The 138,245-nt window shown below is 38.4% G+C and overlaps 5 protein-coding genes across 5 annotated transcripts; 4 read left to right on the top strand and 1 right to left on the bottom strand.

Annotated features, from left to right (window-relative positions):
• Positions 1-15,287: 15,287 nt before the first annotated feature.
• Positions 15,288-26,554, top strand: LOC310649167 (vomeronasal type-2 receptor 26-like; the record flags this gene model as incomplete). Its single annotated transcript, XM_083377475.1, has 5 exons — positions 15,288-15,566; positions 16,068-16,622; positions 18,066-18,293; positions 24,950-25,076; positions 25,653-26,554. 5 exons carry the CDS (start codon positions 15,288-15,290, stop codon positions 26,552-26,554), a joined length of 2,091 nt encoding a protein of 696 aa, XP_083233601.1.
• Positions 26,555-36,477: 9,923 nt separating this feature from the next.
• On the top strand, positions 36,478-44,101 carry LOC310649166 (vomeronasal type-2 receptor 26-like; the record flags this gene model as incomplete). Its single annotated transcript, XM_083377474.1, has 5 exons — positions 36,478-36,756; positions 37,303-37,620; positions 39,568-39,795; positions 41,035-41,161; positions 43,200-44,101. The coding sequence occupies 5 exons, from the start codon at positions 36,478-36,480 to the stop codon at positions 44,099-44,101; spliced, it is 1,854 nt and encodes a 617-aa protein (XP_083233600.1).
• An 11,830-nt stretch (positions 44,102-55,931) lies between these two features.
• LOC310649165 (vomeronasal type-2 receptor 26-like) lies at positions 55,932-69,340 on the top strand (the record flags this gene model as incomplete). The annotated part of the gene is made up of 6 exons (XM_083377473.1): positions 55,932-56,227; positions 62,043-62,334; positions 63,798-64,655; positions 65,756-65,983; positions 67,266-67,392; positions 68,439-69,340. The coding sequence occupies 6 exons, from the start codon at positions 55,932-55,934 to the stop codon at positions 69,338-69,340; spliced, it is 2,703 nt and encodes a 900-aa protein (XP_083233599.1).
• Positions 69,341-77,938: 8,598 nt separating this feature from the next.
• Positions 77,939-125,997, bottom strand: LOC310649163 (vomeronasal type-2 receptor 26-like; the record flags this gene model as incomplete). The annotated part of the gene is made up of 6 exons (XM_083377471.1): positions 77,939-78,367; positions 119,580-120,052; positions 122,451-122,577; positions 123,355-123,573; positions 124,221-125,051; positions 125,740-125,997. The coding sequence occupies 6 exons, from the start codon at positions 125,995-125,997 to the stop codon at positions 77,939-77,941; spliced, it is 2,337 nt and encodes a 778-aa protein (XP_083233597.1).
• LOC310649164 (vomeronasal type-2 receptor 26-like) lies at positions 99,642-112,130 on the top strand (the record flags this gene model as incomplete). The annotated part of the gene is made up of 6 exons (XM_083377472.1): positions 99,642-99,682; positions 103,448-103,739; positions 104,295-105,152; positions 105,847-106,074; positions 106,959-107,085; positions 111,229-112,130. The coding sequence occupies 6 exons, from the start codon at positions 99,642-99,644 to the stop codon at positions 112,128-112,130; spliced, it is 2,448 nt and encodes an 815-aa protein (XP_083233598.1).
• Positions 125,998-138,245: the final 12,248 nt, after the last annotated feature.

Raw genomic sequence — 138,245 nt, 5'->3', positions numbered from 1 at the left:
CACAAGCAAGCAAAGTCCCATTCACAGGTTGCAGGCAGCACATAAAATCATGCCCACTAAAAATCTCTCTCCACATAACATAATGGGTCCCTGGTGCCAAAAATTGGTTGGATGATTTGGGAGGGGGTTCACCAACTATTGTTCCCCTGTCATGGTCTGACCATCATCTCCTGCGGCTGGTCTTCCGTTATGCAACCCCCCGCCACTGGGCTGCGGAACCGACCAGATGGTTCTGCCCCAGGCGCCTAATGGACCCAGAACGGTTCCAGATGGCGCTTGGGTCTATACCCATCACCCTCACTCACAGCCCAGTTGATGCCTTGGTGGATGCCTGGGAAAGGGCGGCCACTGAGGCACTCAACTGTGTTGCACCCTTGCGACCCCTGACCCGGCGCAGATCCCATTGGGCTCCATGGTTTTCTGCGGAGCTTCGGGAGATGAAGCATCGGAGACGGGGTCTAGAGAGTGGTTGGAGGTCCAGCCGTTCTGAATATGACCGATTGCAGTTAAGAACCTTCATAAGGTCTTATCTTGTGGGGATGAGGACGGCGAGGGCTAATTACTTCGCTGCCCTCATCGCGTCCGCAGATAATCGCCTGGCCACCTTGTTTAGGGTGACTCGCTCCCTCCTTAATCAGGAGGTGAGGAAGGAGCCCTTGCAGGGCCAGGCCGAAGAGTTTAGTCATCATCTGACAGACAAAATCGCTCAGATCTGGGCCGGTTTGGACTCTAACTGGGCAGAGTCTGATGTGGAAAAATCGGACGGTCTTGAGCATGTTATCTGGACTGAGTTCGATCCTGTTTCCCCTGAGGATGTGGACAGGATTATGGGAGGCTGAGTTCCACCACCTGTTTATTGGACCCGTGTCCCTCTTGGCTGATTTATGCGGCTCGGGAGGAGACACAAAGCTGGTTCCAAGCATTAATATCTGCCTCTTTGAGTGAGGGTGTCTTCCCGGTTTGATCGCCTTGCAGCCCAAGGGACTCACAGGAGTCTTCTCCAGCACCAGAGTTCAAAGGCCTCAATTCTTTGGTGCTCAGCCTTTTTTATGGTCCAACTTTCACTGCCATGCATTGCAAGTGGGAAGACCATAGCCTTGACTATATGCACTTTTGACAGGGTGACGTCTCTGCTTTTTAGTGTGCTGTCTAGATTTGCTCCTCCCCAGGAGCAAGGATCTTTTAATTTCTTGGCTACAGTCCCCATCTGCAGTGATCTTGGAGCTGAAAGCCATAATCATCACAATTATGACAAATCATGGCTTGAACTATCTTGAACTATCTTGCTTTGCATGTAATGAGTCTACCTCATATATTAGTTTCCCCTTTTAAGTTGCATTACTGAAATAAATGAATTTTTGCACGATATTCTAATTTTCTGAGTTTCACCTGTATTATTGTTGTTGTTGCTATTGTTGTTGTTATTTTTATTATTAAATTATTATTTGCTTCAAAGTGGTCACAACTACTTTTGCATATTGTAAATGCTGTGTTATATGCTTCCTACTGGAAAAGATGTTTGATGCCTACGTGGGAAAAATGAATAACCAAGTTATGGGATTAGGCTTTGAGGTTTAAAATTTCTATCTGCTAAAAATCTACTTAAAATCAAAATATGCTTTGTTGTTCAAAATAGGCATGTATTAAAAATGTATTTCAAATATATTTAAATTGGCATTAAACTAAAGAAAAAAGACAGACTTTCATTGGAATGTGCTTTGTTTACTTTCAAACAGTACAATATATAATAACAAAGTTCAATTTTTAATCTCTTTGAGATCAAAACTAAAAGGAAAACTTCTGTTTTCAGTTTTATATTTATTTTAAAATTCTTCTTTATTGGGATCCATCTGATCACAATATTTCTTTGCTTTGTCATACCTATTCTGTATTTATGGATTTGATTTCTCTTGACTAAGTGTATAAACTTAGGTTTGTTACTATAGAGTTGTATTCAGTGTTCATCTGTGTCATTGTCTTTTTGAATCTTGAATCTATCAACTATTATCTATTCCACCATCTAGGTGTTTTCTGCAGATTTGATGAGTTTCCCTTTTATCCCCTCATCTAGATCATTTATGAGGATGTTGAAGTGTACTGGGCCTGAGACAGAACTTGAGGTATCTATGCTATGACTTTATGACAAATATGAATTGCATGTTATTTCAAAATAACAATATTAAAACATGAAATGAAATTACAGATATGTTAAGATGGAAGAAACTGCAAGTGGTATTGTTGGAAAGAATTGCTACAATAAAGATGAATGTTTTGCCAAGAGCTTCTGGTTCCTGTTTTCCAGTGAGCAGTCTGAAGATTCAGAATGCCTAAACTTTCAGCTGAAATTTCTTTTTGTTGGGGACCCTAAGGGGCCAGAACCCACCCTGAAGGGGTGGAATGAATGAAGGAAATCCCAGAGACTTAGGAGAGATGGCAGTCTCCCCAAATGGTCCAGGAGAAGGCTCCCAGAAACCAACAGAAGAAAAGGCTGGTTAACTTCATGTTCAGCTATAGCTGGTGACAACGGAAGCCATTAAGCTTTTAAACTAAGCGGATTTAAAACAGCATGCTTGAATCTGTGTAAGAATATTGATTTTCTCTATCCTACCTATTTTCCTGAAGAAGAAAGTCCCAAAAATAAGAGATCTCTGGAATGTCTTCGCTGTTACCCGTTCCATGGCCGTTTGAGTGTGATTTCGTCGAGGACGGGCTTGACATGGAAAAAAAGGAAGGGGATTTTACTCCCTCCTTTTGGTTACCAGAAGTGGTGAAACTTACCCTGTAGAGAGAGAAAAAAGACTAGAAAGACCTGAAAAATGAGCAAACGCTGACACCTAATGGTGGGTGAGGATATTTTTCTCTGACCCTCAAAGTTCTTAGAAAATGCAGCTGTGTAAACAAAGTGAGAGTAACAAATCTGAAGCAATGAATACTTTACAAAAGGAAAAATATGATAAGCGTCAACAATTTCAAAGGACAATGATTTTAAACTACAAAGAAATACAGAACAACCTTGAGAGTGTGAATCAACTTATCTCAAACTTAATTTCACTCCAAGAAATTTCCCAGGAAAATACAGTAGAGATGACTGAAAATAATTCTGAGGACAGAGACTTAAAGATGGAACCGTATAAATAAAAAATCATGATTTAATTCAAATGGGAAATATTTCAACACATCCAAGCAACTTTGAAGATAAGGAAAAGAATGAGAAAAAATACTTTACAGGGAAACGAATGATGCAGCAAAACATACTTAAGAAAGGCAATGGCCAGAAAAAAAAAGATTAAAATGGAAATCAAGAAAATAGATGATGGGACCTATCAGAGAGAATACTTTAAAAAGAAACATTTGTTTGAATATGGCTAAAAATGGAAAAACTTTGGAATATATTACTCTTAGAGAGATGATTTTTTTTCTTGTTAACAAATACAATAAGAAACATTTGTTTGAATATGGCTAAAGAAATGGAAAAACTTTGAAATATATTACTCTTAGAGGGATGAATTTTTAAAAATTAATGCAATATGTTTTTTTCTTTTTCCTTTCTGTAAAAAAAAGTTGAAATGATTTAAACAAAGCAAACGTTTTAGTTATTTAAATGTGACGATAAGAAAAGCATAAAAATGTGTTTTGAATGAGAGTTAAAGGATTAGATGATTAGATCTACTGAATGGAATGCTTAAAGTTTAAATAGATTAAATACATTCTCAGCTATGGTCAAAAAGAATAAGAAATTGAGGGAATAAATATATTTTAAATTAGGAGGGATACATATTTAAAGTTGTATGTTATTTTTTGTATCTCAGTGCTTTAGTCCTTTTTTCTTTTTTCTTTCTTCTTTTTCTTCTTCTTTTGTCTATCTCCTCCTTTCTTTTCTCTTTCTACCCTTTTACTTATTGAAATATAAAAGAAATATAAATAAATATAAAAGTATCAGAGGGCTTATATGGAAAAAATAGAATTAAATCCACTAATGTAAATGTAGTTAATTGTTGAAAAAGTTGTCACTAGTAAGAATATTTAGAATTTGGGGGGAGAAATAAGTTGAAATGAGCATGGTAACAGGATTTACAATAAGGCAACTAAAATGACAAATAGGATTATTGGAAAAACTATATACTTAATTGTTGTTAATTAAAATAATGAGAATTGTCTTAATCTAATGTCTTGCAATAGAAAGATACTTTGGGGAAAGGGAAAATCAAATGAAATTAACATGTGGAATATAGATTATAAAACTCAATTGTTAAAGATTGTCTTATAAATGTTACCCAGACAACATACTGTTTACAAATTACTGAATGATTTATGTTATGTTAGAAAATACCAATAAAATATATACAAAAAATGAATGTTTTGACTAGTATAATGTTCATTTTTATCATTACTACCTATTTATTGTTGCCTGAAGTGCAACTTTTATATTTCTCAGGAAATTTGATGAAAAACTTGGTCATGGCACTTTCATGGCATCAAAAAGCAAAGCACGTAACCTTCTCTGAGACATGAAAAGGAGACTTCATAACAAGGCCACATATTACGTAAAATAATAACCTTTGGAAATAGATGGAAAGTAACCTTTCTGTCAATGAGTCATAACTGTTTTTGTCCCATGCTTGTCATGGCAGGAATAAGTGTTTCTTTCTTTCAGTCCCTTCAAACAGTCATCTGAACTGTCATTGAGCTCTCTCTTTGTAATTAGCAATGGGGCAAGACTTAGCAACACTGTGACCATCATAAATATAAATCAGTTGCCAAGCATCTGAATGTAAATCACAAGACCCTGGAGATGCTGCAACATTCCAGCTGATCTGCGCTTCTTCAGGGCTCAGCAGAAGCGCCAGGATCAGCCCCAATCTCCAACTGGAGCCTGGTGCTGACCCTGGGGCTTCCACTGAGCCCTGACAGCCCCAAAGAGATGCCAATCAGCTGGAAAGTGGCACTGATCCTGGCACTTCTGCTGAGTCCTAATAGCCCTGCAACTCCAGCCATCTCTCATTCAGGCTTGTGCAGTGCTGCCACCAGTTCAGCTCATTCCCCTCCCCCACTACCACTTTTCTAGGATGGCCACGTACCACCTGCCAGGTGCCAATGTACCACAGGTGGTACCCGTACCACTGGTTGAAAAGTGCTGTACTAAGACACCTACATCTCTCCTACAGTTGCTGCTATTGAGCCAGCTACTATCTATTCTGTATTTGTATGTCTGATTTCTCTTGCCTAAGTGTATGACCTTACTTTAGTCACCAGTGAACTGCATTTTCTTAGATAGGGCCCTGTGTTCAATTCTGTCAATGTCTTTCTGTATCTTGAGTCTATCATATAAAATATTAGTGATTTCTCCCCATCTTGGTGTCTCTGCAGATTGTATAATTTTCCCTTCTATCCCCTCATCTAGATCTATTATGAAGATCTTGAAATGTACTGGGCCTAAGACAGAACCTTGAGTATCTATGCTATGATGTTATGAGAAATATGAATCGTATGTTATTTCAAAATAACAATATTAAAACACGGAATAAAATTACAGATAGCTTAAGATGTAAAGCTATAAGTATTACTGCTGGGAAGAATTGCTGTACTAAAAATAAATCTTTGGTTAGTACAATGTTCACTTTTTTATTATTACTACCTATTTATTGTACCTGAAGCCCAAAATTTCTGAAGAAGTTTAATGAAAAAAATGGGTCATGGCACTTTCAAAAGTGAAAGCTCTTAACATTCTCTGAGCCAGGGAAAGGAGGTTTGATAATAAAGCCACATATTACATAAAAGAGTAACTTTTGGAAGTTTTCAAAGCGCCCTCTCTGAGTCATAACCTGTTTCTTTCCAACACCTGTCAATCGAGGAACAAGTGTTGCTTTCTCCCAGTCTCTTCAAATAGTCATCTGAATTATCATTGAGCTTTTTCTTTGTAATTAGCAATGAGACAACACTTAGCAGCCCTTTTGAAGAAGTTAAGCCAATTAAGTGTGAAAGACGTTTTAGTGTTTTCTCCACCTCTTCCTGCTGCCCTTGATCATCTGCAGCCTGAGGTGTCTGCCTCTTAGTGAACTGTAGAGCTAGTTCTATGGACTTCTTTGAATTTCGTGGTGTTCTGCTTTATAGGTTTGAGTACACAAGAACTGAAGAAAGCTGGTGGATACTGTTACGTTATTTATTTAAACTGATAATTGCTGGGTTTTTTTTTGCAGTTCTGTGCCTAAGTCCTATCAAGACATCCTTGCTTTGGCCCTCTGTTTTTTCTGTTTGAAATCAGGGCACATGCTGGAGAACTCTTATTTAAAAGCACCAGGAGAGGAGAAAAATCCCCAAGCCACAGTTCTGAACAGAGCTTCCCTGAATGCAAACTCCAAAACCAGGGAAATGACAACAGCCCCTCTCACAAGATGTTGGTCCATTGATGATGAGCTTCATAGGTTGGCTGGAATGGAAATTATTTTATATGGAACTAATACTTTGATACTTGAAAATTATGCCCCAACTGAGGATAAAGTAGTGTTTTTTTAAACCATCTATAAAAATTGACAGATTTTCTTATGAAAGTTGGTGTTTGATGTGGGATTGAAATGCAGTGATCACCCACAATTGGGCAGAACTTCTCAGATAAATATTAAAATCACTCAAAGCAAATTACCAAAGATTTCTTTGATTCGATTGGCAATTTAGGATTGGTTGTTGTATTTATGAAAATTAATCTTTTACATAGTATACTTTACAGTTTTAATCACTGCTATCAATTTATTGTATATGAAGTTGGATTTGGATATCTGTCAGGAAATTTGATTTTAAAAAGGCTTATGGCATTTTCATGGTGTAAAAAAAAATCAAAGCAAATTACTGAGTAGGGGGCTGGACTAGAAGACCTCCAATGTCCCTTCCAGCTGTATTGTATTCTAATTCTAAATGCACATTTCGAGCCCTTTTCTCAGGAGAGATGTGCAAAATATTGAGAATTGGAGAGGACTTGATTATTTCCCCAGTGGTCCAAATTATAGGTTCCTTATTGAACTCACTTTTCAGAAAGTCAGCCTACTGCATGTGCTTTTACCTATGTTCAAAATATAATTTGTTGAACAGGGTATAGAGAGCTATCATTTGAAGCATTTCTATTCTAATCCTCATTGCATATTCTAAGCTGTTTTATCTCTCTTTCATTCTTAATAGTTTCTGTAATTTTTTCTCTTTTTTCCCTGCCCCTTCTTCCTATTTCTTCTTCTAATGTTCATAAATGGGAGGATGTACTTTGTAAGACATGCACTGAGAATTTTTGTCCCTGTGCATTGATTGCTCAGATCGCTTTTAGATAAAGGAGTTTATGTTTACTATGTTGAGACATCATGGAAGAAACCTGAATAAATGGAAGCTTTATTGACTTTAAGACCTGGTTGTCCATGAAGAACTATATCATGAGAAAATTGTCTCACTTTTAGCTTTCAAAGAAAGATCTGAAGATCTGAAGGTAGCTTCTCAATTATAATTTTATTTTTATTAAGTGGCATTAATTCATAGCGCATTAAAAAAGCTGAAAGCAGCATAGACAATCCCAAACTGAAAACTGTTTGTAGAAAATATTGTAGTACTGTAGTACTTTAGACACTATATACACTATATAAGGATAATGAAAAAGTGCAGTTTAGTTTAATGGTGTCATGATAGGATATTTTTCTGCATAGGGACATCTATTTTTCTCTGGATGGAAATTGTCAACAATTGGATGGGGTTTATAGCAACGACACTTCTTGTGTTCCTGTTCTGTATTACATGCAAAACATATGCTAACAATTGTAGCATACCTGATGACCCACTTCCTATACCCCATCACTTTGCTCAGCCAGGAAATGTTATCTTTGCGGCAATTGTCTCTCAAGCCTTCTTCTTTCACAACAGCCCTTCCTTCAGAGAAGATCCTGCTCAGACATTGATCAATGAAGTGATGTAAGGAATTCTATTTTTTTTCCACACTAGTAAGTGCAAAATAATTGAGGGGGAAAAAGTTAAGCAGCAGGATTATAATAAGTCTTTGAAAATTTTCATAACCCATAATGTTATTAGGGATTTGCTGTTAATTAGTTTTCTCTCTTTTTGAAGTGTAAGAACATGGCTACTAATTGAAAACTCCATGTGCACTACACCAAATCTATATACAATTCTTCTGATGTTCACTTCATGATTCAAAACCATAGTAATTTGTCAGAAGGTCAGGCTAATAATAGCAGTGCTTCTATGTATTTTCAAAGTATCATTTCTTGAATAGTGTATAGAGAAATGTCATTTGAAACCTTTTTATTCTAATCCTCATATAATATTCTGGTATTACCATTGATAGGAGTAAAACACAAACAGTTATGCTCTTTATCATTTGGAGAGCATGAAGGGAAAGTAAATACATGGAAACCTTATTAACTCTAAGATATGGTAACCCATGCAAAACCTTATTTAGTTTAAAGTCAATGAGGAAAAGCATCTCACTTTTCTCTTCCAAAAAAGAAATGAAGATCGCAATGCAGCTTCTGAAATATAAACCCCTTCCCCACCCCCAATGGTATTAGTTCAAAGGGCATTAAAGAATTGAAAGAAGGTGGAATTATAAACAAACACACAGACTGAAATTTCACATTGAAAAAAAAGGAATCTGTTTGAGAAAACATTCCAATACTGTGGTAACCGTCTTAAAGGCCATAGGAAAATTTTATCCATAGGAAACTCTATGTTTCCTTGGATGGGAATTTTCAACACTGATGATGGTGATAACAGAATAAGAGAATGGAAAGGGACCTTCAAGTTCTACTCCTGTACAATTTCAGACAAATAGTTTATTTATTTATTTATTTATTAGTTTTTATAAACCGCCCTTCTCCCGAGGGACTCGGGGCGGTGTACAGAGGAAGGGAAGGTATACAGACCGAACAATAAAATAATAAGAAACACTAATGCACACAAACTGGGACCCCAATTAACGCTATCATGCCAGGCCAGCCTGCTGGAACAAAAAAGTTTTTAAGTCGCGACGGAAGGTACGGAGGTCAGGGGCCATCCGGATTTCGGTAGGTAAGGTGTTCCAGAGGGCTGGCGCACCCACTGAGAATGCCCTCCCCCTGGGGGCCACCAGCCGACATTCCTTGAGCGGTGGCACCCTGAGGAGGCCCTCTCTGTGGGAGCGCACAGGACGGTGGGGTGCTGACATCGGCAGAAGGTGCTCCCGTAGGTAGTCCGGACCCATGCCATGTAGGGCTTTGAATGTCATTGTTAGCACCTTGAACTTCACACGGAAGGCAACCGGAAGCCAGTGCAGCGCACGGAGGAGAGGTGTGATATGGGAGTATCGGGAGGCTCCCAAGAGTGTCCGTGCCGCCGCACTTTGCACCAGTTGAAGCTTCCGAGTGGATCTCAAGGGCAGCCCCATGTAGAGAGCGTTACAATAGTCTAGGCGAGATGTCACAAGGGCATGGGTGACTGTACGTAAGGAATCCAGGTCTAGATAAGGCCGTAGTTGGCGAACTAGTCGAACCCGGGAGAAGGCCCCCTTGGTCACAGCTCCAATGTGGTCTTCCAGGGAGAGCTGCGAGTCTAGGAGGACACCCAGGTTGCGGGCCCTATCAGCCGGGGGAAGTAACTTGTCCCCAATGTTAAGCAGTGGGACGTTCTGACTCTCCTGGCTTGCCGGTACGTACAGCCATTCAGTCTTGTCCGGGTTCAGTTGAAGCCTGTTTCTCCCCATCCATTCCCGGACCGCTTTCAGGCAGCGGGACATCACGTCTAGGGCATCACTGATATTGTTAGGAGTTGAGATAAAAAGCTGGGTGTCATCAGCATACTGATGGTACCCTACTCCAAAACTGCGAATGATCTCACCCAGCGGTTTCATGTAGATGTTGAACAGGAGAGGCGAGAGGACCGACCCCTGAGGGACTCCGCAAGCGAGAGGCCTCGGGGTCGACCTCTGTCCCCCTGTCAGCACCGACTGCGAGCGACCCTGGAGAAAGGAGGAGAACCAACGTAGAACCGTGCCTCCCACTCCCAGTCCCCTGAGGCGTCGCAGCAAGATACCATGGTCGATGGTATCGAAAGCCGCCGAGAGGTCTAATAAGACTAGGACAGAGGAATGGCCCCTGTCCCGGGCTCTCCAGAGATCATTCATCAGAGCGACCAATGCCGTCTCCGTGCTGTAGCCCGGCCTGAAACCCGATTGGTACGGGTCTAGATAAACCGCTTCATCCAGGATCTGAGGAAGTTGGTGCGCCACCACGCTCTCAACAACCTTCGCAAGGAAGCGAAGATTGGAGACTGGACGAAAGTTATTCAAAGAGGATGGGTCCAAGGTGGGCTTCTTGAGGAGAGGTCTCACCACCGCCTCCTTCAAGGCGGTGGGGAAGTGACCCTCACTCAGAGAAGCAGAGATGACCGCTAGGAACCAGCCTCGTGTCGCCTCTCGAGCTGTATAGGCCAGCCAGGAAGGGCACGGGTCCAGTAAGCATGTGGAGGAGCTCAACCTTCTCATAATCCTGTCCACTTCCTTAGGAGTTACAGGATCAAATTCTTCCCAGATGACGTCGACAAGACTGTCCATGTCTTGTTCTTCCATCTCAGCCCAGTTGGAGTCCAGACCAGTTCGAATCCGAGCGATCTTATCCAGCAGATATTGACCAAATTCCTCGGCTCGACCCTGCAAGGGTTCCTCCCTCACCTCTTGGTTTAATAGGGAGCGAGTCACCCTGAACAAGGCAGCCGGGCGATTATCTGCGGACGCGATGAGGGTGGAAAAGTAGTTGGATTTTGCCACCCTTATCGCAGCGAGATAAGACCTGGTGAGGATTCTTAGTCGCAATCGGTCGGATTCGGATCGACTGGACCTCCAACGGCTCTCTAGGCCCCGTCTCCGACGCTTCATCTCCCGGAGCTCCTCGGTGAACCATGGGGCTCGCTGGGATCTGCGCCGGGTCAGAGGCCGCAAGGGTACAACTCGGTCCAGAGCCTCCGTGGCTGCCTTTTCCCAGGCATCCACTAAGGCTTCTGCCGAGCTGTGAGCAGGGGGTGCATGCGAGTCCCTAAGCGCTGCCTGGAACTTATCAGGGTCCATTAGGCGCCTAGGGCGGTACCATCTGACTGGCACCGTGCACCCACGGTGGGGGGTGGCAAGGGGGAAGTCTAGCCGCAGGAGGTGGTGATCGGTCCATGACAGGGGCGTAATAGTTGTGGCACCCCCACCGACATCATCACGCCACCGTCCAGACAAGAACACCAAGTCTGGGTTGTGGCCTCTCTCATGAGTCGGCCCAGAAATTATTTGCAGCAGGTCCATGGCCGTCATGGAAGCCATGAACTCCCGAGCCAGTTCGGACGATCCTCCCAGGGACGGTAGATTAAAGTCGCCCAAGACCATGAGTCTTGGGAATTCAACCACCAACCCTGAGAGGACATCGAGTAGCTCGGGTAGGGCCGCCGCTGCACGATTAGGTGGTAGGTACGCCAGCAGCAGACCCAACTGCGCCCCTGGGCCGAATCTCAGTAGGAGAGACTCACACCCGACCATCTGAGGGACGGTGGTCTCTCGCGGGCTAAGGGATTCCCTGATGATAACTGCCACTCCCCCGCCCCTCCCATGAGCCCGGGGCTGGTGCAGTACCTGGAAACCTGGCGGGCAGAGGTCTACCAGAGGAACACCCCCCTCTGGGCCCAGCCAGGTTTCCGTGATGCAGGCCAGGTCCGCATGCTCACTCTCCACTAGGTCACGAATGAGGTGAGCTTTGTTAGCTGCGGACCTTGCATTCAGGTAGACCAGCCTTAGCATGGGAGGGTGCGCACCTTTGCTCCCGGGTCCTCCGGGGGAGAACAGAGGGTCGGAGCGTCTCACCGCCTGTACAGAGCGGGGATGACACTCCCGGTGACGATACGGCCCTCTGTCTGTGCACCTTCTGCCATTCCCCACCATCCTAGGGATGGGACGTTTGTCAGTACGCCACTGGGTGTTATCGGCGACTGGTCCTCGTTGTACGCCGTCGCGAACGGCCGTGGGCCTGGCATGCGTTATGGTGGCTGGAAGGCGTGCCTTTCCCGCACAACCATAGTCTCCTCCCTCCCCCCTCCCTAACCCCACAAAAAACTTAACTAAGAACTTAATCAGGGGCCTCTTGTTGGGCTTATGCTGGAGGCCCCTGACCCTGCCTGGCCATCTCTCAGAGGCCCAGTGGTTGGGTCCGTCATCAAGATTGGATGTGATGCAGGCGGGTCGCACCCAGGAGAGTGGGGAACCCCTGAGGGCGTGCAGTGCTATGCTAGAGTATTGAACGAGCATAGTCACAGGTGGATCCGGGAAGGCTGTCCCCCGGATGGTGAATTTGCAGGAGGGTCGAGTCGGGTAGGTGCGTATCTGGATCGTCGCCCTGCCACTGCCACTTGGCCGGGCGAACCCCCAGAAGCAGGCCACTCCTCATCCTCTCACGATGGGTTGTGACTCTGCTTCCGGAGGTGGTCCAGAACGTACTCTGGGTGAGGCATACCCCATAGAGCTCTCACCTCTATGGGGTAGCAGGTGTAAGGCCCAGCCACTCTGCCACTGTGGCTAGCACCCAGGCCCGTTATGTCCTGTGGGGGAGAGAATGGGCAAAGATGGGTGAGAGTGGGCAGAAGGCAGGATGGAGGGATCCATTAATTGGCGTCAGCTCCGGTGGTTCAGCCGCCCCAAACAGTTCTCTCCCTGATCCTCTGGGCGTTGCTCCCGGCCTATTGATTGAGGACCGTCCAGAGCGTGGTCTCCCAGAGGTACGGGAGTCCCTGGTGTCATGCCCCTGGTGTTGCTGTCTCCGATCAAGGTGTCTCGAGGAGGTGGCTCGGGCCGTCGCCTCCATTGTCCAGCGTCTCCTTTGGTGTGAATCTTTCGGAGGCAGCGCCGTCCAGGGGCAGCCCACGGTGGTCGAGACGCCGCACCGCTGTTACTAGCGTCTCTGTCAGGGCCTCTGTCAAGGCCCCTCGGAGGACGGTCGACCAGGGCCCAGAGTAGCTGCCTCACCGCCCATGTCTTCGTTGCTGCCGCTACCGTTGTAAAGCTGGTCTGCGGCGTCTCCTTGAGGATTGTTGCAACGGCCGTAGCGGTACAGGGGGCGGGTCGAAGATGCCGCGCCGTCAGTGCTACCGCCGCTGTCAAGGCCCATGGGTGGCGAACGACTAGGCCTGGAGAAGCAGTCCCGGCCGCGGTCGTCCTCGCTGCCGCCTCTTCCACCGCCCAGCTGATCCGTGGCGCCTCCTCTGATCCTCGGAGACGCCGCCGCTGCCCGTTGCTGCTGCTGTTGGTTTCGTTGCCGGCGCCTCCGCCGCACAGCTGATCTGCGGAGACGCCACCCTTGCCCGGTGATCGGCATCGGAGGAGACCGCAGACCAGGGCTCGCTGGGCTCTCACCGCCGAAGATGCCGCTGCCACCCGGGAGCCGGCCAGGGGCAGAGCAGAGCCTTCGGCCCCTCCTGTATGGCTGCGAGGGCTGCCGTGGTCCAGGGCTGTCGTGGTCCAGGGGCGGGCCTCTCGACGCCGATGCCGTCGCCTCCGCCACCCAGCTGGTCCAGTTGGTCCGCGGCGTCTCCGTCGATAGTCCGGAGACGGCGCCGTCCCCGGGAGCCGGTCAGGGGGCCGGGGCAGAGCAGAGCCTCCGGCCCCTCCTGGATGGCTGCGACGGCTGTCGTGGTCCAGGGGCGGGTCTCTCACCTCCAGCTCCGCCGATGCCTCCGCCTCTGCCACCCAGCTGGTCCAGCTGGTCCGCGGCGTCTCCGCTGATAACCTGGAGACGCCGCCGTCACCCGGGAGCCGGTCAGGGGGCCGGGGCAGAGCAGAGCCTCCGGCCCCTCCTGGATGGCTGCGACGGCTGTCATGGTCCAGGTCCAGGGGCGGGTCTCTCACCTCCGGCGCCGCCGATGCCTCCGCCTCCGTCACCCAGCTGGTCCAGCTGGTCCGCGGCGTCTCCGCTGATAACCTGGAGACGCCGCCGTCACCCGGGAGCCGGTGGGGGGGCCGGGGCAGAGCAGAGCCTCCGGCCCCTCCTGGATGGCCAGGGGGGGCCTGGAGACGCCCCGCCGCCACCGCCATCGCCGTTGCCAGGCTCCCTGGATCAGCGACCAGCCTGGGGGCTTGAAAATCGCCGCCGCAGCCGCTGCCGTCCTTTCCGCCGGGGCCTCCGCCGCACAGCTGATCGGCGGAGGCGCAGCCCTTGCTCGGCAGTTGACAAGCGGCAGAGGCAGGGCGGAGGGTGCTGGCTCCGTTTATAACGGTCGCCAGCGACCCAGGCGGCGGGGCAGGGATGTCCTGGCACCCCTGCAGTTGTTTCGGGAGGCAGCGGGCGGCATAGTTACCCAGCTCATTTGCCCGAAATTCTTGCCCCACCCCAGGGGTCCATCGACGTCCCTGGGGGGCTCCTGGGGGGACGCCTTGATGTTGGGGGCTACGGAGCTCTCCCCAGCGCGTCCGCCATCTTCGGAGCCGGCAAAAAAAAAAAATGTCCAATCTCTTCTTAAAAATCTCCAGTGTTGAAGCACTATAACTTCTGGAGTAAGTTGTTGTGGAGCATCCATTGATTAATTGTTGCTACTATCAAGAAATTTCTCCTTAGTTCTAGTTTGGTTCTCTCCTTGATTAGGTTCCATGCATTGGTTCTTGTCCTGTTTTCAGGTGCTTTGGAGAATAGCTTGATTGCCCCTTCTATGTGGCAGCCCCTTGAATGGATAATATGATATTTGAGTGTTCACTCTTGGTGATTCTATGGGCCAAGTCTCTCCACAATGTCAGGTCTTGCATTATTTGAGTTTTTCTATGCTCTGGCTGGTGTTGTCAACAATAGAATGAAGGTGCTAGCAATGTTGCTCCTTGTGTTCCTGTTCTTTATTATTTGCAAAATACTTGCCATTGATTGTACCATACTTGACGGGAAAGGAAATTCATTAATAAGGCTGCATATTAGATAGGAAGGGTAGCCTTTAGAAATAGATTCCAAGCACATTTCCTGCATATGAGCTATATAATGTTTCTTTCCCAAGATAAGTTATGGCAGTAGATAACATGTTTTTCATTAGGACTGTGGTTATGTAAGGGTTTCAGAGCCTCTTGCAACTATTGCAGCTGACTTTCAGCACATGTAGCTTGAAGTGGTTGCCTCTCAGTTAATTGTAGGTCTGGTTCAATGGATGACTTTGAACTTCATGATATTCAGTTTCATAGCTTTGAGCACACAAGTACTGTAAAAGAGAAGGATAGGAGACACTTCAGTTAAAATGATAGTTTTTATTGCAGTTCTCTGCCAAAGATGTATCAGCACATCCTTGCTTTGGTGTTTACTGTCAAGGAGATCAATAGGAACCCCGAACTCCTACCGAACATCACACTGGGTTTCCACATTGTGAACAACTACTTCCCTGCGAGGATAACTTATAAGGCAATGCTGAGCTTACTTTCCACACAGCAGAAGTTTGTTCCCAACTTTACCTGTGATTTAAAGAAAACATTTATTGCTGCCATTGGAGGACGTATGACAGAGACCTCATTCATCATGGCCACAGTTCTTGCCAACTACAAGATTCCACAGGTAGACACTTTAGATGGCTCCCTAGAAAACCCAATTTCTTTAATTCCTTCCAATGTCAAAACACCTTTAGGCGACTTTCCAGAGTTGAATTAAATATTTAGAAACTAAGGAGTCTTTGTAATTGTGCCCAAACATTGAAGATTACCAAACTCATGTTGGCATTGAGTTTCAAAGAGGTTGGGCCACTACAAAAATTACTCTTTCTTTCCTACATGCTACTTGACTCTTTTCAGGTAGTCAAACTAAAATACTTTTGTAGATCATAAATGCCTTGCTTTCAATCTTGTCCTTGTGTTTAAATGTTTTCACACTCAATTAAAATGGGCTCAGAAACAGATGGACAACCCTTTTAACTAATATAATACTCTATGTATATAAACTGACTGCATAATTTCCACCAACACTTCAGATCTGACTTTCTGACTTACCTATGATGAATATGAAACCCATTTCATATTCTTATATAATTGTTCTAATTATTTGGTATATATTGCCTTTCAGCTTGCCTATGGAGAATTTTCTCTAATACATGGAGAGAAAAACATATTTCCATCTTTGTACCAGATGGTTCCGAATGAAATGCATCAATACACTGGAATTATTCGATTACTTCAGCATTTTGGATGGAATTGGATTGGGCTCTTGGCTATGGATGATGATTATGGGGATATGTTTTTGCAGAAAATTGAACCGTTGCTTTCACAAAACAACATTTGTTATGCTTACATACTTCGAACACCCAGGAAGGCATTTCTGGAAGAGTATATACAGTTGATTACAATGGAGTTAAGTGATAATAAACTCTATATGGAGGATAAAGTCAAAGTGTGTTTAATCTATGCCCTAACTCCAGCCATGGAAAATCTGAGAACGATCATCTTTGTAGCTTCTTTTTTTTCAGGGACTCCTTTGGGTAAAGTGTGGATTGTTACATCCCATTGGAATTTTGAATCACTGTCAATTCAGAGACTTTGGGATATACAGAGTTTCCATGGTGCCCTTTCGTTCACAGTTCGCTCAAAAGATCCACCTGGATTCCAAGAATTTCTTCAAACTGTAAGGCCATCTTGGGCAAAAGAAGACAATTTCATTCAGAATTTTTGGGAGCAGGCATTTGATTGCTCATTACACATTTCCAGGATATATAAAAATAGCAACTTATTATGCACTGGGAATGAGAAGTTAGAGAGTCTGCCAACTATATTATTTGAAATGAGCATGAGCGGTCATAGTTACAACATTTACAATGCCGTCTATGTTATGGTGCACTCTTTGCATGCCTTACTCAAGTCCAGATTCAGATGTAGAAATGTAATAGGAACAGAACAAGTAATATTTCAGAATTTAAAACCATGGCAGGTATTTTATTTATTTCTAATATACAAACATTGTTTATTCAATTGGGCCATCATGTTTCCCTAATCTCAGTGATGCTACTGGGAATGATTATTATATATCATTATTATTATACCAATGAATTCTGTTGAATAAAAACACTTGCTCTTGGAAAAAAAGCTTTTACATTAGTAGTTGTATTGGAGGGATATTTCTTTCCTATTTGTGAAACAATATAACTACTAATTTTTTAAAAAAATCTTTTAAATTCTATTCTACAGAATTTACTGGGTCCACAGCCTTTATCCAGAAATAGCCATTGTTATTTTTCCTATTTTACATGTTTTACATGTTAATTTGTTTTGGATTCTAAGAGCCATCGAGAACATGGCATACTTGGAAGTGATTTAGTAGAGTTGGAAAAGTAATATATTAAGATTTATTTGTTTGTTATTCTGGATGTTAAGAAATATAGAAAAGGTAAAACCTTGTCTTCTAAGTTTGGGGGCTGGTTACCAATTGTAGATGACCTGTGTCAATGAGTATTGACCACTTGTTTGTGGAATTTGAGAAACACCATTTGAGTCTCCATTCTGGAGTGCATTCAGATTCTATGCAGCTAAAAACCTGAGGTTTTCTTATCATATCTTTGTGAATTAATTTCCCTCATGTTCTTGAATGTTCTTGCAGTCAGATATTTGTCATAATTTGTGTAACATACTCAAAAGCATTCTGCCTTAAAGATAACAACTATATTCAGTATTTTGAAAAAAAGGGCTGACATGTTAATGAACTGAAAGAGAGACACTGTGATTATAAAATATGAAATATATATGATTACAAACAGTTTGATGTGGTGGTTAAGGCACTGTGCTGCAAATAGGGATAGGTTCCTTCTACTCCTTATTAGGCACAAATCCAACTGGTCACCTTAGGCTATCATTCTCTCTCAGTCCTAGAAAGAATGTAATGGCAAGCCAATTCTGGACATCTTGCCAAAGGAATTACTGAATCTTGTTCAGACAGCAGTCAACATTGAATTAAAGATACCCTCAATCTTCCCTTGCATTTTTCAAAGCAGGAGAGTTCAGCTTCAAATAATTTTATGGAGTTGTTATCATTTCAAACTCTTGTGTTAATTTGTTTATTTTTTTTAAAATACAGTTTCATTCTTTCTTGCAAAGTATTGTATTCAACAACAGTATGGGAGACTCTATTACATTTGATGAAAACAGAGAATTGATTACAGGTTTTGATGTTGCAAACTGGATTACTTTCCCCAATAATTCCTTTTCTCGAGTCAAAGTTGGAACATTGGAACCTCGGGCTCCATCAGGCAGAGAATTAACTCTTAATGACAATCAAATTGTATGGCACAGAAGTTTTAACCAGGTGAGAAGAAGCTACAGATTCTCAACTAATAATAAAAGTAAAACATTCTTTGGAGCAATTGTCAAATAAATGGCAGTAATTGAAGAAAATCATGTTTTGGTCTTTTGGAAGCTTTCGAGATGATGACATATAACGTATTCTGCATATGCATTTGAGCATTAATATGTCCACAGGAAACTTAAGGCAAATGCTTCCAATTGTGCTTGGGGTACAAAAATTGCCAATGTAAATACAGATAGCCTTAGGCATACAACTGGTGCTGGTTCTTACCTATAAAGCCCTACATGGCTTAGGCCCGGGATATTTGCAGGACCATCTGCTGCCAGGAACGTTTTCCCATCACCCTGTGCGCAATAGGCCGAACTGGACTGATGATAATGGGTTTTTTAATTATGATTTTAAATGTTTTTATTGGTTTTAGTGGGACTTTGATACAATTTAATTCTTTTTTAATATTTGTATTCATTTGTATTTTATTGTTGTTAGCCGCCCTGAGTCCTTCGGGAGATAGGGCGGCATACAAGTCTCATTATAAACAACCTTTCAAATTTACAAGGGACTGAAAAAAAAAGCTATTTGTGACCTGTTCTCAAAGGAGAGCCTGCCGCTTCCTTTGTTGTTACATGTTCACATTTCGGGCATATGACAATTGACTCAGATTAATGAACAGTTGCAGGTGTCCCATGGTCACATAACCATGATTTGCAGAGTTTCTAGTTAGTTTTCAACAAAAAAGGCCGATTTATCAGAATTGACTTTCTTAAAAAACATGCAATTGACTTAACAATCATGCACCGCATTGTGGTTGTAAGTTGGGGACTTCCTGTAGTGCCACATTCTGTTTGGACTAATCCAAACATGTGCCAGATCCTATGAATACATAACTTTCTGCCATTCCAGGTCTTCTGCTAAAACATCCAAAGAAGTCAATGCCAATTCTGGACTTCTGGTTTGCTACCATGGCTGCTGCAGACATTTAGAAGGCAAGCTCTGTCTTTCACATCCAATTTCATATTACTGGAGAACCCTGGAAAGGGTTGAAAGTCCCTGTAGGGGAGACCAGCAAGGAGGGATCCCCGCTTGATCACAGGGGGTGGGGGTGGTAACCCTTCCACCTGATCCAGCACAGGCCTCCAAACCAGTGGATGAAAGACTGGCCATAGAAATATGGCTTGTCACCAGGTTGAGATCTGAACCCCTCCTCAATCCTAACTATTTTTCCACCTGTATAAGCTGCCTAAAATATTTTCCACCTTGTGGAAAGAGGGAAGAGAAATCCTATCTCACCCTCTAATAACAGTGGCAACTCATTATCCAGGGGAGTTCAAAATGTTGAAACAATAACCTGATTTTAACTGGATTTCTAACTTTCCAAAACTTGAGGACTAAAAGATTTACTATTTTTATTGAAGATTTGGGTTTTTACTTGCAAAAAAGAAGTAAAATTTGGAAAAAAAGATTATAAAAATCTTGTTTTTTTTAAAAAAATCCAAAACGGTATGGGCGACATCTTATGGCTAAACCTGATATTACCACCCGTTATTGTCTGAAAGAGACTTGGCTTGAAGCCTAGACTATAGATAAGACATTTTTGTTTGTTTGTTTTTTATTGAAAAGTTTTAGAATATATTTTAGAATACAAACCCCCCCCTCCTCCTCCCCTCCCCCCAGCCCTCCCCAACCCACCCCTCCCCTCCCCTCCCCTCCCCCCTCCCCGACTTCCCAGAGCTAAATACAGGGTATAAAAATACAAACAAACATAATCTAAAATATGCAAACAACAATAAAATATTAAATTCTATCGCACTTTAACTCTTAGTAAAATAACTACAAGCTAATTATACATCATATAAATCCTCTACTTATTCAAATGCTAAGTGAAACTTTTTAGTCCCATATTTATTCTGAATATAATCAATCCATCTCTTCCACTCCACAGTGTATCTCTGTTGTGATTGATCTTTCAAATATGCTGAAATCTTTGCCATCTCCGCCAAGTTAGAAACTTTTAAAGTCCATTCTTCTATAGTCGGCAGTTCTTCCTTCTTCCATTATTGCGCTACTAAAAGTCTCGTTGCCGTAATTAAATTCAACATCAACTTAATATCTATAACAGTGATATCTGTGATAATACCCAATAAAAACAGTTGCGGAGAGAACTTTATCCTTTTCTTAAATATTTTTTGCATATTCCACCAAATTTTAATCCAAAAAGCTTTAACCTTTTTGCAAGTCCACCATATATGAAAATATGTTGCGTCCTCACAGCCACACCTCCAACATTTGGGCTGACAGTTCAGATACATACTTGCTATTTTTTTTGGATCTAAATGCCACCTATAAAACATTTTATAAAAATTCTCTCTTAAATTTTGGGCCTGTGTAAATTTTACATTTCTAACCCAAATCTTTTCCCAGGTATCCATTGTAATAACTTCTTGAAAATTCTGAGCCCACTTTATCATACAATCTTTAACAAGTTCCGCCTCTGAATCAATTTCTATCAATGCAGTATATATCCTTTCTATATGTGCTTGACCTTGATCTCTAATTTGCTTTACCAAATTTTCATCAATCATTGAAAAACCAGTTTTCTGGTCCTCTTTCCATCTAGCCTGTAATTGCCCATACTGAAACCAGGTTTGTACAATCTTTTCTTCTTTTAAAATACTATATCACTTTAATACTTAATACTTTCCTCTCAAGACTTAAAATTTCCTTATATGTAGTCACATCATGTTTAAATCCCACATTTATATTTTCTATTGCATGTTTAGGTATTTCCCAAATAGGTATCTTATAATTTAACTTATGTCTATACTTTTTCCAGACTCGCAACAGAGCATACCTTAAAATATGTATCTTGAACACATTATCCACCTTCTTATCATACAATAAATATGCATGCCATCCAAATAACAAATCATAACCCTCAAGAGTTTATAATCTCGCTTGTGTTAAATTAAACCAGTCACTTATCGCTGATAAAGCAGCATCCTCATAATATAATTTAAAATTAGGCATTTTAAGACCACCTCTTTCACGCATATCTTGCATTATCTTAAATTTAACTTGTGGCTTTTTCCCTGCCCAGACAAATTTATTAACTCCTTTTTGCCATTCCTCCACGTTTAAATCCTTTTTAAGTATAGGTATCATTTGAAATAAAAATAAAAAATTTGGCAAAACATTCATTTTCACTGCTGCAATTCTTCCCTATAAAGATAATTGTAATTTTTTCTAACTATCTAATTCTTTTTGTACTTTTCCCCATAACTTTTCATAATTATTTTTGTATAACTTCACATTTGAGGCTGACAAATATATCCCCAAATATGTAACCCTTTTGACTATTTCAAATCCCGTTAGTTCTTCTAAAACAGCCTTTTGAGATACTGTCATATTTTTAGACAGTATTTTAGTTTTTTGTATATTAATCTTAAATCCAGAAACTCTCCCATATTGCATTATTATCTCCATCAATTCTACAACTGAATAATCAGGCTGAGTTAATGTAACAACCAGATCATCTGCAAACGCCCTCAATCTATAATCCTGATCTCTTATTTGGATTCCCCTAATTTTATCTGAATTGCGTATTTTAACCAGTAATATTTCCAATGTTAAAACAAATAATAGAGGTGACAACGGGCACCCCTGCCTTGTACCTTTTTCAATATTACATAGTTCAGTCAAACTATTATAGATAAGACATTTTTGACCTTGGCAATCAGCTGTGAGAAGCCCAGCTATGTTCTAAACTCAGTGATAAAATTATTTTCATTCTATGACTGTAAAGCTTTTAATCCACATCACTAATAGAACATGGACAAAGATCAGGAACAGATTTTATTTATGTTGAAAGCAATTCAGGAAAATATTCTTAAAGCCACTGATGAACTAAGAGGTTACAGAAAAGAACAAGATGTCAGTCTAGATATATGAACCCAAACTTTGATTACACCCAAAGAATTAACTACACAGAATATAATAGAAGAAATGGAGCAATCAAATACTATGATAGAAGATTCAACTGATCAACAAACACAGTTAATGGAAAACTTAGAAAAGGAATTGATAATTTTGAAAATGGAAAAGACTTTCTATATAAACCAGAAGAAACCTGAGGATCAAGAAGAACAGACCAAAGGGAAGATAAACATTTCAGGACAACTACACTGGGAGAGAAAAATAGAGAGACAATTTGTTAGCTCCTTCAAAAAAATACTGACTGGATGGCCTTCCTTATTTCAAACAATATATATAATAACAAAGGAAGATCTATACGATGATTTAAAAACATGGATATGGAAGGCGAGTTGGCAAAGAAAGAAAGCTAGAATAAGGCTGAATTGGGGAATTGATTTATTAGTAAGGATTAAAATAGAATATACTTGATTTGACAAGATACATACTTTGAACACTAGATTTTGTTATGAACTGAGATAAAGAAAACTGGTTACTTTAAAATTTGGAAGTATAAATATTAAAAGTTAAATTTGAATATTGATTTGTTTATAAAGGTTGAATGTAAAGCTAATTAAGATAAACATAAGCTAAAATATATTGATAAATATAATAAACATGTTTTTACTTACCGTATTTTCCAGCGTATAAGATGACTGGGCGTATAAGACAACCCCCGACTTTTGAGAAGATTTTCATGGGTTAAAAAGTCATCTTATACGCCAGAAACGCTATACCATTTCAGATAAATGACTGCCCAGTCTCTTCTTAAAAACTTCCAGTGCTGGAGCATTAACCACTTCTGGAGGCAGGTTGTTCCACTGGTTAATTGTCCTCACTGTCAGGAAGTTTCTCCTTAGTTCCAGGTTGCTTTTCTCTTTGGTTAGTTTCCATCCGTTGCTTCTTGTCCAGCCTTGTGGTGCTTTGGAGAATAGCTTGACTCCCTCTTCTTTGGGGCAGCCCCTGAGATATTGGAACACGGCTATGTGGACTTCAACTCCCAGAATTCCTGGCTGGCTCAGGAATTCTGGGAGTTGAAGTCCATGATCCATAAAAGAACCAAGGTTGCCTATCCCTTGACTAGACATACCCAATTCCAGCAACTTTTCCTTGTATGTTTTATCCTCTGACTAAATCCAGCTGCAACACAAGCCCAATTCAGCCCCATCTGATGCAGATGGTGCAAAGCTGCCCTTTTGAAGCCCAAAGGGGCTTTTCCTTCCACCCACCCTTTGGAATACACCCAAGAGCTGAGTTCACATGATGCACTCTTCCAGGCCAGACTCTGCAAATGGCACGCCAGAAGCCGCAACCACCGCGGGAACTCCGAGTCCCTGCCTTTCGGCAGCCTGCATGGCCAAGCACAATCTGGCTTTGAGAGCACATTTGCAGATGGAGCAGCCGCTGCATCTGGAGCCAAGCCCCGCCTGGGATGCGGTCGGCCAGGCAGGCCCGGAAGACACGCTGGAGAGCCGGGCTTGGGGCGGCCATGCCGAGGCCGGCTGGCGAGGGCCACTGCGTGGTCTGTGGGCGAGAGGGGCACCAGGCCACCAAGTACTGCTGTCTGGGCTGCCGGGAGAGATAGTGGGTAGCAGGGCATGCTCTGCTTATGCTCAGATGCCGCTTGGGTGAGGGGGAGGGGCTTCCTGCCGCTCCCAGGGTCTGGCATTTGCAAGGGGGAGGGGAAGGGGCTTAGAGGCTCTTGGGGGTGGGAAGGGAGGGTCACGTTGGAGGGGGGACTGGACTAAGGAGGTTTGAAGTTGCTTTGAAAGAATGGGGGCACTCGATTGATTTATGTACCCATATTTTCCGGCATATAAGACGACTGGGCTTATAAGACGACCCCCGACTTTTGAGAATATTTTCATGGGTTAAAAAGTCATCTTATACGCCGGAAAATATGATAGCTGATATAATAAAAATTGTACTAGCTTAAATATGAAATAATAGATATTAAGAGAAAAAAGAGGAAGTATTTGATACTGAAACAAGAGAAAATTTGGTTACTAAATTTAAGATGTTTGGAAATTAATAGAAAATAAGAATGTTATATTGTATTATTAATTAGTTGATGTAAGATGGTGAGAAATAGAATATATTCAAATAGATAAGATGTGTATTCTGAATATTAGACTTTGTGTTGTATTGTGATAATGGAAACTTTGGTTACTTAAAACTTGAAAACTAAAAATCTTAAATGTTGTTAAATATTAATAGAAAATTAAAAACTGGGGTAAACTAATTGGGATATTGATTGCCTATAAAGACTGTATGTTAAAATAATAAGGGTATGTATAAGCCAAAAATTATTGATAAATGTAAGAATGTCATTTTTATTTAATTGATTTAATAAGAATTGTATTAGTTTAAACAGAAGACAGTAAATACTAAGGGGAAAAGAGAGGGAAAATTAATATAGCAGCTTGAGACTTGTACTAAAGATACTTGTATGTCATTGTATTATTAATTAACCCAGCTGCCATGCAGCTTTTTAAATACTTACATGTAAAATTAGAAAATCAATAAAACATGTAAAAAACAAAGAAGTCAGTGCCAATTCCTTCTCATTAACTCAAGTTTTCTCATTTTCATTTTCTTCTGCCTCTTCATCCCAGCTGTGGGTTTCTGTTTTGGAAAGTTCTTGGAAAGGTATTTTATTTTCTAATTCTCTCATACCTTTTACTGTTCAGGGGCTTCCTGTTTCTGTGTGCAATGACCACTGCTACCCAGGCTCCAGGAAAAAAAAGAAGGAAAGAGAGAAATTTTGTTGTTATGACTGTGTGTCATGTTCAGAAGGGCAGATCTCTGATGAAATAGGTAAGACAAAATGACATGAGGCTTTTGACTGACCAGCAAAAATCCATACCAGTGCATCTATTTATTTGTTTGTTTGGAACAAAACAAGTAAAGACCCTCCCCCAATAAATATTGTCTCTTCTCTCACTCTGTCTTTCTCAATTTCTATAGCTTAGACAAAATAGGGTCCTCCAATTTCTTGTTCCATCTATTCCTTAAAATACCATATCAACTTGATCTATTAGTACCAAGTATTTATAATATTTATTTCTACAAACATGTCTATGAAGCTGCAAATATTGCTAGTCCAAATTGGAATCGCAAGATTGTATTAGTAATTAGCTGATTTTACAAATGAATAGAGAGGACAGGAAATACTTTTATTTGCTTTTGATTTTCAAACAACACCCTCTGTGCATCATGAAGGATCTATTCTATATTATGAGACTGATATATGTTTTTCCATTAAAAAAGAGAGAATTGCTATCCTCTCTTCACAAAATAGGTAACTTGTATCAACATAAATTGTACTCTATATATTCTATACTGATAGAAAGTTTGGTATATTGGAAGGATATCTTCTATTTTCCCCCCCAGATATGGATGTCTGCATGAAATGTCCAGAAAATGAATATCCCAACAATATCCAAAATCAATGTATCCCCAAAGTGTCTACCTATCTCTCTTATAATGAACCTTTAGGAATCCTCTTTATTACAATGGCTCTTGTTTTCTCTTTGATTACAATCTTTGTGCTTGGAATCTTTTGGATGCATCGAGAGACTCCAATTGTTAAAGCCAACAACTGGAGCCTCACTTGTATCCTCCTCCTCTCCCTTCTCCTCTGCTTCCTCTGCTCCTTCCTCTTCATGGGAAGACCTGAAAAGATGACCTGCCTTCTCCGGCAAATGACTTTTGGCATTATCTTCTCAGTGGCCCTTTCGTCTGTATTGGCAAAAACCATGACTGTGATTATGGCATTTGTGGCAACCAAACCAGGATCCAAAATGAGGAAGTGGGTAGGGAAAGGACTGGCTAATTCTATTGTCCTTTTGGGTTCCTTCATCCAGGTGGGAATTTGCACTGTTTGGCTGAATACCTCTCCCCCTTTCCCAGATACAGACCTGCACTCACTGAAGGGAGAAATCATAATGGAATGCAATGAGGGCTCAGTGATCATGTTTTACTGTGTCCTGGGTTATATGGGCTTCCTGGCTAGTGTGAGCTTTAACATTGCTTTCCAAGCCAGGAAGCTGCCCAGCAGTTTTAATGAGGCCAAGTTCATTACTTTCAGCATGCTGGTCTTTTGCAGCGTTTGGGTGTCATTTGTTCCAACCTACCTGAGCACTAGAGGAAAATACATGGTAGCTGTGGAGATCTTTTCTATCTTATCATCCAGTGCTGGTTTACTGGGATGTATATTTTCCCCAAAATGCTATATAATTTTATTGAGACCTGATATGAACAAGAAGGAATATTTAATAAGAAAAGAAACATAACTGTCTTTTTGTATACAGAGTTATTGAAACATCTTTAGATTATTGTGAAGTGTTTTGTGAAGGTTTTTTGTACATTAATTTACTTTGATAGAATTTGGAAAAAATCTACATGATCTTGATTTAACTTGATTTATAGATAAAACTTGATATGGAGAAAAAAGTCAAAGAATGGATGTATCCTATCCAGTTTAATGTGAATGATATTGAAGGAAAAGTTGATTTTGGAGCATGTTCAGGTTTTATGTGTTTTTCATAGTAGTTCATTAATGGTATAGTTTATTTGGCCAGATTCCTTCTTCAACTATATATTAACTGGAATACCATTTCTCTGTTTGTCATGTAACATGCAAATTTTGAAATAAATTCTCAGTCCAAGCACAGGTATTAATTTTAACTAAATCATGTGCTCCTTCAAAGTAGTCTTGACTAGTTCTGTATATGGTAAGTTCTTCTTACTGAAAATATGTTTGATGCCTACCTGGGAAATAACCAAGTTGTGGGATTATGCTTTCAGGTTTAAAATAACTATGTTTAAAAACCTACTTAAAATCAAATTATGCTTTGTTGTTCAAAATAAGCATGTATTAAAATTCTATTTCAAACATATTTCAGTTGGAATTAAATTAGAGAAACAAGACTGAGCTTCATTGGAATGTGCTTTGTTTAATTTCAAAGAGTGCAATATATAATAACAAAGTTCCATTTTAAACTCTTTGACATTAAAGCTAAAAGAAAAACTTCTGTGTTCAGTTTTATATTTATTTTAAAAATCTTCCAAATTAGGATAAAAATCTGATCCCAATATTTCTTTGCTTTGTCATAGGTCCACCAGAGGTGTTAAAAATATCTTTTTTATGATTACATTTCTAGCATATATTTGAAATTCCTTTATAGATCTTTGACAATTTTTCAATCCAATGATTCATTACTTTATAGCAATTTTCTTTCAGATTATAATTCAATATAGAGGTCACTCTATACATCCACCTAGAGGAGATCAACCCTGACTGCTCTTTAGAAGGCCAGATCCTGAACCTAAAACTCAAATACTTTGGCCACCTAATGAGAAGGAAGGACTCACTGGAAAAGAGCCTAATGCTGGGAAAGATTGAGGGCAAGAGAAGAAAGGGATGACAGAGAATGAGGTGGCTGGATGGAGTCACTGAAGCAGTAGGCATGAGCTTAAATGGACTCCAGAAGATGGTAGAGGACAGGAAGGCCTGGAGGAACATTGTCCATAGGGTCGCGATGGGTCGGACACGACTTCACAGCTAACAACTATACATCCACATATTTTCCTATTGGTCAATCATTATAGCCACAATTTACCCATTGAATCATGCAGTCCTTAACACAGTCATTTTCCAAATTCAGTTTCAACATTTTGTAAACCTCATCCCTAACATGTTCATCATTAGCACACAATGTAATTTCCAGTTCACTTTTTCCAAATTAAAAATCACAGCTTTTGTCATCTAACCTTATGCTATGCTATGCTATGCTATGCTATGCTATGCTATGCTATGCTATGCTATGCTATGCTATGCTATGCTATCTTATCTTATCTCACCTCACCTCATCCTATCCTATCCTATCCTATCCTATCCTATCCTATCCTATCCTATCCTATCCTATCCTATCCTATCCTATCCTATCCTATCCTATCCTATCCTATCCTATCCTACCCTACCCTACCTTACCTTACCTTACCTTACCGTATCTTCTTCTTTTTTTTAATTGTAGATATGTGAACTATTGACAAACATATCCTTCTATCCCCATTTCTTCTTTCTTCTTTAAACTACAGTAGATTCTCCTTGAATAGAACATGTTTTTTCACTTAAAGATTTAATCCTCTAGTTGACATTCTATTTCAAATAGGAGAGGTTTTCTATTCCAGTTGCCCACTGACCAAGTTTTAATAAGAGAAGAGGGATAAATGATCCATGATATGTTTTAAAAAAAATATTTTGTCTTCATTTGGCATATAAAGAAACATATTTTACATACGATAAAAGGATAGAAACAAAGAAAATAGTTATGAGAAGCCAGCATGGGTTTGTCAAAAACAGATCAGGACAGAAAAACCTTATTGCAGGTCAATATGTGGCTGTGGAATTTTGACCTGAGTGATTATATCTAGTATTGTTGGACTTTATATGCTACACAGTGAAAGGAATAATTTGTTTAATCCATTTAATGATCATTGAGATAGATCTTCAAGGCAAGCTTTATTTTTTATTTTTTACTAGATAGAGAATTTGATAGGTTTTGGGGGGCAAAAAGGCTATGCAAGAGAATTTTATGAGAAAAGTATAAGTTGCTTTCAAGATTTGATATGATATGGATTCAAAAGATTTCCAGAGGCATGCCTTTGCACTGATTAATTGTTCTTACAGTCAGGAAATTTCTCAGCACTGTGGCTTGGGGGTCTATCTCCTCTCCTGGTGCTTTTAAATAACAGTTTTTCACCATGTGCCCTGAGTCTCCTCAGAAAAAAACAGAAAGCCAAAGCAAGGATGCTTTGAAATGACTTAGGCACAGAACTGCAAAAACAAAAGCAAAGACAAAAAATCCCCAAACACCCTAAAACCCAAAACAAAAATAAAACAAAAAACAAAAACAAAAAACAACCATCACCATTCAACTTAAATAAATAACATAACAGGTATCCACCAGCTTTCTTCAGTTCCTGTGTGGCTTTATTATCAAACCTCCTTTCCCTGGCTCAGAGAATGTTAAGAGCTTTCACTTTTGAAAGTGCCATGACGCATTTTTTTTCATTAAACTTCCTCAGAAAAGTTGGGCTTCAGGTACAATAAATAGGTAGTAATAATAAAAAAGTGAACATTGTACTAACCAAAGATTTATTTTTAGTACAGCAATTCTTCCCAGCAGTAATACTTATAGCTTTCCATCTTAAGCTATCTGTAATTTTATTCCGTGTTTTAATATTGTTATTTTGAAATAACATACGATTCATATTTCTCATAACATCATAGCATAGATACTCAAGGTTCTGTCTTAGGCCCAGTACATTTCAAGATCTTCATAATAGATCTAGATGAGGGGATAGAAGGGAAAATTATAAAATCTGCAGAAACACCAAGATAGGGAGAAATCACTAATATTTTATATGATAGACTCAAGATACAGAAAGACATTGACAGAGTTGAACACAGGGCCCTATCTAAGAAAATGCAGTTCACTGGTGACTAAAGTAAGGTCATACACTTAGGCAAGAGAAATCAGACATACAGATACAGAATAGATAGTAGCTGGCTCAATAGCAGCAACTGTAGGAGAGATGTAGGTGTCTTAGTACAGCACTTTTCAACCAGGGGTACGGGTACCACCTGTGGTACATTGGCACCTGGCAGGTGGTACATGGCCATCCTAGACAAGTGGTAGTGGGGGAGGGGAATGAGCTGAACTGGTGGCAGCACCGCACAAGCCTGAATGAGAGATGGCTGGAGTTGCAGGGCTATTAGGGCTCAGCAGAAGCACCAGGATCAGTGCCACTTTCCAGCTGATTGGCATCTCTTCGGGGCTGTCAGGGCTCAGTGGAAGCTCGAGGATCAGCACCAGGCTCCAGCTGGAGATTGGGGCTGATCCTGGCGCTTCTGCTGAGCCCTGAAGAAGCGCAGATCAGCTGGAATGTTGCAGCATCTCCAGGGTCTTGTGATTTACATTCAGATGCTTGGCAACTGATTCATATGGTCACAGTGTCCCAGGGTCATGTGAGGTGACCAAAACCTGCTGCAACCACCCAGCAGATGAGGGGGAATAAAAACAAAACTCCACCCCACCCCACCCCCGCTGCCAATCCTCAACAGAAATGCTCACAACAATGAAAACCTTGGATAGGAGGAAGAGCGTGCCAGGCAGGCAGGTAGGTGTCTTGCTCAGCTGTGGCTTGGGGGGCACTTTTTTCAGTGCCATTGTAACTTCAAACAGTCACTAAGCGAACTGTTGTAAGTTGAGGACTACCTGTACTTTATCACTTTTTTCCTTATTTTGTTTTTTGGGTCATCAAGTTTTTGACACCTTGCTAGGCGACTGGTGGTACTTGGATATTGCCATATCCTAAAAGTGGTACAATGGCTGAAAAGGTTGAAAAGCCCTGTTTTAGTAGAACACCAGTTAAATGTGAGCCAGCAGTGTGCTGCAGCTGCCAAAGAAGCTAATGCATCAACAAAGGGATAGTTCACAGTACTTCTTTATATTGCACTAGTGAGAAGCACAGTTGGAATAATTTGTACAATTCTGGACACCACATTATAAAATAGAAGTTGTGAAGTAAGAAAGACTGCAGTGAAGAGTAACAAAAATGATAAGGTGTCTGGTGGCTAAACCATATGATGAAAAGTATGTACAGTCTAACAAAGAGAATGACTAGGGGTTTATATGAGTGTCTTGAACTACTTGAGGGGCTGTCACAGTGAAGAGGGAGTCAACTTATTCTCCAAATTACCTGAGGGCAGGAAAGATGCTATGGGTAGAAGATCTTTAAAAAGAGATCCAATCTAGAATGAAGGAGAAATTTCTTGACTAAGAACAATTGATCAGCGCAAAAGCATGCCTCTGGACCTCTTTTGAAATCCATTTCATATCAAATCTTGAAATCAACCTATATTTTTCTCATAAAATTCTGTTGCATAGCCTTTTTGCCCCCCAAAATCTATCAAATGCTCTGTCTAGTAAACTCTTTTTTAAAGCTTGCCTTGATTGTGCTTAATTTCATTGTCTTCTATCAGTAGTCATTAAATGGGTGAAACAAATTACTCCTTTCATCATGTAGCATATAAAGGGATGGAAGTTAATTTACACAGAACTAAGACTTTGATACTGGGAAGTTATGCCCCAATTGATCACAGAGTAGTGTTTTATAAACAATCTATAAAGAATTAACAGATTTTCTTATGAAAGTTGGTATTTGATGGGAGATTAGAATTCAGTGATTACCCACAATTGGCAGAACGTCTCAGATAAATACTAAAATCACTCAAGGCAAATTACCAAAAGATTTCTTTGATTTTGATGGGCAACTTAGGGTGATTAATGTATGAATGAAAATGAATTCAGTATACCAGATTTACCTAGTATACGTTTCTGTTTTAATCACTGCTATCAATTTATTGTATATGAAATTTGACTTGTGTACCTGTCAGGAAATTTGATTAAAAAAAGGCTCATGGCACTTTCATGGGGTAAAAAAAAATCAAAGCAAATTACAGTAATTAAATGCACACTTCGAGCCCTTTTCTCAGGAGAGATGTAAAAAATATTGAGAATTGGAGTGGACTTGATTATTTCCCCAAAGATCCAAATTATAGGTTCCTTAATTTTCAGAAAGTCAACCTAATATGAGTTCTTTTACCTATCTTCAAAATATAATTTGTTGAATAGAGTATAGAGAGCTATCATTTGAATGATATCTGTTCTAATCTTCATTTCAGTTCCAAGTTGTTTTATCTCTATTTCATTCCTAATAGTTTCTGTAATTTGTTCTCTTTTTTTCCTTCTCCCCTCTCCTTTTTCTTTGTAGTACTATGGCAACTGTCTTAGAGACCATATATGTAAGGACAATGAAAAAACAATGCCATGTAGTTTAATGGTGTAGAGAAAGTATATTTTTCTGTATAGGGACATCTAACTTTCTCTGGATGGAAATTGCCAATAATAGGATGGTGTTGATAGCAATGATGTTTCTTGTGTTCCTATTCTGTATTACATGCAAAACATATGCTATCAATTGTAGCATACCTGATGACCCACTTCCTATACCCCATCACTTTGCTCAGCCAGGAAATGTTATCTTTGGGGCAATTGTCTCTCAAGCCTTTTTCTTTCACAACAGCCCCTCCTTCACAGAAGATCCCTCTCGGACATTGATCAATGAAGTGATGTAAGGAATTCTATTTTTTTCTCTTCAGACTAGTAAATTCAAAATAATTGGGAGAAAAAGAGTTAAGCAGCATATAATGATATGTCTTTGAAAATTTTCATTCCCATAATGTCACTGGGAATTTTCTGTTAATTACTTTTCTCTCTTTTTGAAGTGTCAGAATTTGGCACTGAATAAAAAACTCCATGTACCTTCACACACTGCATCAAATCTATATATGCTTCTACTGGTGTTCGGTTTATGACTCATAAACCATTGATAATAGTTTATGATAGTTTATCAGAACATCAGGTTAATAATAGCAGAGCTTCTACCTAACTTCAAAATATCATTTGTTGAATAGTATATAGAGAAGTGTCATTTGAAGCCTTTCTATTCCAGTCCTCTTATAATATTCTGGTATTGCTATAATAGAACTAAGATACAAACAGTCGTAACTCTCTGTTTCTGCAGATTAGTTTGCTTTAGATAAGGGAATTTATCTTTAGTATGTGGAGAGATCACAGAAGGAAAAGTAAAGAAATGAAGCTTTATTAACTATAAGATATTGTAACCTGTGCAGAATCTTATTTAGTTTAAAGTCAGTGAGGAACATCATCTCACTTTGCTGTTCCAAAAAAAGAAGCAAAGATTGCAAAGTAGCTTCTGAAACACAAAACTCTTTTCCCCCAATGGCATTAGTACAAAGGGCATTAAAGAACTGAACAAAGGTGGAAATACAAACAAACTACACATGGATGCATGCAAGCTGCATGCACACAATGAAAAAAAAATCTCTTTGGAGAAAACATGCCGGTACTGTGGTTACTGTCTAAGAGGCCATATGTGTAAGAATAATAAAAAAATGATGTTATTGGAATTTAATCTTGTAGACACAGGAAAATTTTATGTATACAAAAATTTACATTTCCTTGGATGGCAATTGTCAACAATGATAATGATGAGGATGAGGATAACAGAATAACATAGTTGAAAGGGACTTTGGAGTTCTTCAAGTCCAATCCCCTACATTATTTCACACAAATGGTTGTAAGTCTCTAGTCTGTGCTCTTCAGGCAGAAATTAGGTTTCTAGCTCAGTAGTTCTCTTTTATTGAGCTGCCCCACTATCAGCCCCTCTACTACAAAGATCCTGTAGGAGAAGGGTAGTATGGACAACTATGGAATCTGGAAGGGTGAGAGCCAGGAACCACAAACACAAAGGTTTCACTGTGTCCCTACATAACAGATACAGTGCCCTTGTTGACATTAATAGGGATATTAAGGGGGCAGGTCAAGCTGGTTGTGATGATAATGATAACTCAAATGGCAGGAGAAATGAGACAAATTTGTTTTGAATAGGGGAAAGTGTGAATCAGGTATTACACATCAGTCATGCAAGAAGAGCAAGGTATCTGAAAACAGGTCACCTTCTGGTTGGTGGTTCAATTGTAAGGGAAGTCAGTTTAGGAAAGGACGGGGAGATTTTGAAATAAGTCAGGTGTCTACCAGGTGCTTCTGCCAGCAGAGACAAGAGGCATATTTTTAAGATAGTCAAGAATACCAGTAAGGACTGTGATGTTGATGCTGTCCCAAAAAGATGTACTGTCTGTGCAGAATGATTTCCAGAGCTTGGGGCAGGAAATTAGTAGGATAGGTTTACTTTTTCAAAGGTTTTACCTAAAAATAAGGACCAAAAAAGGAAAAAGCCATTGTATAGTGGAGTTCAATGTGTGGCTAAAAAAGTGGTGTAAAGCAGAAGTCTTTGGTTATATTAGTCACAAAGTCTGCAGCTGGTCCAATGGAAAACTACAATAGAGATGGTTTACATCCATCAAAAAAGGGACTGAGTTACTTGGCATTAAATTCATGGATTTTCTGGAGAAACATTTAAACTAAACAATGGGGACAGAGAGTTAATTGATACAGAAGATTTCTGTCCACAGCAATCTAAAACTAATAGGGTTATCAGTGCTTGTAACATAGATATTTGTGCAGGTAAGAATATCAACCTTGCTGTTAAGGAAAATCAAGCTTTTGATAGTGTGCCATAACATATGCACTAAGTAAACAGGTGGTAAGGAAGTAGGGAAATTCAGGCACAAAACATCTTATGTAGAAAGTAAACACAGGGTCAATCAAAAAGGGCTCAAATGTCTATACACCAATGCACAGAGTATGAGGAATAAACAGGGTGAATTAGAAATTCAAGTAAATGAGGGCAGATATGATATTGTTGCCATTACAGAAACTTGGTGGGATGAAACCCACAAATGGAATATATATCTAGAGGTATTTAAATTATTTAAAAGAAACAGATCAAATAAAAGAGGAGGTGGAGTTGCACTATATATAAGAAATAACTACATCTCTAGACAAATAAAGCACCACAATGATGAAAACTGTCTTGAATGCATTTGGGTCAATATAAATGCAGGGGAATGTCATTGCCATAGGTGTATACTATGGGCCACTCAACCAAACAGAGGAAATAGATGAACTTTTTGCTAGCCAGTTAACTGACGTATGTAAGAAGCACATCACAATAGTAATGGGGGGACTTTAACTCCCCTGACATCAATTGGAAGGCAAACTTTGTACCAAGTGTAGGATCAAACAGGTTTATGACAAACCTAGAAGACAACTTGGTCTCCCAAGAAGTAGAGAAGGGAACTAGGGAGATCAGCCATATTCTCACTAATGATAGAAGGTGTTGAAGCTACAGGAACCTTGGGGGGGGAGTGATAATTCAATATTAGAATCAATATTATGCAAGGACAAGCAATAGAAGAAATTCAAAGTAGAGTCTTGGACTTAAGAGAACTAATTTCAATAAACTTAGAGAGAACTTGGGAAGGATTCCATGGATGAGAATCCTCAAGGGAACAAAAACCCAAGAAGCGGAATAATGGAATAATAGAGTTGTAAGGGACCTTGGAGGTCTTCTGCCACCAGAAGTTGTGAATGCTCCAACATTGAAAGTTTTAAAGAAGAGATTGGACACCCATTTATATGAAATGGTATAGGGTTTACTGTCTGACCAGGGGGTTGGACTAGAAGACCTCCAAGGTCTCTTCCAACTCTGTTATTTGGTTCTGCTCTTTTTAAAAATTTCAAGTGTTGGAACACCACAACTTCTGGTGGCAAGTCGTTCCACTGATTAATTGTTCTGTCAAGATATTTTTCCTTACTTCCAAATTGGTTGTCTCCTTGACTAGTCTCCATGCATTGGTTCTTGTCCTGCCTTCAGGTGCTTTGGAGAATAAGTTAACCCCCTCTTTTTTATGGCACCCTTCTTGAATTGATAACATGATAATCTTGTTCACTTTTGGTGATTCTATGGGCCAATCTATAGGCCAGTCCTCCACAACTACCACTTTGAACTATTTCTTTCTGTACTTGGTTGATATTACCAACAATAAATGGGGCTCATAGCCATGATGCTGTAAGAGTTCCTGTACTGTATTATATGCAAAACACATGGCATTGATTGTACCATACCTGATGGTAAAGGAGATTTGTTAATAAGGCTACCTATTAGACAAGAAGAGTAATATTTAGAAATAGATTCAAAGCACATTTCCTGTCTATGAGCTGTAAACTGTTTCTTTCCAAAGACAAATTATGGCAGGAGATTAAATAAAAACCATCTTTCCTTTAATTTGGAGAGGTAAAAATTATTTTGTCACCTCAAAGCACCTCAATGCTGAACAAGCATTGCTTTCTCCTAGCCCTTTCAGACGCCCATCTGAAGGGACATTTAGTTTTTCTTGAACATTTGTAATGAGGCAAGGCATAGCAACTCTTTTGAAAAGTTCAGTTATTTAATGGTTTCAGTGTCTCTTCCACCCATTACTGCTGAGTTTCAGCAACTGTGGCTAGACGTGGCTGCCTCTCAGTTAATTGCAGGGCTGGTTCTATGGACGACTTTGAACTTCATGGTATTCAGTTTCATAGTTTTAAGTACACAAGTAGAAGAAAAGTATAGGAGACACTTCAGTTAAACTGATATTTTTTATTGCAGTTCTCTGCCAAAGATGTATCAGCAAATTCTTGCTTTGGTATTTATTGTCAAGGAGATCAATAAGAATCCTGAGCTATTACCAAACATCACTTTGGGTTTCCACATTGTGAACAACTACTTCCCTGCGAGGATAATCTATAAGGCTACGCTGAGTTTACTTTCTACACAGGACAAGTTTGTTCCTAACTTTACCTGTGATTTAAAGAAAACATTTATTGCTGCTATTGGAGGACGTTTGACGGAGACCTCATTCAACATGGCCACAGTCCTTGCCAGCTACAAAATTCCACAGGTAGATCCATGAGATGCTTCCTAGAAATCCCAATTTCTTTAATTTCTTCCATTCTTAAAGCATATTTACAACTTTTCCCAGAGATGACATTCATAGGGGAGAATCTAGGAGAATGCTGCATTATTCATTCAATTAATATAAATACAAATAAACTATAGGGATGAGTAATTTATTTAGAAATTGAGGACTTTTTGTAGATTCCCCCAAATAGAGAACATTAGTAAATTCCCTTTAGCATTGAATTTCAAAGTGGTTAGTATTCAAATTTCAAAATACTCTGCCTCTAGTACATGCTTACATCTCCCTTCAGTGAGTTAAACTAGAACACTTTTTCAGGTAATAAATACCTTGCTTTTAATCTTGTGCTATGTTTTAAGTGTTTTCACAATTTCCTTTTAGCTGATATAATACTGAAGGAATATGAACTGACTGTATAATTTCCACCAACATTCAGTGCTGACTTTCTGCCTTCCCTTTGATGAACATGAATCCTATTTAATATTCTTACATAATGATGCTGATCATTTGCTTTATATTGCCTTTCAGTTTGCTTATGGAATATTTTCTCCAGTACATGGAGATAAAAATGTATTTCCATTCTTGTACCAGATGGTCCCAAATGAAATGCATCAATACAATGGGGTTATTCGATTACTTCAACATTTTGGATGGAATTGGATTGGGCTGTTTGCTGTGGATGATGACTATGGGGACATGTTTTTGCAGAAAATTGAACCGTTGCTTTCCCAAAACAGCATTTGTTATGCTTTTATACTTAGAACACCACAGAAGGCATATATAGATGAATATATACATTTGATGTCAATGGAGCTAAGATATGATCAACTCTTTATGGAAAATAAGGTCAGTGTGTGCTTAATCTATGCATTAACTCCAGCCATGCAAAATCTGAGAGTGATCATCATTTTAGCATCTTTTACTTCACTGCCAACTTTGGGAAAAGTGTGGATTGTTACATCCCATTGGAATTTTGAATCACTGTCTATTCAGAGACTTTGGGATATACAGAGTTTCCATGGTGCCCTTTCATTTGCAGTTCGCTCAAAAGAGCCACCTGGATTCCAAGAATTTCTTCAGACTGTAAGGCCATCTTGGGTGAAAGAAGACAATTTCATTCAGAATTTTTGGGAACAGGCATTTGACTGTCCATTACACATTTCTGGTATAAATAAAGATAACAAAGTATTGTGCACTGGGGACGAGAATTTAAAGAGTCTGCCGAGTATTTTATTTGAAAATACCATGAGTGGACACAATTATAACATTTATAATGCAGTCCATGTTATGGTACATTCTTTGCATGCCTTACTGAAGCCCAGATCAAGGTGTAGAAATGCAATAGGAACAGAACAAGTAATATTTCAGGATTTAAAACCATGGCAGGTATTTTATTTTATTTCTAATATATAAAAATTGTTTATTTAATTGTGCCATTATGTAGTTGGAGTGGTGTTATACATTAAGCTACTGGGAATTATGTTACACAGCACTGTTATACTAATGAATTCTGTTGAATAAAAAACACTTCATTTTGCAGAAAATAAAAGTTTTTACATTAGTAGTTGTGTTGTAGGGATATTTCTTCCCTAATAGGGAAACAATATAAGTACTTATTTAAAAGATTGTCTCTGGAGTTTCAGAATTCAGTAAAGATAAAACCATGGCTTATAAAGTTCAGGTTGGGTTATTAAATGTAGATCAGTGGTCCCCAACCTTTACAGCTTTGCAGACCGGTGGGGTGGGAGAGGAAATTGTTCTGTGTGAGTGGCAGAAGTGCAGCTCCACTTGCACAAGCAGTGGGCACTCTTGTGTGTGTACGTGAAGCTCTATTTCTGTGAGCAATGAGCTTCACACATGAGAGTTGCTCACTCAAATGGAGCTGTACCTTCACTCGCCATCCAGTAAAAGGCCATGGCTGGATCTATGTAATCCATCTATGTCACTGAGGAGTGGCCACTCATGTGTGTGCACAAGAAGCCTGTCACTCACACAAATGGAGCTTCACATGTGCAAGTGCCTGCTGCTCATGCAAATGGGGCTATGCATGCATGTGTGCACTTGCTTGCCCACTTGCACAGACCAGTTCCAAACAGATTGTGACCCAGTGCTGGGGCCATGTTCTGAGGATTGATGTAGATGATCCATCTGTGTCAATGAGGACTGACCACTATGTTATGGAATTTGAAAAGCAATATTTGAGTATCCATTCTGGAGTGCATTGATGTTCTATGCAGCCAAAAAACTGCAGGTTTTCTAATTAGGCCAATAATTGTGAGTTAATTTCACTCATGTTCCTGGAAATTCAATTCATCATAACACCCATTATAATTTGTACAGCTTAAATCTCTGCCTTGAAGATAACAACTAGTATTTTGGAAAAAAATGGGATTAACATAACAGTGGTTAACAGGGATTAACAGTCAACAGTTAATGAACTGAAAGAGAGACACTGGTTGTCATCATGCATGTTTTCCATATTGTAAAATATGGAAGATGTATGATGACAACCATTTTGGTGTAGTGGTTAAGGAACTGGACAAGACATTGGGAGATGTGACTTCTAATCCTGTTTAGGCAGAAAGCCATTTGGTGACCTTAGGCCACTCATTCTTTCTTAGTCCTGGAAAGGATGCAAGGGCAAAGCAATTGTGGACATCTTGCCAAAGGACTTGAAGACACCCTCAATTCTCATTTGCATTTTTCAAAGCAGGCTAGTTCATCTTGAAGTAGTTTTATGTAGTTGTTATGATTTCAAAGTCTTGCTGTTAATTTCTTTTTAAAAAAATATAGTTCCATTCTTTCTTGAAAAACATCGTATTCAACAACAGTATGGGAGATACTATTACATTTGATGAAAACAGAGAACTGATTACAGGTTTTGATATTGTAAACTGGATTACTTTCCACAATAATTCCTTTTCTCGAGTCAAAGTTGGAACATTGGAACCTCGGGCTCCACCGGGCAGAGAATTAACTCTTAATGATAATCAAATTGTATGGCACAGAAGTTTTAACCAGGTGAGAAGAAGTTGCAGTTTCTCAACTAATAACAAAAGCAAAGAACACTTTGGAGCAATTATCAAATAAATAGCAGTAACTGAAGAAAATGGTGTTTTGGTCTTTTGGAACCTTTCAAGATGATGACGTATAACATTTTCTACATATGCAATGGACCATTAATATGTCCACGGGAGGCTTATGACAAATGCTTCCAATTGTGCTTGGGATACAAAAATTGCCAGTGTAAATACAGATAGCCCAACGCATATGACTGTTCATTTAACAACTGTTCAAATTTACAATGGACTGAAAAAAAGCTATTTATAACCTGTCCTTGAAGGAGAGCCTGATACCTCCCTTATTGTTACATGATAACATTTCAGGTATATGGCAATTGACTCAGATTAATGAACATTTGCAACTGTCCCGTGGTCACATAACCATGGATTGCAGAAGTTTTAGTTAGTTTCCAGCAAAAAATGCCCATCTGTCAGAACCAATTTTCTTAACAAACATGCAATTGACTTAACAATCATGTGATAAGATTGGCACACATTAGAAATGAAATTCTATTGCCTGCTCTCAAAAGTGTACACATACATGACAACATGTAGATATGCTATATACATACATATGTATCTACCTACACCCTTACATATAAATACCTATAAATATTAATCACTCTCTATCTTGAATACTTAGAGGAAAGAGGAAGCTAACCAGCAAATTTTAGCTAGTTTACAGTAAAAATATTCCCCATTTGGCAGATTTTCTTAATGAATACACAATTGAATTAACAACCATATGATTGACTTTTCAACCATTGTAAAGATCATTGCAATATAATTTTTCACATAATATCCTGACTTTGAAGTGCAACATCTTATGACTGAAATTCTGCACCTCACTGTGGTTGTACATCTGGGACTATCTGTAGTGCCACATTCTATTTTTAAACATTCTGGCTGCAAAAGAACCTGTATTGCATTTGCTCAGGTTTAGAAAAAGTATTAACTAAAAAATCCATTAGGAGTAATCCAAATACCTATCAGATCTTATGAAAACAAAGCTTTCCTCCATTCCAGGTCCTCTGCTAGAACATCCAAAGAAGTCAGTGCCAATACCTTCCCATTAACTCAAGTTTCCTAATATTAATTTTCTTCAGCTTTTTCATCCAGGTTGTGGGTTTCCGTTTTGGAAAGCTGTATTAACGCTGGCATTTTATCCTCTGATTCTCTCATACCTATTACTGTTCAGGTGCTTCCACTTTCTGTCTGCAATGACCACTGCTATCCAGGCTCTAGCAGAAAGAAGAAGGAAGGAGAGAAATTTTGTTGTTATGATTGTGTGCCATGTTCAGAAGGACATATCTCTGATAAAATAGGTAAGACAGAAAGATGTGAAAACCTTGGCTAACTAACCAGGAAAAATCCAATCCAGTGCTCTGATTTATTTAAGGATAACCACATGAACAACAGTAAAAACAAAACAAAACAGGATTGAGTCAAAGCCTGTTCCTCCCCATCCAAACCCGGACTGCCTCCAGGCAATGGGACATCATGTCGAGGGCATCACTGGGTTGGTTCGGGGTGGAAAGAAAAAGCTGGGTATGATCAGCGTACTGATGATACCTCACCCAGAAACCACGAATGATCTCACCCAGTGGCTTCATATAGATGTTGAACAAGAGGGGAGAGAGAACCGACCCCTGAGGGACTCCAGAAACGAGAGGCCTCGGGGTGGATCTCTGCCCTCCCGTCAACACCGACTGCGAACAGCCCAGAAGGTAGGAGGAGAACCACTGTAAAACAGTGCCCCCCACTCCCAACCCTCTGAGACGCCGCAGTAGGATACCATGGTCGATGGTATCAAAAGCCGCTGAGAGATCTAATAGGACCAGGACAGAGGAACAACCTGGAAAATCAGTGGGTGGCGTCTGGTGGGAGCCGGCAGGGCAGTCCTGCGCACGCGCGCACTCCCCGGCTGCTCCTTAGCAGCTGGGGAGTGCGCGCATGTGCAGGACTTCCCTGCCGGCTCCCGCCTGACACTCTTCCCTCTTGAGGCAGCATCGCTCCCCAGCTCCTAAGGAGTCCTCGGGGATGCTGCCTCAAGAGGGAAGAGCATCGGACGGGAGCCGGCAGGGAAGTCCTGCACACGCGTGCGCACGCAGGACTTCCCTGCCGGCTCCCATCCGACGCTCTTCCCTCTTGAGGCAGCAGCTGCCTCAAGAGGGAAGAGTGTCGGATGGGAGCCGGCAGGGAAGTCCTGCTCCCGTCTGACGCTGCGCTTCTGCCGGGCGGTGCTGGCCGAGACGAGCCAGCAGGCAGCCGCCGTGAGCACGGCGCTGAGGGGCAGCGGCAGGATGGCCCAGCGCCTGCAGGATGGCCAGCAGCCCCACACGCAGTAGCAGCCGCCGGCTCAGCAACAGGTCCGAGCGCAGGAGCTGCACAGCCAGGCTGCCCAGGAAAAGCAGCCACACCGAGAGGCTGCACGCCCAGTCCAGCTCCATGAGGGGCAGGGCGGGAAGCCGGCCGGGAAGAGGGACCGGGAGCCCGGGCTGAGCGCGCCTCGGCCGACGGTGAGAGGGAAGCGGCACATGAAAAAGAGGCTGCGGGCGGAGCTGCCCCACCCTGTGCCGAATGGGAGAAGTTCAAGGCCTGGGGGGGAAGCAGGAGGGGCGCCGGCCATGGCGGGGTGGCAGCTGCCCTCCGGCACTGCCTGCCACCCGGGAAACGCTGCGCCTCGGGGGCCGGCAGAAGCGCGGGAGCAGCGGGAGGGCCGGCGGGGCCAGTCGGGCCTTCGCCTCCTCTGCAACGGACAGGGAGGGCAGGGCATGTAAGTATTTTCCGGCGTATAAGACAAAAAACCTTGAAAAACTTCTTAAAAGTAGGGGGTCGTCTTATACGCCGGGTCGTCTTATACGCTGGAAATACAGTAGTATTTTTTGTAATAAATATACAATTCTATCTAATAAAAGTAGTCTATGATCCATTAAAACTTTTAATTTGGTTGTTCAGATTGATTTCTATAGTTTAGACAAAATAGAGTTCTCCAATTTCTTGTTCCATCCATTCCTTAAAATACCATATCAAATTGATTTATTAGTACCAAGTATTTATAATATTTATTTCTATAAACATAGTTGTCTCTGAAGCTGCAAATATTGCTTGTCCAAACTGGAATGGCACTTAAGAGTCTATTAGTAATCATTTCATTTGACAAATGAAGAGAGGGGACAGAAAAATATTTTTATTTCCTTTTGATTTTCAGTCAACACCCTCTGTTCATAATGAAGGATATCACGCTTAAATGCATGTTTTTGTATTAAAAAATAATTGCTATTCTGTCTTCACAAAACAGATAACTTGCATCAACATCAGTTGATGTTTGCTATATTGTAAAGATTTCTTCTTTTTTTCCAGATATGGATGTCTGCATGAAATGTCCAGAAAATGAATATCCCAATAACATCCAAAATCAATGTATTCCCAAAATATTGATCTATCTCTCTTATAATGAACCTTTGGGAATCCTCTTTGTTACATTGGCTATTGTCTTCTCTTTGATTACAGTCCTCACACTTGGAATATTTTGGATGCACCGAGAAACTCCAATTGTCAAAGCCAATAACTGGAGCCTCACTTGTATCCTCCTCTTCTCCCTTCTTCTCTGCTTCCTCTGCTCCTTCCTCTTCATGGGAAGGCCTGAAAAGATGACTTGCCTTTTTCGGCAAACAACTTTTGGCATTATCTTCTCAGTGGCCCTTTCGTCTGTATTGGCAAAAACCATGACTGTGATTCTGGCATTTATGGCAACCAAACCAGGATCCGGATTGAGGAAGTGGGTAGGGAAAGGACTGGCCAATTCTATTGTCCTTTCAGGTTTCTTCATTCAGGTGGGAATTTGCACTGTTTGGCTGAGTACCTCTCCCCCTTTCCCAGATACAGACCTGCACTCACTGAAGGGAGAAATCATAATGGAATGCAATGAGGGCTCAGTGATCATGTTTTACTGTGTCCTGGGTTATATGGGATTCCTGGCTATTGTCAGCTTTAATATTGCTTTCCAAGCCAGGAAGCTGCCCAGCAGTTTCAATGAGGCCAAGTTCATCACTTTCAGCTTGTTGGTCTTTTGCAGCGTTTGGGTGACATTTGTTCCAACGTACCTGAGCACTAAAGGAAAATACATGGTAGCTGTGGAGATCTTTTCTATCTTATCCTCTAGTGCTGGTTTACTGGGGTGTATATTTTCCCCAAAATGCTATATAATTTTATTGAGACCTGATATGAACAAGAAGGAACATTTAGTAAGGAAGGAACAGTAACTTTGTTTTTGTATTTGTATTTAATGAAACATCTTTAGATTACTGTGAACTGTTCTTGTGGGATTTTTTTGTACATTAATTTACCTTGATGGTATTTGGGAAAAACTCTGTGACCTTGATTTAACTTTGTTTATACATAAACCCTGAGATGGAGAAAAGAGGTCCTTAAAAGTAGATCTGTTTCAAAGTCAAAGAATGATATGTCCTATCCAGTTTAAAGTGAATGATGATTACCTGAATGTGAATTTTGATTAACATTATCACATGTGCCCATATATTTCACAAAGATGAAAAGTTACCATATGCAAATACAGGATTTTAATAGGTTGTGTATGGTCCTATTATACATTAAAGGAAAAGTTTATTTTGGAGCAAGTTTTATATGTTTTTCATAGTGATTTATTAAGGGGATAGTTTATGGGCAAGGTTCCTTCAGCTATATATTAATGGGAATATCCTTGGTTTGTTCACCATGTAATATGCAAATTTTGAAATAAATTCTCAAGGACAGGTATTAATTTTAACTAAATCATATGCTGCTTCACAGTAGTCTCAACTGCTTCTGCATATGGTAAGTGCTGTGTTATATGCTTCTTACCAGAAAAGATGGCTACCTGAGAAGAATGAATAACCAAGTGATGTTTTGAGGTTTAAAATAACTATGAGATTAAAAAACTATGAGATTAAAATCTATTTCAAGTATATTTAAATTAGAATTAAATTAAATCCTCCTCTATCTTAAGCCTATATTCTTGAGTGTTGGCTATTCCTGGCAGCTTGGTGTCATCTGTAAGTTTGATGAGTTCCCCATCTATCCCCTCATTGAAATCATTGATGAAGATGTTGAAGAGCACTGGGCCCAGAACCGAGCCCTGGGGCACCCCACTACACACTTCCCTCCATGTTAAAAGAATTCCCTCCAATTAAAAGAAGCCAGCATGGGTTTGTCAAAAACAGATAAGGACCAAAAAAATTTATTGCCTCTTTTGACATAGTGACTAAATTGGTAGATAACACAGTTTACTTAGATTTCAGTGAGGCCTATCTTCTTGAGTGTAGGCTATTCCTGGCAGCTTGGTGTCATCTGTAAGTTTGATGAGTTCCCCATCTATCCCCTCATTGAAATCATTGATGAAGATGTTGAAGAGCACTGGGCCCAGAACCGAGCCCTGGGGTACCCCACTACACACTTCCCTCCATGTTAAAAGAATTCCCTCCAATTAAAAGAAGCCAGCATGGGTTTGTCAAAAACAGATAAGGACCAAAAAAAATTATTGCCTCTTTTGACATAGTGACTAAATTGGTAGATAACACAGTTTACTTAGATTTCAGTGAGGCATTTGACAAAGTAAATCACAGCTTACTTCTTGATAATATAGAACATTGTGGGATGATAGTACTATTACCAGATGGATTTACAATTCAGCATGTAGTCCTGAGTGGAGGGAAGCACTACATGGAGGGAAGCATTCTGTGGGGTGCCTCAAGGCTCTTTTGCAGACCCAGCACTCTTCAACATCTCTATCAATCATCTAAATGAGGGGATAGAACAGGAACCCATCAAATTTGCAGAGATCAGCAAACTGGGGGGAATAGCTAACTCTTTATATGATAGACTCAAGATTAAGACCCTTAACAATGGCCCTATCCAAAAAGATACAATTCAGTGCTAAGACATTGTACTGTATCATAGTCTTTTTTGGTATTTATTATATAACAGAGAGTGTCTTCTGATAACAGATATTTTCAATGTCTGTTGATGATTTCCTTTCCAGACTTTTTATTTTTATTTGAATTGCTTTGGAAGACAGTTAGGACTCTTAAAACAAAGAAATTTTAAGGTCTTTTTGGAGCTGGGAGTTAAATTATACGATCTTTCTGAAAGCTTTATATATCTACACATTTGTTTTTATAGTATTTCCCCTTAGAACATTTTTTCTACTTATCTAGCTATTGCTTGATTGAACTACTGCTATTGAACAATGGACCAAAAAACAGTAAAAAAATGAACCAAATTTGAAAAATTTTGAAAACTTTTTCTGGAACACTTTGCAGCAAAAAAGATGGGTTTACAATTGGAGGCATGGGAGAAAATTCTGGACTTAAAAATGAATAAGGTGATTTCTGATATCAAGCAAGTCAACAATAGGATAAACATTGAGGAATGTTATGGAAAAGAAAGCACAAGTTATTTTAGACTGATGTTTTGAAAAAAGAATAAAATTATGTTTCATTGGGATAATTGGGAAGGAGTAATTCTGTTTTGAAGACCAGAAGTTTTATTACCACATTGATGATGATGATGATAATGATTATGACCAGGGCTTTTTTTCCCCATAGAATGCTCAGAACGGCATTCCGGCACCTTTTTTTGCGCGCACACACACACACACACACACGTTGAAGAAAACTGTTCCAGAGAGCCAAATTCTCCTCAGCAGCACACCAAGGAAGCAGCATATAGCCGAGGACCAGAATGCATTGCAGCGACGGGCCTTCAGATGGCTCAAATTGAAGGAAACGCATTCCGTACAGGCTAATTCAAAAGTGGGAGGGTAAGAAGGGCCGAGTGTGAACAGGTTGCCTAGCAACCTGCTTAAACAGTCTTCATAACTTTCAGCTCCTGGTGCGGGACACCTTGCTTTTTTTAAGCTGGGAAGTTGAAAAAAATGCTAAAAAGAAGGCAATAGAGCAGTGATGGTGAACCTTTTAGAGACTGAGTGACCAAATTGCAACCCAAAACCCACTTATGTATCATCGGGTGCCAGGTGGCCATGGCCAATTGGGTGGGTGTGGCTACAGTGGTAACGGCAGACTTTGCGAGATTCTTTTTTTCCCCTGCGAGCAGTTGAAATTAATTGATTGATTGAACCTCTTTTTTTTGCGCATGGAGGCAGAGGCCTAAAGTAAAAAGATTTTATAAAACCCAGATGAAGGCTTAGGACTGGGGCAACAGCGCGCATGCCCACAGAGAGGGCTCTGCATGCCACCTGTGGCATGCATGCCATAGGTTCACCATCACGGCAATAGAGTGCTATCAAGGAAAATGTATGGATATAGTCAGCAGAAGTTTAGGGAACCTTTATTTTTCATACACTGTTCGAATTTTGTTTTAATGCCATGGTGATACATAATCAAATGTAGTCAGTCTTTTTTTTTAATCTCAAAGCATCTGTTCGTTAAATACAGTATAACAAAGTTTTGGATGATGAAAAATGATAACAGCTCTGAAATCTGTTATTTTGTTTTATTTTTGCACAAAAAATTGTATAATTTGCATTTGCATTCATTTACAAATAGAATATGTTGTTAAAATGTATTGGTGTTGAAATAATTAGTGCACACATATACCTAAAACCAGTTTATTGCATTTGGCAATTGTACTAAAAAAAATCTCATTGTCAACCAATATAATTCATTTAATTTGAAATCAAGTGAAAAATTAATTTAAATTATTTTATTAAAACAAATGGCAATTCTTTTATAAGAATCTGCCTCAAACAAAATGAAATTTAAATACATTGTGCATTGTGAATGCTTTCTATTGCGTTCCTTAAATACCATACAGTACTTATTCTTATCCCAAGAGACCTTGAGTATTTTTATGGTGATCAATGTACCAGGAAGATAAGGAAGAATGCTTTGGAAGCATAAGAACGTAATTGAGTTTCTAAATGTCCTACAGTCATGGAAACGAATAGTGCATTAAAAAGGAATCTGATTTGTGATGTGTGCCATGTGTTCAATTAATGCAGCCTGAAAAATAATGGCAGTTGCATATATACATATGGCATGGTATTTTCTTCAGCCAACAAATTATGAAGCCCACCACACCTCATAGAACTACAACATGCTACTGAGGTGCTCATTGGATATTATAAAGCATGAATAATATTTACCTTAGAACATTAGCATACTTGAACAAAACAACTGGAGTCATTTGAGATTTTATAGGCTCTTTAACTCAAGCTGTCAGACTTCACACCAGGACATGACTCAATTAATTTAGAATCCTTTTTGCACACAAAAATAAAACCATACATACAACAGATTAAAGACTCTTTGCAATGCAAAAAATGGATGTCTCTAGATCAGGCATGTCAAACTGTTGGCATGCAGGCCAGATGCGTCACAATGAAACCATGCCCACCCCATTGCCGGCAATGGGGAAAAAGTGCGATACATCGTGTGTTGTCACATGATGTAGTGAATTTGACATTCCTGCTTTAGATAGTTGAATGCTCTAAAATAAATTCTAGACCAGGTCTGTACATGCAGCCTACCAAGCACCCTTGGACAGAGCACAGACTTTTTTTTAAAAAAGTAATAAAATCATCACCACTGCCCTGAAAGTCATGTTGCCTAGTGCCTCCATGACTTACCATGACCACGAGCTCCAACACTGTAGATGCTCTTCTAGTCAACAAATCGTTGATTAGCCCACTAGCATTCCTTTGCAGACCACAAAGATTTTTAATTTATCAGTGTGGGCCTTTCCCTTCTACAAGTTGCACAGACCTCTTCTAGATTTTCCTCTTGCCTTTCTGAGTTAACTCCTTGGTCTGTCATTGAGCAAGAATTGACTTTGTAGGGAAGCATATTATCATTTGATGTATATTTAACATATGTGCTACCTTTATTTACCGATTATATAATATGCAATCCACATGACGAGGTTTGGGGCAACTTACAATAGAAAAAATATATATTTAAAATCATAAGATTAAAAACATAAAAGCAGGGCTTTTTTTCTCATACAACGCTCAGAATGGCATTCTGGCACCTTTTTTGCACACACACACACACACACACAAGCTTTTGCACAAGCTGTGCTACTCCCTCTATTGGCTTTCAAAAGCCTATTGGCTTTCGAAAGCCAATAGGAATTGCTGCTGAGCACGCCAAAAGACCTGGCCAGCAAATGTTGCACAGGCAAGTTGTCTGCAGCGAAGGCGAGTTGGCAGGAACTTTGCACCCCTCCCTGCTGCCCAACTACATCATCTCAACTAGGTGAGTAAGAGAGGACAAGGAGTGGGAGGTGGGTTCTGCAGAGTCCATGTGCACTCCTTCCTTGTGCTCACCTGTGTCAGCTAGGCTGGTGGCCTACGCGGTGCTGGACCTGCACTACCGTCGCCTTGCCCTGCATGCCTAAGTGGCAGCCCTGCAGCGCCTGGCCCGCACTGCCTCCACCCTAACCTTAACCCTAACCCTAACTCTAACCCCGTGCAGCCCTGCCATGTACAGTGGGCCCTGCTGCTCCCACAGCACCAGCCGTGCTGGCTCTGGCCCTGGGGGGCAGCCTGCCACCAATACCCCTCGCGCCCATGACCGCAGCAGTGCCCCCCGCCTCCTGTGCCTGCCAAGAAGAGAGTTCCGGCACTTTTTTTTTTAAAGAAAAAAAGCACTGATGATGACAATGATGAAGTTATCTATTCAGTTATATGCAACTCTTGATGATTCTATGGACCAGGTCCCTCCATATCGTCCAATCTTGCACTACTTCTTTGAATTGTTCTATGCTGTGGCTGGGGCTGCTTGATGGCTCAGTGGTTAAAGATGCTGAGCTAGTCAGCTGGAAAGCTGACATCCTAGGTTTGACAACTAAGCACTGTATGATGATGTGAGCTCCCATTACTTGCCCCAGCTCCTGCCCATCTACCAGTTCAAAAGCAAACAATTAACAGTAGATAAACAGGTATCACTTTGGTGGGAAGCTAACAGCTTCTGTGCACCTTGTGCTGTCCACATGACCATGGAAATGTCTTTAGACAATGATGGCTCCCTTGGCTAGGAAATGGAGATGAACACCCTCTCCTACAGTCAGAAATGCCTGGACAGGGGAAACCTTTACCTTTTATTTTATGCTGTGACTGCTGTCAGCTTTGATGGCATCCAGCCACTGCATTCTTTGGCAGCCTGGTTTCCTTTTACTGGTAACTCTTCCAAAAATAATTGCTTTATCCAGTGAATTTTGCCTTACAGTGACATGTCTGGTGTCATGCACTCCAGTACTTCCTTGTTAGTCACCTTTACTGTCCAAGGAATATGCAGGAGCCTTTTCCAGCTCCACAACTCTAAGGAGTCAATTTTCTTTCTGTCTTGCTTTTTTAAAGTCCAACTTTCACAACCATAGATAGCTATGGAGAACACAATAGACTTGACTAATCTATATTTGGTTTCTAGGCTGTTCTCTTTCATTGCTATACAATCCTGTGCAATCCAACTGTTTATTTCTGGGCTGTATTCACACTCTGAGCAATCAGCAACCCTAGGAAAGTGAATTTTTTCCATGTATTCTATCTCTTCAATGTCAATTTCTATTTTGATGTTTCCATTCCTTGCAGTGTTCATGAGCTTGGTCTTTTTAATGTTCAAAAAGAGACCAAAATTCTTACTTCTTTGATTTTCTTCATCTGATTTTCCAAGCCTTCTTTGGTTTCTTAGAGAAGAATTGTATCATGGGCATATCACAGATTGTTGATGTTTCTTACTTATCTCTTATTGTTTGACTTTGGATCATTGTGGATATGCTCCTTTCTTCAGGGATGGCCAGTTCTATTTCTACAGTTGCATTTTGTTAAATATGGCCCAGTGTTCAACTCTGTCAAGGTTTTTCTGAATCCTGAGTCTATCACCTAAAATGTTAGCTATTTCCCACATCTTGGTGTTATCTGCAGATTTGATGGGTTCCCCTTTTATCCCCTCATCTAGGTCACTTATGAAGATATTGAAGTGTGATGGGTCTACAGAATCTTGAGTTACATCACTACATTTATAAGATTAGGACAACTATGAATTGTATGTTATTTCAAAATAACTATATTAAGTGACTTCCGGTGGCGACGTGACGCCGAAGACAGCCGTTTTCGGGCTGCCCGCTCCGCAGCTGTGTTTTTCCATCGTAAACAGCGCCGATCAGCTGTTTAGATGGAGTTGAAGCCCCCTCCTCGGGAGAAGAGGAGGGGGTGAGGCCCCAGGTAGGGGTTGAGCTCTCTGGGGCCGCCTGAGCTGAGAGCTTGGGCGGCTGAAGGATGAGCCCCCCCGAAGCCTGGGTTGCTCCGAGCTGCGCAGCGCCTCTGCTCTGGGATTCTTGGAGCAGAGCCAGGCGTTAGCAACCACCCCTGCCAAATGGAAATACTTTTGATTATCAAGAAGCAGGCAGAGCGGTACAGGAGGTCAAGGTGAAGTGGACTCTTTATTTTTACTCTCTAGCTCAATGGATTTTATAGCTTCAAAGTGAAAGTGAGTAATAAGTGAAAGTGAGGGAAGATGGCGGCTAAAACTTCTAAAGCTCTTCGGAATGTGTGGTCTTCCCTGGTGCAAGAGACCTCATTGCAAGCTTTGTTTCCTCCTGCATCTCCCCCGGCATTGATGCTTAAGGATTTACAAGATGCTCTTGGAAAGCATGTACAATTGATGTCTGATATGATGGATGAAAAGTTGAAAAAGCTGGAGGAGAAAATGGAGAAATTGGAGAAGAAGATAGAAGAGAAGCTGAGAGCAATGAGGCGGGACATTTTGTCTAAGGTTGAATCCGTAGCTGAATGTGTGCTACAGCTGGATATAAAAGTGGAGGATCTCAGTCAAAAGAACTCTATATTAGAAGCAAAGGTATTAGAAAATGAAAATATAAGGGATAAAATGGATGAAGAATTGAGCCTTGTTCAGTATAATCAGATGCAGTATGCTATTAGAATTAGGGGTTTAAAGGAGAATGGTAAAGAAGATTTAAAGCAGCTGATTTCTGAGGCTCTGGAAGGGGTACTGGGCCAGTCAGCATCTGAAATTAAGGGAAATATGGACAAAGTTTTTCGTGTAAATTCATGGATTGCAAGACAGAAGAAGTTACCCAGAGATGTGGTGGTCTATTTTACAAAGAGAGTAACGAGAGATGAAGTTATTCAAGCTGCTTATGATACTAATTTGGTAGTGGATGAGCAAGAAGTTTCGGTTTTAAAAGAGATCCCTCCGAAGATCCTAAGGAGAAGGAAAGATTTTGCATTTTTGGTACAGGAACTTAAGAAACGTGATATTAAGTTTAGATGGGAGATTCCAGTTGGATTGGTGGCGACGTATGAAGGTAAAAGACATCGTTTGGTTACTGTGGCTCAGGCACGTGATTTTTATAGTAATGTGTTAAAAGCAACCCCCCTATCATTTTTGGAAGCTGCAAAAGGATACGGTGTGGGAAAGCCTCAAGACGTTACAGGTAGACAGACAGAGGACAATGGTGTTGGAGGGGATCAAGTCACAGTTTCATCGGTTGCTGCAGGAGGCCAGAAGATGACGCGTGCCGCCCTAAGAAGAGCGAGACGAGAGCAAGAGCAAGATCAGCAGAAAGTTATGGAATCTCCAAAGCGTGCTTACAGTGAAGATGTGAGAGAGGAGCGGTCTAAAGAAGTTTTGGGGGTCATGACAGAGGTGCTCCAAAAGTTTTGGGGCGTTAAGATTGCTGATTAATTTTTAGATTAGAATGTCAATGGAGTAAAATTATTATAGAGGAGAAAGAAGGTTTTTTTCTTTTTTTTTCTTTTTGTTAATATTTTACACAATTTAAGATTGCTTGCTAGAAAAGTATATTAGGGTAATGGATTTAAAGTATGTGTTGAACTAAGAATGGGTATGTAAGCTCCTAATTAATAACAAGTTGTCTTAGAGATTGCCTAAATCTTTTTTTATATATATTCTTTGTATTTGAACTTTTATTTGAATTTAAGGATGATTTGGAACTGTGAGACATTTGGTGTGATACATGCAAGAACTATTTTTGATCGTAGTTTAGTTTGGTTGGAGATTATTAAGACTAACAGAGATAGGCGCTTTTGGCGTGTAACTGAGAAATTGTTTGGAAATTAGAGAAAGGTGGGAGAATGTAAATAGCAGGTGAAAGTTTTTTTTGTTTTTATTCTTTTCTTTTTTCTTTTTCTTTTTCTTTTTTTTGAAATTAATATGAATAAGGACTGGGATTAAGAAAATTTATTTTGAGCAAAGCTTTTTTTTCTGTTTTCCTCTTTTTTCCCCCTCTACTTTATTTGTAATGTTAATATTGTTTGTATTCATTTTGAGCTAGAGAGAGATAGAATTTATAGTTTATTGTTGATAACATAAGGGTGTCTATGTTTGTTTTTTGATTTTATGCCCTGTATTTAGCTCTGGGAAGTCGAGGGGGGGGGAGGGAGTGGGGGGGAGGGATAGGGAGGGTTGGATAGGGGTGGGGGAGGGGGGGATTAAAGTTAAAATGTATTGTAAAACTTTTTAAATAAAATAACTATATTAAAACATGGAATGAAATTAAAGATATGTGAAAATGGAAGAAAGTACAAGTGTTATTGCTGGAAAGAATTGCTGTGATAAAAATGAATGTTCTGCCTAGTATATGGTTCAGTTTTAATCATTTCTACCTATTTATTATGCCTGAAGGCCGACTTGTATATTTCTTTCGAAATTTGATGAAAAGGCACTTTCAATCAAATCAAAGCACTGAGCACTCTGTAAGCCAGAGAAAGGAGATATGATAATAAGGCCACATATTACATAAAAGAGTAATTTTAGAAATAGGTTCAATGAGCCCTCTTTGTCAATGAGTTGTAACCTATTTTTGTCCAACACTCGACAAGGAAGGGACAAATGTTGCTCTCTCTCAGTCCCTTCAAATAGTCATCTGAATTGTCATTGAGCTTTTTCTTGGTAACTAGCAATGGGACAAGATCTAGCAACCTTTTTGAAGAAGTTAGGCTAGTTAAAGGTGGAGGATATTTCAGAGTTTCCTCCATCATCACCTGCTGCCCTTCATCATCTTAGTGTACACAAGAACTGAAGAAGGTTGATAGATAAACTGTTATGTTATTTATTTAAGTTCATAGGCTATGGGATTTTATAAGCACTCTCTTTTTTCTCCAAAGAATTGGGGCACATGGTGAAGAACTTCCATTCAAAAGCACCCAGGAGAGGAGGAAGACCCATAAGCCACAGTGCTGAACAGAGTTGCCCTAAATACAAAGTCCAAAGCCAGGGAACAAGGTGGCACTGTTCAAGCATTAGAGTGTGCTCAACAGCTTCTCCATCTAGTAAGATGTTGAAGACTTATGTTGCCTCTCCTTACAAAATGTTGCAATGTTAGGGGATTTAGAGACAATTGCTAACTTTATAGAGTTTGCAATGGTTAAGAGATTACTATAGGAGAAGTGGCACAGCTTGCCACAACAGGAATTAGCTTAGAGTAATTGTATAGTCACAAATGGACTAAGTCCAGCACCTCTTGAATTCCATTAACTGCTATTATTGCTAAATTAGTGCTAACCATTAGTGACTAGATTCCATTGAATGGGCATAAGAAATAAATAATTTTATTTGGAAATTAACATGTAGACTTGGACTTTTGTGTCTGATAATTTCATGCCTGGCAATAGATGGCCAGCTTTTGAAATTGGATCTGATTACACATGGCATGATCCCCCTCCATAACTAAGTATAGCCCAACTTACTAAACTTTTAACTCCCTATGTTGAGAAATCATTGCATTACCCAAACTCTCCAAATTTGCTTCTGCAGTTGCACCTTCCATCACAATTTAAAAGAAAGACACAAATACTTGAAGAATGTATTTCAGAAAGAAAAAAGAAAGAAAGAAAGAAAGAAAGAAAGAAAGAAAGAAAGAAAGAAAGAAAGAAAGAAAGATGTTTTGTGTACGAACACAGGAATTGCATTGACTGATGAGCATTAGAGATTGGCTGGGATGGAACTAAGGTATTGATACTGAGAATTAATGTCCCAACTGAGGACAAAGCAGTGTTTTATAAACAATCTAATAGGATTTCATATGAAATTTGGTGTTTGATGGGTGATTGGAATGCAGTGATCACCCCACAACTGGACAAAACTTCTCAGATAAATATTAAAATAATTGAATTAATTTTTTTTATTTTGATAGACAAGTTAGGGCTGATTGATGTATTTATGAAAATGAATATTTTACCTAGTATATTTTTCAGTTTTAATTGCTTAAATCAATTTATTGTACATGTAGTTGGACTTAAATATTTCTCAGAAAATTTGATAAGAAAGGCTCATGGTACTTTCATGGTGTAAAAAAAATAAAAGCAAATTACAGTAATTGAATACAGACTTCTAGCTCTTTTCTCAGGAGAGATGCGCAAAATATAAAGAATTGAAAAGAACTTGATTATTTCCCCAATCATCAAAATTACAGTTCCCTTCTTTAGCTTACTGAACTCAATTTTCAGAAAACCTAATAATAGGAGTGCTTATTCCTATCTTCAAAATATAATTTGTTGACTAGTATATAGAGAGCTATCATTTGAAGCATTTCTGTTCTAATCTTCATTTGATCTTTCAAGCTGTTTTATCTGCATTTTATTCTTAACATTTCTGTAATTTTTTCTCCTTTTTTCTTCTCCCCTTTCCTATTTCCTCTCCTAATGTTCATAAATAGGAGGATGTACTTTGTAAGATATATACTGAGAAATTTTCTCCCTGTGTACTGATTGCTCAAATCACTTTTAGATAAAGAGATTTATCTTTACTATGTGAAGAGATCATGGAAAAAATGAACAAACAGAAACTTTGTTGCCTGTAAATGTGGTGATCCATGCAGAATTTTATTAACTTAAAAGCAATGAGGAAATCATCCCACTTTTTCCTTCCAAGCAAGAAATGAAAATTGCAGAATAGCTTCTGAAATATAAAACACTTTTTAAAAAGTGGCATTAGTTCAAAACACATTAAAAAAACTGAAACAAGCACAGACGATCCAAAACTGAAATATTCCAGTAGAGTTGCAAATGTTTTATTGGCCATATATATAAGGATAATGAAAAATGATGCCATGCAGTTTATCCTGGAGCTAGGATATTTTTCTTCTATAGAAACCATTATCAATAATAGGATGGGTGTGACAAGAATGCTGCTCTTTGTATTCCTGCTCTGTATTACATCCAAATCATATGCTATCGATTGTAGCATACCTGATGACCCACTTCCTATACCCCATCACTTTGCTCAGCCAGGAAATGTTATTTTGGGGACAATTACCTCTCAAGCCTTTTTCTTTCACAACAGCCCCTCCTTCACGGAAGATCCCACTCAGACATTGATCAATGAAGTGATGTAAGGAATTCTATTTTCAGATTAATAAATGTAAAATAATTGGGGGGGGGGGAGAGAAAAGCACCAGGATTATAGTGATAAGTGTTTTAAAAATTTCATATCCATAACGTTATTATGAATATTCTATGCATTATTTTTCTCTTAATTGAAGTGTAAAAAATTGGCTGCTGAGTAGAAAACTCCATGTGCCTTTATAAACTGAACCAAATCCATATAAGATTCTTTTGATGTTCACTTTGTGATTCTTAAAAAATTGTAATTGTTGATGATAATTTGTCAAGCTATTAATAGCAGTGCTCCTAACCTACCTTCAAAATATCATGTTGAATACCGTAGTAAATAGAGAAGTGTCATTTGAAGCCTTTCTCTTCTAATCATCATAAAATATTCCAGTATTACTCTGATAGGAGTAATATTCTTTTTCTTATTTGTTTCCCATGTCAGAGCAGAAAATCAAAAAAAGAAAAAAAGAATACAAAACAAAGACCAAAAAAAAAAGTGTATAGGACAAAATATTAAACCTATACACAAAATGTTCCCTCCAATTGAATACTGATAGATATTTTTCAGCAATAATAATTGTTCCCACCTGGCAAAACTGCTCCACAATTTCTGAACTTCTAAATCTATATTAGAAAAGTTAATATACAACATTAAAATATTACAAATATGGAAATCGATGATTAGTCAGCCAATTTGACCTACCCTCTATCTACTGTATAAAAAACAATTGACAAGTAATCCCAACAAAGCTAAATTGCAATTTAGCTATTAACAATCCATTATGGTATTTTATTTGCAGAAAATTCACAACTAGCTTCTAATCTCTCAGCAATCCACCACAACTATCATCTCTGTTCAGGATCTAATACCATTGAGTGATTCTTAATAATAAAAACAACTCCTTCCAGTTTGTCCTCTTTACTTTTCTTTAACAATATACAGTAAGTGGAATATTTTCAAACAACTTTTTGCTTCCAAAGGATGTGAGACTCCATTGAAGATATTTCCACAGCATTGGTTGTTCAATAAATTTTCCTGAATAATGGGACACAATGTCTCGTAACAGCGGTCTTCTGACTGCATGTAATTGCTCTATTTTGCAGACTCCATCAGCTTTTCTGAGATGGTCCACTTCATTAATGCCACTTTCAACCTGCTCTAGCAAGTGTTTAGTTTTCAAAGAAAACTCAAAGAAAACTCAAAGAAAACTCATATAATAATAATAATAATAATAATAATAATAATAATAATAATAATAATAATAATAATAATAATAATAATAATAATAATAATAATAATAAATGTTGGAAGGGACCTTGGAAGTCATCTAGTCCAACCCCCTGCTCAGGCAGGAAACCCTATACTATTTCAGACAAATGGCTGTCCAGTCTCTTCTTAAAAACTTCCAGTGTTGGAGCATTCACCACTTCTCGAGGCAGGTTGTTCCACTGGTTAATTGTTCTAACTGTCAGGAAGTTTCTCCTTAGTTCTAGGTTGCTTCTCTCCTGGACTAGTTTCCATCCGTTGCTTCTTATCCTGCTTTCAGGTGCTTTGGAGAATAGCTTGGCTCCCTCTTCTTTGTGGCAGCCCCTGAGATATTGGAACACTGCTATCATGTCACCCCTCACCCTTCTCTTTGTTAAACTACACATACCCAATTCCAGCAACCATTCCCTACAGTATATGTTTTGGCCTCCAGTCCCCCAATCATCTTTGTTGCTCTTCTCTGTACTCTTTCTAGAGTCTTGACATCTTTTTTACATCGTGGTGACCAAAACTGGATGCAGTATTCCAAGTGTGGCCTTACCAAAGCATTGTAAAGTGGTATTAGTACTTCACTTGATCTTGATTCTATCCCTCTGTTAATGCAGCCTAGCACTGTGTTGGCTTTTTTGGCAGCCGCAGCACACTGCTGGCTCATATTGAAGTGATTGTCTACTAGGACTCCGAGATCCCTCTCACAGTTACTACTATTCAGCAAGGTACCACCTATACTATAACTGTGCATTTGATTTTTCCTGCCTAAATGTAGAACCTTACTTTTTTCACCATTGAATTTCATTTTGTTAGATAGTGCCAGTGTTCGAGTCTGTCCAGATCCTCCTGTATTTTAAGCCTATCTTCTCGAGTATTGGTTATTCCTGCCACCTTGGTGTCGTCTGCAAATTTGATGAGTTCCCCATCTATCCCCTTATCCAAATCGTTAATGAAGATGTTGAAGAGCACTGGGCCCAGAACAGAGCCCTGGGGCACCCCACTACACACTTCCTTCCATGTAGATGCAGTTCCATTGAGGACTACAATCTGAGTACGGCTGGTCAGTCAGCTACGAATCCATCTGATGGTGATGCTGTCCAACCCACATTTTTCTATCTTATCAAATAGTTGGTTGTGATCTACTTTATAAAATGCCTTACTGAAGTCCAAGTAAATTATATCTACAGCATTCCTTTGGTCCACTAATTTTGTCACTTGGTCAAAGAATGCAATAAGATGTTGACTTTTGGTAATGACTTTGTTTGCCTCTAGGTATTCGGTGATTCCTTGTTTGATTATCTTTTCCAGAATCTTCCCAGGTATTGAGGTCAGGCTGATACGTCTGTAGTTTCCTGGATCTATTTTTCCCCCTTTTTTGAAGATGAGAACTACATCAGCTCTCTTCCAGTCCTCTGGTAGTTCCCCAGTGCTCCAGGATCTTTGAAAAATATAGTTCAGTGGTTCTGAGATCACGACTGCCAGTTTCTTGAGAACTTTGGGGTGTAATCCATCTGATCCTAGTGATTTGAGCTCGTCTAGGCTGGACAAGTGTTCACTTACCATTTTCTTGCCTATCTTAACTTGCGTTTCTATTCTGTTTTTTATGGCACTGGTTTTGCTAGGTTGGACTGTTTTTTCCCTTTGTGTAAAGACAGATGCAAAAAACGAGTTAAATAGTTCTGCTTTCTCCCTATTGCTTGTCACCTTCTTGCCACTTTCCCCCACTAATGGACCAATCATTTCCTTCACTTTTTTCTTGTTTTTTATATGTTGAAAGAAGCTTTTTTTGTTATTTTTGACTTTGGTCGCAAGCCTTAGTTCATTTTGAGCCTTTGCTTTCCTCACTTCATCTTTGCAGGCACGGGCTATTTGCTGATATTCTGACTTAGTTATGTGCCCCTCTTTCCAATTCTTATACTTGTCCTTTTTATCTTTCAATTTATCAGAGAGTTCTTTATGCAGCCATGCTGGTTTCTTTTGAGAGCTGTTATTTTTCTTCTTTGTTGGTATTGTACTAGACTGGGCCTTTGTTATCTCACTTTTCAAAATTTCCCAAGCTTCTTGAGTTGTTTTCCCCTTTAGGATTCTCATCCATGGAATTCTTCCCAAGGTCTCTCTTTATTGAAATTAGCTCTTTTAAAGTCCAAGACTCTAGTTTGGCTGTGTTCTATTGCTTGTGCTTCCAGAATGTTGAATTCCAATATTTCATGATCACTTCCCCCCAAGGTTCCTGTGGCTTCGACATTTTCTATCATTTCATCTCTTATCGTGAGAATTAAATCCAATATGGCTAATCCCCTAGTTCCCTTCTCTACTTTTTGGGAAAGAAAGTTGTCTGCTAGGTTTGTCAGGAATCTGTTTGATCTTCCACTTGGTGCAGAGTTTGTCTCCCAGTTGATATCAGGGTAATTACTGTAAAGTCCCCCATTACTATTGTGATCTGTTAACATCAAATTAATTTCCATTCCATCTAATTGCATAACTGATTTAACTATTTTTGCCTAAATCTAGATGTCTTCTATATCTGGATGTCTTCTTTGGGATGATGTGAAATCATTAGGAATTCATGTAACATTTTATCTAATTTTGCATTTAAAACTTGTAAGTTGGCATTGTTTTTTCAAAAGTTTCCAATAAGTCTTTAACATTTAACACATCTGAGTCCCATTTCTCTGCGTTGACCCTGGACTTAATGGAGCACAGTGGACTAACCCCAGCAGATGACATGGCTCTCCAAATCAACACAGATTGTGGAAACTTCACACTGGACTTCAAGCATCTTGCAGTGTGTGCCTCTCCAGACTCTGGGTCCTTGGTTTCCAAATGAGATGCAAAAGTTGCTCTCATCAGAAAAGAGGACTTTGGACCACTGAGCAACAGACCAGGTCTGTTTTTCTTTAGCCCAGGTAAGACGCTTCTGACGTTGTTGTTCAGGAGTGGCTTGACAAGAGGAATACGACATTTGAAGCCCATGTCCAGGATCCGTCTGTGTGTGGTGGCTCTTAATGCACTGACTCCAGCCTCCGTGCACTCCTTGTGAAAGTCCCCAACACTTTTGAATGGCCTTTTCCTGACAATCCTCTCCAGGCTGTGGTCATCCCTGCTACTTGTGCACCTTTTTCTTCCACACTTTTCCCTTCCACATAACTTTCTATTCATGTGCTTTGATACAACACTTTGGGAACATCCAACTTCTTTTGCAATTACCTTTTGAGGCTTTCCCTCCTTACGGAGGGTGTCAATGATGGTTTTCTGCACAACTGTCAGGTCAGCAGTCTTCCCCATGATTGTGATTCCTACTGAACCAGACTGAGAGATCATTTAAAGGCTCAGGAACCCTTTGCAGGTGTTATGGCTTAATTAGCTGATTAGAGTGGGACACTCTGAGCCTAGAATATTGCACCTTTTCACAATATTCTAATTTACTGAGATTGTGGATTTGGGGTTTTCATGAGCTGTATGCCATAATCATCACAATTATGACAAATCACAGCTTGAACTATCTTGCTTTGCATGTAATGAGTCTATCTCATATATAAGTTTCCCCTTTTAAGTTGCATTACTGAAATAAATGAACTTTTGCATGATATTCTAATTTTCCGAGTTTCACCTGTAGTCTAAATCTGTCTTATAGGCAAGCTTTCTAAGCAGAGTGTTTAAGGACAGAAACAATGGATATTCATTAACAGATTAATACAGAATTAGCTAAGAGAATAATTCTCACAGTAGAGAAAGAGAGAAAAGAGAAAGTTCCTGTATTTTGTAGAATAAAAAGCAAGAATATATGCAAAAGCAAATGAGTTATTTTAGACAGACTAATAAAATGGAAAATTCTTAGAGTAAAAATCCAGTATAAATCAGCTCAAGTCACTTTCACTGGAAAGAAAAATAATCCCTCATGCCACTTAGTTCCTTGCAGCAAATGAGAAAGTACCGTATTTTAAAATTCTGGAGTAAAGCAATGAAAGTTTACATTTGCAATCAAGCAAAGGGGTATAGAGGAAATCAGCATCCATCTAGGTCAGGCATGCCAAACTTGCGACGTCACGTGACATCGTGCGACGTATCAAAACTTTTTCCCATTGCCGAAAATGGGATGGGCGTGGTTTCTCCGTGAGGCTCCGGCCCGCGGGCCGGCAGTTTGACACCCCTGATCTAGGTGATTAACAATTAAACTTCAAAAGGTAAAAACAGAGCCATGTCTAATACAAGCAGCAGTTAGAAAAGATAGAGACTGAACTCCCTCTGGCTTCTTTTACTGAGAATCGCAAACCTCTAGACTTCACTTCTCACGCAAGTATGTAGTCATCTGAAGGCCATCATGGTTAGTTCCTAGCTGCTCCCATTCAAATCTGGGCAGTGTGTTCCCAAAAATTGGCTTTGGCAGTAAAGTCAGTTGTGTGTCAGCAGGGAGAAAAAATTGCCCTACTGCTAGCATGTCATTGTCTGGAGCTCTTAATGTCCTAAAGTATTATAGGTCTGAGTATACAAGTATAAGAGAAGTATAGGATACACTTTTTATATTGTTTAATTACATTGATAGTTTTTATTGCAGTTATGCACTAAATGTGTATCAGCATATCCTTGCTTTGGTGTTTGCTGTCAAAGAGATCAATAGGAACCCTGAGGTCTTACCGAATATCACTTTGGGTTTCCACATTGTGAACAACTACTTCCCTGCAAGGATAACCTATAAGGCGATCCTGAGCTTACTTTCTACACAGCAGAAGTTTGTTCCCAACTTTACCTGTGATTTAAAGAAAACATTTATCGCCGCCATTGGAGGACGTATGACAGAGACTTCATTCACCATGGCCACAGTTCTTGCCAACTACAAGATTCCACAGGTAGATCTTGAGATCTCTCAGTAGAAATCCCACGTTTCTTTAATTCCTTCCATTCTTAAAGTACTTTTAGACCCCTTTTCAGAACTGATGTTCACAGGGGAAAATCTAGAAGAATAGCAATAGCATTTAGACTTATATGAGGGCAATTAGGAAATAATCTTCCATTTGGTTATCAATGACAGACACTCGCTGATACAGAACTTTTATTATACACATTATAAAAGATTACAACATTACATTACTTTTCAATATAGTTGCCATTCAAATTGAGGTTTGAAACTTCTTAGTAGTAGTTGCTCGATGCCAAATCTGGGCTATAAAGGCAGTTATCAAAAACATCTCAACGGAACTGCTTCAAAAGTTCTTGAGTGTCTCTAGTGGTGTGCAGGCAAGCATTATCGTGAACCAACACAACACCAGAAGTGGTGCCATAGAAAATCCTGCCAAATGTGAAGATGCCAAAGGAGTACTGCTAGTGAAGTTCATGGAGAATGGTTCAACCATCAATTCAGAAGTCTATTGTGAAACGTTATGAAAACTCAGATGAACCATCCATAACAATCGTAGGGGCATGCTGATTTGCAGTGTGGTGTTGGTTCATGATAATGCTCACCCTCACACAGCTAGATGCATCCAAGAACTTTTGAAGCAGTTCTGTTGAAATGTTTTTGATCAACCCCTCTATAGCCCAGATTCTGCACTGAGCAACTACTACTAAGGGATTTCAAATCTTGTAAGATGTTATGACAAGTGCCTCAATTTGAATGGCGATTATGTCAAAAAGTAATGTAATGTTGTAGTTTTCTAATGTGTATAATAAAAGTTCTGCATCTGCTAGTTTCTGTCATTGATAACCAAATGGAGGATAATTTCTGACTTGCCCTCATATACCAGTTTACAGTGCTTTACAGCCCTCTATGTTTTTCAGAGTCAACGTATTGCCCCCAACAATTTGGTTCTCATTTTACTGACCAAGGAAGGATAGAAGTTTGAGTCAATCTTCTGCATTGTACAGTAGATTCAATTAGTATAAATATGAATAAACTGTATGGATGATTAAATATTTAGACACCAAAAAGTCTTTGCAGTTTCCCCCAAATATGGAAGATTAGCAAACTCCTGTTGGCATTGAGTTTCAAAGTGGTTGGATCACTACAGAAAATACTCTGTCTTTCCTACATGCTGCTGGACTCTCTTCAGGTAGTCAAACTAAAAATTTTTTACATATCATATACGCCTGGCTTTGATCTTAGGCTATGTTTTAAGCATTTCCACAGTCAGTTAAAATGGGCTTAGAAAAACATAGGCAATCCTTGTCACTGATATAGTAGTGCAAATATAAGAAATGACTACATAATTTCCAGCAACACTTCAGTGCCATTTTTTGCCTTAGTTATCATAAAGATAAAAAAATTTCTTAATCTCACATAATGGTTCATTATTTGATATATAATGCCTTTCAGCTGACCTTCGGAACATTTTCTCCAGTACATGATGAAAAAAATATATTTCCATCCTTGTACCAGATGGTCCCAAATGAAATGCATCAATTCACTGGGGTTATTCGATTACTTCAACATTTTGGATGGATATGGATTGGTGTCTTGGCTGTGGATGATGATTATGGGGACATGTTTTTGCAGAAAATTGAACCGTTGCTTTCTCAAAACAGCATATGTTATGCTTTCATTCTTAGAACACCACCGAAGGGATATATAGATGAATATATACACTTGATGTCAATGGAGTTAAGATATGATCAACTCTTTATGGAGGATAAAGTCAAAGTGTGTTTAATCTATGCCCTAATCCCAGCCATGGAAAATCTGAGAGTGATCATCTTTGTAGCATCTTGGACTTCACTCCAACCTTTGGGTAAAGTGTGGATTATTACATCCCATTGGAATTTTGAATCATTGTCTATTCAGAGACTTTGGGATATACAGAGTTTCCATGGTGCTCTATCATTTGCAGTTCGCTCAAAAGAGCCACCTGGATTCCAAGAATTTCTTCAGACTGTAAGGCCATCTTGGGTGAAAGAAGACAATTTCATTCAGAATTTTTGGGAGCAGGCATTTGACTGCCCATTACACATTTCCAGTATAAATGAAGATAACAAGGTATTGTGCACTAGGGATGAGAAGTTAGAGAGTCTGCCGAGTATATTATTTGAAATGAGGATGACTGGACACAGTTACAATGTTTATAATGCCGTACATATTATGGCACATTCTTTGCATGTCTTACTCAAGTCCAGATCAAGGTATAGAAATGCAATAGGAACAGAAGAAGTAATATTTCAGGATTTAAAACCATGGCAGGTATTTTATTTTATTTCTAATACATAAAAATTGTTTGTTAGTTGTGCCATTATGTAGTGGGAATGATGTTACACATAAAGCTACTGGGAATAATGTTACACAGCACTGTTATACAAATCAATTTTATTGAATAAAAAAACTTCCTCTTGAAGAAAATTAAAGTTTTTACATTAGTAGTAGTATTATGGGGATATTTCTCCTAATTAGGAATTTCATAACTATTAATTTAAAATATTATCTTTGGTTTAGAAGGAAGTGGTCTTCTATTCTGTAGAATTTACTGGGTCCATAGCCTTTATCCAAAGTTGGGCATTATTGTTTTCCCTAGGAGCTATAGTTTTACATGTTACTTTGTTTTGAATTCTATGAGCCACGGAGAACAAAGCAGACTATGAAGTGATGTTGTGGAAGTGCAAAAGAATAATATAGTTTCTTTTTGGGTTATTTTGGAAGGTCAGAATGTAGAAAAGGTAACCATGCCTTCTAAAGTTCAGGGTGGGTTATTAATTTTAGATGATCTTTGTGTTCAATGAGTACTGGCCACTTTGTCATGGAATTTGCAAATCACTATCTGAGTATTCGTTCTGATGTGCATTCAGATTCTATGTAGCCAAAACCTGTCAGTTAAATGCCCTCACACTCCTGAAAATTCTTGCAGACAGGTATCTGTCATAACACCATTATAATTTGTACAGTATAAATCTCTGCCTTGAAGATAGCAACTATGCTTAGTATTTTTTTAAAAAAAGAGGGGCTAACATGTTGATGAGCTGAAAGAGAGAGGCTGTAATTATAAAATATGAAACATATATTATGACAACTAGTTTGGTGTGGTGGTTAAGGCACTAGGCTAGAAATAGGGAAATGTTTCTTCTACTCCTTATTAGACACAAATCCAGATTGTAATGACAAACCAATTCTGGACATCTTGCCAAAAGAACTGCAGAGTCTTGTCCAGATAGCAGTCAACACCAACTTGGAGAAACCCTCACTCTTCATTTGTGTTTTTCAAAGTAGGATAGATCAGCTTGCAATAATTTTCTGTAGTTGTTTGATTTCAATGTCTTGCTGTTAATTTCTTTCATTTTTTTAAAATATAGTTTAACTCTTACTTGAAAAGCATCGTATTCAACAACAGTATGGGAGACTCTATTACATTTGATGAAAACAGAGAACTGATTACAGGTTTTGATGTTGTAAACTGGATTACTTTCCCCAATAATTCCTTTTCTCGAGTCAAAGTTGGAACATTGGAACCTCGGGCTCCATCAGGCAGAGAATTAACTCTTAATGACAATCAAATTGTATGGCACAGAAGCTTTAACCAGGTGAAAAGAAGCTGTAGATTGTCAACTAATAAGAAAAGTAAAACACTATTTGGAGCAATTGTCAAATACATAGCAGTAATTGAAGAAAATGATTTCTTGGTTTCTTGGGGCTTTTCAAGCTGATGTGGTATAAAATTTTTCTATATATGCAATTGAACACTGCCGTGTCTATGGCAGGTTTGTGGCAAATGCTTCTAATTGTGCTTGGAAACAAAAGTTGCCAGTATAACTGCAGATAGCTCCAGACCTATGACCAGTCACTTAAGATCCTTTCAGATTTAAAATGGATTGAAAAAAAGTTATTTATGGCCTGTCCTCAATGCTTCTGCCTCCATTGTTGTTGCATGATTACATTTCAGGCACACAGCAACTGACTCAGATTTATGAACCACTGACGTTTCTCATGGTCACATGACCATGATTTGAAGAATTTTTTGAAGTTTTAACTTTTCACATAATGTGTCATGGTTCCAACAGATGAAACTTTTCAAAAGAACTTTGAGGCATTGTTTATCTTAAAGAATCTTTTATTTAAGAAACAAGGTATCAGCACTACATAGTTGAAACCAGAAACTAAATTCCCCTCCTCTGGATACAAAGTAACAAAGTGTAATTCCCTCCTCCAATAACCAATCATAAATCACATTCCCCAATTAGCTTGAGGTGGGGGCTTTCTCCCCAGCTCTGCAGCCCGTCAAAACACTCTAGCTCTGGGCCCAATGTCCTTGGGTTCCCACAACTAAGTTATTATTGTTATGACTAGCTGGACTCTCATCCCTATTCCCCCTCCCAGCAGCAACTAATTGTAAAAGCAATAGAGTAAATGGCTGCATTTCCATCTGTTGTCAAAGCAAGAGCATCTGATGTTAGCAGCGTTGACATAGTGTCCTGACTCCAAGAGCAACATCTTATCACTGAAATTCTGCACCCCATAGTGATTATAAGTCAGGGACTACCTGTAGTGCCACATTTTGTTTTTTAACATTCTGACTGCAAAAGAACCTGGATTCCATTTGCTCAGGTTCATAAAAAGTATCAACTAAAGAATTCATTAGGAGCAATCTGTACATCTGTAAGATCCTGTGAAAGCATAACTTTCTGCCATTCCAGATTCTCCACTAGAATATCCAAAGAAGTCAATGCCAATTATTTCCCTTTAACTCAAGTTTCTTCATTTTCATCTTCTTCTGCTTCTTCATCCTGGTTGTGGGTTCATATTTAGGACAGCTCTATTAATACAAATATTTTATCCTTTGATTCTTTCATATATATTGCTGTTCAGGGCCTTCCTATTTCTGTGTGCAATGACCACTGCTCTCCAGGCTCCAGGAGAAAGAAGAAGGAAGGAAAGAAATTTTGTTGCTATGATTGTGCGCCATGTTCAGAGGGTCAGATCTCTGCTGAAACAGGTGGGACAAAAGATGTGAGGACTTTGGCTAACTGACCAGCAAAAATCCAGTCCAGTGCTCTGATCTATTTAAGGAGAACAAAAGCAAACACAACACAAGACAAGAAAAAGTCCCCCTCCACGCTTATAATATTCTCTCCTCTCTTGCTCTGTCTCTTGCTGTGTCATTTATCTCCTTTTCTTGCATGTATAAAGGTAGTCCTTGACTTACAATAGTTCATTTAGTGATTGTTCAAGTTACAACAGCATTGAAAAAGGAGTTTTTAAAACTTACAACTGATTCATATTTAAGATAGTTGGGATATCCTGGGGTCATGGGATCCTCAATTTTGTGTCATTCTTACAAGCAAAGTCATTAGAGAAACCAGATTTACTTAATAAATGTGCTACTAACTTAACTACTATAGTGATTCACTTAACAAGAAAGGTTTTAAAATGGGGCAAAAACTAACTTAATAACTGTATCACTTAGAAACAGAAATTTGGGGGTCAATTGTGGTCATAAATTGAGGACTACCTGAACTTTTTCCAAGGTCTCAACATCTTTTTTATAGTATGGTGACCAAAATTGGCTGCAGTATTCCAGGTGTGGTCTTACTAGTGTTTTAAAAAGTGGTACTAATACTTTGTGTAGTCTTGATTCTATGCCTCTGTTTATACAACCCAGGATTGTATTATCTTTTTTGGCTGCTGCTGCACACTGCTGGCTCATAGTCAAGTGATTGTCCACTAGGACTCCAAGGTCCCTCTCATAGTTGCTGTTTTTGAACCAGGTCTCACCAAATCTATTAGTAAACCCATCATTTTACAAATGAAGGGAGGGACAGAAAACACTTATCTTTGCTTTTGATTTTCAATCAACACCATGTATGCATAATGAAGATTCTCAGGCTTAAATTTATGTTATAAGACTGATGTTTCTTTTTGTATTAAAATAATTTCTATCCTTTCTTCATAAAATAGGTAACATGATTCAACACCAATTGAATCTAGATTGATAGAAAGTTTGGTATATTGAAAAGATAACTTCTTTTTTCTTTTTTCCAGATATGGATGTCTGTATGAAATGTCCAGAAAATGAGTATCCCAACAATATTCAAAATCAATGTATTCCCAAAGTGTTTACCTATCTCTCTTACAATGAATCTTTGGGAATCCTCTTTGTTACATTGGTTATCTTTTTTTCTTTGATTACAGTCTGTGTGCTTGGAATATTTTGGAGGCATCGAGAGACTCCAATTGTCAGAGCCAACAACTGGAGCCTCAGTTGTATCCTCCTCCTCTCCCTTCTCCTCTGCTTCCTCTGCTCCTTCCTCTTCATGGGAAGACCTGAAAAGATGACCTGCCTTCTCCGACAAATGACTTTTGGCATTATCTTCTCAGTGGCCCTTTCGTCTGTATTGGCAAAAACCATGACTGTGATTATGGCATTTGTGGCAACCAAACCAGGATCCAAAATGAGGAAGTGGGTAGGGAAAGGACTGGCTAATTTTATTGTCCTTTTGGGTTCCTTCATCCAGGTGGGAATTTGCACTGTTTGGCTGAGTACCTCTCCCCCTTTCCCAGATACAGACCTGCACTCACTGAAGGGAGAAATCATAATGGAATGCAATGAGGGCTCAGTGATCATGTTTTACTGTGTCCTGGGTTATATGGGCTTCCTGGCTGTTGTCAGCTTTAACATTGCTTTCCAAGCCAGGAAGCTGCCCAGCAGTTTCAATGAGGCCAAGTTCATCACTTTCAGTATGTTGGTCTTTTGCAGCGTTTGGCTGTCATTTGTTCCAACGTACCTGAGCACTAAAGGGAAATACATGGTAGCTGTGGAGATCTTTTCTATCTTATCCTCCAGTGGTGGTTTACTGGGATGTATATTTTCCCCCAAATTGTATATCATTTTATTTAGGCCTGAGATGAACAAGAAAGAACATTTAATAAGGAAAGAAAAATAGTTGTCTTTTTGTATTCATATTTAATAAAATATCATTATAATATTCCTGAAGTGTTTCTGTGGAGTTTTTGTTTGTATATTAATTTATTTTGTACAAATTTGAAAATATCTCCCTGACCGTGATTTAACTCCATTCATACACAAAGTGTGATATGGAGAAAAGAAGACTTTAAAAGGAGATCTGTTTCAAGATCAAAGAATGGAAGTGTCCTATCCAGTTTAAGATTAATGATGATTACATGAACGGAAATTTAGATTAATTTAGATTATGTCCATAGTAAGACCACATCTGGAATACTACAGTCAATTTTGGTCACCATATCACAAAAAAGATGTTGAGACTTTGGAAAAAGTTCAGAGAAGAGCAACTAAGATGATCAAATGCCTGGAGACTAAAACATATGAAGAATGGCTGCAGGACTTGGATTTGGCTAGTCTAAAGAAAATAAGAAATAGGGGTGACATGATAGCAGTATTCCAGTATTTGAGGGGCTTCCACAAAGAAGAGGGCATCAAACTATTCTCCAAAGCACAATGGTTGGAAACTGAACAAGAGACAAGCAACCTAGAATTAAAGAGAAACTTCCTGACAGTGAGGACAATTAACCAGTGGAACAACTTGCCTCCAAAAATCATGGAGATTTTTAAGAAGAGACTGGACAGTCACTTGTCTGAATTGGTATAGGTTCTCCTGTTTAAGCAGGGGGCTGGACTAGATGACCTCTAAGGTCCCTTCTGGTTCTATTCTATTCTATGTATATATTGACCAAATCTGAAAGAGTTGCTACAGTATATACAAATATGGAATTTTACTAGATTTTGTATGGCCTCTTTGGACATTAAAGAATTAATGGGATAGTTTATGGGCTGTGTTCTTTCTTTGTATATATATAGGGCCTGATACCTCCAATTCTACGTGGGAAAAACCTGGATAACCAAAGATCTACACACATACACACACACACACACACATGTATGTATGTATGTATATATGTATGTATCTATATGTATGTATGTATGTATGTATAGGTCAGATTTCTCTTCAATGATCTTCCACTCATTGCTCCTTTTCCTGCCCTCAGGTGCTTTGGAGAATACGTTGAGTCCCTCTTCTCTATGACAGCCCCTCAAGTACTAAAAGACTGTTACCTTAGCATGCCTAGTACTTCTCTTCCTTAGACTATACATACCTAGTTCTTCCAATTGTTCAGTTTATGTTTTAGTCTCCAGACCCCTTATCATCTTTGTTTCTTTTTTTCCTCTACTCTTTTTAGGATCCCAACATCTTTGTTTTATTCTGCTGACCAGATTTGAATGCAATATTCCATGTGCATTTTCATCAGTGCAGCATAAAGTGATACTATCACATCATGTGATCTTGAAACTATCCCTCTATTGATGAAACATAGGACTGTGTTAGAATTTTTGGTAGCAGCAGCACACTTATGTCTCATACCTAAGTAGTGGTTTACTAAGAAACCTAGATCTATCTCATACTTGCTACTATGGAGCCAAGTAACATCTAATCTATACCTGTGCATTCGGTTTCTCTTGCCTAAGTGTAGGACCTTATTTTTCTCAGAACCATGCCTTGGAAATGGTAGGTGAGTGCAGGTTGGAAACGACTAGCACGCATGTGCAGGGGAACCTTTACCTTTACCTTTACCCAGGGCTTTTTTCCTCATAGAACGCTCAGAACGGAGTTCCGGCACCTTTTTTGGATGGAACCTTGTAGGGTAGGCAAGGTGGGTTGTATGACATGTGTGAGTTCTGGCACCTTTTTCATTTACAAAAAAAGCACTGCCTTTACCTGAGAAATGGGTCTAGAAGTGTGTTTGTAAAGACTGTAATTTGCTTTGAATTTTGATGCCATGATAGTGCCTTGATGCTTTTCTTCCTTAAATTTCCTGAGAAATATACAAATCTGCTTCCAAGCAGAATAAATAGGTAGTAATGATTAAAACTAAATAGTGTATCACAGCAATTCCTTCCAGCAACAACACTTGTAGTTTCTTCCATCTTCACATATCTAATTTCATTCCATGTTTTAATATTGTTATGTTAAAATAACATAACAATCCATATTTGTCTTAATAGCATAGCAGTACCTCAAGGTTCTGTCTTAGGCCCAGTACATGCCAACCTCTTCATAAATGACCTAGATGATGGGATAGAAACTCATGAAATCTGCTGAAAACACCAAGATGGGTGAATAGCTAACACTTTAGAAGACAGACTCAAGATTCAGAAACACCTTGACAGAGTTGAACACTGGGTTCTATCTAACAAAATGCAACTAAGTGGTTACAAAAGTAAGGCCTTACACTTGGGAAAGAGATACAAAATGCACAGATACAGAATAGGTGGTATCTGGCTCAATAGCAGCAACTTTGAGAGAGATGTAGGTGTCCTAGTAAACCACAAGTTATCAACCAGGTGTGTGCTAAAGCTGTCAAAGAAGCTAACATAGTCCTAGGTTGCATCAACAGAGGGATAGTTGATGGTCCTGCTTTATATTGCACTACTAAGACAACATTTGGAACACTGTATTCACTCTTTGTCACATAATACAAAAAAGATATTGTGATCTTCAAAAGAATGCAGTGAAGAGTAATAAAGATGATAAGGCGTCTGGAGATTAAATCATATCATGAACAGTATGTCTAGTCTAAAGAAAGGGACCAGGAGTGACATGATTGTCTTCTTGTAGTTGAAAGAGAGAGGCATTTGAGGGCAGGATAAAAAGTTATGGATGGAAAATCATTAAAGAGAAGTCCAACCTAGAAATAAGAAGAAATTTCCTGATAGTAAGAACAATTAATTCAGAAGTCTTTTGAAGTCCTTACCATACTGTATTTAATCTTGTAAACAATTGATATCTTTCTCATAAAATATATATTGTCTTGCACAACCATTTTTGTCCAAAAATCTACCAATTTCTCCATATAGTAAAACAAAACAAAAAATGGAATCTTGCCCTGATTATGTTTAATTTCTTTGTCTGAACATATATTAACAGAGGGGTCATAATACCATTCCAATACCCAACATAGACTTATTTTGATATCAAAATGATTATAGTTGGTCCATTAAATGGGAGGGAAGAAAATATCACGTTGCACATAACAGCACAAGATTTAATCATGTGGGTCAGGCCTTCCATGGCCACCTGCTCATCAATCTAAACAAACTACAATCCACTCCATTAGTCTTTTTTTCCTAAATTTAGTGTTATAAATTATTCATCTAAACTTTATTTATCCAATATTTAATATCTTTTTTAATATGGGTTCCTTGCAGGCAAATAACATCATAATTTATATTAAGTAGTAGTATATTAATTTATATTAAGTAAAAGATACTTCCCCTCCCTGAGTAGTACCAATATTTTTCTGTCCCGTGGCCCATTTACCTTTCTGAGGTATGTCTGCATTGCCAGCTTCTCTCTGGTGACCTCTACAGACCCTGGTGATGTGGCCCTGCTTCCCACAGGCATGGCACACAGCTGTGTGAAACCTGCACTAGTTCTTTTATGTTGTCTTCTGCAGCTAGCGCAATTCAAAGGGAAGATAGCTTGTTCCATTGCATGATGCCGTCTATATGGCTCCTTTGGCAACTGGTCAATCTCATCATCTTCTTCTGATTCAGCTGGTCTCTCAGTAGTCTCCAAATGTATTGCTGCAGGGCTGGAGTGTGTCTTCTGCAGCCAGAGAGCCTTCACCGCCCCACCTACAGCCTCATCTCCCATGACCTCCTTCAGAGTGTCTTGGAAGATCAGATTCTCCATGGCAAAAAGGCGATGCTGCAACTCTCTGTTCAGCAGTCCACAAACGAGTCTGTCTCTGAGACAATCCTCCAAGTCAGGGAATTCACAGTGATGTGACGCTTGACAAAGTGCTGCCACGAACTCTGCTACTGATTCTCCTGACTTTTGCTCCCGTTGTTCAAAGGCGTGACACCAAGTGTTTACAGACAGCTTCGGTTCAAAGTTCTCTTTCAGCCTCTTCTTTAAGTCTGCATAGGTTACTGACTCAGTGCTTGCTGGCACTATCAGATTCTTGGCTATGTCGAATGTAGCCTGTCTACATGCGCAGAGTAGAGTTGCCGCTTTCAACCCATCTTCTCTAACCTTGTTGGCCCTCAGGTAGTTGTCCATCCTGGAGACATAAGAGCTCCACTGCTCTGGGTGGGAGACATCGAATTCATTTAGTCTGCCTAGCTTGGCCATGGTGGTAGTTCGGTGAGGTTCTAGTCACTGACTTTCTTGCTGCGATAGGAGCTGAACTGCCTAGATCCTGGGGTCAGATCCCTCAGGACAACTGTGTCTCCAGTGTGGCTTACTGGCAGGTAGGGCGGGGACGTGGTCCCACCAGGACTTTTGAGAGGATGTATAATATATATATAGAAATAAAGATTTGTCCCATGTTTGGGGCCTAGCAAGGTAATCTACATAGTTAACAAGCATTTAACACATATCTCCCTTGCTTCTCAGCTAACAAAGTGAGATAGAGCTTGTGACCTAGAGGTTAAAACAACTGCCTAATGTGCAATCAGCCCAGGTTCGAATCTCAGATGGGTATGGCTGACTGATGAAAACAAATAAGTTTGAAATGCATATCAGTCTCCCTTTAATTCTTTGTTAACAATCTAAAATTTACACAAATATGAGCTGTCACTGTTGTGACTACTGCCTGTCGATGGCCTTCGGTTAGGCCGAAACAGGAAATAAAGGTTTGTCCCATGTTTGGGGCCTAGAAAGGTAATCTAAATAGTTAACAAGCATTTAACATATATTTTTTGCTATATCCTGCTATGTAAAACCATACAACTCAACCATACAGCTCAAAGAGAGTATACTTACCTTTTCACACAACTGTACATGGAGGGAAGCATGGAATTGGTTACCTCAAGCTTTTGTCTTTGCAACAATACTCTTCAACATCGTCATAAATGCTCTTGATAAAGGGATAGCAAGGAACTCATCAATTTTGCAGATTACACCAAACTGCAGGGAGTAGCTAACATCCAGCAGGACCTTGACAAGCTTGAACAATAGGCCTTATCCAACAAAATGCAATTCTGTGGTGAGAATAGTAAGGTTTTACACTTAGGCAAAAGAAACAAAATACATAGGTATAGAATAGGTGGTACCTGGCTCAATAATAGCAGTTTTGAAAGAGGTCTAGGTGTCCTAGTAGACCACCATTTATGCATGAGTTAGCAGTGGAATAGTTTCATAATCACATGAAATGATTGTACTGCTTTGTACTGCTCTGCTTAGACCACACTTGGAATACTGCATCCAAATCTGGTCACATAATACAAAAAAGATGTTGAAATCCTAAAAGAGTGTAATAAAGGAAAAAAACACGATAAGGGGTCTGGTGGCTGAAGTGTAAGATAAACAATTGATGTAACTAGATATTCTAGTCTAAGGAAGAAAAGGGTTAGGGGTGATTTGATAGCAGTTTTCCAGTACTTGATGAAGAAGCTTCGTGACACTAAGAACAATTAAGCAATGGCATGGCTCTAGTTAATCTTATATTTTCATATTTTTTTTATTAACAACCATATCTTCTATTTTGAAATCTGCTGCTTCCTTCCTTCCTTCCTCCTTCCTTCCTTCCTTCCTTCTTTCTTTCTTTCTTTCTTTCTTTCTTTCTTTCTTTCTTTCTTTCTTTCTTTCCTTCCTTCCTTCCTTCCTTCCTTCCTTCCTTTCTTTCTTTCTTTCTTCCTTCCTTCCTTTCTTTCTTTCTTTCTTTCTTTCTTTCTTTCTTTCTCTTCCTTCCTTCCTTCCTTCCTTCCTTCCTTCCTTCCTTCCTTCCTTCCTTCCTTCCTTCCTTCTCTATTTTGATAGGGTATACCTCCTCTCTCTTACTGCTTTCCAACCTTTCCCGACTTATTATTTTTATTAGAACTGTTTGGTAGATGGAGACTTCTAAAGCAAAGAAAACAAAAGTGACTCTTTTAATGTCTTTTTTTCTTGATGGGAACTGAACTATAAAATCTTTATGAAAGTTTCATATATTTTACATATTTGTTGTAACAGTGTTTGGATTTTTGGGACTTGATCCTTTTTCTTTTTGCCAAATTTCCCATGAGATTATTTTTCTGCTTATCTCTCTGTGTGTGGATTGGATTGGAGCTATGAAAAATTATGATTCAATACCTTTTGTTTTAATTGGTTTACTTTTCATTGACAAGATATTATAAATTGCTTTTTGGTCACTAGAGGGTGTGATTGTGATTGCTATTGCTATTGAACTATGGACCCCCAAAACCAGAGCAAAAGAATGAATTAGGTTTTGACCTTTTTTGGAAGACTGATTACCATCCTATTCAAACTCGCTGCACAAGTGAATTGTCTCCTAACTTAAGTCCAGAGTTCAAGAGGCATGATGTGAAGTTCAAGGTGCAGAATCAAGTCTGAGAATCAAGGCAAGAATCATGACGGCTGTAGAACACAGAGCAAGGAAATGGACATGTTGTTCCCAGTGTTGTTTCACTACACTCGCTGAGCTAAATAGCTGCTTCTCAATGCAACCCATCAAAAGAGGTGAGGCTACTGCCTCACAAATAGGCTGGCTGACCTTCATTACACCTGCCTCCTCTCAGCCCTATGAGCTCTTGGATCAGGAGGAGGAGGCAGTTCTTCCTTGTATTTGCTGAGCTTCTGCAGCTGCTTACTCTTTCCACCCAAAGCCTCTGGGTTTCCCAGGTTTAGCTGTGCCTCTTTTACCCTTAGCTTAGCTGGCTGCTCATCTAGTTGCTTCACTGTGCTTGGCCTCTCTACTCCTGGCTAAGAGTCTCTGGCTACCTCTGGATGTTCCTCAACATCTCCCCCTGGTGTCCCTGGATCTGGCTCTTCCTTGTTCAAACTAATGTTCAGGAAAGTCATTGCAGAAAGAAAAGCTATCCTTCTTATTTTCTCTTCCAGTGCCCTTAATTAACTATTTAACTGGGGCCCCAATAGGGAAATGTTACACTGGATGTGGTTGATTGATTAATAGCAGTTCCCACCTGCTTCTTTCTCTCCCATATTTTGTTATATCTTGTATTTTTATTGAAATTTTAAGTTGATTTTTATACAGACATACATACATTTTGTAGGAAGCCCAGAGTCTCCTCACAGCAAGATTGGCGCCAAAAAAGTTTAATAAATAAAAAAATAAAATAAATAATAATAATAATGTTGTTGTCTCCAGTAGTACATTGCCATGAAGGTCTGGCTAGTTTGTGTAATTCAATTAAAGTTTAAATATATTTGAATAGTTTTTAATACATGGTTATTCTGAACATTAAAGCATACCACTAACTTGGTTAGCTATTTTTCTCAGGTAGGTATTTAAAAAAAGTAGCCCATACTACTTTGAAGGAATCCATGATTTAGCAAAATACTAAATTTACTGAGTTGTCAGTACAACCTAAGATACAAATTAGATTGTACAGGGAATTCAAAAATTGTTTCATTTTAATATGAACCACTTTTAAATATTGATGACCTTTACATATGAAAAATGAACTGATCTCTTCTTTACACTTACATCTTTGACAAAATGAACTGTCATTTTAGCTATTAAAAAAGAGCAATATGCAAAGGACAGAACATCTTATAAATTTTGCTAAGCCTCATAGCTGAAGTAAACTTAAATTTAATAATCTTCTTAAATTTCCATTGTTGCTTTTTTAATTATTATATTTAAATTCAAGATCAATCTTTGGAAAAATATAATATACTGGAGATCAGAGCATTTCAGTCACAGGATGGTGATAATTTCAATTTATTTTTTATTTTTTTATTTTTTTGTATGAGGCTGTTCACAAGAATACCAGCATTGGTATCCTTAATATGAACAGCTACATGTAAATGCTTTAATGTTAGTATATATTATTAAAGTTAAGAAACAATGTTGTTCTCTAACAATCAAATTTATTCTTAATGTTTCATACTCATTTTACATGTGCCATCAAAAACTTTATTTCAATATTTGCATATTATACTGCAACCAGGGCATTATATTCACATTAATCCCAATTCTAACTCAGTGCCTGGCCACACAACCTGTTCCTTTATTAAAAATATTTGAAAAACATATATATTTAAATATGCTCCAAAATTAATTTTTCCTTTATTATCAAATGGGACCATACATAGTCTACTAAGGTTCCATAGTTATATCTAGTACCAATTTCACATTTGGGCACTATGTTCACCAAACTTTACATTCATATAATCATGATTCAAGCTAAACTCAATGGACACATCCATTCTTTGACCTTAAAATTGCAATAAAGCTTTTTGAATTTTATAAAAACAAAGAGAAATAAATTTCAGGAAGAATCTAAAGAAGAGACTAGTCTCTTCTTTAGATTCTTCCTGAAATTTATTTCTCTTTGTTTTTATAAAATTCAAAAAGCTTTATTGCAATTTTAAGGTCAAAGAATGGATGTGTCCATTGAGTTTAGCTTAAATCATGAAATGGTATAGGTTCTCCTGCCTGAGCAGGGGGGTGGACTAGAACACCTCCAAGGTTCCTTCCAGCTCTATTCTATCGAATTCAACAAAGATATTTAATTAAATATGGACACAAAAAGACAGCTACTTTTCTTTCTTCATTAAATGTTCCTTCTTGTTCATCTCAGGCTTCAGTAAAATGATATAGCATTTGGGGGACAATATACATCCCAGTAAACCAGCACTGGAGGATAAGATAGAAAAGATCTCCACAGCTACCATGTATTTTCCTTTGGTGCTCAGGTAGGTTGGAACAAATGACACCCAAACGCTGCAAAAGACTAACATGCTGAAAGTGATGAACTTGGCCTCATTGAACCTGCTGGGCAGCTTCCTGGCTTGGAAAGCAATATTAAAGCTCACACTAGCCAGGAAGCCCATGTAACCCAGGACACAGTAAAACATGATCACTGAGCCCTCATTGCATTCCATTATGATTTCTCCCTTCAGTGAGTGCAGGTCTGTATCTGGGAAAGGGGGAGAGGTACTCAGCCAAACAGTGCAAATTCCCACCTGGATGAAGAAACCCAAAAAGACAATAAAATTAGCCAGTCCTTTCCCTACCCATTTCTTCAATCCAGAGTCTGGTTTGGTTGCCATAAATGCCAAAACCACAGTCATGGTTTTTGCCAATACAGATGAAAGGGCCACTGAGAAAATAATGCCAAAAGTTGTTTGTCGGAGAAGACAAGTCATCTTTTCAGGCCTTCCCATGAAGAGGAAGGAGCAGAGGAAGCAGAGAAGAAGGGAGATGAGGAGGATACAAGTGAGGCCCCAGTTATTGGCTCTGACAATTGGAGTTTCTCGATGCAACCAAAAGACTCCAAGAACGAGGACTGTAGTCAAAAAGAAAACAATAGCCAATGTACTAAAGAGGATTCCCAAAGGTTCATTATAAGAGAGATAGTGTACACCTTTGGGAATACATTGATTTTGGATATTGTTGGGACACTCATTTTCCAGACACTTCCTGCAGGAATCCATATCTGGAAAAAGAAAAAGAAAGATAAACTGTTATTAATATAGAATATATAGAGTACAATTGATGTTGCTGCCAGGCAGCTATTTTGTATAGATAGGTTCGAAATCCTCATTTTTAGTACAAAAATTGTCTCATAAATTAAAGGAAAGAGATGCAACAAGAGTAATGCTTCATAGATGAACAATGGAAATAGCTTCCCTGTTCTTTCCTTTTTTCTAGTCGTTCAACATTGGAAGGACAAAAATATGGCCTTAGATTACTTAATTCATTTAAAACCTGATGTTTCCTTTAAATTCCCTTAAAATCCATTTATGCACTGCTGGTTCCATATAATATGTCATCTAAAACAACTTTGGTTCAAAATTTTAATTATATGTATAATGCATGAGAAGCAGATAGATAGACTAGAGAGCAAAAGAAAGACAGAGAAGCGTGATTATCATGTGGGATTGTTTTTTTTAATTATTATTATTGCTGTTGTTCATGTTGTTCGACTTAAAGAAAAAAAGGGCCCTGAGCCGGTCAGTTAGCCATAGTTCTAACCTCTTTTTATCATACCTATTTTGTCAGAGATTTGCCCTTCTGGGCATGGAGCACAATCATAGCAGCAAAATTTCTCTCCTTCCTTCTTCTTTCTACTGGAACCTAGATCACAGTGATCATTACAAAGAGAGACAGGCAGCACCTTAACAGAAATATATATGAGGGAATAAAATGATAAAACATCTGCATAAACAGAACTTTCCAAAACAAGAAATACACATCTGTGGTGAAGAAAATAAAAATTGGAAAACTTCAATTAACAGGAGGGAATTGTCAAAAAGTTTTGTTTTCACAAAACTACTGCTATTTCTGAAGATGAGAATATGCAAACATAATAATAGTAATAATTACAAAAACAAAACAAAAAAAAAACAAAACAACAAAACAACAACAACAATAATAATAAAGTTGGAAGGGACCTTGGAGGTCATCTAGTCCAACTCCCTGCTCAGGCATGAAACCCTATACCATTTCAGAAAAATGGCTGTCCAGTCTCTTCTGAAAAATTTCCAGTGTTGGAGCATTCACAGCTCTGGAGGCAGGTTGTTCCACTGATTAATTGTTCTAACTCTCAGGAAATTTCTCCTTAGTTCTAGGTTGCTTCTCTCTTTGGTTAGTTTCCATCCATTGCTTCCTGTCCTGCTTTCAGGTGCTTTGCAGAATAGCTTGACTCCCTTTTCTATGTGGCAGCCCCTGAGATATTGGAACACTGTTATCATGTCACCCCTCGTCCTTCTCTCATTAAACTAGACATAGATTCGATTTTATAAATGGTTTTAACATGGCTGTAATGTGAGTCAATGTAGGCATAAAGCAAATTAAGGAGAAACTTCCTAACATTGAGGACAATTAAGCAGTGGAACAGCTTACATTCAGAAATCATGGGTGCTCCATCATTGGAGATTTTAAAGAAGAGGTTGTCTGAAATGGTGTAGGTTCTCCTGCTTGAGTAGGGTGCTGGACTAGAAGACCTCCAAGATCCCTTACAGCTCTATTCTATTCTATCCAAGTAACATGTTTCATCATTAGCTCACAAGGTCAATAGCAAATCAATTCTGCCAAAATTGGTAAGTAGTTAAAAAAAAGTCTGAAAATCATGGTCTTGTGACAGTTGATCACTGCAACTAATTGGAAAACTAAACTCATTTGCCAAATGCTTGATCATGTGACTGCAGTGGATCCAGCAGTTGTAAATTTAAGGATGAAATACAAGTAATTTTTTTCAATGTGTTTTAACATCAGGAAAATGTTAAATGACTGATCATTAGTCAATGACTCCCTGTATCTACTGTACATTGACTTCTTTATTTCTCAGGCAAAATTGGAAGCCTTTCTCTCAACACACGTCATGGACACTTCAGTGCTCAAATGTACATATAGAAAGCATTATACCACATCATCTTGAAAAGCTTCAAAACACCAAAACATCATTTTCTTCAATTACTGTCATGTATTTGACAATTGCTGCAAAGAATTCTTTACTTTTCTTATTAGCTGAGAATCTGCAGCTTCTTCTCACCTGGTTAAAGCTTCTGTGCCATACAATTTGATTGTCATTAAGAGTTAATTCTCTGCCTGGTGGAGCCCGAGGTTCCAGTGTTCCAACCTTGACTCGAGAAAAGGAATTATTGGGCAAAATAATCCAGTTTACAATATCAAAACCTGTAATCAATTCTCTGTTTTCATCAAAACTGATAGTGTCTCCCATACTGTTGTTGAATATAATGCTTTTCAAAACAGGGTGAAACTATATTAAATGAAAAAAAGAAATAACAGTTAAAATTTGAAATCACAATAACTACAGAAAACTCTTTCAAACTAGATTATCCTGCTTTGAAAATTTAGGATGTCATAGATGATATTTGTGGTTTTTTTCATGTGGATGTGTTTGTGTTTTGCACAAGAAGGTCCTAAAATTAGCTTAGCAATTGCCTCTGTCATGGAAAAAACCAATGAAAAAGACAAGAGACAGCAACACAAAACAATAATTCTTACTTTAAGATTCAGAGGTTTATTTTGCTAATAATTTGGAACATAGCAAACATAATAACACAACATCATTTACATTAATAACTCATTGCAATGAGGTCCAATGACATAGCAGTTCCAATAAGGACAGCTATAGGCCAATGGCAAATCAATTAGGTCCAGTCCCAACTCTTTATACTTTTTCCCATCCTAAGACAGTAGACAGATGGTCAGCAATCTTAAACTTTCTGCTGACTTTCTGCTTACTTTCTGCTTACTTCCTGTTGACCCTCTGCCGAGCATAACTTTCTACATACTTGTGTACATTGCAACCCACATCCATCAGCAACTTTAAGTTCCCTGTATCTTACTGTTCTTGTCTTTATGTTCTAAATATATTTGAAACAAGCAAGCTTAGCAAAATCATATTAAGTAAAGTACAGTTGCAAACTGCAAAATTAAGTATAGTGCAGGCTTTGGTTCAATACTTTTTCCATGAGGCCTGATTTAGTTCACCTGGACCTAAACCTTGCATGGAAGAACAATAGCTAATATTTTCATTCTCCATACCTCCTTTCTAGGACTGAGAGACAATAACTGGCCCAAGATCACCAGCTGGCTTTGAGCCTTAGCGACTACACCAAACTGGCTCTCTTCATGAATGACCAATATTTTATAAGTACAGCCCTTTCTTTCAACACATAGAGATTGATTCATGAATGTGCAAAAATCTTACAGAGTGCAGGTCTAATCTACTATTTATTAACATGTTAAGTACTTTATTCAAAATATTGAATGTATTACTATTTTCAAGGAGGAGATGTTTACTAGACAAAGTATTATAAGTATTAGAACAAATATCTGTTGTAAGAATTATCAAGAGCATCAGGAAAATTTACTCATAGAGTTTGGCCTTATTAGCTCACCTACGGTTTGTTTGCAGTGTAGAATCTCAATGCACTGTACATTAGGTACTCAGAAAATGCTGCTCGAACTTCCGGTGGCTCCGCGGCGCCGGAGACAGCCTTCCCGGGCTGCCCGCGGCTCAGCTGAGTGATTTTCGCCTGAAACAGCGCCGATCAGCTGTTCGGGCGAATTTGAAGCCCCCTCCTCGGGAGAAGAGGAGGGGGTGAGCCCCCAGGTAGGGGTCGAGTTCTCTGGGGCCGCCTGAGCTTTGAGCTTGGGCGGCTGAAGGATTGAACTCCCCCGTAGCCTGGGCTGCTCCCAGCTGGCCAGCGTCTCTGCTCCGGATTTTATGGAGCAGAGCCAGGCGTCTGTGACCATCCCTGCCTGAAGGAAGGACTATGAAAGGAAAAGAGCAGGCAGAGCGGTACAAGAGGGAAAGATGAAGAGGATTATTTTATTTTACTCTCGAGCTTGATGGACTTTTTTTTAAACTTAAAGTGAAAGTGCGTCACAACTGTAAGTAAAAGATGGCGGCTAAACCTCCTCCTAGAACTTTTCGGAGTGCTGGAAATTCTCCTGTGCAACAACATTCATTATTGCAGGCGCTGCATTCTTCTGATGTATTGACATTGAAGGATCTTGAAAAGCATACCCAGTTAATTTTGGAATCAATGGGTGTTAAATTTCTACAGATGGAGGAGAAATTGCAGAAATTGGAGGAGAGAATGGAAGAGAGGATGGAACAGAAATTTAGAGAGATGAAGGTAGACATTTTGACTTCAGTGCATAAAGTAGCTGAATGTGTGGAAGATCTGGATGAAAAAGTGGAAGATTTGACTCAAAAGAATGCTATATTAGAAGCAAAAGTATTGGAAATTGAAGATTTAAAAGACAAAATGGATAGCGAACTGAGTCTGGCTCAATTTTACCAGATGCAGTTTGCTGTTAGAATTAGAGGTTTAAAAGAGAATATTAAGGAAGATCTAAAGCAGCTGGTCTCAGAGGCTTTTGAGGTGGTATTGAACCAGCCAGCATCTGAAATAAAACAAGGCATGGACAAAGTGTTTCGTGTGAACTCGTGGATTGCTAAACAGAGAAAGCTGCCTAGAGATGTGGTGGTTTATTTTCTAAAAAGGGAAACTAGAGATGAAGTTATACAAGCTGCCTATGACACTAAAGTTGTGATTGCTGATCAAGAAGTTCTGGTTTTAAAAGAAATTCCTCCAAAGATTTTAAAGAGAAGGAAGGACTTTATATTTCTTGTGCAAGAGCTCAAGCAACGAGATATAAGGTTCAGATGGGAGATCCCAGTTGGCTTGAGCCTGATGTATGAAGGCAAAAGGTATTGTTTGGTTACTGTGAAGCAAGCGCGTGATTTTTATAACAATGTTTTAAAAGCAACCCCATCAATACTTTCGGAAGTTGCAGAGGGATCTGGAGAAGGAGAATATCAAGAGGATGAAGATGGACAAACAGATGAGAAGGGTGTAGGAGGAGATCAAGCCACAACTCTTTTGGATGACCCTAGAGAACAGAGGGTGACGCGTGCTGCTTTAAAACGTTCAAAAAAGATTAAAAAATAAGACTAGCAGAAATCTATGGAACTTCCATAACGTATTTACAGTTAAGCAGTGGAACTAATGGACTAAATTTACTACATACTTACAGTTAAGCAGTGGAACTAATGGACTAAATTTACTACAGAGGAAATGGAAGAAAGTTTTATGGGCTAATGTGGGTTAATTTGTGTAAGAATTGTCTATTATAGACTATTTTGGTTAGAGATTGATTAGGATAATAGGGACAGGTGTTTGTGGTGTGTAAATGAGAATTTGTTTAGAAAATAGAGAATTGTGGAAGAATGTAGACAGTGGAGGAAGGTTTTTTTTTTAACATGAATGACGCTAGTTTTTTTTTTATCTTAGTTTTCTATATATATTTAATGTTATTAAGGATTGGTTTATTTTATATAAGCTAGAGAGTGATGGATTTTAGAGTTTATAGTTGTTAGTATATGATTGTTTATGATTGTTTTTTTTTAGATATATACCTTGTATTTAGCTCTGGGAAGTCGGGGGGGAAGGGGGAAGGGGGGGAAGTAGGGGGGAAGGAGGGAGGGAGGGGGGGAGCTAGGGGGGGAGGGAGAGGGGGAGGGGGGGAGCTAGGGGGGAGGAGGGTAGGGGAAGGGGGGTTTTTTAAAGGAAAACTGTATTTTAAAACTTTTCAATAAAAAAAAAAGAAAGAAAATGCTGCTCAAGTTCCATGATAAAATGACTAATCCTCTTTGACACAGAACTATCATCTACTGTTACTAACGCAACCTAAACCTGACAAAGAAACATGGTGGGATGAAGCCCACAAATGGAACACACAGCTAGAGGGATTTAAATTATTTAAGAGAAACAGACCAAACAAAACAGGAGGTGGAGTTACTCTCTATATAAGAAATAACTACATCTCTACAGAAATAGTGCACAACAATGACGAAAACTGTCTTGAATGCCTTTGGGTCAATATAAAAGGGGGAAAATGACATTGCCATAAGTGTATACTATAGGCCACCCAACCAAACAGAGGAAATAGATGAACTTTTTGCTAGTCAGCTAACTAAGATATGTAGGAAGCACATCACAATAGTAATGGGGGACTTTAATTAACCTGACATCAACTGGAAGACAAACTCTGCACCAAGTGGAAGATCAAACAGATTCCTGACAAACCTAGCAGACAACTTTGTCTCTCAAAAAGTAGAAAAGGGAACTAGGGGATTAGCCATATTGGATGTAATCCTCACTAACAGAGATGAAATGATAGAAGGTGTTGAAGCCACAGGAACCTTTGGGAGAAGTGATCATGCAATATTGGAATTCAACATTCTGGAAGCACAAGGAATAGAACACAGTCAAACTAGAGTCTTGGACTTTAAGAGATCTAATTTCAATAAACTTAGAGCTTGGTAAGGATTCCATGGATGAGAATCCTCAAGAAGAAAACAACTCAAGAAGCTTGGGAAATTTTGAAAAGTGAGAAATAAAAGCATAGTCTAGCACAATACTAACAAAGAGTAAAAATAACAACTCTCAAAATAAACCAGCATGGCTGCATAGAGAAGTCTCTGATAAATTGAAAGATAAAAAGGACAAGTATAAAAAATGGAAAAGGGGGCACATAACTAAGGCAGAATATCAGCAAATAGCCCATGCCTGCAAAGATGAAGTGAGGAAAGCTAAGGCTCAAAATGAACTAAGGCTTGTCAAAAATAACCAAAAAGGTTTCTTTCAACATGTAAAAAACAAGAAAAAAGTTAGGGAAATGATTGGTCCATTAGTGGGGGAAAGTGGGAAGAAGGTGACAAGCAACAGGGAGAAAGCAGAAGTATTTAACTCGTTTTTTGCATCTGTCTTTACACAAAGGGAACAAACAGTCCAATCTATCAAAAACAGTGCCATAAAAACAGATTAGAAACACAAGTTATGTTAGGCAAGAAAATGGTAAGTGAGCACTTGTCCAACCTAGACGAGTTCAAATCACCAGGACCAGATGGATTACACCCCAAGGTTCTCAAGGAACTGGCAGATGTGATCTCAGAACCACTGAACTATATTATAAGTCAACATGGGTTTGTCAAAACCAGATCATGCCAGACAAATATTATTGCATTCTTTGACCAAGTGACAAAATTAGTGGACCAGAGGAATGCTGTGGATCTAATTTACTTGGACTTCAATAAGGCATTTGATAAAGTAGATCACAACCTACTACTTGATAAGATAGAAAAATGTGGGTTAGACAGCACCACCACCAGATGCATTCGTAGGTGGCTGACAGGCTGTACTCAGTATGTGGTCTTCACATGCATCTACATGGAGGGAAGTGTTGAAGAGTACTGTTCTGGGCCCAGTGATCTTCAACATCTTCATCAAAGAATTGGATGAGGGGATAGATGGGGAACTCATCAAATTTGCAGATGACACCAAGCTGGCAAAAATAGCCAACACTCCAGAAGATAGGCTTAAGATACAGTAGGATCTGGACATACTTGAACACTGGGCACTATCTAACAAAATAAAATTCAATGGTGAAAAAGTAAGTTGCTACATTTAGGCAAGGAAAACCAAATGTACAGGTATAATATAGGTGGTGCCTTGCTCAATAGTAGTATGTGAGACGGATCTCGGAATCCTAGTGGACAATCACATAAATATGAGGCAGTAGTGTGCTGCAGCTGCCAAAAAAGCCAACACAGTGCTAGGCTGCATTAACAGAGGAATAGAATCACGTGAAGTATTAATACCACTTTACAATGCCTTGGTAAGGCCAAACCTGGAATACTCCATCCAGTTTCGGTCACCACGATCTAAAAAAGATGTCGAGACTCTAGAAAGAGTACAGAGAAGAGCAACAAAGATGATTAGGGGACTGGAAGCTAAAACGTATAAGGGACGGTTGCTGGAATTTGGCTATGTCTAGTTTAATGAAGAGAAGGATGAGGGGCGATATGATAGGAGTGTTCCAATATCTTAGGGGCTGCCACAAAGAAGTGAGAGTCAAGCTATTCTCCAAAGCACCTGAAGGCAGGACAAGAAGCAATGGATAGAAACTAATCAAGGAGAGAAAAAACCTAGAACTAAGGAGAAACTTACTGACAGTTAGAACAATTAACCAGTGTAACAGAAGTGGTGAATGCTCCAACACTGGATGTTTTTCAGAAGAGACTAGACAGCCATTTTTCTGAAATGGTATAGAGTTTCCTGCCTGAGCAGGGGGTTGGACTATATGACCTCCAAGGTCCCTTCCAACTATTATTATTATTATTATTATTATTATTATTATTATTATTATTATTATTATTATTTAAATTTTGCCCTCCATTAATTTTTTTAATGATGAGGCTGTCTAATCTTTTCTCCTATTTTCTATGCTTCAGATATTTTCTCTAGCTGGAAGGTACAAATAAAGGCTTCCTGCTCCCTCCTCAAGTCTAATATGGTCATTACAAAGCTCATATTACAAACAAGAAATATAAAAATATCTAGATACAAATGTAATAAATAAATAAATGGGGAATGAACCTTTATATTTTGAATTAGCTTTTTTTTTTAAAAAAAATAATAATAAAGGATGAATGTAGAAGGGGGGGAATGGTTTCAAGCTAAAGGTGCAAATCCCACATATGTTCAAAACTGCTTTGAAGATGTGAACATTCACCTCATTCGAGGAAGAATTCTGGAGAAGTAAAAAAAAAAAAGAAAAACATGGGATCTTTGGATCAAATTTAATAACAGCACCTATGTATGACAAACTTAACCTAGTTAAGTAATTGTTAAGAGCAGCAGCAACAGAAAACATTGTTCTGAAAGCCAAATTTCCTGAGCATAATTAAGACCCACATTGTAGGCAGAACTAGGAGAGTGGCTGAGACTTTTGTTTTAGGGGTTTTTCTTCTTTTCCTTATAAGCAGTTGTTTAGTGACCATTCAAAGGTACAATGGATTTCCTTGGAGCATTGATATGCCCAGATTCAAAGTTCTGGTGGCCACCTGTACACTGCAGTCTTGTGACTGCACTTTGGGTGCTCAGTAATCAGCCTGCATTTGTAGCCATTTGCAGCATTTCATGGTCACATTAGTGTTTTATGATGGTTTCCCCCCAAATTAGCATTTACATTCAGTTTTCAGCAAAACTGGCCCACTGCAAACCATTGGTTTGCTAAAGGGCTGTTGCAAAAAAGGCAATAAAATTGGGTTGGTTATGTGGGTTTTTGTAACTGCCTATAATTTATTTATATTTTATCTATAAAATATAAATTGGACTATATGACGTCCAAGGTCCCTTCCAACTTTATTATTATTATTATTATTATTATTATTATTATTATTATTATTATTATTATTATATAAATTGGACTATATGACGTCCAAGGTCCCTTCCAACTTTATTATTATTATTGTTATTATTATTATTATTATTATTATTATTATTATTATTATTATTATTATTATTATTATATAAATTGGACTATATGACGTCCAAGGTCCCTTCCAACATTATTATTATTATTATTATTATTATTATTATTATTTCTCTGCATTTGGAAACTTTAAATTAATATACAATCTTATTTCTGTGTATCTTTTAAAATAACTACAGATCTTCGGAAAATGATCAAGGACTAGGGACTTAGTGAATAGATGACCACTTTCTCCTACAACAAAGGAAAGCTTTTAAATTAGTCCTTGCATATTTTTTTCTATTAAAAAAGCAATGTAATTAAGTGAACTACTGAGAAGTCAACTTTCATTCTATAGCATTTGTTGGGACAACAGTGTTATGAAACATCATTCCTAGTAGCATTACTAGAGATCAAAGAAAAATGATATCCCAATAGAATATACAAGATTTGTGTATTTGAAATAAAATTAAGTACCTGCCATGGTTTTAAATTATGAAATATTAATTGCTCTCTTCCCATTAAATGTCTATATCTGGACCTGGACTTTAATAAAATATGCAAAGAATGAGCCACAATATAGACTGCATTGTAAACATTGTAACTATGGCCACTCATGTTCATATCAAATAATATATTTGGCAAACTCTCTAGCTTTTCATCCCTGGTGCACAATAAGTTGTTATCTTTATTTATATGGGAAATGTGTAATGGGCAGTCAAACGCCTGTTCCCAAAAATTCTGAATGAAATTGTCTTCTTTTATCCAGAATGGCCTTACAGTCTGAAGAAATTCTTGGAATCCAGGTGGTTCTTTTGAGCGAACTGCGAATGAAAGAGCACCATGGAAACTCTGCATATCCCAAAGTCTCTGAATTGACAGTGATTCATAATTCCAATGAGATGTAACAATCCACACTTTGCTCAAAGTAGGTAGTGAAGTCCAAGATGCTAGAGTGATGATCATTCTCAGATTTTGCATGGATGGAGGGACTCCATAGACCAAACACACTTTGACTTTATCATCTGTAAAGAGGTGGGCATATCTTAACTCCACTAAAATTAGGTGCATATATTCTTCCAGATATGCCTTCTTTGGTGTTCTAAGTATGAAAGCATAACAAATGTTGTTTTGGGAAAGCAATGGTCCAATTTTCTGCAAAAACATGTCACCATAGTCATTATCCACAGCCAAGATCCCAATCCAATTCCATCCAAAATGTTGAAGTAATTGAATAATACCAATGTACTGATACGTTTCATTTGGGACCATCTGGTACAAGAAGGGAAATATTTTTTTGTCTCCATGTATTGGGGTAAATGTTCCATAGGCAAGCTGAAAGGCAACACATAGGACATAATCATAACCATTATGTAAAAATTTAAAATGGGTTCATCTTCATTATAACAAAGGCAGAAAGTTGGCACTCAAGGGTTGTTGAAAATGATGCAGCCAGTTCATAGACCTGCAACATTACATCACCTAAAAGGGTTGCTTATGTGTTTCTGAGCCCATTTTAACTGAATGTGAAAACAATTTTAAAAAATAGCACAAGAGCAAAATTCAGGCATTTATGATCTGCAAAAGTCTTCTAGTTTGATCACCTGAAGGGAAGCAAGCAGCATATTGCAAAGTACACAGAGTATTTTCTGTGGTGGCCCAACCACTTTGAAACTCAATTCCAATCAAGCAGCAGGTAGAAGAGATTATTTTCTGTAGTGGCACAGAAGGGCCTACCTGAGCAATCTTATAGTTGGCAAGAACATTGGCCATAATCGATGAGGTCTCTGTCAAACGTCCTCCAATGGTAGCAATAAATGTTTTCATTAAATCACAGGTAAAGTTAGGAACAAACTTCTTTTGTGTAGAAAGTAAATTCAGGATTGCCTTATAGGTTATCCTCTCAACAAAGTAGTTGTTCAGAATGTGGAGACCCAAAGTGATGTTCAGTAAGAGCTCAGGATTTCTGTTGATCTCTTTGATAGCAAATACCAAAGCAAGGATGTACTGATATGACTTAGGCGCAGAACTGCAAACAAACAAACCAAAACAAAAACAAAAAAACTCTTATCTACTTAATTAAATAACATAAAAAGCGTCTACCAACCTTCTTCTATTTTTACATACTAAAAGCTATAAAGTATTAGCCCATGAAGTTAAAAAATATAGAATAAGCTTACTATTCACTAAGAAGAAGCCACCTCAAGCTGTAGATACTGAAAACCAGCAAGAAGAGTTGGAGGAGACCCTGAACCAGTTCACATCATTAAACACCCTAACTTCTTCAAAAGGGTTGCTATGTTTTGTCCTAATGCTAGTGTCCAAAAAAAAAGCTCAATGACTTTTCAGATGGATATCAAAAGGAACTGGGAAAAAGAAAAACTTGTCCCTGTCTTGAGACAAGGAAATATTTTGGACCATTGAAAAAAAAAGAAAGGTTTGTTTTTTTCACTAGCTGAAATTTTCTTTTGAAATAAACAGGTCATGGCTTATTGGCAGAGAGTGTGGTTTGAATCTGCATTTTCAAATGTTACTCTTTTTTCAAATATGTGGACTTATTGCATCTCCTTTCACCGAGTCAGACAATATTAAGTATTTGACATTAACTTACTTCACTCATTGTTGGGAATACAAACAACTTCACACATTTTTGTGAATAAAAATCATAATTTTGATTTGTTCAGTTATCTATAATTGACAGATTGACAACTTATCCTAAACTATCGCAAATGGTTTATGGACCACAAAGTCTGCATTCAGAAAATATCAAAGTCAAAATTAGAATACAGGGTACAGAATAAAAGTGTCGGAAGGGACCTTGAAGGTCTTCTAGTCTAACCCCTTGCTCAAGTAAGAAATCCTATAACATTCTATTGAAAAGGGTACAAGACAGGGGTGTCCGTTGTCACCTTTGTTGTTTGTTTTAACATTGGAAATATTATTGATTAAGATACGAGACTCAAATAAAATTAAGGGAATTAAAATAAGAGATCAAGATTATAGATTGAGAGCGTTTGCGGATGACTTGGTTATTACATTAAGTCAACCGACTTACTCAGTTGTAGATTTGATGGAGATAATAATGTCATATTTTAATATTAATATTAATTGTATTATTTTTATTGTTATTGGGCTGCATTATTTAATTCCTTTTTAACTTTTGTATACTGTATTTTTATTTTATTTGCCCTGTACACCGCCCTGAGTCCTTCGGGAGATGGGCGCTATAGAAATTAAATTATTATTATTATTATTATTATTATTATTATTATTATTATTATTATTATTATTATTATTATTATTATTATTATTATTATTTCTCTGCATTTGGAAACTTTAAATTATTATTATTATTATTATATGGAAAAGTTTCTGGATTTAAGATAAATACGCAAAAAACTAAAATATTGTCTAAAAATATGACCATAGAACAAAAGGTTGTTTTAGAAGAGCTAACGGGATTTGAAATAGTAAAAAAGATTAAATATTTGGGGGTATATCTTTCAGCTTCAAATGTAAAATTATATAAAAATAATTATGAATTGTTATGGTTAAAAATACAAAAAGACTTAGATAGTTGGAAAAAACTACAATTATCCTTATTGGGAAGAATCGCAGCAGTAAAAATGAATGTTTTGCCAAACTTTTTATTTTTGTTTCAAATGATACCTCTACTTAAAAAAGATTCAAATTTGGAGGAATGGCAGAAAGGTATTAATAAATTTGTTTGGGCAGGGAAAAGACCAAGAGTAAAATTTAAGATAATGCAAGATGTACGTGAAAGAGGTGGTCTTAAAATGCCCAATTTTAAATTATATTATGAGGCTGCTGCTTTATCATCAATAAGTGATTGGTTTAATTTAACACAAGGGAGATTATTGAATGATGAAGGTTATGATTTGTTATTTGGTTGGCATGCATATATGACAAGAAGGTGGATAATGTTTTTAAGACACATATATTAAGGTATGCTCTGTTGCGAGTTTGGAAAAAATATCAACATAAGTTAAATTATAAAATACCAATTTGGGCAATACCTAAACATGCAATAGAAAATATAAATGTGGGGTTTAAACATGATGTGCTTACATATAAAGAAATTCTTAGGATAGAAAAGGAATGTATGGCAATTAAAGCCATATAATATTTTAAAAGAAGGGAAGATAGTACAAACTTGGTTCCAGTATGGGCAGTTACAAGCAAGATGGAAAGAAGATCAGAAAGTTGGTATTTCGATAACTGATGGAAATTTGGTAAAACAAATTAGAGATCAAGGTCAAGCACATATAAGAAGGATATATAATGCACTGATAGAAATTGACTCAGAAATGGAACTTGTTAAAGATTGTATGATAACATGGGCCCAGAATTTTCAGGAGGTTATAACAATGGATACTTGGGAAAAGATATGGGTGCAGAAATGTAAAATTTACACAGGCTCAAAATTTAAGAGAGAATTTTTATAAAACGATTTACAGATGGCATTTAGATCCTAAAAAATTAGCAAGTATGTATCCGAATTGCCAGCCCAAATGTTGGAGGTGTGGTTGTGAGGATGCAACGTATTGTCATATATGATGGACTTGTAAAAAAGTTAAAGCTTTTTGGTTTAAAGTTTGGTGGAACATGCAAAAGATATTTAAGAAAAAGATAAGGTTTTCTCCACGGTTATTTCTGTTGGGTATAATTACAGACAGTACTGTCATAGATACTAAATTGATGTTGAATTTAATTACGGTAGCAAGACTTTTAGTAGCGCAATATTGGAAGAAGGAGGAACTGCCTACTATAGAAGAGTAGACTTTGAAAGTTTCAAACCTGGCGGAAATGGCAAAGATTTCAGCATATTTGAAAGAACAATCGCAACAGAGATATATTGTGGAATGGAGAAGATGGATCGAATATATTCAGAATAAATATGGGACTAAAAAGTTTTATTTAGGATTTGAATAAGTATTAGTTTTATATGATGTATTATTAGTTATTCATTATTAGTTAGTAATTTAGTTATGTTTAAGGGGAGTTAAAGCGCGATAGAATTTAATATATATTTTTAGTTATTTAGCATATTTTAGCTTAATCTTGTAAAGTTAATACCCTGTATTCAGCTCTGGGAAGTCGGGGGGGGAGGGTAAGAGGGAGGGTAGGGGGAGGGAGGGAGTTTATGTTATTAAAAATGTATTTTAAAACATTTCAATAAAAAAAAGAAATCCTATAACATTCTGTACAAATAACTGTCCAAACCCTTTTTAAAAACCTTCAGTAATGGAACATCCACAACATCTGGGGTCAAGCCATTCCACAGATTTTTTTTGTTCTTATCATCAGGTATTTTATGCTTAGTTCTAGATGGTTACCACTTGATAATTTTCCATCTATTATTTCTTGTACTTCCCTCAGGTGCTTTGAAAAATAGTTTGACCTCATCTTCTGTGTTACAACCCCTCAAAGATTGGAAGACTGTTTTCATGTCATCCTTAGTTCTTAGACATACCCAGTTGCTGCAATTGTTCATCATATATTTTAGCCCTCAGCCCTCTAATCATTTTTGCTGCTCTGTTCTGCACTCAATTCAGAATAATTCAGAAGAATTATATACTGCTCAAAAAAATAAAGGGAACACAAGATAAGACATCCTACTATTAAATACAGTACATTGTGTTGTTTAAGTGTCCCCTTTATTTTTTTGAGCAGTATATATTGATTTGGTGCAATGTGTGAGGCCACAGGACTTTTCTACTTCATACATTTCAAAGGGAGAGAAAACTAATTAACAGAAAATTCCTAATGATATTATAGTTATGAAAATTTTTAAAGGCATATCACTTTATAGTCCTGTTGCTTAGCTCTCCCCCGCCCCAATCATTTCCTCCAATTGCCCATGCGCTGAAGAGAAAAAAAAATAGAATTCTTACATCACTTCATTGATCAACATCTGAGAGGGCTCTTCTGTGAAGAATAGGCTATTGTGAAAGAAGAAAGCTTGAGAGAGAATTGCCCCAATAATAACATTTCCTGGCTGAGCAAAGTGATGGTCTATAAGAAGTGGGTCATCAGCTATGTTGCAATTCATAGCATATAATTTACATGTAATACAGAACAAGAACAGAAGCATCATTGTGGTCATCCCCATCTTATTATTGAGAATTTCTTTTCTGAGAAATAAGAAATTCTGTTCTTATACAGAAAAATATCCTATCTCTACACTATTAAACTCCAAGACATCATTTTTCCTTATTCTTATATAGATGGCCTCTAAAATGGTTGTGGGAATATTTGTGTCAAACAGATTCCCTTTATTTAATCATGAGTTTTCAGTTTGTTCTTTGTCTTTGCCTCCAGCTGCTTTCAAGCTACTTTGTGATCTTCATTTCTTTTTTGGGGAGAAAACTAATTGGTATGATTTTCTTCATTGTCATTAAATTAAATTAATAAAATTCTGAATGGACAACTGTGTCCTTCAAGCCATAGAGCTCCCATTTTTTCATTTCTCTTCCATAATCTCTCCACCTTTGAAGATAAATTCTGTTATCTAAAAGAGATCAAGCAAGAGGCCATCTATGTCAAAATTGAACAGCCCTCTCTCAACAGAAGGAGGAGGGATACGACATCATCTATCTCTAGTCTACAAACAGTCCTTTCAACAGTTCCAAGAAGGCTCCACACCCATTTGCACTACTCAGGTGACCCTGATGACACAGATAAACCTCCAGGCTGCATCAATGACTCTCTAAAAGAATGTAAATGACCAGCTGCCTGCAAGGAGTATAGATTCTTTCATTCCCCGCCATCCAGTCAGAGCTGAAGAAGCTTCTTGGATGAGAAGCAAAAAATATCTTCAAAGAAAAAACAAGAAGGTCCAGTTGTGCCATGAAAAAGCATCTTTGGGGCAGTACGAGGGAACAGAATTTCTCATTAAGTGAAGCTCACCTTTTCAAAGTACACCCTCTCGTTTGTGAGGATTAGAATGAAAAAAAATATGAAGGGGAGGGAGAGAAAAAACAGAAGTATAGAAACTATTGGAGAATGGACCAGAAATAAAATAGCTTAGATTATCATATGAGGATCAAAATAAAACAGCTTGAAAAAGTAGCTCTGTTACACAGTACAACAAATGATATTTTGAATATAGGTAAAAGCACTCTTATTATTAGGCTCCCTTTCTGAAAACTGAATTTAATATCATCAGTAATGCTAAAGAAGAAATTGGATGTGAGGGCGATCTGGCTGCGACATCTGTCACCCCATTGATCGCCAGGGTTGATTCGGCTGATCTGGCTGCTAGGCGGGTGTCCCCTTCCTCCCTCACCGCTCCATGTGCATCCCTCCTGAAGCTGTGCGCTCGGTGGAAGAGGACGACCACCCCAGATAGAAGGAGTGTATCGATCTTCGGTCAAGGGTATACAATAGCTGCGCTCCCCTGGTAAAGAAGAAATCTATAATTTTAACAACAATCTGGAAAATAATAAAGTTGTCTCCAGCTTTCAGTATTATGCACATCTCTCTTGAGAAATGGACTAGAGCTGCGTATTTAATTTACTTTGGCTATAATTTACTTTAATCACTGATGACACGAAAAAGTGTCATCATCCTTTGTTACATCACATTTCCTGAGAAATATACAAGTCTGCTTTCAGACACAATAAAGAGATAACATACAATTAGTATCTGTCATTTTATTTTTACAAATTTTATTGATTTTCTAATATTACATTCACATATTTGAAAAGCAACATGGTGGCTGAGTAGTAGTAATTCAATTATATACAGATATCATTAGTACAGATTTCAGATTGCTACCATAAACATTTCCTCTCTTTTTCCCTTCGTATATACTGTCTATTTGTAAATTTAAAGACAAGTTTTATCCTATCAATCACATAGAAAATAATTTTCTTACATATATCCATAGTTTTTAGTTTACACATATTCTACTTGTTTTAACATACAATCTTTTAGACAATCAATGACCTAACAGATTTTTCAGTTTTAATTTCCACTAACATTTAGACTTAACGTTTGATATTTATCATTCCCAAGATTTTTTAATATACTCCCAATTCTTCTATCACCATTCCTCACAAAATCTAATATTCAAAATACACATCCCGTCTACTTAACTTCTCACCCTCTATGTCAACAAATTAAGGATGCAATATGATACCCTTCCTTTTTGCTAGTTTTCAGTTTTTTTAAGTAGTAATCAAAATTTTTTTTATTTCACTATTTAATACTTCCTCTCTCTTCTTCTTTGTTTCTGCTATCTCTTGCTTAAACTAATAATTTTTGTTTTTAATGTTCCATATAGCCCTATTTATTACTTTCAACAATAGATTTTTAGCTTATCTACATTATTCACCTTTAAGGTAAAGGTAAAGGTTCCCCCGCACATGCGTGCTAGTCGTTTCCAACTCTAGGGGCCGGTGCTCATCTCTGTTTTAAAGCTGAAGAGCCAGCACTTGTCCAAGGACGTCTCTGTGGTCATGTGGCCGGCATGACTAGATGCCAAAGGCGCATGGAACGCTGTTACCTTCCCACCGTAGTGGTCCCTATTTTTCTACTTGCATTTTTACGTGCTTTCGAACTGCTAGGTTGGCAGAAGCTGGGATGAGTACCTTTACATGACCTTTATGCACAAATCAATATTCAAATTAGCTATTAGTATTTATACTGCTAAATTTTAATGACCAGAAAACTGCAGCCAGGAAGCTTGGAGCTGATGGGATTAGAAAGGACATAGACATCAGCCACAGCCCCAGGTTAGCAGGACATGACCTTTAGGACATAATAGGATTAACCCACCACTAAGAGAATAACAAAAGGGCACACTGAACCTCAGGTCAAAGTTCATGCCACAGGAACAACTCCAAACACAAAAGCCCAAGAAAGTATTAAAACCAACCACTCTCAGCAACATGTGGTCAGCTTCTCCAGAGTTACATGTCTTGTGGTTCTGCTCTTCAATAAACTAGAACCTTCTTTCTAAAGAAGTCTTCATTTTGTTTATTCCCGGCTTGGACTGGACCCTGATGAAGATTTTTCAAAATTAGAAAGAACTCCAGCTGGGGGGCACCTCTATTACTTTTATAGAGCAGATTATATGCTGAGAAATGGGGGAATGGCAATTATTGTACCAATCTATAAAGAGGACAGTAAAAATGACCCATGTAATTATACGACCATCAATCTATTGCGTGTTATCAGCAAGTTATATGCTAAACATGTGAATTTCAAACTTGAACACTGAATATCAGAGGGCATAATTAAAGATGAAGACACTGCATTCAGGGAAGGGATATCAACAATTGATCGTATCTTGGTGCTTTATCACCTTGTACAAAGATATATGCATAAAAAGAAATCTCTCTTTGTGGCCTTCTTCTACTTTAAACAAGCATTTGATTCAATACCCAGAACTGCCCTGTGGGAAAAATACAACTATTGATAGATACCTCCTCCAACACATACAGAAATTATATTCCAATTAAGGCTTCAAATGCCATCAGAATTTGAAATCACAACTACAGAAAATTATTTCATACTGGATTATTCCACTTTGAAAAATGTATAAGAGGATTTAGGATGTCATAGGTCATATATGTGGTTGTATGTGTGTGTTACTTGTGCACTTGAAGACCTTTGAATAACCAGTGATTCCTGGCAACTGGACAAATCCCTGCAGTTTTCTTGGCAATATTTCAGAAGTGTTTTGGAATTGCCTCCTTTCTAGGGCTGAGAGTGAACAATTGGTCTCTGATCACTAGATTTGTGTCTTAACCACTATACCAAACTAGCTCTCTTCACTGATGATCTAGATTTTAAAATCAAAGCCCCTGTCTCTTGAAGCATACACATTGGATTCATAAAGAAGCAATATCCTTATACATTTATAATATATAAGTATATTACTTATATATGAGTGCAGGTTTAATCTACTACTTGTTTTAACATGTTAAGTCCTTTTTTCAAAACACTGAATGTAGTTATTATATCCAAGAAAGACATACAAGACATACAAGACAAATTATTGTGTTATAACAAATATTTGTTGTAAGAATTTTCAGGAGCATCTGAAAAATTAACTCACAAAGTTTGGCCTAATAACTAAATTATATTGTTTTCTGTGTAGAATCTGAATATAACATACAATGGACACTCACAAGGTGCTGGTCAAATTTCATGACAAAGTGACCAATTTCATTGAAACAGAAGTATCATCTACTGTTTTTAATCCAGCCTGAAATTTAGAAGATATGTTTACATTCTCTGCATTCTGAATCTCCAAATGAACACCCAGTTCTAAGAAATCTCTTTATATATTTCTAGATAACTATAAGGGACACGGTGGCTCAGTGGGTTAGGACGCTGAGCTTGTCAATCAGAAGGTCAGCAGTTTGGCGGGTCGAATCCCAAGTGCCGCGTGTTGTGATTCAGGGTCAGCCTGTGGGTTCGGCAGTTGGGTCGGATGACTCAGATGAGGGGGAGGAGGGGGGTGTTGAAGAACTTGCTGATGATGGCTTTGAGGCTCAGCAGAGCCCCCAGCCAGGCCCCTCCTACTTGGTGGAGACCCAGCTGTGTGAGCCTGATAGTGTGGATGAAGATGACCCACAGCTGGCCCTGTTCAAGGACGCCCGACGCAGGAGGCAGTCAAGTAGGAGCAAGCAGAGGAAGGCTGTGGGACTTCTCGGAAGGAGGCAAAGAGAGGCCACGCCCTGAACTCTTTATAAAGGGAATGTTTGGGAGAGGGCTGGTTTGCTGAAAGCAACCGCTCCGATAGTGTTTCAAAGCTCCGGTATCTTGTTTCATGTTTTGTTTGTTTTTGTAATAAATTTGGCAGACGTATTCCAGCCTTTTGCCGTCTGTAAAGGGGTTGCCTTTTCTGCAAGGCCGGTAGCAGGCTGGTACAGAACACCGCGTAGCAGAGTGAGTGCCTGTTACTCATCCCAGCTTCTGCCCACCTAGCAGTTCGAAAGCACGTAAAAATGCAAGTAGAAAAATAGGGACCACTACAGTGGGAAGGTAACAGTGTTCCGTGCGCCTTTGGTGTCTAGTCATGCCGGCCACATGACCATGGAGACGTCCTTGGACAAGCGCTGGCTCTTCAGCTTTGAAACGGAGATGAGCACCGGCCCCTAGAGTTGGAAATGACTAGCACGCATGTGTGGGGGAACCTTTACCTTTACCTTATAACTCTTTGGAAAACCAACAATGGCCATACTGGATAATGACTGCGGACCCAATGCATTCTGTAAAATAGAAGGCCAATTCCCCCTACAACAAAACAATAGCATTTCAATTAATGCTTGCATTGTTTTCCCTATTAGGGATCACCATTTTCAGAATGTGTAGAAGATAACCATAATGAAGTGCCCAGAAACTGTAGCATTCCCATGCTTACCATGATACAATGACAACATTCTGGAATTGCCTGATCCTACCATGAAAAGAGGCAATCTATTTCAGTCCTCTGAAAGGCCATGGTAAGTGAAAGGAGGGTGTTTGGTCTGATGAGATGAGAATCAGACCTAATACCTGAGGGGATTGGAAAAAACTCTGTGGGAACCCAAGGGGCAGGAAGTGTTGCACGGGGCATTTCAGGGGGTGGGGAGGCTTGGGCGGGACAGGACAGACAAGTCTGGGCATATGTAAGGTCGCCAAGGGCCTTCCTGTTCTCTGCAGTATGCCATGCTCTGCTATACCATACTGGCAGAATGGTTAGAATCAGTGCTTTTTTTGTAAAAGAAAAAGGTGCTGGAACTGACACATGTCATACAACCCGCCTTGCCTACCCTACAAGGTTCCATCCAAAAAAGGTGCCGGAACTCTGTTCTGAGCATTCTATGACAAAAAAAGCTCTGGTTAGAATGCAGTATTGCAGGCTAATTCTGCCAATCACCAGCAGTTCAGTTTCGACCAGCTTGAGGTTGAAATTTCAGGGTGATTTCATTATTGAATGATGATTACAAGTTGTTCAAAATTGAGTCCAGTTGATAGACTGGAAATAATTTTGCAATTATTTATTCATGAGGATAATGAAGACTACTGGCTAAAAGACAATTTAAGGACAGTGCTAAAATTATACTGGATATTTTGCAATACAGGAGCAACATAATGAAAAACAGGCTGTTTTGGTTTTATTAGATGCACAGAAGGTCTTTGACAAGGCCTTTAAGATTACAAGATGTTCACAGTGGTTGTAGTTGATAGACTGAACATGATTTTGCTAGAATTTATTTCTGAGGATCAATGTGAATTTTTACCTAAGAGATATTTAAAGGGCAACGCTATAATACTGCAGCAAAATAATGAAGAAAATAGGCTTCATTAATATTCTCAGAGGCCTTTGACAATTTATTTTTCAATATTTTTTTCCACAAAAAGCACAAAACATTGTTAATGTTGGAGATCTAAGAAAACCCTGTACGTTACAAAAAGGAGCAAGACAGGGATGCCCACCATCTCCTCTCTTTTATTTTGTTTCTTGAAATACTGAACAGAAGAATAAATTAAGATGAGAGGGTTATGGGAGTAAAGCTTAAAATAGAATTAAACACCTTTGCAGACTTGGTTCTGGTTCTGAAAGATCCTTTAAAGGCAGTTAGAACATTAATGGCCAAATACAAAGATTTCAACATTAATTTAAAAAATATAAGGTTGTTAATAAAAGATATGGCAATAGAAAATCAAATAAAATTGATAAATAAAAGAGATATTAAGAGTAGGAAGAAGGTAAAATATCTAGTACTATAATAAATATTAATTGTATATTATCTCTTTATTGTGCCTGAAAGCAGACTTGTATATTTCTCAGGAAATGTGATGTAACAAAAGGTTATGCACTTTTATGGCATCAAAAACTAAAGGAAATTATAGTACTTAAATACCCAGGTTTAATCCATTCCTCAGGAGAAATGTGCATAATACTGAAAGTTGGAAACAACTTATTTTCTGAATTGTTGTGAAAATTACATGTTTCTTCTTTAACATTACTAATGATATTATACTCAATTTTCAGAAAGCCAGCCTAATAATAGGAGTGCTTTTTCCTATCTTCAAAATAACATTTGTTGTACTATGTATAGAGAGCTATCTATTCAAGCCTTTCTATTTTGATCCCCATATGGTATTCCAAGCAATCTTGTTTCTGAAGCTCCAATAGTTCTATACTTTTGGTTTTTTCCCCTCCACTTTCATATTTCTTATTCTAATCATAAATGGATGTACTTTGTAAGGATTACCACTCTGAAAAATTCTGTTCTTTGTACTGATTCCTTAGATCTACTTAGGAAAAAACTCCTTTATATATGGAGAGATCATGGAACAGAAATGAAGTAATGGAAGCTCTATTGCCTATGAGATGTGGTTGTCCATCCAGAATTTTATTAAAATGAAGAAAATCATCTGAATTTCTTTTCTTCCAAAAAAAGATAAAGAAATTAAGATCTGAAAGTAGCTTCTCAAATATAAAACTCTTTTTTTAAAAAAGGACTTTAGTTCATGATGCATTAAATAATTGAAAAGTGCAGGAAGCAAAGATAATGTTTAAAATAAAGGGAATCTGTTTGACTATTCTTGTTTTGTGGCAACCATTTTAGAGGTCTTCTATATAAGAATAATGAAAAATGATATCATGGGGTGTAATGGTGCCAAGACGGGGTATTTTTCTGTATAGGAACATGTATGTTTCTAAGGATGGAAAATGTCAATAATAGGATAGGCATGACAATAATGATGCTCCTTTTGTTCCTGTTCTTTATTACATGCAAATTGTATGCTTTGAATTGTACTGTCCCTGATGACCCACTTCCTATACCCCATCACTTTGCTCAGGCAGGAGATGTTATCATTGGTGCAATTCTATCTCAAGCTTTCTTCTTCCACAACAGCCCTTCCTTCAGAGAAGAACCGTCCCAGATGTTGATCAATGAAGTGATGTAAATAATTCTATTCTTTTTTCTTTCAACTTGGAGTAATTGAGGGAAATGATTGGGGGAAAGAGTTAAGCAATAGGATTATAAAGTTATAGGCTTTTAAAAATGTTTGTAACGATAATGTCATTAGGAATTTTCTGTTAATTAGTTTTCTCTCTCTTTGATATGTAAGAAATTGTCTGCTAAATAGAAAAGTCCATGTGGCTTCAAATATTGCACCAAATGAATTACAATTCTTCTGAATTGAGTACAGAACAGAGGATCAAAAATGATTAGGAGGCTGGAGGCTGAAGCATATGATGGATGATTGTAAAAACTGAGTATACCTAAAGACTAGGGATAACATGAAAACAGTCTTCCAATATTTGAGGAGTGCCACATAGAATAGGGATTCAAACTATTCTCCAAAGCACCTGAGGGAAGTACAAGAAGTAACAGATGGAAAGTTTTCAAGGGGAGAACTAAGGATAAATTACCTGACAGTAAGAAATATTATTCAGTGGAATGGCTTCATTCCAGATATTGTGGATGCCTCATAAGTGGAAGTTTTTAAGAAGAGATTGGACAGCCATTTGTCCAACTCCATTATTCTTTATTCCATGTTCTGATTTTCACTCTGATAGTTTCTGAATGCAGCCTTTGTGATCCATAAACCATGTTTAGTAGTTTAGGATAATTTGGTGATTTGTCAATTATTTCTGGCTGAGTAAATCATAGTTACGATTTGTATTCACAATGAATAAACTAAGTTACTGTCAAATACTTAATATAGTCTGAGCCAGGGAATGGAGACTCAATAATTAGTTCACATATTATATAAAAAAGTAGCTTTTGGAAATAGATTCAAACCACACTCTCTATTATTGAGATATAACCTGTTTGTTTGGTTTTTTTTAAGGTGATAGAAATATTTCCTTCTCTTTGCATTGGACCAAATTATTTTGTTGTCTCAAGGGAGTGACAAGTTTTTCTTTCTCCCAGTCCCTTCCAACATATATCTGAACAGACATTGAGCTTTTCTTGGAAACTAGCAATGGGTCAAGCATAGCAATCCTTTTGAAGAAGGATGGAGAACATTGCATGTTTCAAGGTCTCCTTTACCTCTTCCTGCTGGTTTTTAGCAACTGCAGCCTGAGATGGCTTCCTCTTAGTAAATAGTAGAATTGGTGTGTGATCTTCCTTGAATTTCATGGCCTACAACTTTATAGCTTTTAGTACATGAAAACAGAAGTAGATTGGTGGACATTTTTTATGTTATTTCATTAAGTAGATATATTTTCTGTTTTCTTCTTTCTCCTTTTTTATATTTTTCAGTTATGCACCTAAATCATATCAGTATATCCTTGCTTTGGTGTTTGCTGTCAAGGAGATCAACAGGAACCCTGAGCTCTTACCAAACATCACTTTGGGTTTCCACATTGTGAACAACTACTTTATTGAGAGGATAACCTATAAGGCAATTCTGAGCTTAGTTTCTCCAAAGCAGAAGTTTCTTCCAAACTTTTCTTGTGATTTAAGAAAAACATTTATTGTTGCCTTTGGTGGACGTTTGACTGTGACCTCCTCCATTATGGCCACTGTTCTTGTCAACTACAAGATTCCACAGGTTGGCCCTTAACATGGCTCCCTAGCAATTACCTGAATTCTTAAAGTGTCTTTAGAATAATTTTACATTCAATTATGATTAATATGAATAAGCTGGAAGGATGACTAAACATTTATAAATGTAATTTCCTCCAAAATTGTAGATTGGCAAACACCTATTGACACCAAATTCCATCTGGTGATGCCACTACAGAAAAGAATCTCTTCTAATTGCTGCTTGAGTGGTATTGAGTTTCAAAGTAGTTGGGCCACTACAGAAAATATTCTGTCTCTGCTGCATGCTGCTTGCCTCCCTTCAGGTGATCAAACTTGACATACCCTAAGACCAAAAGCCTGGTTTTTGATCTTGTGTTATGTTTTAGGTATTTTCACATTCAGTTAAAATGGGTTCAGAAACATATAAGCAACCCTTTTAGCCAATGAAATGTTGCAGAAATATGGACTGAATAATTTCCAGCAATTTCCTTAGAGCCAACTTTCTGCCTTAAATATAATGAAGATTAAACCATTTCATATTTTTATGTAATGGTTCTCATTGTTGTACATTGATTTTCAGCTTGCCTATGGAACATTTTCTCCAGTACATGGTGACAAAGATATATTTTCATTCTTGTACCAGATGGTCCCAAATGAAATCCATCAGTACACTGGTATTATTCAATTACTTCAGCATTTTGGATGGATTTGGATTGGGATCATAGCTGTGGATGATGACTATGGAGACATGTTTTTGCAGAGAATTGGACCATTGCTTTTCCAAAATAACATTTGTTATGCTTTCATGATTAGAACACCAAAGAAAGCATATGTGGATGAATATACACAGTTGATTTCAGTGGAGTTAAGATATGATCAACTCTTTATGGATGGTAAAGTCAAAGTGTGTTTAATCTATGGAGCACCACCATCCATGCAAAATATGAGAATGATCATTCTTCTAGCATCTTTTTTTTCATGGCCGCCTTTAGGTAAAGTGTGGATTGTTACATCCCATTGGAATTTTGGATCACTGTCCATTCAGAGACTTTGGGATATGCAGAGTTTCCATGGTGCCCTTTCATTTGCAGTTCACTCAAAAGAGCCACCTGGATTCCAAGAATTTCTTCAGACTGTAAGGCCATCCTGGGCAAAAGAAGATAATTTCATTCAGAATTTTTGGGAACAGGCATTTGGCTGCCCATTACACATTTCCAGTATAAATGAAGATAGCAAGTTATTGTGCACTGGGGATGAAAAGTTAGAGAGCTTGCCAACTACATTATTTGATATGAACATGAGTGGTCACAGTTACAACATTTACAATGCAGTCTATATTGTGGCTCATTCTTTGCATATTTTATTAAAGTCCAGGTCCAGATATGGACACTTAATGGGAAGAGAGCAATTAATATTTCATAATTTAAAACCATGGCAGGTACTCCATTTTATTTTAAATACACAAATGTTGTGTATGTAATTGGGCCATCATGTTTCCTTGATCCCTAGTAATGCTACTGGGAATGAGTGTCATTATTTCAGAACACTGTTGTCCCAATGAATGCTGTAGAATGGAACATGACTTCCTGTTCCATGAAAGAAAAAGTTTTCAGCTAGTATTTTGATGAAGAACAATACTGGGGAAAAAAATGCAAGCATTGATTTAAAAGCTTCCCTTTATAGCAGGAGAAAGTGGTCATCTATTCCACAGAATTCATTGTGATCACAGTCCTTTTTGTTTTGCCAAAGATCTCTGTTTATTTTGAAAGATAGGGAGGAATTTGTTAAAATTGTGATTTACGTTTGGTGTAGGGCCCATTTGGTAATAGCTGTCAAGGCTCAAAGCCAGCCAATTATTCTCTCTCAGCCCTAAAAAGGAGGCAGTTAGAAATCTCTGAAATCTTGCTAAGAAAATTGCAGTAACCACAGGACATTTCCATGCAGTCATCAGGAATCAACACTGACTCAAATGTGCACACCTACAATATGGAAACACATGCACACACAAAAATACAAATATCACCTATGAACCCTTAAATCTCCATTTGCATTTTTTAAAGCAAGATAGTCCACTTTGAAAAGTAGTTACGATTTCAAATTCTTGCTCTACCTTTCTTTTTCACATAATACAGTTACACTCTGTCTTGAAAAGCATTGTATTCAATAATACAATGGGAGACACTATCAGTTTTGATGAAAACAGAGAATTGATTACAGGCTTTTATGTTGTCAACTGGATTATTTTGCCCAATAATTCCTTTTCTCGAGTCAAGGTTGGAACATTGGCACCTCGGGCTCTACCAGGCAGAGAATTAACTCTTAATGACAATCAAATTGTATGGCACAGAAGCTTTAACCAGGTGAGAAGAAGCTGCAGATTCTCAGCTAATAAGAAAAGTAAAACACTGTTTGGAGCAATTGTCAAATACACAGCACTAATTGAAGAAAATGATGTCTTTGTGTTTTGAGGCTTTTCAAGCTGATGAGGTATAACATTTTCTATATATGCAATTGAACACTGCTGTGTCTGTGGCAGGTTTATGGCAAATGCTTCCATCTTTGCCTGGGAAACAAAGATTGTCAAGTTAGGTACAGGTAGTTATTGACTTATGAATAGTCATTTATTTTATTTTATTGAAGATAAAACAGATTGAAAAAAGTTACTTGTGATCCATCCTCAAAGTTACAACTGCTGGCTCTGCTGCAGTCATGTGATCAGTCGTTTGGCAAACCAGTTTATTTTTACAATCAGTTGCATGACCATGACTTTTTTTTACTAATTACACATTTGGCACAATTTATTTGCTTATTGACCATGTGAGTCAATTATGAACCATGTCATTTGTTTCAAAACTACGGTGTCTCATGTTACAACCAGTGTATAACCAGTTGTAAAATGAAATCTGGTCACATAGTGTATGACCTATGACATCAGTGACTAGTCATAAGTCAACAACAACCTGTGGTACCCAATTCATGCAACCTATTGGAATATTCTGACCCAAACAGAATTTTGACATTTATGACATTTTCTCATATTTAGAAATAGCATTAGGAGCAATAAAAAAAGTTCAAATCCTGTGAAAACAAAACTTTTTGCCAACTCCTCCCCATTAACTGAAGTATTCCATTTTATATTTTCTTTATCTTCATCATCATAGGTGTGGGTTTCTTGTTTGGGAAAGCTGTATTGATGCAGGTATTGAATCATTTTATTCCTCATATACAGTATATTTCTCTTAAGGTGCTGCCTGTCTCTCTTTGTAATGACCACTGTGATCCAGGCTCCAGCAAAAAGAAGAAGGAAGGAGAGAAATTTTGCTGCTATGATTGTGCACCTTGTCCAGAAGGGCAGATCTCTGACAAAATAGGTGGGACAAAAAGAGGTTAGGACTTTGGCTGACTGACTAGTAAATATCCAGCTTGTGGCCCGTATTTATTTATTTTATTTATTTATTTATTAATGGGATTTATATCCCGCCCTATCTCCTGAGGGACTCAGGGCGGCTAACAACATCAAAACTTAAAGGTCTCTGTACAGTAAATTAAAAAATAAAATTTGAAATAAATTAAAGAATAAAGTTAGAATTGTAAATATAATTAAAATCCCTGTCAGTCTAGGTCAGCCAGGTGGAAAAGGAGTGTTTTGAGGCCGCGGCGAAAGGACTGGAGATCTTGGGCCATCCGAAGCTCAGGGGGGAGCTGGTTCCACAGGGCTGGCGCTCCCACAGAGAAGGCTCTTCCCATGGGGGTCGCAAGCCGACATAGTCTAGCCGACGGTACCCTGAGGAGGCCTTCTCTGTGTGAGCGTACTGGGCGATGGGAATTCGTTCCCGGCAGCAGATGGTCCTGCAAGTATCCCGGGCCTAAGCCATGTAGGGCTTTAAAGGTAAGAATCAGCACCTTAAATCTCACCCGGAGGGCAACCGGTAGCCAATGCAGCTCACGCAGGAGGGGTGTAATATGGGAGTATCGGGGTGCTCCCATCACTACCCGTACAGCAAAAAACAAAACAAAACAACCCCACATGATAATTGCTTCTCTCATGCTTTATGTATAACTTTTATTGTTTTATCAATGTATAAAATACAAAAAATAAAAAAAGGACATTAAGGGAAGAAAAAGAAAAGGAGAAAGAAAATATGAGGTATAAGGGAAGAAAGAAAACTTCTGACTTATTTTTAGCACAGTACAAGATAACATTACAACTTTTTACTTTTACACATTAGTATATAGCTAGTATATAGCTAAAGGGACGTGGTGGCTCAGTGGGTTAGGACGCTGAGCTTGTCGATCAGAAGGTCGGCAGTTTGGCGGGTCGAATCCCGAGTGCCACGTAGCAGAGTGAGCGCCTGTTACTCGTCCCAGCTTCTGCCAACATAGCAGTTCGAAAGCACGTAAAAATGCAAGTAGAAAAATAGGGACCACTCCGGTGGGAAGGTAACAGCGTTCCGTGCGCCTTTGGCGTTTAGTCATGCCGGCCACATGACCACGGAGACGTCCTTGGACAAGCGCTGGCTCTTCGGCTTTGAAACGGAGATGAGCACCGGCCCCTAGAGTCGGAAATGACTAGCACACATGTGCGGGGGAACATTTACCTTTACCTAGTATATAGCTAGGCATTTTAATATCAACAAATCTATCCAATCTGGAAAACCAAAGTCAAAGTTTTATTTTTTTCATGACAGGGACAAAATCCAAATGTAATATCCAAATTAAAAACATCAATATGTTTTCCTCTTTGAATAGAACAATCAAATTCATCATTACTGCTTTATCTTCCTTGCTGTTGAAATAATATGTATTTCTAATTGCACTTAATAATCTTTATAAATCATTTATATTAACAAAATTCACTGTATTCTTTCAGATTCTTTAACCTTAAAAGGAATTTTTTTCATCCATTTTAAAACACTAAGCTTTCCTTTAAAGATATTTCTAAAATTAAGGCATTATAATACATTTTTAAACGCCCTCTTAGCATACATACTTTAAAGTTCATTTGCAGACCAATAACATTCCAACTAACTCCAATTAGCTCATTAAATTTAGATCACTCTCTCCAAGTTACCATACTTTTTTCTTCTTGTATACATCCTTTTTAAAGGTCTAAATTTTTTAAAGCTAATATATCTTTTTTTTAACTTTCTCTTAACATATTTTCAAATAGACGTTCAATAATATTTTATAAATTTAGGAATTACGTAAGCCTTATTTATGAAGGAAAAATACATTTTCAAACTTTAGATTGGGACTTTCTTAATTACAAATATGACACCAATGAAAATCATCTTAATTCCAATTGACTCATTAAGTTTAAGTCACTCCTCTCAGCTTGTCTTCATGGAATAAAATCTTTTTCTTCTCTGAAATCTTTGCCGAGTGGGTTATAAGCTTTTCTTTTTCTCAAGGAATTTCCAACCTTGTTAATATCCATGAGGAAAAAAATCCCAAACTTATTCTTTTAAAAGTTACAAATTTTCTTGGAGTTTTTCTTTCAATTGTGTTGGGAAGCTTCTATTTAAACCATCATAATAAAAATTTGTGTCAGGTTTATATTCCAAAATTACAGTTGACTCCTCTCCATTATCAACTACTTGTAAAATTGCCTCAGTTGTTTGGTAACTTTTTACCCATACTTGCATCTCTGAAGTAGTTTGAATAGTCATTTTAACATCCTTAAAGCAGAGTCATTCTACAAACTGATGGATTTTATTTAAAGATTTTTCAAATACATGTCTAATAATTTGCTCCTTCATCTTCTTAACTCCCTCTTTAGTCAAAGAGTAGCTTTTCTGTAAGACACTTAAGAATTGCTGACCAATCAGAAATCATAAAATAGGAAAGTTTTACTTTTAGCCACCTACAGCAAGGAAGATCAAGCTACAAATTACTAAAAATAATAAACTAAAAGCACAAGTTTTTGCCCCTATATTATTCTATCATTTTTTTAGCTTGCCTTAGCAGCCTTCTTCCCAGTGGTGAGATCCAAATACCTGAACAACCGGTTCTCTTATTGGATGCAGGTCTGGGCCTCTGAGGCCTGAATGGACTTCTGGAAGTAGCATCCGCACAGTTCCAATCAGCTGTTCTAGGCCTGGGAAGCCTCCTCCAGGCCTCCGGGACCTAGAGCAGGCTTCCAGAAGCAGTGTGTATTCAGCCATTTCTCCAAACTTATCAAAATTTAGCTATCGGTTCTGCTGAACTGGTGCGAACTGGCTGAATCCCACCACTGCTTCTTCCTTGTTGTTTAACAAGAAGAAACCTACAAAATGATGCAGACCTTCAAAAAGGAATAATAGGCTGTAGCTAAAAAGAGCCTCTTTTAGTTTAATAAAGACCAATAGTCCTTGAAACTAATTAAGAAATCAAAGGCACAACTTACTGTTTGAAAAATAAACTCCAAAACAGCTGCTTCTTCAACCACGAAATGATTTCAGCCCCACCCCTCCCCAGCTTTTGGCACACAAACTGCTTTGAAGCTTAGCTCCTGAAGATACTTGCAGACCTGTAGCTGTATTGGAGGATTTTGTGGGATAATTCTAGGACATTCCTTAATCCAGGAGAGTCATATAAACTAAAGGAATGCCGGTTCCTTCTGCTGATAGTTGAAGAAGCTACATTCCAGGGGGAAACCCCTCAGGGATCCTTCCCTGGGTCTGTAGTCAGTTCACCATCTTTTCACTGGAAGTCTGTATAATTAAAATTAAGAACCAACATTTTTTAAAATTTCATATTCTATGTAAGCAGCAATGCATAAACTAATTTTAAGGGAATTTAAAGGCAACATCAGGTTTTAAATGAATTCAATAAACTGGGTCATATATGTATTTTTCTAATGTTGAAAGACTAGTCTCTAAGCAAAGCATATAGAATGGGGAATTTATTTCCACTGTTCAGCTATTACTTTCCATGTATTGATTATGTAGTTCCAAAAGATATCTGCAACTAAAATATGAAATTCTATGTCAAGCTCATGCTAATATGCAGTTTATGACAAAAAAATAACTTTCAGTGAAGCATTACTATTGTTACATCTCCAAAAAGTTGATAATGTAGTGTGTCTTTTTTCAATAAAAATACAATTCTATCCAACAAAAAACTCTTATCTATTATATATGTTAACATCGTTATTAAACCATTAGTGCCAATTATTATAAAATTTATTTCTGCAAACTTTGATGCCTCTGAACTTGCAAATGTTGTTAGTCCAAACTGGAATAGTAGTAACATCTATAAAGAGTCTATTAATAACCTCCTCATTTTACAGAATACACTTATCTTCAATTCTTATCTCAGTTAACCCTTACCCCTCCCTATGTATAATGAGAAATCTCATCTTTAAACTATGAGATTCTTGTATGTTTTTATACTCAAATGAAAATTCCAATCCTAACTTGACAAAATAGGTGACAGGTATGAATATCAAGATCAATAATGCCCTACATAAGTTATATATTCTATATTAATAACAGTTTTGGTATATTTTAAATATTTCTTTTTCCTTTTTCCAGATACAGATGCTTGCATGAAATGTCCAGAAAATCAATATTCCAACAATATGCAAAATCAATGTATTCCCAAAGTGCTTACCTATCTCTCTTATAATGAACCTTTGGGAATCCTCTTTATTACACTGGCTATTGTTTTCTCTTTGTTTACAGTCCTTGTTCTTGGAGTCTTTTGGATGCATCGAGAAACTCCAATTGTTAGAGCCAATAACCAAAGCCTGACTTGTATCCTCCTCTTTTCCCTTCTTCTCTGCTTCCTCTGCTCCTTCCTCTTCATGGGAAAACCTGAAAAGATGACTTGCCTTTTTCGGCAAACAACTTTTGGCATTATCTTCTCAGTGGCCCTTTCGTCTGTATTGGCAAAAACCATGACTGTGATTCTGGCATTTATGGCAATCAAACCAGGCTCTGGAATGAGGAAATGGGTAGGGAAAGGACTGGCCAATTTTATTGTCCTTTTGGGTTCTTTCATCCAAGTGGGGATTTGCACTCTTTGGCTAAGTACTTTTCCCCCTTTCCCAGATACAGACCTGCACTCACTGAAGGGAGAAATCATAATGGAATGCAATGAAGGTTCTGTGATAATGTTTTACTGTGTCCTGGGTTACATGGGCTTCCTGGCTAGTGTGAGCTTTAACATTGCTTTCCAAGCCAGGAAGCTGCCCAGCAGTTTCAATGAGGCCAAGTTCATCACTTTCAGCATGCTGGTCTTTTGCAGTGTTTGGCTTTCATTTGTTCCAACCTACCTGAGCACCAAAGGAAAATACATAGTAGCTGTGGAGATCTTTTCTATCTTATCCTCCAGTGCTGGTTTAATGGGATGTATATTTTTCCCCAAATGCTATATCATTCTGTTGAGACCTGAGATGAACAAGAAGGAACATTTAGTAAGGAAAGAAAAGTAACTATTTCTGTGTTTCATTGTAATGCATAATTATTTAGAATCTTTAGCTCATGCCATTTCATAAAGTGTTTTACAGCTGCTCTTGAATTAAAATATTTTATTACGTATATTTTAGTCTTTTTTCAAGTAAGATAGATTTTTGAGAAAATATATGCAGTATGATTCACATTTTCTTCATAAAACATACTTTGTAGAATAACATATAGTCATTTTGAAGTGGACATTCTAAACATCGAAGGATGAAATCAGTCATTCAAAATAACTCAAATCATTATATAAATCCTTATGAATGTGGATTACTTATATCCATATAATTCTCTTAGATTTCACATGGATTTACTGTACTGTATATTAGAATTACCCAGTATCTATAAATTTGTTAAATAAGTAAGCAAGCAAGCAAACAAACAAATAAATAGACAAACAAACAAACTATTTTAGAGTGTATTACAGTTTTTACTTTTTTGTGGTTTGTGCTGAGGGATTCATTATTTTTACTGTTGATGAAATAAATTGCTCTGGCAAGGTTAGTAATTCAGTTTTGGATTGATTAGGTAACTGATCCCTTTTTCTAGGGTAGCTGGTTTGGCAATAATAATTACGGTAACTATATAATAAATATGTATATTCATGTAAAAATTTAAAATGTATAAGTTATAATATAATATGCATACAATTCTAAATCATGTAACATGTGATGTAAGATGTAAAACAGGATTCCCAGAGATTCACTATCTGATACAAAGAATAAATTTGGAGAGAAATTATGTTGTGCAGAAATAGAAGTGCAAGAGCAGATATCATTAGAAACTACGCTGTCACTCTTCTGGGCCTTTTAGTCTAAAACTAGGAGCTACATTATAAAAAGTGCACCTGGGTATACATTTCCATGCTCTTGACTGACTTTTATTAGTTGTAGAATTCAGATGTTCTTGGCAGAAAAGTTTGATATTCAGAGTTCTAACTATGTGGGAATATAAGAACAGCTCTGATATCTTGAGCCTAAAAAAGGCAATACATTAATCTCAATGTAGTGAATTCTATGATCTTCTTTAAGCAATCCAAAAGAGCTATGTGACTTTTATAGATGCATTTGTAATCTTTAACTTATTTTGGCTTACTGTTAATTCCCAGAGGAATAGTTCTTACAAATGGCAATAGCATTTAGGGTTTATATGCCACTTCACCGTGCTTTACAGCCCTCTCTAAGCAGTTTACAGAGTCAACATATTGCCCCCAACAATCTGGGTCCTCATTTTACTGACCTTGGAAGGATGGAAGGCTGAGTCAACCCTGAGCCAGTGAGAATTGAACTGCCAAATTGCAGTGCCACCACCAGATAGCAAGCAAAGCCATGATATTGCAGTTAATTTGAAATTGGTAAACTACCATTATTTTAAAAATTTACACAGCTACCCACATTACTGGATTCTGGATTGCTTACCCATGTATAAGCTGACCCTTTGAAAATGTGACACCAGGGACTCTTGATATTGTTTCTATGTTTAATTTTAACAATTGGCTTATCTGTAGGTAATCATTGAATAATGATGGTTAATGGTATTTTAGCTGAAAATCCAATTGTCAGCTTATCCACAGATAGGTTTATTTGTGAATACATATGAAATACATGGATGTTTTTTAAAAGGATGAAGGAAAAAAAATACAATATATACATGTGAATAGGTCAAACCCATTTTTGTGTATTTTCAGCTTATTTGTAAATATATGTAGTTTAAAACAATTTAAAACTATAAACAAGACAGCTCAAATTAAAAACAATTAAAACCAAGCATGTCCATTCCTTCCCTAACACATTAACCACAGGGATGAAATCAAAACCAGGTTTTAAGAGCTCTTTGGAACCCAGGAAGAGAATATCATCTGTATCTCTGGGTGGATACTGTTGCAGAGAGTGGGGTCTGTGCAGAAAAGATACATTTCCTGGGAGTTTCCTGTAAGTTAACAATATTCATTTGAAGCACACCAAGTTGAACATACTTGGTGGATGGAAACAGAGAGAAAGACAGTAACCAGGTCCTATGTCATGAAGCACATCAAAGGTAAGAGCCACCCTAAATTGTGCCTGGAAGCCAAGGAGAAGCTTATGCAGCTCATGTAGCTGCATCAATATGTATCAATAATAATTTCAGACAAATATCCCAGTTTTTGGTACAGAACTGCCAAACTACATTCTCTTTTATTTCAGGCCATAAGACCTACAAGTAGATTTGAATATAGACTGTAGTACAAGCTTCACTTATTTATTTATTTATTTATTTATTTATTTATTTATTTATTTATTTATTTATTTATTTATTTATTTATTTGATTTATATACCGCCCTTCTCCTGAAGGACTCAGGGCGGTGTACAGGGCAATAAAAATAAGAATACTGGTTACAAGATTTAAAGCTAAATGATTCTGCCCAATGTTGTAGGTTAGTTAAAATAATGTTAAAACCCAAACCCATCAGGCCAGGCCGGCTTGTTCGAATAGATACGTTTTTAGATCACGCCGGAAGGAGCGAAGGTCGGGGGCCATCCGGAGTTCAGCCAGTAAACGGTTCCAAAGGATTGGTGCACCCACCGAGAATGCTCTCCCCCTGGGGGTCACCAGCTGACATTCTCTGACCGGTGGTACCCTGAGGAGGCCCTCTCTGTGGGAACATACAGGACGGAGGGAAGTTGACGCCGGCAGTAGGTGCTCCCATAAGTAATCCGGACCCATGCCATGTAGGGCTTTGTATGTCATCACCAGCACCTTGAATTTCACCCGGAAGGCAACTGGAAGCCAGTGCAGCTCACGGAGCAGAGGTGTAATATGGGAGTATCGGGAGACCCCCAAAAGAACTCGTGCAGCTGCATTCTGTACCAGCTGAAGCTTCTGAGTGGTTCTCAAGGGCATTGCAGTAGTCTAGACGAGAGGTCACAAGTGCATGGGTGACTGTACGCAAGGCATCCAGGTCCAGATAGGGTTGCAACTGGCGCACCAGGCGAACCTGGGTGAAGGCCCCTCTAGTCACAGCTCCTATATGATCTTCTAAGGAGAGCTGTGAATCTAAGAGGACACCCAAATTGCGAGCCTTATCTACGGGGGGTAATAACTCACCCCCAATATTAAGAGATGGAATAATCTGAATTTCCTGACATGCCGGTATGTACAGCCATTCAGTCTTGTCCGGGTTGAGTTGAAGCCTGTTCCTCCCCATCCAGACCCGGACCGCTTCCAGGCAACGGGACATCACATCGAGGGCATCACTGGGGTGGTTTGGGGTCGAGATGAAAGGCTGGGTATCATCAGCATACTGATGACATCTCACTCCAAAACCACGGATGATTTCACCCAGCAGCTTCATATAGATGTTAAACAGGAGAGGTGAGAGGACCGACCCTTGAGGAACTCCATAAATGAGAGGTCTCGGGGTCGATCTCTGCCCACCCACTAACACCGACTGTGAACGTTCCAGAAGGTAGGAGGAGGACCACTGAAGAACAGTGCCTCCCACTCCCAATCTCCTGAGATTTTGTCCAGCAGATGTTGGCTAAATTCCTCGGCACGACCCTGTAAGGGATCCTCCTTCACCTCTTGATTAAGGAGGGAGCGGGTCACCCTAAACAGGGCGGTCGGGCGATTATCTGCGGACGCGATAAGGGTAGCAAAGTAATTAGACCTTGCCCTCCTCAACTCCACGAGATAAGACCTCGTAAAGGACCTTAGTCGCGATCGGTCGGATTCGGATCGGCTGGATCTCCAACAGCTCTCTAGGCCCCGTCTCCGACGTTTCATCTCCCGGAGCTCCGTAGAAAACCATGGAGCCCACTGGGATCTGCACCGGGTCAGGGGCCGCATGGGTACAACTCGGTCGAGTGCTTCTGTGGCTGCCTTTTCCCAGGCTTCCACCATGGCATCGGCCGAGCTATGAGCAAGGGAGGCAGGTGGGGGCCCAAGCGCTGTTTGGAACCGCTCAGGGTCCATTAGCCATCTGGGGCAGTACCATTTCGTTGGTTCAGTAACCCCACGACGTGGAGTGGCAAAGCGGAAGGTCAGCCGCAGGAGATGATGATCTGTCCATGACAGGGGTGTAACAATTGGGGAACCCCCACCCAGATCATCTAACCACTGTCCAGATAGGAAAATCAAATTGAGTGTGTGACCTCCTACATGAGTCGGGCCCTGGATTACCTGCGTCAGGTCCATGGCCATCATGGAAGCCATGAACTCCCGAGCCAACTCAGATGATCTCCCCAGTGATGGTAAGTTGAAGTCACCCAAGATCATAATTTTGGGGAACTCAACCACCAGTCCCGAGAGGATGACAAGAAGCTTGGGCAGGGCTGCCGCTACGCGACTAGGTGAAAGGTACACTAGCAGCAAGCCCAACTGAGCCTTAGGGCCACATCTTAGGAGGAGAGACTCACACCCGGCTATTTGGACAACAGTGGCCTCCCGTGGATATAGGTTCTCCCTCACCACTATCGCCACTCCCCCACCTCTTCCCTGTGCCCGAGGCCTGTGTAGCACCTGTAAACCTGGTGGGCAAAGATCCACCAAAGGGACACCACCCTCTGGTCCTAACCAGGTCTCTGTAATGCAAGCCAGATCCGCATATTCTCCCTCAACCAAATCTCAGATGAGAGGAGCTTTATTGACTATGGATCTGGCATTAAGATATACAAGCCTGAGCTCAGGTGGTTGTTTATCTTTGCTCCCGGAGCACGGGCCAAAACCAGAGGGTCGGAGCACATCACCGCTTGAAGATAGTGGGGACACACTCCCGGATGTTGATGTGGCCCTCTGTTCATACACCTACTGCCGTTCCCTACCGTCGTGGGAATAGGTAATCCCACACCCCGCTTCGGGGCCCCGGGGTAGCTAGTCCAAGCTCCATCTCAGCGTGATCAATCTCAGGCCTGGCCTGAATAGCGGTTGGTGGACACCCCCCAGTATCCAACCGAACCTGTAATCCCTCCCCTCTCCCTAACCCCACAAAAAAATTAGCTAAAAAATAAACCAGGGATCTCTTATTGGATTTATATCGGAGGTCCCTGTCCCTGCCCAACCATTTCTCGGGTTCCCAATAATTGGGTCCGTCATCAAGAGGAGAAGTAGAGAAAGAGGTGGGTCGTACTCAGGAAGAGGGGGTACCCCTGAGAGCGAATAAGGCTGTGTTAGGCGAGCCATGATTGTTCATAAGGTCCAGCAATAGGCAATTCCATGTTTGATCAGGAGGATTTAAAGTCAGAAAGTGGGCAGATATCCAGACCTTAAAACCAGCTCCACTGCCACTCAAGCTGGTTAAATCTCCGGAGCAGGTCAGCCACCGTCCTCTCACGACTGTTATGAAGGTGAAGAATACACTGTACATAGGGTTTGTAGTTTAATGTTGACTAAACCCAGCCATTTGTGCACTAGAGAGGTAGAGCAAGAGAAGCCATGCAGATAATCTTGCTGACAGTTAAGATTCTGGACGATTGCCCATAATTTGCATCCTAATTGCTCTTCTTTCTTGGACTATATAGGACCTACCCTTCTTCCTTAAAAAAGATTAAGGAATCTTAATTTTAATCTTTACATACCGTACATATTAGAATTCCCTCTACCCAATTTCACTGATATGGTCAAGCCAAAAGGCAAGCCTTTTCTTCTAGGGAGCTGTTATGTGGCCAAGATATACCACTAGGATCAGGCCAGCTACAAACTCATAAATTTCCATGCATTCTCACTCTGTTGTTTTCTCTTATGAAGCACACACACACACAAAAAAAAAACAATGGATTTTTTTCACAGTAATATGTGGATCTGTGGGCAAGGATATAAGCTTTATTCTTGACATTTCAAGTAGCCTGAATATGGGAAGACAAGATGACATTTCTTCCCTTTCAGAATCCTATTTACAGTATTGAAAGAGATTCATATTATCTTTACCCACAATAATTATCTCCTTCCAAAATTTAAGTTTATTAAAATTTATTTTTATTGCTTTTAAAATAACAGAAAAACAGAACAAAGGACAAAAAAGGCTGGGAATTTTAATTTAGTTTTAATTTTAATTTTAACTGGGGTTTTACTTATTCAGGGACGAATATAATTTTTTTTAATTTGTTTTTAACTTTGTATTTTTGTTTTTAATCACCCTGTAAACCGCCCTGAGTCCTTCGGGAAAGGGCGGTATATAAATGTAATAAAATAAATAAAAATAAATAAATAAAAATAATGATAAAATTACATATTCAAAGAAAAAAGCATAAGTGCTTTAAAAAGTGTCAAAAATGCAATAGAAAAATTAAAAGGAAAGTATAACAGTAAACTGTTTCAATTCTATATATACCTTCTGCAAATATTATGCAAACTTGTGTGTTTGTGTGTATAACTAGCATGTTTTTCCTCATCTAATGCATTTTGCATAATAAATTAGTTCCATATTTTATTGTACTTGTCCATACAAAGTCTTCATACAGTATATAGACGATCCACTCATAAGTGGCATATGTATAGGTCTTTGATCCATTGAGTGAATGGGGTCATATATTTATTATTATAATATAAACAGCAACATGAAACCACAGCTGCAAGTAGTTTACTTGGTATTGGTCTTTATTCACATTGAGTTTTTCCCAGGATCTAGGATGCCTTCATTGTTGTAGTTTATATATATATATGAGGATCCAAGAAGTATGACTTTATGTAATTGACAGCTATTTTTTATTTTATTTTGTAATTGACAGTCAATTATGATTATTTTAGAAAGTTTTTTTGAATAATAAACTTTTAATAAAATTTAAGTAATTTAAAAGTTAATTGTCCAACAAAAAATTAATAAAGCAAAGATTTGATTCAACCCAAATGTTTAAAGCTATGTCAGAAGTCTTTTCAATTAATTAATTCAATGAATAGAAATGAACACATGATAAATGTAACCAGCATAATTGAAAGGAAACATGAATAATATCTTTCTATAGAATTTTGAATGAAATTGTGTTGTTAAATAATAAAAAAGTAAATGTAAACTAATACATGAAGACTATTTCCTTCTAATGAGCAAATCCTTGCTGTTTAATATAGGCTGAAACAGAATTATATAGCACTTAGGGAAAAAGATACAGCCCAATAATCCAGCACTAGAAGCCAGGATGGAAAAGACCTCTACAGCCACCATGTATTTTCCCTTGGTGCTCAAGTAAGAGGGAATAAAAGAAAACCACACACTGCAAAATACCAACATGCTGAAGGTGATAAATTTGGCTTCATTGAAAATGTCAGGCAGTTTCTTAGCAAAATATGCCGCAGTGAAGCTAACAATGGCTAGAAAACTCAAGTAACCCAGAACACAATAAAACATGATATCTGATCCTTCCTTGCATTCCATCACAATTTCTTCAGCCAAAGCATCAAAGTCAAAATTTAGGAAAGGAGGAAATATCCATAACCATACAAAACAAATCCCAGCTTGAATCAGGGAACAGCCAAGAATAATAAAATGGGCCAGTCTTTTTCCCACCCATTTTTTCAGTTTAGATCCTGGCTTGGTAGCCATGAAAGCAAGAACCACAGTGACAGTTTTGGCCAATATGCAAGAAATAGCTACAGAAAAAATGATGGAAAAAGTGGCTTGTCGCAAACAGCAGGTCAGGGTCTGTGGTTTGCCAATGAACAAAAATGAGGAGTGAAAACACAGCAGGAGGGATATAAGGAGATAGTAGGTTAGATCCCGATTGTTGGCTTTGACAATGGGAGTGTTCCGATGTATTGTGAATATCCAAAGCACCCATACTGTGATGACGGATAACATCAGAGCCAAAAAGATTAATGTGATCCCCAAGGGTTCAGTGAAAGACAGGAAGTTAATTCTTTTAGGAAGGCATTGATCTTTATATTTGTGTGGATAGTGATCTTCTGGGCATTGGAAACAATCATCTGTATCTGAAAGATAGGATATGTGATATGTCAATATCTAGAGGAAGAAACATTTTGCCCTACTATTGCCATGAAATATGTGCTTAAGTAGGCAACTTTAACCAAATTTGATTTTTAAAAATTATCCTAAAACTTCCACACCTGGAATACTGCATCCAGTTTTGGTCATCACGATGTAAAAAAGATGTTGAGACTCTAGAAAGAGTACAGAGAAGAGCAGCAAAGATGATTGGGGGACTGGAGGCTAAAACATATAGGGAACGGTTGCTGGAATTGGGTATGTGTAGTTTAATGAAGAGAAGGGTGAGGGGTGACATGATAGCAGTGTTCCAATATCTCAGGGGCTGCCACAAAGAAGAGGGAGTCAAGCTATTCTCCAAAGCACCTGAAAGCAGGACAAGAAGCAACGGATGGAAACTAGTCAAGGAGAGAAGCAACCTAGTACTAAGGAGAAATTTCCTGACAGTTAGAACAACTAACCAGTGGAACAACCTGCCTCCAGAAGTGGTGAATGCTCCAACACTGGAAGTTTTTAAGAAGAGACTGGCCAGCCATTTGTCTGAAATGGTATAGGGTTTCCTGCCTGAGCAGGGGGTTGGACTAGATATAATAATAATAATAATAATAATAATAATAATAATAATAATAATAATAATAATAATAATAATAATAATAAAGTTGGAAGGGACCTTGGAGGTCATCTAGTCCAACCCCCTCCAAGGTCCCTTTCTTCTTCTTCTTCTTCTTCTTCTTCTTCTTCTTCTTCTTCTTCTTCTTCTTCTTCTTCTTCTTCTTCTTCTTATTATTATTATTATTATTATTATTATTATTATTATTATTTTACGTAAAATGTAGCGTGTGGGCATCTTTGAATTGGATGTGAGCCCAGATTTCTCACAAGATATTAGAAAACGAAAATGTGAAACTAATTTGTGACTGAGTCTTAACAGGACTGAATGGCTGCAAGTGTGTGGCCCACCCACATCTGGATATATTCTAACTTTGACCTTAGGTGGCATGGGAATCTTTCTGGATGAGCAGATGTGAGCGGTGGCCAGGAAGGGCTTTGGACAAATTCATCTGGTATGTCAATTGGCCTTTTTCCTAGACTGGTTGCCCTTCAGATGCTCACTTATGGCCTAGTGACCTTGTGCATGGAGTCTGCAAGGTGATGTAGGACCTTGAAGACCATCTGGAAACTTCAATTGGTCCAAAATGAGGTGGTGCAAATGAGGTGGTAATGGAGATGCCAATATAACACTTCTGCTTTATGGGCTGCAGTAGCGATGGTACAATTCAAAGTGCTGTTTTTTTAAAAAATATAAAGTCCTACATAGCATATGGGGTTGGTTATTTGAGGGGCACCTTCTCACAATACATCTTCCCAGCCAATTCAGTCTTGAAGCATTGGCATACTCTGGGTTTCTTCAATTAAAAAATTCCAGGTTCTATCAGGACTCTGGAAGCAATATCTACCCCTTAAAATGTAATTCCCCCTGAGATTCAATGGGCCCCACTCTGCTATTGTTTAGAAGAGTCATGAAGTCCTGGAACTTCACCCAGGCCTTAAGTGAAGGTAAGTACAGCCCACCACTTTATCACATTTGACATTTTATTCTTTATGTTTTATTAATTTGATTGTAATTTGTTTGTTTTGAGTCATTTGGAGTCATTGAGATTTCTCTAAATGATAAATATACTGTTACTAACAAAAAGAATAGTAAGCTATTCTTGTTGTTGTTGTTAGCTGTGAAGTCGTATCCGACCCATCGCGACCCTATGGACAACATTCCTCCAGGCCTTCCTGTCCTCTACCATCTTCTGGAGTCCATTTAAGCTCACGCCTACTGCTTCAGTGACTCCATCCAGCCACCTCATTCTCTGTCGTCCCCTTCTTCTATTGAAGCTATTCTTAAGTACATATAATCTGTGTTGTATTAATTTAACTGAGTGAGCTTCTGTGTGATTTAATTTATAATTCATCTTTAACAGAAAGAAAAATAGCAAGGGAGGGAGGGAGGGAGCGTCCTTTTATTATAAACTCTTTCTCACATGCAAGCAGAAATTTTTCCTTTTTCAAATTCCCCAAAATAAACTTATTTTAAAATATTTTAATAAACAATTTTCTAAATGATTTGAAGGATTTTTGAACAATTACTTTTGCACACTACAAAGCATAATAAGTTCTTTTCCTCCAATCTACATATGAAATTAAACACAAAAATACTCATACCCTAAATACCTTCAAAATCAAATTGTATCATGCCTCACATCTGATTTTTTTCTTTTTTTGAACTAGTGCTTAACCCAGACTATAATGATTTAACTATCCACACCCACTTTCATATAATAAAACACATGCTATATACTGTATAAAAGCTATTTGAATTATATCTAATCCTACCCATCTGATCTGAAATCTTTCCATCTTCACATGGAACACAATCATAGCAGCAAAATGGCTTCCCCTCTTTTTTCCTTCTGCTGTAACCCTGATGGCAATTCTCATTGCAGAGAGAAAGCGGTTGCACCTGCCCACAAAAGAAAGAATTTAGATGACAACTCATATTGGATAAGCACTAGGTCATTAACTCTGCAATATTTCCTAATGTCATCTGAGGTCATGCCTGAATAACAGATAGGTGAACTTTCCTGAAATGCAGCATAATTAAAATAATTATAATAAATATTATACAAATAAAATAAATAAAAACAAGTGATATTGCTTCCAACTTCCACAAGAGCCAGAACAACTGGCTCTACTAGTTGGCTTGAAGCCTGATGGGGAATTTCATATGGAGGTAGCTAATTGACTAATAGCAGTTCCCACCCCCCACCCCCATATTTTCTTCTTGCTTGTCCCCATTTTTAGTTATAATTGGCATTTTATAGTACTTTTTATATACTTAATTCATATGTTTATGATTTTCATTTTAATGTTGTAAGCTGTATAGAGTCACCTTGAGGTGAGATGGATGGTAAACAAAGAAATAAGGAAGCCTTTTAAAAGGAACAAAATGGACTTGAACAAATGAAAATATATGGACAAATAAAAAGGGAATTTAAGATTTGGAGTCTTTTCAAAACAGACTTTTCAAACTATCATCTGGGAATAAAATTATTTTCATGTGATGCGTTTTAGTGTTGGTGAAATAAGCAGATTGAGAAGCTTAGTGTCAGTGATAGTAAATCATTTTGAGGTGCTACTGACTGAAATTATTGAAAGACGACAAGGCAAGACTGTCAAAGGCCATTGTAAGAGAATTCCTCAGCTAACTTGACATTTCTGAAGTCAAACTGCATCATACCTGATTAAATGAACTGTGCCATGTGATGGTATCTGTTTTAATGATGAGTTCTTTATCCCCGGGATCCATCTTTCCTACTCTCACTCTTGCAAAGGATTGATTTGGGAAAATAACCCAGTTTAGAATATCATAGCCAGCTGTTAATTCACGATTTTCATTGAAAGATACAATATCCCCAGCACTATTATTAAAAGTGATGCTCCTCAAGAAGGGGTGAATCTATAGAGATGAAGACATATTTCTAAAATCACTGTTTCTCCTACATTATACTTGTTTTTTTATCTCTGCTTAGGGATTCATTCATACAAGCTTAACATCTATAGTTTTGCAGATTTATAATGTACTGAAATCCTTGCCTGGGAAGGCAGAGGTAGCTGAACACATGGTCAATACTGTCATCTCCACCATTAGTCAAGAAACGGAATATTAATTTTATATTGGCATCTGCTATTGTAGTCTGACAATAGTAGGCTCCTAAAAACATATGGGCTAAGCCTAACATAAAACATATTTCTTACCAAAATTCTTTCATAGTGCCTTCTGAATATAAGTTACTTGGAGAAGCTGTATCTAACAGTAGGGATAGTCCTGTTCAAAGAGATTAGATCTAGAACCCATTTATTTAAAGGAAAAGGGATAGTCTATATTATGTTTGTTCTTCATTTTACAAAGTTAAATTAAAGGATGGAGTCAGGAGAGATCTATTAAAAAAACTATTCAAGATTAATAGAGGAAATAGTGATTGCAAAAGGAGATTGATATATCTTGGTATGGAAATATATTAGCATTTGCCTTTGGCAATGAATATACTAAAATATGTTATGCAAGTTTGTAATAAATACTGGATATGAAAAAAAATACATTACCTGCCAAGGTTTCAGATTCAGAAATACAGCTCTTGTTTCTGGCTTGGGTTTGTAGATCTCATGCAAAGCATATGCTAAGACATAAACAGCATTGTAAATTCTGTAGCTCTGGGAAGTCATGCTCATTTCAAAAAGAACCCCTGGCAAATGGCCCAGTTTCTCTTTCCCAGTGCATTCTTTTCCATTGTTACCAGAAAGTGAACAGCCAAATGCCTGTTGCCAGAATATCGGGATAAATTTATCATTATTATCTGAATGAGGATCTAGTCCCTGCAGAAAATGAGTGAATCCCAGCAGTTCCATGGAGTGAATTGCAAAAGATAAGGCACCATGGAAGAACATCATATCAAAACTTTTCTGCAATATGTCTGACGAGAAATCCCAATGGGCTGTCATAATCCAGATTTTATTTACTGATTTAGTTTCATTGTCTTCCAATAAGTCATACATATACATCAACCATTTAATACATGTTATAGTTCTATGGTTTGCATGTAGAACAAATACATTAACTTCAGATGAGGTTAATAACATGGATTCAGGTGAGGTGTGCATCAATAAGTCATAGTAGTTTAAATAATGAGATAATGTTGGTATATTTGCAATAATGGCTGAGCAGATGCCATGCTGAGCGAACAGTGGAGTTAAGGTCTGCACAAACCTTTCTCCATCATCATCATCAGTTGCAATGATCCCAACCCACGTCCACTGGAAGTGCAAAAGAAGCTGTACAATTCCTGAATATTGAACTGTATCACTCGGCATAATTCGATACAAGAAAGGGAAAAATTTGCTAGCATTCATCACTGGAGCAAATACAGAATAGGCAATCTTCCAAAAAAAAAGACAAACATAAATTTTCTCAAATATTATCCATGATTTTATTTCTTTTTTGGGTGATTATTGTAACATGATTAGCCACTCCACTGAATAAACCATTTAGAATAAACTCTGAAAATCTTTCATCTTCTTTGAGTGGAGATATACAAGATATTTCAAAGGATGTTCATTTCTGAAAGACTTTTTTTAGTATTCTCATGAGTTACCCAGTCTTTGCTCTCTGGCAAAAATATATCATATGGTAAAATAATCAAATATCTTCAATCCATTTACATTTAATGACATTGCATAGAAGACATCTTTTTTTCATACAGACATACATTTCTCCCATGAAAGTATTGAGGCAGTAACATTTGGGAGAACAATAGAAAAATGACAACTAGAGGATGCAAGGCTGCATGTGGTCCTCAAGACCAGCTAAGAAAATGTCATGTTTATTATGTCAGAATGGAAAATTCTTTAAATATATAAGGACATCATCACAATAATTGTATTTAACATATTTGATTTAAATGTAAATTATATACATGCAAATTTTAGTTTTATTTTGGCTTTTTTTAAGAGTGCATATTCTGTCAAATCACCCAAAGTTCAAATGAAGCAAATGATCTGAAAATTGTCTTGTTAAAATAAAAAGATAGAATGTGGAAATGCTTTATAAAACAGCCACTGTGTCTACCTGAGGAATTTTATGGAGTTCTGTGAGGGTAGCCATGTAGAAGGAGGTGGAAGAGTCTAATCCCCCAACCAGGGCCATCATTTTTTTTGCCTTCTCACAGATATAATTAGGAATGGTCCTTTTCCAAGTGGAAAGTAGCTTCAAAGTATTGTAGTAAGTCATCCTTGCACTGGAATAAGTGTCATAGATATAGAATCCCAGGGTAAGATTTGGCAAGGTTTGGGAATTCTCATTGATCTCCTTCACTGCAAATGCCATGGTCAGGACATGCTGGTAGTTCTTCAGCTTCAAACTGAAAGCAGAATTACATTACAAAAAAAATACAGTCATTGCTTATGGAACCATTTGTTTGGTGTTATGTCAATTTACATAGAGAAAGTCTATGTTATTGCCAAAAGCAGTCTTAGTTCATATAGCTAAGCAAAGAGTGACATGTGAACTTTAGCAAGATTAGAGGGCAACTTATATGGATAAGTTATTCCTTATTTATAAAAATGTCGATGTATATGCCTCTCCTCTCCTCTCCTCTCCAAAAATCCTTAAAAAGTTTTTTTTAAAATCCTGAATATAGAGAAACTGCAAATCTTTTTTCCGTAATGTATGTCTATTGTGTATAAAATTGTGTATAATTAGGAATCCACATTATCTAAGCTCTACAACTCATTTTTTCTAAAATATAAATACATAAAGATTGCAGTTATATTTGTATTGTCTTCCCACCCTAAATATTACACATTTGCTTCACAGGTTGTTACTGAATGTCCTGAGAAATAAGATACATAACATAAATGACTCAGTATGCTCTGAGTGATGCTAACTTTTCAATGCAAAGTAGCACATTTTTTCTCATATATTGTTTCTTGGAGATTCATATACATTTTGAAATAGGAAATATGTTAAATTTTCAGATGTCAAAAAAAACCACCACTCTTCATTTCAGTAACATCACCTGAGAATTTCAGCTAAGCTTTGCAGATAAATCCACAAAGTAAGCAAGATAAAGAATAAAATAGATTAAAAGAAATGCGGGGAAAAAATAGAGTATAAAGCTATGAGAAACTGGACAACAATAACAAAAGATAGAATAGTCAAGAGCCAGGGTAATAGCAGGTGAAACTTGAAAGTCATGGCGAAAAATGAGACTGCTTAACAGGACAAGATAGAAAGAAATATATCGGAAATAAAGGAAAAGTGTATGGTATCAAAATTAAGATTAACAATGAGTTTGATATAAACTTCATTGATCCATCTCATAATATAGAACAAGACTGATGTAGTTTGCTGAATATTCCATTGAAAGCTGCAAAAATATTCATTTTTGTCTATTTGTGTTTTTAATTTAAAAAAAAGAAAAAAGTATCCATACACAAGGTCGCATAAAGGTTTCATTTTGAAACTTTCATTGAAAGATGAGGTCTCAAATACACAGTTATACTGAGTTGTAAATGCTCCTATGATTAAGTCCCCCATCTGACAATATTCATTCAGTATCTGGATGGGCTCAACAATCAGACATATAGCATTCAGAGTTTTGCATTCAGCTGAATGCTGCTGCAACCACAGTATGAAAAGAAGCAACAGAAATATTTTTGCCATTCCATCAAAAAGTAGTTCAGATTTCATACATCAATAGTGCCATCCATCATTAGCTTGGATATACCACATTGTCTTAAGTGGCTTCAGATACTTTTCATAAAGGTCTGACAGATTCAAATTGGAACTACAAAGAGATAGAGTAGTTAATATAAGTTTCCAGAAAGTGTTAGTGTTGTTTGAGTTTGCCAAGATGGGGATAATTGCTAGGTTATACCATAAGACACTCTCTGTTACATAAGGGAAAAATAAACATAGTTGTTTTATTAATTACACATTTGGCACAGTTCATTTGCTTATTGACTATGTGAGTCAATTATGAACCATGTCATTTGTTTTAAACTGATGGTGACTCATGTTACAGTGAACATAAAACTAGTGGTAAAATGAAATCTGGTCACATGGTGCTATGAACAATAATCCCAGTGACTGGTCATAAGTCAACAACAACCTGTAGTACCCTAATCTTTCTATTTATTGGAATATTCTGGCCCAAACAGAATCTTGACATTTATGTTTGCATTTTCTCATATTTAGAAATAGCATTAGAAGCAATAAAAAAATTCAGATCTGTGAAAACACAACTTTTTTTGCCAATTCCTCCCCATTAATTGAAGTTTTCCATTTTCTTCTTCTTCTACATCACAGGTGTGGCTTTCTTGTTTGGGAAAGCTCTATTAATGAAGCTATTTTATAATTTTATTCCTTATATATATTTCTGTCAAGCTGCTGCCTGTCCTTCTTTGTAATGATCACTGTGATCTAGGCTCCAGCAAAAAAAAAGAAGGAAGGAAAGAAATTTTGTTGCTATGATTGTGCACGATGTCCAGAATAGCAGGTTTCTGAGAAAATAGGTAGGACAAAAAGAGGTTAGGACTTTGGCTAACTGACCAGCAAAAATCCAGCTTAGGACTCTTATTTCTTTAAGTACAACAATGCAAACAAAAAAAAAAACAACAAAAAAAAATAACAAGGGTATTCAAAGGAAACACCAGGTTTTAAATGAATTCAGTAAACTGGGTCATATATTTATTGTTTTAATGTTGAAAGACTAGTCTCCAAGCAAAACGTATAGAATGGGGAAGTTATTTCAACTGTTCAGCTATTACTTTCCATGTAATGAATATGTAGTTCCAGAAGATATCTGCAACTGAAAAAATGAAATTGTATGTCAAGCTCAAGCTAATATACAGTTTATGACAAAAATAACTTTCAAGGAAGCATTACTATTGTTACATCTTTTTCAGTAAAAATAGAATTCTATACAGCAAAAATCTCTTATCACCCCTACTCTTTCAGTTCATTAAAAGAGATTCAACTTATCTTTATCCACATTACATCCTTACAAAAGTTAAGATTGTTTAAATTTCCTTTTATTGCTTTTAAAAAAGGGAACAAAACACAAAAATAATGATAAAATTACACACTCAAAGAAAAAAGCATAAGTGCTTTTAAAAATGTCAAAAATACAATAGAAAAATTAAAAGGAAAGTATAACAGTAAACAGTTTCAATTCTATATACACCTTCTGCAAATATTATGCAAACCTGTCTGTGTCTGTGTCTGTGTGTATAACTAGCATGCTTTTTTCCTCATCTAATACATTTTGCATAATAAATTAGTTCCATATTTTATTATACTTGTCCATACAAAGTCTTCATACAATATATAGACAATCCACTCATAAGTGGTATATGTACAGGTCTTTGATACACGGAGTGAATGGGGTCATATATTTATTATTATAATATAAACAGCAACATGAAACCACAGCTGCAAGTAGTTTACTTGGTGCTGGTCTTTATTCACACTGAGTTTTTCCCAGGATCTAGGATGCCTGCATTGGTGTATTATATATGAGGATCCAAGAAGTATGACTTTATGTAATTGACAGCTATTTTTTGTTTTAATTCAATTATTATTATTTTAGACGTTTTTGGGGGGAATAATAAACTTTTAATACATTTAAACAATTTAAAAGCTAATTGTCCAACAAAAAGTTAATAAAGCTCCTGGCAAAGATTTGATTCAACCCAAATGTTTAAAGCTACGTCAGAAGTCTTTTCAATTAATTAATTTAATGAATACAAAGGAACACATAAATGTAACCAGCATAAAGAAAAGGAAACATGAATGATAAATGTAAACTAATATATGAAGACTATTTCCTTCTAATGAGCAAATCCTTGCTGTTTAATATAGGCTGAAAAAGAATTATATAGTACTTAGGAAAAAAGGATGCAGCCCAACAATCCAGCACTAGAAGCCATGATGGAAAAGACCTCTACAGCCACCGTGTATTTTCCCTTGGTGCTCAAGAGGGCTTCATTGAAAATGTCAGGCAGTTTCTTAGCAAAATATGCCACAGTGAAGCTAACAATGGCTAGAAAACTCAAATAACCCAGAACAGAATAAAACATGATATCTGATCCTTCCTTGTACTCCACCACAATTTCTTCAGCCAAAGCATGAAAGTCAAAATTTAGGAAAGGAGGAAATATCCATAACCATACAAAACAAATCCCAGCTTGAATCAGGGAACAGCCAAGAAGAATAAAGTTGGCCAGTCTTTTTCCTACCCATTTTTTCAATTTGGAACCTGGCTTGGTGGCCATGAAAGCAAGAACCACAATGGCAGTTTTGGCCAATATACAAGAAATAGCTACTGAAAAAAAGATAGAAAAAGTGGTTTGTCGCAAACAGCAGATCAGGGTCTGTGGTTTGCCAATGAACAAGAATAAGGAGTGTAAACACAGCAGGAGGGATATAAGGAGATAATAGGTTAGATCCCGATTGTTGGCTTTGACAATGGGAGTGTCCTGATGTATTGTGAATATCCAAAACACCCAAACTGTGATGACAGATTACATCAGAGCCAAAACGATTAATGTAGTCCCCAAGGGTTCTGTGAAAGAGAGGAAGTTAATTCTTTTAGGAAGACATTGATCCTTGTTTGGATAGTGATCTTCTGGGCATTGGAAACAATCATCTGTATCTGAAAGACAGGATATGTTATGTGTCAATATCTAGAGGAAGAAACATTTTGCCCTACTATTGCCATGAAATATGTGTTTAAGTAGGCAACTTTAACCATTTTTTATTTTTAAAAATTATCCTAAAACTCCGTAAAATATAGCATGTGGGCATCTCTGAATTGGATGTGAGCCCAGATTTCTCACAAGATTTTAGAAAAAAAGTGTGAAACTAATTTCTGATTTTGTCTTAACAAGACTGAATGGCTGCAAGTGTGTGGGCCACCCACATCTGGGGTTGTTCTATCTTTGAACTTAGGTGGCACGGTACTTTCCTGTTCAAGGTTGATAAATAATCTGGGAATCTTTCTGGATGAGCAGATGTCAGCTGTGGCCAGGAAGGCCTTTGCTATGCCAATTGGCCTCTTTCATGGACTGGGTGCCCTTAAGAGGCTCACTTATGCCCTAGTGACCTTATGGATGGAGTCTGCAAGGAGATGTACATAGGACTGCTCTTGAAGTCCACCTGGAAGCTTCAATTGGTCCAAAATGAGGTGGTACAAGCAGTAATAGACATGCCCATATAATACGTCTGCTTCAGCACTTCAAATTGTACAACAGCTTATGCTTCATGGGTTGCAGTACCTATGGTGCAATTCAAAGTGCTGTTTTTTTAATAAAGCCCTACGTAGCATATGGAGTTGACTATTTGAGGTGCACCTTTTCACATTTCATCTGCCCTACCAATTTAGTCTTTCACGATTGGCATACTCTGGGTTTCTTCAATTAAAAAAGTCCAGGTTCTATTAGGATTCTGGAAGCAGCATCTATCCCCTGAATTGTAATTCCTCCTGAGATTCAATGGGCTACTCTGCTGTTCTTTAGAAGAGTCATGAAGTTCTGGCACTTCACCCAGTCCTTAAGGTAAGCACAGCCCCTCATTTTATCACATTTGACATTTTTATCCTTTATGTTTTATTGTTTTGATTATAATTTGTTAGTTTTGAGTCATTTGGAGTCATTGAGCCTTCTCTAAATGATTAAAAAATTATACTGTTACTAACAAAAAGAATAGTAAACTATTGTTAAGTACATATAACCTATGTTGTATTATTTAACTGAGTGAGCTTCTCTTTTTTTAAAATACAAGTTTTATTGATTTTTTAGTTTTACATCCAGGTATTTATGAAGCAATATGGTGGTTGGGTAGTTAAAAGTAAGTGATAGTAAATAACAAAGTCATTAGTAGATAGTTCAAGTTATATCAACAAGAATTCCCTCTCCGTTTCCCTTAGTTATGATAACATAATCAAATTAATACATTTCTAATTATAACATAATCAGTTAGAACAATTTTCAATATATTTTCACATATACATATCCATGTCCTGTTTTTGAGTTTTACCCAATTGGAATAGGATATTCCAAACTAGCCTATAATATATAAAGGAAAACTTAATTTTCGGGTAGCCCACATTTCCCCCGTTTCATTATATAGTAGTTATCCTGTCTAAAATACATATATTGTTCATTTCAGTGCATTCTTATATTATACAAATTTATGCTATTGAACATCTTAATAGTTCTTTTGTTGTCTTCTTCCAAATTCTGTAATATAAGTCGATTCTAATAGGTAACTTTCCTTTCCTTTAAAGGTCTAAAAGTTAAGTATAAAGTCAATATGTATTTTTTAAAGATTCCCCTTAGCCCATTAAGAAAATTTTTTAGCTCTATCATTACAACAAATATATTCTCTTTATCATCTTAATAGTTCATCAATTTTTAAAATAGTATCTTTTATTATATCATTGCAAATTCTATAATATAATTCAAAGTTATGTTCTGATAGCTAATCTATTTCATTATATAGTAATTATCATGTCTGAAATACATACATATTCTATTTGTCATCCTTACAATTCATCTATGGTTAACAAAGTATGTTTTATTGTTTGTAGCTAATTTTCATTCCCTTAAAAATCTAGATCCAAAATATAGACTCAGTTGATATCTTTTAACAGTTCTCCTTGGCCCATTGAGAGAAAAATGTAAGCTTTATTATTGCAAGTCCCAACACTTACAACAGAAAAAGAAGAAAAGTTCATTTTTCCCCTTAAATCTAATTCTAGCTTTCTTCTTGTGCCAGGCAGGATTCAATATCATTGCCTTTAGCTTCTGAAATGTGCCTCCCTTTGTAGTCATTAAATTTTCATTCCAGTAAATCCAATCTCCATGTTTGGTGTAGTGCAGTTGTCATTAATTCAATCTGGTCTTCTTCTTCTTTCAAATCCATCTGGCTTAGGTAAGAGGTCATGTCTGGTGTTGTAGTTATTGCTTGGTTGGCTGAAGTCTTGGTGTACTGTATTTGAAGGCCTTTGGCATCCTCCTTCTTAGTATTGCTTTCTTCAGCTTCTGTTGCTTGTTGGATTGTAGATTTTATAGTTGAAATCAAAGTTTGAGCATCAAGGCTCTCAGTAGATTGTACTTGTACCTATTTTGTTGTTGATTTCCTCATCCTCTGTTCGTTTTTGGGTTGTCAGTTTGTCAATTGAAGTAAGAGTCTCATTAGGTAAGTTTGTGCTGTCAGATTTGTCTTTAAGTCTGGCTTTTATTTCTGCAGTCATTGCCAAAATTGTATCAAGTATGAGTTTATAGTCAAGTGGTGGAATATATTCTTCCATTTCTTTAGTATTTTACAGATAGGCCTTTAGTGGAGGCTATTTTAATAAAAGTCAATAAATGTCCACCTCCACTATTCCTAAAGGTTGTTTTCAGTGCCAGATGTTCCCAATTTCTATCTTTTAAGATAATGTCAAGGACAAATCTGTTAGAGCCAGGAGGGGCATGGGTCCAATAAACACGTGGTGGAGCTCAGCCTCCCCATAATCCTGTCCACCTCTTCCAGAGTCACAGGGTCGAACTCCTCCCAGATGACATCAACAAGACAGCATGGACGCACTCCCGGGTATTGATACGGCCCTCTGTTTGAGCATCTGCTGCCATTCCCTAACGTCGTGGGAATAGGTACTCCCACACCCCGCTCTGGGGCCCCAGAGGCAACCCGCCCAAGCCCCGTCCGACCGTGATCTATTCCAGGCCTGGCCTGAACAGCAAATGGTGGACACCCTCCAAAATCCAACCAAGAATGCAAACCCTCCCCCCTCCCTAACCCTATAAAATATTTAGATAAGAAACAAATCAGGAGCCTCTTCTTAAATTTATACAAGGGGTTCCTGTCCCTACCCAACCATCTCTCAGGGTCCAAATAATTGGGCCCATCATCAAGAGGAGAAATAGAAAAACAGGCGGGTCGCACCCAGGAAGGGGGGGTACCCCTGAGAGCGAGTAAATCTGTGCTGGAGTAATGTAAACAAGCCACAATTGTCCATGAGGGTCCAGCAGAGGCAAACCCATAATTAAAAGGAGGATCTTAAATCAGAGGATAAATAAATGTCCAGACCGCCTAAGCAACTCCACTGCCACTCGAGTTGGATAACCTCTGAACAGGTTGGCCACCATCCTCTCACGATGGTCGCAGGCCTGCACCAGGAAGTGGAATGGAAAATACATCCAGGGTAAGGCCTGCCCCCATACAGCTCTCACCTCTAGGGGGCATAGCAGATGGTACCTCCGAGCCACTCTCTCACAGTGGCTCAGCACCTGGGTCCTTCTGAGTCTTACAGGGGATGGAAGTCAGAGGAAATTAGACAGTTACTCCTCAAAATGTAAAAGCCTGCTGGATGGCAAAGTCAGTAGATGTCCCGGCTACGAAGGTTCTAGGCCATATCGAGGTAAATTGGATGTTAGGCGGGCGAAACACTGGCTAACGGAGTACCAGGAGTTGTAAGCCCTCCCCGCCAGTCACAATCTCACCATTCCGCCATTCTGCAGGATGCTCTATGAGCCAGATTTACACACACCGTACCAAGCCGCAGCTCCACCGGCTCCGAAAATCAGCTGGTCAAAGCCATTACACACCCAAAACCAGCTGGTTGGGGCCGATTACAGGCCGCAGCTCTTCCGGGATCTTCCGGGTCCAACCAGGCCCCTCCGAAGGTCGCCGGAGCTCTTGGAAGCAACTGCAGGCCCCTCCGCCACTCTGGTGTTCCAGCCACTCCAACAGGTTCAAGGTCCTAGTCATGATCTTTAAGTCCTTACATGGCATGGGTCCGGGTTACCTCGGGGACCACCTGCTGCCGGCGTCAACTTCCCTCCGCCCAGTACGTGCCCACAGAGAGGGCCTCCTCAGGGTGCCTCCGGTCAGGGAATGTCGACTGGTGGCCCCCAGGGGGAGGGCCTTCTCTGTGGGCGCTCCAGCATTATGGAACCAACTGCCGGTTGAGCTCCGGATGGCATCAGACCTCCGATCCTTCCGTCGCGGGTTGAAGACCCACTTATTTGAATTAGCTGGTCTGGCCTGATGGGGGAATATGGGTTTTTAAATTGATTTTTAGTATTTATTATTGTTGTTTTTAATCGGGCACTGGTTTAATTTCCTTTTAACATTTGTATTGTTATTTATATATGCCCTGTGAACCGCCCTGAGTCCCTAGGGAGAAGGGCGGTATAGAAATCAAATAAAAAACAAAAAACAAAAACAAAACAAAACACCGTTCTTCCGTGTGCCGCTTCGAGCCACGGCTCCACCGACTCCGAAAAACTGCTGGTCGGAGCCATTACAGGCCCAAAACCAGCTATTCGGAGCCGTTAAAGCCGCGGCTCTTCCGGGATATTCCGGGCCCAACCAAGGCCCCCTCCAAAAACCACTGGAACTCACAGGGATGAACCTCAGGAACCTCTGCCGCTCCTCAGCTTTAAACGCTCCAAAAACGCCCCTTCTCGCGCCGTTCCTCCAGAGCCTCCTCCTCACGCCGTTCTAAGCCGCGGCTCCCCGGCTCCGAAAATCAGCTGGCCGTTGCAAGCCAAAAACCAGCTGGTTGGAGCCGACCCAAGCCACGGCTCTTCCGGGGTCCTCCGGGCCAGACCGACAATCTCGCAGTGCCAGTTTTAAGTCTAAAAAGTCAGCTGTCCAATTGTATCTCTCCGGCCCCAGTACAGAGGGCAAAACCCCTCTGCTAACTCCCAGGGTCGCCGGAAAAGCTGGAGCCCATCGTGGAGCTCAATCCAGCACGTCCGCCATCTTGGGCATGCGCAGTTATAAATGGAGATGGGCAGATAACTTTTTATGGGCAGATAACTATTTATGGGCAGATAACTCATGCCTCCTGACAAAATAGCTCTGAAACTCTGAGCCTGGACTTTTATCCAACCAGCCTGTGTATACCCATGTCAACACTCTACTAAGTATTTTATCTGTGGCAGTTTCAGCAGTAATGTCCCCTGCATGTACGGGAAACTCAGGTATGTCATGTATGGACAATATTCTAGCAGCTGGATCCGGATCTGGATCCATTAGTGGCAGTGGTAGTCTGCTGAGGCCATCAGCATGGCCTATTTCCTTGCCTGGTTTGTGAATTAATTTAAAATTGTATGCAGATAGGAAAATAGACCATCTCAGCATTTTTGTAGATAGTATGTGGGGGGTTTGTCTGTCTGTTGTGAAAAGTCCCAACAGAGGTTTGTGGTCAGTGTATAACGTGAAATTCCTGCCATATAAATAGTCATGGAATTGTTTTATTCTAGCAATAATTCAATTAATATCCCGCCCTTCTCTGAAGACTCAGGGCGGCTTTACAAACTTAGCAGTTGTGCTCAGCAGAGGACAAAGTCCTTAAGTAAAATGCTATAGGAACCTGTTTTCCATTTTTTTCTATATGATTTAAAACTGACCCCACCCCATAAGGAGATGCATCACATGCAAGACATACAGGTTTAGACTCTTTGTAGTGAGTTACAGTGGACTTTTCTGACAATAGTGCTTTTAAGTCCTGGAAACTTTTTTTCATGCAAGTTAGTCCATTAACATGGAGCTTTCTTATCTAGAAGCCTGTAGAGGGGCTCTGCTATTGTTGCCTTATGAGGTAGAAATGTGTGATAGAAGTTTAGGAGACCCAAGAATGCTTGTAGCTCTCCTTTTGATTTGGGTCTAGGAGCCATTTTAATGGCCTTCACTTTAGAATAAGCATGGTGAATGTTGTTAGCATCAATTCAGAAACTCAGGAATTCTGTTAAAGAAACCCCAATACTACACTTGTTATTTTTTAATTGGAGGCCTGCTTCGCGACCTCTCTGCAAAACAGCCCTGAGCCTACTGGCCAACACTTCTGGGGATTCCCCTGCAATAAGAACATCATCAAAACAAGGGCAGATGCCCTGAATACCCTTGAGTGTACGCTCCATGATTCCCTGAAAAATACTTGGTGCAACACTGACTCCAAATTGTAAGCGTTTAACTTTGAAAGCCCCGCTGTGAGTCATGATCATTTGAGCTGCGGCTGTGGCCTCATCAACCAGCAATTGCTGATAGGCCTGTGCTAAATCTAATTTAGCAAAAATAGTACCCCCTTGCAAAGAGGCTAAAATATGGTTAACCACTGGAACCGGGTAAGCATGTTGCTGGAAGTGCCTGGTTAGCTTCTTTTTGAGATCTGCGTAGGAGGCTGCTTTGATTGGTGTCAGCGCGAAAATGTTCTTGGCTAAATCAAAGGTTGCTGGGCTTCACACGCAGACTAGCATTGCAGCCTTCAGTCCTTCTTCCGCAATCTGATTGGCTCAGAGGTAGTTTTCTACTTGCGATAAATATGATGGCCATTCCTCTGGGTGTTTCACATCAAATTCTCGCAGTTTGCCAACCTTCAGCATTCTTTCTAGCTGGTTCCTCTGTTCTTCTGGATCCTGCTTCAGGCTCAGGGAATGAGTCCACTGAGCATGAGGTTGCTAGCATAGCTTGCTAGCCAACCTTGTGAGGGGGGGGGAAATACCTCTTCCCTCCGATGTGTGCTGCCTTTCCCTCGTAGACTTCAGCTTTTTAATCGGTGAAGCAGGATCCCATCCTTGTCGCCACTGTTAAATAGCGGGTTCTTTGGCGCAGGAATGAAGACATGGAATGGAGTACCCATTGTTTATTTCATGCAGAAACTGTACTGAGGAAATGGCTGCAACTAGCCACAATATATATAGTTAAGCCCCTAGGTGGCAGCCAATAGGTTTGAATCAACCATTGCCGCCTGGAGCTAGCCAATTGCAGCACAGGAGAGTTGTAGTCTGGGTTGCTAGAGAGCCGTTAGCTGCTCCAGCAACCCACGTGGTATTCCCACAAAAAGCCCAGTACATAACAGTACCCCCTATACTATACCTGTGCATTTGGTTTTTCTTGCCTAAATGTGGAACCTTACTTTTTTCACCATTGAATTTCATTTTGTTAGATAGCTCCCAGTGTTCAAGTCTGTCCAGATCCTTCTGAATCTTAACCCTATCCTCTGGAGGTTTGGCTATTCCTGGCAGCTTGGTGTCAAAATTATCAAGTTTTCTTTTGTTGTTTCCCTTAAAGTTGCCCACAGTAAAATGTAAACATTATACCATTCCCTATGGACAAGTCTTTGAACATTGCAATTAAGTTAGATTATTACAGTTTATCCTTCCTCTACCAAATCCAAATGCATTTTCTCCAGCCAGTGAGCTCCTTCACTAATAACATATGAAAGTTTATATAAAATATTGAGATGCATTTGAAACTAAAAAATAAGCTCCAAAGATAAGCAGGGTCCAATCAGTCTGATGTTTCATTTTATCAGGAGAATGCAGGACTGTTACATCTGATGATAAGGTTCTTCAGAATTTGTTTGGATCAAAAAAATTGTAATGAACTAATTTAAGTTGTCTTTCTCAGCCTAATATATTGAGAATAAGCTACTTATTTGGATCATACATTCTGATTTATATGCTGCAGTTCTACACTCAAAATGTATTGCAAATTTTAAAGGAATGAAGAGAAAATATGCATTTTGATGAAATGTATCTAACATGTATTTAAGAGTAACT

This window comes from Vipera ursinii (genome assembly GCF_947247035.1).
Source record: "Vipera ursinii genome assembly, chromosome: Z".
NCBI lineage: Eukaryota > Metazoa > Chordata > Lepidosauria > Squamata > Viperidae > Vipera > Vipera ursinii.
This window is presented reverse-complemented; position numbering and strand designations above follow the sequence as displayed.